The following is a 144,179-nucleotide window of genomic DNA, read 5'->3' as shown; positions in this document are numbered from 1 at the left end:
TTTAAGTGATTATGTTTTGAACGTTTTATCTGTTACATGGAATAATGGATGAATAACCTTGTAGTTGAACATGGTTTATATGTCAATAATTGTGAAGAGCCAATTGGACACACAGTAAGAATTTTCTTTCTATTTTTAAAATTATTCCTAATAATGCTTTTCCCCAAATATAGTAATGGAGGCAATAAGGTAAAATTGAGAGACATTAACTGAGCAAGGAAAGACAAGATATGGTCAGGAATAATGACAAATTTAGTCTGCTTTTAGTATGATAGAATTAACAAGAAATATCTGCTTAGTAATCTAAAAAATAGTATTAGGTCCTGATGCATTAAATGCATGCTCATATATGTACAGTGCATGTGATTCATATATTGCTAAATACAGTTTTGTAGACTTGACATCCTCTTTCAAAAGTGTTTGGTTTTGGCTCTCCTTTGTTGACAGTAAATATGAAAGGACAAGGGAGACAGAGAGATCCAGGTATAAGTTCCCCACCTATTTTAGTCAGATTAGTTCTTTTGTATTTTACTTTAGAGTTCTGCATAAAATTTCATTTTATGAAATTGTTCTACTTTTTAATGTGAAATATACTCTTAATGCCCTTAATTATAAGCTGACGAAATGTTGTTATCCATGTTATTCTTATTCATGGTTTTTTTTTTATTTTCCTCTTTTAAAAGATGCCTGAAAACTTCATGCCTCCTGTTCCTATCACATCACCAATCATGAACCCTTTGAGTGACCCTCAGTCACAGATGATACAGCAGCAACCTTCAGCCCCAGTACTGCTGTCAAACCAACCTTCCTTCCCACAGCCACATCTTGCAGGTGGCCAGACTTTCCCTGGCATACAGCAGCCTCTTACTCAGACAGGCATGCCACCAGCTTTCTCAAAACCCAATATTGAAGGTGCCCCAGGAGCTCCTATTGGAAATACCATTCAGGTAACAGTAAATCTGTGAAAGTGGAATGAAAATGGCTGTTTCAGTACTCTTTAATGTGTTAACTTATTATACCATTAATGCCTAAATTTGGTTTAAGTTTACACTGCCTAGTGCCTTTTTTTTTAGATTAATCATATATGTCTATCATTTAGCAGTTAAATGACCTTAAACTGTAGAGAGAGTTAAATATTTGAGAGTATATGTTGACAATTACAGTATTTTACTTAATCTAGTCAGTAGCCACAATTTAGAGTGATCTCACTTGTGGAGTTGGTAAGCAAAAACTATTTTCAAGTTTTTCCTCTTTAAAATATTATGGTATAATGAATTACATCATTTTATATGTATGTGTGAAACCCAGTAACCTTATGGTTAAATGGAGATGCACATTTTTCTCATTTTTGACACTGAAACAAATACTTGGCAAAATCTTAGTTGTTGAAAATGTAAAACATTTCCAAATGAAACTTAGATCAAAGGTATTTTGATATTCATAAAGAGCTTAAATCAATGTCTAACATAAGACAATGAAACAAACTTCTGCCCAACTGAGGTTTATAAAAATTATATGTATATATCACAAGAATATGCTTTGCTGTTAAGAGATAATTTGCCTAAGAAATTTCTTTTTTTTGGGGGGGGGGGGCCAGTTGTGGGGCCTGGGCGCTGTCCCTCAGCTCTTTAGCTCAAGGCTAGCGCTCTACCACTTAAGCCACAACGCCACTTTCGGCTTTTTTTCTTTTTGCTTATGTGGTGCTGAGGAATCGAACCCAGGGCCTCAGGCATGCAAGGCAAGCACTCTACCACTGAGCCACCTTTCCAGCCCTGCCTAAGAAATTTCTAAATACTGTAGGTTGCATCATATATTTTGGTGAAGGTAGGAAGATTTACATGTCTTTCCACAAAAGAATAAATTGTAAAGAGTGCTTTTTTGTGGTGGTTTACATGTTTCTGTTATTTGGGGAAGCTCCCCAACCAACTAGATTTAGACCTGTCTTCTCATACTGTTTGCATCTGAACCAGAACCTCAGTTATCTTCCAAAAGAATTGGTGCTTAGTGTTTAGCCAGGCCGGTGTTCAGCTACCTGCCTTCTTCCATGTCTGGGATATACCTTGGTGTTAGCAGGGTGAAACCTAATTCTTCCATGCGAACCTAGACTTTTCTTTTCTGTTTCAGAAAATGTCACTATAGTATTTTCTGTTGAATCCAGTAGAAAAAACACCAGCAAAGCAAAAACTCCTGGAATCCTCTTTATACTCTCTTGTCTTTAACCTCTATTTCAAATCTATTCCCCAAATCTTGCTGTTATTGTTCTAAAGTGTTTTGTCAGTCTCTTCTGACCATGCTGATTATTTCCCATCTTCATCTAATTGTTCTGCTGATTTCTGCTTTGGTTTGTCTCCAATTTGGTCTTATCCTGTTTGCTTGAAACATTACATCTTCCCATTATCATCATCATGAAGACCAAAATATTTAACATTGTAACAAAGGCCTCAGCTTCTGTTTCTCCTTGCTTTCTCTGTTTCAGCTACACTGACCCTATTTTAATCTCTTTGTATCTTGATCCTTCCTTCATACATGTTATTCTATCTTGGGATACTTTTTCTTTCTTACTTAATTAGCTCTTAATTGGAAAGATAAGTACCTTTCTGAAATAATTCTCTGAAGGAAGCCTTTCTTGCTCTTTAATCAAGTTCCAGTTGTCATCTTTTAGTTCCCTCAACCATTAACTTAACTACAGTTATGTCACATATGTTTATAATATTTTAAAGGTTTTTCTGTTCCATTGGCCTGTAAAACACCTTAAGGACTAAACTCATTTCTATATTGGCTATACAGTAGGTTGCTAGAGCCCAGTATATAGTTGCCTGACATTTTCTAAATGAGTGAAAAAATGAGCTAACAAGTAACAATTCAGAAAATTTAAATGTTCCTTTTTGTTCTTCCATTTAAGTACTGGACAGTATCCCTCTCTGTCTAAACTTGTGTCTTTATTTTGCAGTTTTGGTAAGTGTTGATGATAGTGTTCCATTTAGAACCCTCAAAGAAGAAAATTAGGAATAGTGGATTAACAAAAATGAGCCATCAAGCAGAGGATGGGACCAGCTATGTTTTCCAAGCCTTGTTTTATTTCCTTCTGTCACAGACTTCCTTCCTATATCAGTCTGTAGAATGAATACTTGTACTTTCAGCTTTGCTCATCCTAGGTGATTTTTCCTGTGAACTTTTTATTTGATTTTGAATATACCTATCTATAATGTATTGGTTTCTTTTTATTGCATAGTTCCAGGACATTGTACAAAATACCTCTGGGCCATTTCTGATCCTTTTTATAATGCATTCTTCCAGCATGTACAGTCTTTGCCAACAGAAAAAATTACCAAGAAACCAATTCCAGATGAGCACCTCATTCTCAAGACCACATTTGAAGATCTTATCCAGCGCTGCCTTTCTTCAGCCACAGATCCTGTATGTATTCTTTTCTCATATTTTGCTTAAGCAATCCTTCTATAATTATTGCTTAAAATCATGCAAATTTCTTACAAATAATAAAACTAGCACTTACATAGTTTAATTACATATAGGAATATATTTTTTTATATAGACATATCAATACAATAGTAGTAAATTGGTAGTATTTATTTTACAGATGAAAAAATTAAAGTAGAGAACAATTATGTAGCACTTAAGATCAGAGCCAGTATTTCAATTCATGTAGTCTGACTCTGTATTTCATACCCTTAGTCACCAAGTTATACTGCCTTTTATTACCAAACTGTTCTTACCAAACTGTTCTTTTTAATTTAATTTAATTTTATTGTCAAGGGGCTGTACAGAGGGGTTAAAGTTACATACATAAGGTAGTGAGTGTATTTCTTGTCAAACATTGTTACCCCCTACCTTGTTTTGCTCCTATTTTCCCTCCCACCCATGTCCCCTCTCTAAGTTATAAAGTTTATTTCCACCATATTGTCTTGTAAGTATTGCTGTTGCATTGGTTTTCCCTTTGTCTTTTTTCTCACCATTTTGTTGTTACTTTCCCTCCCTAATTCAGATAAACATATATACAATACACAAGGTACCATAATGAAATTCAGTGACAAGAAGGGATAAACCATGGGGGAGGGGGGAGAAAAAAAACACAAGAATAAAGAAATAACTTCACATAGTATATTAAAAAAACAATAACAACAAAGAAAACCCTCTTGTTTCCATATCTTAGAGTTCATTTTGCTTCACATCATCTTATATGATCATACGTACACAGCTATTGAGCTATTATGATCCTCTTCTAGGACTATCCTAGACATATACTAATTATTACAAATGAGAGAAATCATGGAACATACATTTATTTGGGTCTGGACTACTTAATATGATTTTTTTCCAAGTCTTCCATTTCCTTACAAACTTCCCCCCCACCCCTATAAATAGAATATTAATAGTGAGTGGTATCCAAGAAATTCCAATTTGAGGGTTATTTCTGAGCTTACATGGAAACATCTGAAAATAGATTGTCAAAAAAAAAAAAGAAGAAAATAGATTGTCATCTTTGACTTTGCAAGGACCTTAAAAATAGTTAAATATTGGAGTCAATACACTGTTTGTTAAACAATACCCTTTCTGGATGAGACTTTGTCCCCAGCATAGCACATAACAGACAGTGAATAAAATGGTGTCACATCTAAGGCTACTGAATATTGTAGATAATTAAGTTGATCACTTTGTACTTTTAAAACTGTTAATTTTAGTTTTAGAATAGTTTATTTCACTATACTCATAGTTCTACAGTTAAGATTAGGGAAGAGGATAAAAAACAATTGACTTCTTAGTTTGCTTTTGAGAATGTCTGCATATTAGCAATGACAAAAATTCTACAGAGCTAGTCTATTTTAAGTAAAGTCCTGTTTTTTGCCAATAAACATTAAAGGTATTTATTTAAGTGATTGGCCACTTGTCTACTTGAAGAGAGTAGCTTTTGGAGTTTGTTTCAATAGACATTTAATATTAATATGTTTAGCCTTCTGCTAGTCTCATGGAAACTATTTCTGTAGTGCTGGTTGGAGCTCAGGGGACAATTCGCTGTAGTGAGAGTGGCAGGAAACCACAAGGTTAACAGAAACTTTAGTACCTGGCATTCCTGGGGTGATGGAAGCAGCAAGCTAGAAGCTAGAGAGTAAATGAAGTAGATAGCCAAGTATTCATTCCCTTGTCCACAGACGTAGTCATTCATAAGTGGAAGAGTCCTAATAAAAACATGGCAGAACTCCATGGCCCAGCTTTATCAGATTTTGTTGAGTTTAACCCCTCTGAATTATCAAATTATTGTCTTTCTGGGCAGAAAAGAATCATGACAGACAAGCTTCCTTTAATTAAAATATAGCTTCCCTAGCTACCAAATCCTGTGGTTTAGGCTTCTGTAGGTAGGTAGGATTAACTTTGAACTGGGACTAGGATTCCCTTCCAAAGGTCTATTTCAATCAGTAGTTTGAAATATTTTTACAAAATGTGTATATTTTTATTTTCACTTTAGTTGTTACAACCTAGCATGTAATATAATCCTTAATAGGCATTTCTTCCTCGAATACACCAGAAGCACTTAAGCATCAGAGACTTTTACTTGATGTTGCTCCTGCCTAGAACTCATTCCCCACATACCTGCATTACTCAAATGTCTAGTAGTGATCAAGCCTTTCTTTATCCCCAACACTTCTAGCCTGATTTTCCATTAACTATTTTCATAGCACTCACCACCATCCTACACTGTTAGTATGTTTCCTTACTCATTAGAATATGTGCTCTAAGATGCTTTGACTCTGTCCCTGGCACAGCACACAATAGGTATTAAAGAAGGAAAGAAAACCAAAGAAGGAAAGAAAACTACTTAATTTAAGAACAGATTTTCTTCACAATTTTTTTTGGCATTGGGTGTTGATCCTCGAGCCTTGCATGCACCAAACAAGTACTCTGCTACTGAGCTAGACTGCTAAAGATTATTTCATTTTTCCTTCTTGCTGTTTTAAAGACATGAGAAAGGTTAAGGGTGATGGCTCAAGTGGTAGAATGCCTGTCTACAATAAGCATGAGACGGTGAGTCAAAATCCTAGCACCACCCTCCAAAAAGTGAAGAGTTATGAGAAGAGGCGAGATTAAACATACTGAACAAATGCTTCTAAATGTTTAAGTAGTACTTATGTATTTATTTACTTACTTATTTTTTTCTTTTGTCAGTTGTGGGGTTTGAATTCTGGGCCTGGGCGTTATCCCTCAGCTCTCTTAGTGCCACTGATAGTTTTCTGAGTGGTTTATTGGAGATAAGAATCTCAGGGACTTTCCTGCACAGGCTGACTTTGAACCATGATTCTCAGATCTCAGCCTCCTGAGTAGCAAGGATTACAGGCATGAGCCACTGATGCCTGGCCTAATTTTTTTTTTTCCTTTGGGGTCCAGTCGTGGGGCCTGAACTCTGGGCCTGAGCGCTGTCCCTCAGCTCTTCAGCTCAAGGCTAATGCTCTACCACTTGAGCCACACTTCCGGCTTTTTTCTTTTTGCTTATGTGGTGCTGAGGAATCAAACCCAGGGCCTCAGGCATGCAAGGCAAGCGCTCTACCACTGAGCCACCTTCCAGCCCTGGCCTAATTTTTAAAAGTTAAAACAAGATTCCATAAGTCACCTAGATATTTGCCTTCTACCACCCAGTCTGTGGTAACTGAACTTGGACCTTCGTTCCTCTGGACCCAGTGCTGCCTCTAGAAGGCCTATGTACATAGCACAATTGTACATATACACCCTCTACTTTGCATACTGAAAGGAAGTCTTGCCTCTACCTTCCCAATATCACTACTTTAAAGATCACTGATAGCCATTTTAATTATTTAAGTTTTCTTGGTCATAGTTGTTTCTGCTTCTTTGATAAAATGAGGCCATTTAATATCTTGAGCATAAGTTCTAGTAAAATGAGATAGGGCATGCTTTTTGGATTAAAGTTAATAGTCACACATGATATTTGTTTTTCCTTTCTTTCAGCAAACCAAGAGGAAGCTTGATGATGCCAGTAAACGTTTGGAATTTCTATACGATAAACTTAGGGAACAGACAGTAAGTTTGGGAGGATAAAAGGATTCCCAAAATTATCATTATTCTTAATTGCTAGCACTGTCGTTCAGTATTATTGAGGGTAAGATTTTGATACGTTTACAGAATGAGCTTTTTGCTTCTAATTATCTAAATCCTAAGGGGCATTAGTAGATGGAGGAAAAAATGTAACCCTGCTTATATCAAAGATTAGTAACACAAGCTAGCTTATAATAGCTCTAAAGTAACTGACATTCTGCTGTTGATTTTATATGGTCCATGACCCTGGAAATCAGACACTAAGTAGGCACTTTATTCTCATAGTATAAGACTAAGATCATTTTCTCCTGGAACATCTATATCATAAAGTCAAAGCCAAATGTTCTCTCAAGATGAGTAGGTAGTGTTCTGTAACTGAAGATAGCTTATCTATAGCAAGGTGTCAGTGCAGTCACTGTTCTATCTAGAATTGTTCTATTAATAAAAGCAGTATGATGGGAGAGACAGAAAAAGAACTAGCACTGTTTGTATTTGTTTGTATACACACACACACACACACACACACACACACACACACACACACACACACACACACACACACACACACACACACACACACACACACACACACACACACGTGCGCGCGCAATTTCTTTGATGAGAACCAAGCCAAAGAAAGTGATGTAAAATATGACAGAGCTGAGGATGGCATTCACTCTCAGCTACTCAGGGGGTTGAGGCAGATGGATCAAAGACAGCTTGGGTATCATTACTGAATACGACAAAAATTATACAAATTAGTTAAGAGGGCTAAGAGGGCTGGGGTTATGGCTCAGTGGTAGAATGGTTGCCTCACATGCACAAAGCCCTGGGTTTGATCCTCAACTCTGCAAAAAATAGAAAAGGGGCAGGGCCTGCCGCAATAGGGATATATAAAAAAATAGTAAAGGAAATCAGTTCAGCTTTGGTAAATTAATTAACTGTGGTTAAGCCTGTTTCTGTACTCATGGAAGTAGGCAAAAAATTTATGATCTATCTCTATTGCAGAGAAGATTTTCACTAAATTGGTTCCTGATGTTGTGTCATGATTTAATAATTTTTAATCTCATTTATTTATATAAGAAAATTTGCTAAAAGCTGTAGGTTCTGTCTAAAATAGATGAGGTTATTTGGAAGGAGATATTAACATTTCAGCTTGCTTGCTTTTTTTTTTTTTTAAGAAAATGCCTAATTTGTTATCCATTTATAAATAACTTCTTTACATACATGACTTTGTCACAGTTCTGTTTTATAACGTAACCATTACTTGATCCAAAAAACTATTTCTAGAAATGCTAAATGGTTCAAAAATCTCTTAAATGTTTATTTCATGCTCCACTTTAAATATCTGGGCTTAATATTTAAAAGATGTCATGAGAGATATTCCTTTAGTTTAACTCATTTGGTTCCACCTTTATTTCAGCTTTCACCAACAATCATCAACGGTTTACACAACATTGCAAGGAGCATTGAAACTCGAAACTACTCAGAAGGATTGACCATCCACACCCACATCGTTAGTACCAGCAACTTCAGTGAGACCTCTGCTTTTATGCCAGTTCTCAAAGTTGTTCTGACCCAGGCTAATAAGCTGGGTGTCTGAAAGGATAGCTCCATTTTCAACTGATATTGCCATTTTTCCAAAGAAACATGTTTAGGGAAAACAAAAATGTAAGACATGGACCAATCTTCATTAGCATGTTTCCATAGCGGCCAGTCAGGGGCATTAACATAATTTCTGCAGATATACTCACCTTAGCCCTGCTCAAAACCCTGGTGCTTTCTTTTATTTTAATCTTTTGTTGACCATGATTTTCCTACTTTGCAAATAGTGCATTTCCTGAATTACACAAGGTGTAGTTTCCTGATGGATTCGGAGAGACAGTGGTTTTAAAAACCTCAGTGTACTTTTTTAGAAAAGCTGCATCTGGTTATGCATAAAGCAGAGCTAAAACTAAATTTCTTTCATGTCCTCCCTACTTTCTTCATGTCAATCAGAATTAAAGTATGTAATCCTCTCTTACAGTGTTAGAGTCTTTAAAAGAAAAAGGTTGAGCCAGGCGCCAGTGGTTCAGGCCTGTAATACTAGCTATTCAGGAGGCTGAGATCTGAGGATTGTGGTTTGAAGCCAGCAGGGGCAGGAACATCTATGAGACTGTTACCTTCAATAAATTATCAAAAAGCCAGAAGTGGAGCTGTGGCTCAAGTAGCCTCAAGCATAAAAAGCTCAGGGACAACACCCCCCCCAAAAAAGGCTGCTAGGCTATAGCTCTGTGCCACTTGGCTACTTGGTATATGTGAGGTCCTGTGTTCCATCGCCAGCCCTTCAGAGGATTAAAAAAAAAATGACAGTTTTTCCTTTTAATCCCTTCGTTGAATTTCAGCAATTCTTTTAATCCCTATTTCATGTGTCTTAGTCTCCCCTGGTCCTGAGCAAATAACTACATCTGGAAACTGCAACAGATCTTAGCAAATATTAATAAAAGTATGTATTTACCTTTAACTATCTGTAGGAAGAGACTGAGCATTTTCATTTCTCTAGGACATAAAGAGTTTTTCTCCATCAGTGTTTTCAATATGCTGTTTTGAGTTCAGGGCTGAATTTGTTTCCACTGTGTATTAGAAATTTGCTCAGATTTTTTTTTTCTTTCTGTAAAATAACTGATAGCTGGGTGCTGGTGGTACACTCCTATAATCTTAGCTACTCAGGAGGCTAAGATCTGAGGATCATGGTTCAAAGCCAGCCTGGGGAAGGAAAAGGAGACTCTTACCGCCATTAAACTACCAAAAAAAAACAAGTAGAGTTGTGGTTTGAGTGGTAGAATGCCAGCCATGAGTAGAAGCAGCTCAAGGACAGTACCCAGGTCCTGAACTCAAGCCCCAGGACTGGCAAAACAAAAACCCTTGATAATTTTGAAGCATTAAGTTCAGAAGGGAAACTTTAAACTTCCCAAATGAATCAAAACCACACATTTTCCAGCCAGCTTTTCTGTGAAGTGATTTTATTATAATCTCTCTTAAAAACCAAGTATAAACAAACAATAATGGTCTCCATGGAGTCAGTAGGAGAATTAGTTGCTAGTAGTTTTCATTGTTTGTGCAGTATTAGTGAATGGGGTTAGAAAACAAAAAGAAATGAACAGTGGAACTACTTGGTAAGTAGCTGTGCTGTTTGAAGTAATTTCATCAAGCTTTCTCACAGCCTGAGTGAACTAGTTTTCAAGCACCTGTCAATTTCCTTTGCTGGGATCCCCCACTGGAGAAAACATCTAAAAACAATGAACCAGCCCAAATTTTATAGCTCACAAGAGTTTTGTAACAACAACAAATTGTACCTTATTGCTCCCACATGTATGTGTGTTGACTTGCTCTTGCTCCGCAGCCCTGGCAGTACACACTTCCACCAGTAGTTGGTGCCAGCTTGTGGTGCATACCGCCAGTACCACTTAATAGAGAAGCCAACTTGACTGATTGGACTAGATCCTCAACTATAGTGTCAGCTCCTGATGCCATCTAGTTGAATTTTTTCCTCTCATTGCCCATATAAATAGGATTTGTTTTATGTCTGCATGTTTACCCTAATGTGCCAACGGCATCATAGCCTTATTTTTCTAAGAAAAACAAAAAATATTCCCTAAAGATGAGAAACATGATTAGGTAGCAATGATGCTGGCCAACATTTTGTGCGTGTAAGTGCAAAAACCACTCTGACATCCAAGCAATGGTTATCTCTATTTTCAATAACGTTGTGATGATTTTTTTCCCCACTCTGAAACCGTTTCTCAACCTTGGAGAAGTGTCATGTGACCAAGTACAAGTATGATGAGCCAAGGTTACTACCTATTTTTGTCTCCAAGTATAAGGATACACATTATGAAAAGAATAGTTTGCTTTTCTTTTTAAAAAAAATCAAGATAAGCTGGGTGCTGGTGGCTCACGCCTGTAATCCTAGCTACTCAGGAAGCTGAGGTCTGAGGATCGTCATTCAAAGCTAACGCAGGCAGGAAAGTCTCTGAGACTCTTATCTCCAATAAACGACTCAGAAAACCAGAAGTAGCGCTGTGGCTCAGGTGGTAGAGTGCTAGCCTTGAGCTGAAGAGCTGAGGGACAGCGCCCAAGCCCAGAGTTCAAGTTCACACACACACACACACTCATACACACAAAATATAAAAATTTTTTGAGTTTTTTAAATTTTATTTTATTGTAAAGATGCTGTGCAGAGGGGTTACAGGTACATGAGTAAGGTAATGAGTACATTTCTTGTCAAATATTGTCACCTCCTTTGTTTTTCTCTTACTGTTTCCTTCCCCACCTCCCTCACTCCCCGCCCCCAGAAGTTTGTTTCCAACATAGTGTCTTTTGAGCATCATTGTTGCAATGTGTCATCCCAAATTAGAAAAACGTATATACAAGATACAGGGTACCAAAATCAAATACATTGACAACAGGGGATATACCATAGGTGGAAGGGTTATTGTTAAAGCTGTTTAACAATTAGTTTTTGTTTTTGAAAACAATAGGGAAAGTTGATTTCAACCTGATCTGGTAAGTAATTTCTTTTTTTTTTTTTGGATCCAGTCGTGGGGCTTGAACTCTGGGCCTGGGCGCTGTCCCTCAGCTCTTCAGCTCAAGGCTAGCACTCTACCACTTGAGCCACAGCGCCACTTCCAGCTTTTTTCTTATGTGGTGCTGAGGAATCGAACCCAGGGCCTCGAGCATGCAAGGCAAGCGCTCTACCACTGAGCCACCTTCCCAGCAGCTCAGGATGACATTAAATATATTCCTGTCTACAATTCAGGAACTTCTGTTTAAGACTGTCTTCCATTAAGGTCTCGGGGATAAATTAGGTGCAGTTGTCCACTTCTGTAATCCCAGAGCTCAGAAAACTGACATAGGGTCAAGAACAAGCTCAAGTCCAGCCAGGGCTACATAGCAAGCCCAATCTTAAAAGGGGAAAATAAGGTTTTAAGAATCTTACAAGTGATTGCTGTTTTGTTCTTTTCTACTCTTGTCATTACTTCATATATAGGGATCAGTCATTTTTTGATCCTAGATCTACTCAATTTTGTTCTTACATTTTGTGCATTTTATTTTATATGGTACTGAGTTTTTTTTTGTGTGTGTGTGTGTCAGTCGTGGGGCTTGAACTCTGGGCCTGGGCGTTGTCCTTCAGCTCTTCAACTCAAGGCGAGTGCTCTACCACTTGAGCTACAGCACCACTTCCTGGTACTGAGTTTTTAACTCGGCCTTATGCTTACTCATCAAGTATTACCACTCTCTTGGTTCAGATGGTCTTGCTTTATGCTCTGGCCAGCCTGGAAGGGCAATCCTAGCTATGCTTCCTGCCCCCCTGGGATTACAGGCATGTGCTACCATATGTAGCTTATTTGTTGATGTAGACCTTGAAATTTTTTTTCCTGAGCTGGCCTTGAGCCTCTATCCTACCAATCTCTGCCCCCTGAATATTTGGGATTATAAACGTGAGCCACCATGCTGAGCCTTAATTTTAAAAAAACAAAAACCAAAACCCGCAATTCTGAAGGGAAAGGGTGGGAGGGAAGCTAACTGGCGGGATGGGTGTTGGCGATGAAAGGTATCAGAATTTCTGGCATCTTGCTTCTTATACCTCATTTCCCTTCATGGGACCCTGTGGATTGGGTGGGATAGATGTGCCCTTAGGCCCTGCCTTGAGGGTCTTATATGTCATGGAGTGTACATAGGCAACAGAGGTAATTACTCATCTGAATAATATGGGGGCAGGAAAAGATTAGAACAACTATTCTATATCTTACCGTTGAGAACCAAGAGGCCTACACATTCTTTTATATTCAGAAATCCCCAAGCATGCTGAAAGTCAAGAAAATTGTTACCTGCAAGGTAGAAGATGTCAATGACTGGTTAACACTTCTGATATCCAGTTGTCTTTTGACCACATTTATGCTCATCAAGACTGCAAAGCTATTAACTCCTCTGCCAGAATGGAGGCTGCACTTGAACTATTACACACTTTTAGCAGTGTGTTTGTACATTTCTGAACATGCATGCCCCTGCCTGTTTTGTTCCACAGCTATCATAGCATCTCCAAACCCAGCCTTCCAGTCTGGAACCATTCACATTGTTTTTGGGTTTTGTTGTTGTTGTTTTTGGTCAGTCCTTGAAATCTGGGCCACTTAAGGCATTTTCTATGGTTAATTGGAGATAAGAGTCTCACAGATTTTCCTGCCTGGTCTGGCTTCAAACCTTGATCCTCAGACCTCAGCCTCCTGGGTAGCTAGGGTTACAAGTGTGAGCCACTGGCACCAGGCACATTTTTTTTGTTGTAGTTGTTTTTTATGTTTTGTTGGTTGTAGGGCTTGAACTCTGGGCTTGGGTGCTGTCCCTGCACTCTTCAGTTCAAGGTGAGCGCTCTACTGCTTGAGCGACAGCTCCACTTACGGTTTTCTAGTGGTTTATTGGAGGTAAGAGTCTCACAGACTTTCCTTCCTGGGCTGGCTTTGAGCAGCCTAGGATAACAGGTGTGAGCCACTGGTGCCCAGCTGTTGCTTTTAAGTATCTTTAAGTAGTTGTACAAAGGAGTTGCCATTTAACGAAGAAGTTTATGAATACACTGGATCTTTTTCTGTGTCAGTATTCTCACCCATCCTTCTTAACTACATTCTCTCCTCCCCTCCTTTTCCTCATTCATCAACCCCTTCTCCCCTTGTCCTCATCTTACCCCTTTCAACATTCATAATGTTATATTACTCAGTAAATAAGGACAAAGGACTGACTGTACAGCCTTAGCTGTTTGGTCTTAAAGATAAATGTACAGGGCTGGGAATGTGGGTTATTGATAGAGTGCTTACCTAGCAGGCATGCAGCCCTGGGTTCTAAAGTCCTCAGTACCACATAAACAGAAAAGGCTGGGAGTGATGCTGTGGCTTGAGTGGTAGAGCACTAGCCTTGAGTAAAAGAAACTCAGGGACAATGCCCAGGCCCTGAGTTCAAACCCCAGGTCTGGCACCAAAAAAAAAAAAAAGAAAAGAAAAGATGTTTTATTACAAAGAAACTGCAATGGAATTCACGTTATTCATCCACTCTCCTCCCCCCCCCCCCCCCACATACTGTTTAATCTACAGTTCTGTAGCATCTGCTAGGTGCTCTGACAGGCAGGAGAGCCTGTGTCAGCCAAGTGGCATTACCATGCATATATATATTGCCACTCTGCTTGCCAGCTCTTTTCCATTGTCCTCATGGGACATATAGGGTATAGGATGGTTGAACTGGATCTCAAAAACAACACCTAAATCAAAGAAATCCAGGGGTTAACCAGGATGGGAGTGTTTTCCATTCTGGAATAATGTTCTAGAGATCTGCCATTTAGCAAACAATAGTAATATATATGAAATACCTACAGTGACTTTGTATAAACATCATTACTTAGAAATGGGAAATCTTTATTTTAATGGAGGTCTCAAACTTGAATTTTGTATCAGGTTAGCATTCCATGTGTTAGAATCTAGTGTACATCTATGGTTTATTTGATGCCTTATCAACTTCCAGATTCTGTGACTTTTCTAAAATCACCTTTTATGTTTCAGGAGGCTTATATTGTACAGATGGGAAGTAGTTGGCTTTCAGAATTATATGAAATAGCTGGGCGTAATGGTCTTAGCTACTTGGGAGATGAGGATCCAGGGATCACAGTTTGATGCCAGCCCTGGCAAATGGATGTTCTTCAGACTCCATCTCAACCAATGTCAGGAGCCTATTCTAGTTACGAGGGAAACTCAGTGGTTGGGCACAGTGGCATACAACTGACATTCCCAGTGACACAGGAAAACACAAGTACGCAGATTGCAGCCTAAGCCTGGACATAAACCTCAAAAATAATCAAAAAGGGGCAGGAACCTAGCAAGTGCAAGGCTCTGAGTTCAAGCCGGGGGTGGGGGTGGGGGGATTTATTTTGAGAAGTAGAGGAAACCTTCCCATTTTGAAAAAAAAAATACAAGAACATGCTGGATTTTTAGTTCTCTTGTTTGCTTTTGTTTTTGTTTGGAGATTGGGTCTTGCTGTGCAGTCCCAACTGGCCTGAATTCACTGTGTAACCCAGACTAACCCTGAGCTTCTGAGCCTCCTGCCTGAATCTCCTATGCTGGGATTAAACACATGCACCACTACATCCAGCTGGAGTTTTAATTCTTAAAATCAAAGTTAATGAAACATCTCAAACATATATTTCTGCAATCATTTCTCATACTTTTAAGGACTTTCAGATTTCCTGACTAGATAGTGGCATCCTAGTGTTATTAGCCGGACTTTTTTCAGTAAGTATAAAGTGCTTTTTATGGTTCGGTAGAGATTTCATGTCCAAATGGATACATTTTTAGGTAGGCAGTGAAAATTTATCTGTAGGGAGCCGTAGGAGCAGAATGGATTCATATTTGATTGGAAGATAGCCAGGTGCCAGTGGCTTATACCTGTAATCTAGCTACTCAGCTGAGATCCCAAGAAGGGAGGTTCAAACCTAGTCCGAGCAGAAAAGTCCAGAAGATTCCATTTTCTATTAACCAGCAGAATGCCAGACTCAGGAGCATGACTTAAGTAGTAAAGTGCCAGCTGTGAGCAAGAAAGTCAAGTGCGTGTGAGATCCTGAGTTTAAGCCCCAGAACTGGCAAAGGAAAACTGAAAATAGATTGGAAGAGGAAAATCCCAGCCCTTTTCTTCTGTATTGTCAAAGCTCATAGAACTCATAAATGTTATAGACCACAATAGACAATTTGCCCCATGAAAGTTAGAATGTGTTTGTGACTTTAAGCATCACTATCCCACAATACTGCGAATTTGAAATAAATTTTACAAAAGGTCTATGCATTGGACAAAAAAAAAAAAAGGTTAGTGGGCAGAATATATAATTTAAGAGAGGCTGTATCAGGACCCTTAAAGATGGTGACCAGTAAGTATGGCCTCTTAATTTGTTCATAAAGGAACTACTCAGTCTGGGATGGCTAGAATGTGAGGGTAAAAATGGAATATCCATTAAAGTACTCTAAGAAGGCTTTGAAAGTCTCTGAAAATCAGGTGACCTCTACCACAAATCAATCCTGACAGGCATCAGTCTGTCACAATGAAGGTATGGCTTTGGACCTGCGCACCTGTATATTTCCATCTCTTGCTGAACGTTATCTAACAATAGCCTGAGGCGTTAAATTAATTCCAATTACTGAACACAGTTGGCTAGCTAGAAGTGAGATCTGGGTTCAAACACAAATATCAGCCTAGACTGCTTATCCATTGGCTACAAAATGTTTTAACTCCTAAAGTAGGAGTCGTAGCTCCTGTAACAAAATCTCAGTTTGGGTTTCTGGTTTTCTTCCCTTTCCCACCCCCATTAGCTTGTAGACTGGTATTTCCCACAAGAGGACTGTGGGTGCTGTACTAGGCAACACTTCTCAAGTGTTGTATGTTGGCTTTTCAGTCAGGTTCTCTTGGTGGGGAAGAGCCCTTGGGAGTCCAAAGCGTGAATGTCCACTGCTTATGATCAGGGAAGGAAGAGAGTCTCACAATATCCAGACACAGGCATCTGTGGTTGGCTTTGATTGGGTCTCATATCCACTACCTAGCCACAATCTGCCCCCAAAGAGGTAGGGTCCCAGAAGTGGATGACCCAGAACTGGCTAGAGCCATAATTTGCTGGCCATAGTATGCCACTGTGATATTAATCCCCCACTGCAACCAGGTGGAGGCAAGTTAGAAAAGAAGGGGAAAGAGAGTAGATCCAACAACAAAATACCTCCTCTAATCACACCAAGGAGGAATTATGGGACCAGGGTTCTAGACTGGAAGGATGCCTCTTAGCCCAGCTGTGAGTTGTGTCCTCAGGAGGGACAGTATGAAAGAACTGGGTTCCAGTGTCTGCCGTAGTTAAATCCTGTCAGTGTCCTACTTCCCCATCTGTAAAATGAGGTGACAGGATGAGTCTAGATCCCTGGTCCTGGAAGGCTGTGATTTACTTACCTTTCCTACAGCGTTGTATCTTACCTACAAGTCTTCAGAGGAATCTTAAATAAATGCCCATAAGCACTAAAGTGTTGAAAAGAGTTGACAGAAACAGTCTGCTTATCTATACCTCTTGTTGAATTTGTTTGATTTCCATCAGGAGAAAAACCAATGGAATACTTAATCTTGGTTGGAAAGGAATGGGCAGGTACTGAAGACATAGCTTGTAGTTTGAGGACTTGAAGCAAATGTCTTTTCTGGGCTTTGAGGTCCGTAAGTAGTCAGCCCACATTTATGACAGTGAGTCTTTCTGCACCCCGGTGTCTATCTTTTGGGCTCCAGGAGGGTTGGCCTAGGACAGAGACTCACTGTGCACCTTTTTCCTGCTGCAAATCTGGGTCACCCTTTTGACATTCCTGAGTTCTGTTTACATGTTCCCCCTCCCTGCTGTAGAACAATGGGAGGCCTTTGCCTTTTAAAAGCGGCCTTAGATAATTGACACAGCAGGAAGAGAAAGAGGTCATTGAAGCAGTGTAATGCTGAGAAAAATCCAGAACCTCTAAGTCTTTTAGCCCTTGGGAATTACAGGCACTGTCCTGACAAAAGGATGGGATGTATGTTGAGGCATAGAGGGATGGAGGGATGGAAAATTGATAGGTGAAAACTTGTCACTATTGGCTTCTGTTGCAATAATAGGGGTTGTTAATTTATTTCAGAGAGCTGAGGTTGGGCAGCAGGTAGAGGAACGGGAGGGAGAGGTCAGTTCATTTGTGAACTTTATTTTTGTTTGGGTTTTTTTGTTGCCATTTAAAACTGAACTTCCTCTGCTAGGATTTTTCTGTTATCATACCTTAGTTGTGCAAAAGGGTTCCATTGTAACTTTTCCACACTTAAAATGTACCAACTGTAACACCCCCATCTCTCTCCACTTCTCCACTTCCCAAAGCATTTTCAATCACCTTAATTTTAACCAGATATTGGCCAACATGGGCATGGTATAAGTATTAACAAATGTTGACATGCCGTGACTGCGTCTTAGAAAGGATGATAAGGCCAGGCCTGGTGCTTCCCATGCTTCCAGTTACTCAGGAGGCAGAGGTAGGAGAATCACAGTCTGAGGTCAGCCCAGGCAAGTTAGCATGAGAACCTGTCTGAAAAACGAACCTGACAAGCACAAGGCCCTGAGTTCAACCCCTAGTACCACAAAATAATGACAAGCAATGGATGATTAGTCACTCTTCTGTAGTATTTGAGTTGCGGGACATGCTTCCTTCAGTAATAACTTGACAGCCTGCCGGCCTTCCTGGACTGAGTTTTCTGGGCTGAAAGCCCTATACTGTTTGTAGATTGAGCTCAGAGAAACAGAAACAGTAACAGCAGTTAATGGAGAGAAATAACTAGAAAAGTCTCAATTGGCTTTGTTAAAGGTCTCAATAAATGTATATTGAATGAATGTTAAGCAATTGTAACAACATTAGCTGTGTGTGGTGATGTTGATCTGCAGTCTCAACTAGTTAGGAAACTCATGAGGGGTGAGGTAGAATACATTAGAGAAAATGAAGCCTGGTGGACAGCAGACAGGAATTTAGAAACAGGATATTTAGAAACAGAAGCATTATCTTCCTTGCTTCCAAATAGACTGTTTCTGAACATCAAGGACAAACATCTGGTTTTTTTTTTCATCAGAAGCATTTTTTCTAAATGGGATGCCTAAAATATTTAAAGTACAGGTAATTATTAGAGATACCTAGCCTATGTAATAAAAGTAACACCAAGAGTGATTAAGAACAAAGATAATACTTAAGTTAAAGTCAGACCCTGCCTTTATCATATGTATCCCTGATGTCAAAGAACTCAGTGCCTCTCCCTTTGGGACCACCCACTCTCCTGCCTGTCAGCTCTCTTGCTTACTCAAAAAAACAAAAAACAGAAAATCCCACAAAAACAAAACACTAAAACCAGAACAAAAAAAAAAACCTGCCAAGTTTTCTTATCATTATGCCTATTGAAGTCAAGGACCCTAAGTGGAAACTCCCTAGGTCTAGAGGGAAACTTCACATACCCTCTCTTGGAGCCAGTGACAGTTTGAGCATTTGAACCCAAGAGTTCAGCCTTAGGCAACATATCAAATGCCTCTCAATTCTTAACATTTTTTTTATTGTAAAAATACTGTACAGAGGGGTTACAGTTACATGAGTAAGGTAATGAGTACATTTTTTTGTAAGGTAATGAGTACATTTTTTAAATCAAGCATTGTTGCCTCCTCCTTTGTTTTTCCCCTACCATCCCTTCCTTTCCCACCTCCCCAATTACTCCCCTTTCCCCCACCCCCCGCCCAAGTTCTAAAGTTCATTTTCAACATAGTGTCTTATACATCTTATTGTTACTGGGTCAACTTGAATCCCTATTTAAACATTTTGTTTTTTTTCCCTTCCCCTCCCCAAGTTAGAAAAATGTATATACAAGATGCAGGGCACTGGAATCAAATAAAATGAAAACAGGGGTTGTACCATGGGGGAAGAACGTACCAAAGGGAAAAAAAAAATCACATAGTACATTATAAATATGTTAAAAACAATAGCAAGAAAGAAAAAACCATTTGTGTCCCTATCTTGGTGTTCATTTCGCTTAACATCATCTTATATGGTCGTATGTACATAGCTTTGACTGCTTCTGCTTATCCTAAACTTATACTATACTATACTAGTTATTGCAAATAAGGGAAACCATGGGACCTATGTTTCTTTGGGCCTGCTTTACTTAATATAATTTTTCGAAGTCTTTCCATTTCCTAACAAATGGAACAATGTCATTCTTTCTGATGGAGGCATAGGATTCCATTGTGTATATCTTTTTAATTTTTTTTTAAAAGAAGCCCAACTAGAAGATTATTTGGAAAGATGCAAAGGGACAGTCTATCTCTTATGACATAACATTGCTGATAGAAGTTGAGTCTGGTGCAGGTTGGTTTCAGTGTTTCTATAGGTTTTGCATTAGGTAGAACCTCCATATCTAGAGCTTGAATGAAAAGGCAGTCTTATAATTCAGCCATTTTCAGAGCCCAGATACCTGAGGCCTGATTGTAACATTTTATTTGAGTCGAGAGGAAATGTGGGAATGCTGGTAAGCAGTAAGACTAGGGTCTTTGGTCAAAGGAAACCCCTTCACTCTCCTCATCCAAGCAATAGATGCCTTCATTCTGTAGATGCCTCGAAGCACCAGAAGTTGCTTCCTCAGGTGCTCTGTAATATTTCCCAATCCACAGGAGGAGGGTGGCTAGCCCTCCTGTACCTGGAAGAAGCAAAGACTTAATTTTCTACTAAGCTACAGGGTTACTGCAATTCAAAACCAGTCTCAGAAGGGGTGGCTCAAGTGGTAGAGGGCTAGCTCTGAGCAGAAGAAGCTCATGGAGAATGCCCAGGCCCTGATTTCAAGCCCCAGAACCAGCTTTCTCCCTCCCTTCCCCCCCCTTATACAGACACACATACACACACACACACACACACACACACACACAGCCCTTGCAATCTTGGAGATTCAGTTCCCAACCTATGCTCCCCTGAGTCTTTCTAATGTAAAGCCTATATTTTGAAAGTTTGTTTCTACCTTTTATTTTTATTATTTTAAGAAGTTGAACCAGAAATTTCAATTCAGTATATTAACTCATGAGTACTATGCATTTTGATCAATGTCCCCTCTTCTATCATTCTCTCCCATATCTTCCAATTTTCCTACTTCATAAAATGTGGTCCCTAGAAAACAAAGTTTGTGTCTCACATGTTTCTGTTAGACCACACTGCTTTAATATATTCACCTAGTAAACTTAACCATCACCTAGTAAACTTAACCATCACCTAGTAAACTTAACCATCACCTAGTAAACTTAACCATCACCTAGTAAACTTAACCAAGGAAGAAAATTTGTACTCTAAAAACTACAAAATGTTGTGGAAAGAAATTAAAAGACCAAATAAGTGGAAAGATATATTCATGGATTGGAAAGAACTACAGATTCATTGTCATCTCTGTCAGAACTCTTAACATCCATTCTTGGTAGACCTAGAAAAAGTCATACTAAATCTCAATGAAAATCATAATATATAAAATAAACATTTAAAAATGGTTAAGATGATAACTATTATATGTATTTTACCACAATTAAATACATATTCTAAAAGTTCTTACCCAAACATTACTCTCCCTCTTCCCAGACTCTAGTGAATTAAGGATTTCCTTTTTTTTTTTTTTAAATCTTGGATATATTACTATTATTCATTTAACAAGATAAGGGTTGGGGGAAGGCTGGAATGGGATGAATACTCATCCACTTCTGAGGACTTATCAGAGGCTGAAAAGAAAATACTAGGGTTTGTGGCAAGAAAGAAAAGCAGTTTTCCTAGTGGCACAAGGGACAGCGAAAGTATATCTTGTAGGCTTTTCACCTTCAGGCTGGACTTGGAGAGGTCGTTCATATCCATCCATCTTTCTTAAGGAGTTCAGAAAATCTAAAAGGTCCCTTTCCTTTCCAGCACACAAAAATCTCCCTTTCTCCATCACAAGGACTGGAATAATTGTTCCTAGCTAGTCTAACTCATGCCAGGAAAGAGAAAGATACTCTTTTAAGATAGATTTGAGCTGGAGGCAGGATTCAACTGGTTGAGTGCTTGCCTAGCAAGTATGAAGCCCTGAGTTCACAGCCTAACACCATCATTTTTTAAACGTAGATTTGAGATAGAACAGCTTATTTACTAGATAAGGTAGTTGTATTAGTCAAATTCTTATGGCTATGATTTTTTTTAAAAGTATGGAAAAGAGGAAAGATGTACTCTGCAGAGGTTTTGGCATTTCCTGGGCTGGCTCCACTGCCTTGGGGCCGTGAATACCACAAAGCATCCAGGCAGCAGAAACCTGTGGCAGAAACTACTCATCTCTCCGGAGCCAGGAAGCAGAGAGACAGAAAGAGGAGTAGGTCAGGGACAAAGTGTATCCTTCAGAGCCGTGGCCCCAGTGCCCTTTTTCTTCCCACTAGGCCCCATTCAGCTATGAACCCCTCAGTAGGTTTATTCCATTAATGAATCCCGTGCCCTCATGCTCCCATCCTCTACCACAAATCATCTATGTATCACCCAACAGGTATGGACTAAGCAGCTACTGTGTGCACCTGCAGCTGCGCAGTTGGAATTGGGCAACTGCCACCAGCCCAAGGAACCTTCTCCATTAATGGACCGGATTTAAGATTCTGATTGTGAAAGAGGGACAAATGCCGCAATGGTACTCACTGGACACTATGTCGAAAATGAACTATACAACTTGTGGGTGGGGCTGGGTGGGAAACACTGGGAGAGAGAAAGGATGACTGTCCAAAAAGCAAGAATGTACTCTCTACCTGAGTTACTGTAACCCCTCTGCACATCGCCTTTATAACAACAATTGAAAAAAGAAAGAAAAAAGTTCTAATTGTGGATGAGGCCCTAACTGATCATAGGACTCTGATCTTGAAGGGGGTGGGGTGGAGGGGGGAAACAAAGGTGAAAGCAAAGAAGGAATTGTCTGGAAACGATTTCTTGAGTCTGTAGAAACATAAGCAACATACATACACACACATGCACAATTTTGATTCTGAAGAAGCATGAGCAACACACACACACACACACACACACACACACACACACACACACACGGCCGCCTTCCAGTGTCGGTAGTCCTGCCCCTCCCTCCCCACGACCACCTCTTAGAGCTGCCAACACCTGCCCAGTGGGCACGGGGCTCAACCCCCAGGGAGCCGGGGCCGAGAGGCCAGGGAGCCGCCTTTGTCTTCCCCGGCCCCGCCGGCGATGGTGATTGGTTGTAGCTATGCAGTGCCGGTCTTTTCTTCCTGATTCCCCCAGGCTCCCCCCGGAGTCGCTCACTCTGCTCTTTCCACGACCCCTCCCGCTCTGCCCCTCGCTCGCGCCTCCCCCTCTCCCTCCCCTCCCCTCCCCTGTCCCCTCCCCTCTCCTCCCCCCTTCCTCGCGGCCGCTGGGTGACTCGCCCAGCAACAGATGCCAGCCGTCAAGCCTGGCATCCCGAGGCCCCGCTGAGGCTGGGAGCAGGAGCGGGAGGACGGGCTGGGAGGCGCGCACGCAGCACCCGCGAAGCCAGGCGTCCGTCCCCGAGCTCCGCGCAGGGCTGCCCGCGCGCCCCGCTGCGCAGCCATGCCAGCCCCGGCCACCGACGCGGGGCAGGTTCCCTTCTGCGAGGCCAAGGAGGAGACCCGTGCCGGGCTCGAGGGCTCGGCGGGCGGCGCTGGCCCCCCGGGGCAGCGGGGCGCGCGCGGACGGCGGCTGCACATCGTCTGGAGGAACGTGGTCCTGATGAGCCTGCTCCACTTGGGGGCCGCCTACTCCCTGGTGCTCATCCCCAAAGCCAAGCCGCTCACTCTGCTCTGGGGTAAGTGGCGTCCCCTCCCGGGGGCGCCGTGGAGGGGCGCGGGGCTGTCACGCTCTGCCCACCCCCCCACCCCATGCGCCCCGAGCCCCTTTGGGACCAGCAGGTATTTCCAACTTGTGCCCCAGATGGAGAGTGGAGCGACCTGGAGTCCTGCCACCGGCACCCGCCAGGCACGGGGCTAAAAGGGGCTGGGAGGAAAGAGGCCGGGCGGGGTGGTTGGGTCGCCTGTGTGGGGGCCCAGCGTTCTCCTGTCTCTCACCTTTCAGCTGATGGAGGGACCTTGAATCCCCAGTTCAAGAAGGGCAATGGCGGGCGGTGGGGCGAAGAGAAACCCGACCCAGGACTGGATCTTGCTTTTTGCACACCATATGGGGGGGGGGAAGGGGGGGAGACAGGGGGAACCAGCTCCCTTCTAGCCTCTATAGGCCCCATTGCCCCTGCCCCGCGCCATGATCACCTAGGTCCAGTTGCAGTTTTTCCACCCTGGAAGTTTCTTGGAGAAACCCTGAGCCTCCCGGGCTGGCTCCCTGCCCCCCCCCCCCCCCCCCCGCACAAGCTCGGAATGTGGCTGTGAGGGTCCTGTCCAGCCAGGCCCTTTCCCGATTAGTTCGGCGCCCACGAGTGCACGCGTGCCTTTGGGATCACGCTCCTTTCTTGTAGTACCTGCATCCTCAAGGAAGAGAGTTCACGAGCTGACCCCTCCTCTTCCGGACTCCAGAGACTCAGTGGCACCCTGCCAGGCTCACCGTAGCCTCGGTCCCTGTCTGAAGCACTTAGCTGCCCTCCTGACCCCACCCCCATGACCGAGGGGCCTCTACTCTGTACCCCAGGGGCCGCCATAGAGAGGCGCAGTGGTGCTGGGAGAACCAGTCTCTGAGATCTCCGAAGGAAGGAGGGCAAGAGAAATTCAACCTACTTTCACTTCCAAGGGAGGGGAGGGGGGAAGAGGACGGAGGAAACAGGAAAACTTCTCCCTACAAAGCTTATTCTGCATGTATCCAGCGGTGCCAGCACATGAGCAGATGCAGCCATGTAGAGAATAGCACTGCAGGTCAAGCCACCCTTGGAAGCGTCTGCAAGCTTCTGTCTTGGAGGCAAACCCACGTTGAAAGTGGGTACTTCTCGGGGGTGTGTGGCTCAGGAGGCAACTCCTGCTGAGGGAAGTGAGCAAAGCAGGGGTCTTTGGGGATCTCTAAAGCGTAAGTCACCCCCCCTACACCCACACACACTCCACCCCACTTTCTGCAAAACTCTGGGTAATCAATTCTGGGCCTCATCTCTTCCCTTTTCAGTGCACCTTTTCAATTATTGTTATCTGGTTTATTATTCTACACAACAATGTGGGTGAGGTTCAGCCGTTTCTCAATAGACACATTTCCACACTGCCCACCAAAGTAGAATCTCTATGCAGCTGCTGGCTGCTACCCTCAGATTGCAGAGGCAGGCTGAGCACTGAACTTCAGAGCCCACTGGCCTGTAGGGGATAGGGCTAGTCTTTAATAGCTGCACTATTAGAGCTCACTCAGAGATCAGTGAGCACTTAAAATATATTTTCTTAAATGCCTGGAGCTCCACTGTGCCCACAGCTCTACTGCCTATGGCCACTGGGCTCTGAGACACTGGCATGCATCCAGGAGCCACAGGACTAGGCCTGACTTCTCAGATTTGCCAAGCCACCTCTGCCCTTTCCAGATTGTTCTCAGTGGTAAAGATGGAATTTTTGTTCTGAAAGACCTTGGCCAGAAACTCCTCTAACTGATCCAGAGAAGCTAACACACTTTAGGAATCAGATTTCTTTTTGTGGGTGATGTTGCTGAATTCCTTGTACTTTGCTTGAACAGAAATCTTAAGAACTCTGAATTCTGAATTTTGATTCTCTCTATCCCTTCATTGAGCTTTTGAAGGAGCCTTCTAGTCTGGCTGTTGACTCCAGAAATGCTTTGCTGGTTTCATCCTATATAGCATCACAGTCCTCCAAAATGCTCCGCGGTGACGTGATGATGTCTTTGCTTGCAAAAAGACAACTTCAGCACCAGAGCTGGCCCACCGAGCGGTAGTTTGTTGTCTTGGATGGACTGGCTGTCCTCTTCCGATTTTCTTTCTCAAGAAAAAGAAATGCTGGGTGCAGCCTGACACCCGTGACACTAGCTACTGGGGAGGCTGAGAATGGAAGGAAGGAGATTCAAAGCTAGCCCAGGCAGAAAAGTAGAGGAGACTTCCTGCTCAACCAATGTGAGCGTGATGTCATGTTCCCATCAACCAGCTGTATGGGATGGTCATGGTTTGGGCTAGCCCAGACAAAAACGGAGACCCTATTTGAAAAGTTATAAAAGTGAGAAGGGCTGGGGACATGACTCAAACAGTAGAGTGCCTGCCTATTTAGGATAAGGTACTGAGTTCAGAACTGAGTTCCATACTGCTCAGAAAAAGAAAGAAAAAGAGCAGACAATGATATATGTGTTATAGTTTCAAGATCTAAAATTATGGCTTAAAAACATTCCAAAGCTGGGCACTCACACCTGTAATCCTAGCTACTCAGGAGGCTGAGATCTGAGGATCACAGTTCAAAGCCAGCTGGGGCAGAAGAGTCCATGAGACTTTTATCTCCAATAAACCACCAGAAAACCAGAAGTGGTGCTGTGGCTCCAGTGGTAGAGTGCTCGCCTTGAGCTGAAGAGCTGAGGGACAGCGCCCAGGCCCACAGCTCAAGCCCCATCACTGACAAAAAAAAAACAAACCAAAAAACCATTCCAAACAATGTTATTTTTTTTGCGGAATGGGGGGTGGGGGGAGTAAAGGACAATCAGATTCCAGCTAAGACCAGTTGTGAGAATGGCCAGGCTTTGTCAGGCACCTAGAGTGAAAGTGATATGTCAGTGAAAATATTGGTACCTTGACCCCCAACTTTCGCTCCACAATAACCAGGACTTTTCTATCATCTTCCTCACTGGTTCTATTGAGCTTTAGGACTGAATTGCTGTACCAATGGGCTGCTCAACCACTCAGAGACCTGAATTGTCACAGAAGTAGCCTTAGCCCATCGATTGTTTGCCCTTCTCCACCCCAAATAAGTTTGCCCTGGGAACAAGAGGTATCCAGGCAAAGTACTCCTCAGAGGGTGCTTTCCTTAAGTGTGCAAAATTCAAGGAGTGAAGTTTCATCATCAGAGATGTCATCTATGACAAATCTACCAAGTAATTTAATTCACCTTCCCCTACTGCCTGCCCCCTCCCCCCTGCCCCTCAGCTGCCCCTGATTCTCTTTGGGGCTAGAGCCACTTTTTTTCCCCTTTTGACTCTCCCAGTTCTCTGAGTGGCTGCTTTTCATGCTGCAGGGATAAAATTTATGAGTTCCAGGACAGAAAGTAATTCTAGCAGGAGAATAAATCAGCTGCAGGCTTGAGCTCACAAAAGCGACAGCTTAGAATATTCCTGGCCACCAGAACAGTTAGACAATGCATTGTATGTCAAGAGCAACAGTTAGAGGTCAAAATCACTGGGCTGTGTTTTTGCCCATCTCCAGATGAACTGTCTGTTGATAGACAACACTCTGGCTATTGACTCCAGAAATGCTTTGCTGGTTTCATCCTATATAGTATCACAGTCCTCCAAAGGTACTCTGCCGTGACATGATGATGTTTTTGCTTGCAAAAAGACAACTTCAGCAACAGATCTGGCCCACTGAGCAGTAGTTTGTTCTCTTAGATGGACTGGCTGTCCTCTTCCTATCCTGTCCTAGAGCAACTGGAACCTTCTTGAAGGTGAAAGGAGGCGTATCTCTGAACAATCTTGAATGGACTTCAGCCAATTGCAACAAAGCCAAGTAGGGGTGGGGATAGAGACAGTGGACTGGGAGGGGACAGCCAGGAGAAGCTGGAGTTTAGAAGCTTCTTTCAAAAGCTCAGAATTATCCATAAATGAGCTATCCTGTCAGGCACCGGGCAACCTGTATCCACTACTTGGATGGTGATAGCATTTTTTTTTTTTTTAATCGGTTGTGGGGCTTGAACTTTGGGCTTGGGTACTATCCCTCAGCTCTTCAGCTCAAGGCAAGTGCTGTACCGCTTGAGCCACAGCACCACTTCTGGTTTTTCTGGTGGTTTATTGAAGATAAGAGTCTCACGGACTTTCCTGCCTGGGTTGGCTTTGAACTGTGATCCTCAGATCTCAGCCTCCTGAGTAGCTAGGATTACAGGTGTGAGCCACTGGCGCCCTGCTGGTCCTAGCATTTTTCTGGGTTATTCTTCCTTCTTATCAAGTCCCTGGGTTGTTGGGAAGTCCCTAGAGAGCATGGCAGTCAGCTTCTGTCTGGCCTCCAGGTTTTGCAGGATGAACAAAGCTCATAAGATCCGGGTGGCGACCCCTGCATTCTTGCTTGTCAGCTGTGTGGCCAGGGACTAATGAATATCCCTGACTTGTAAATGGCCAAATTAGTAAGTAGTACTTGCTCATGAACTTGTGAGAATTCAATTAGATAACCACTTAACATAGTGCCTGGCTTTTGGTATGTGTCAAGAGATCGTTAGCTGCCATCAATATTATTGGACCTCATACTGGATCTTGATTTCTTTTGCATTTTTTTATTTGCATCTTTTCTTTCTTTCTTTCTTTTTATTGTGAAAATACTATACAGAAGGGTTACAATTACATGGGCAAGATAATGAGTACATTTCTTGTCAAGCATTGTAGCCTCCTCCTTTGTTTCCCCTTCCCATCCCTTCCCATCCTCCCCCCACTCCCCCACTACAGAATCCACCTCCCCCCTCCCTATCTGCATCTTTTCTTATTTGCTTCTTTTGTTTCCCTTTGATATTTCTCCCTCCCTTCCTTCTTCCCTCCCTTCCTTCCTCCCTCCCTTTCTTCCTCCCTCCCTTCCTTCCTTCTTTCCTTCCTTCCTTCCTTCCTTCCTTCCTTCTTTCTTCCCTTCCTTCCTTCTTTCTTTCCTCCTTCCTTCCTTTTTCTTTCTTGCTCTCTGTCTCTTTATATACGTGTGTGTGTGTGTGTGTGTGTGTGTGTGTGTGTGTGTGTATAAAATCTTCTTGTTTTGTTTTTCTTGGTCATGGGGTTGAACTCTGGGCCTGGGTGCTGTCCCTCAGCTCTTCAGCTCAAGTTTAGTGCTATACCACTTGAGCCACAGCGCCACTTCCGGTTTTCTGAGTGGTTTATTGGAGATAAGAGTCTCAGGCACTTTTGTGCCCGTGGTGGCTTTGAATTGTGATCCTCAGATCTCAGCACCCTGAGTAGCTAGGATTACAGGTGTAAACTACTGGTGCTGGCTAAAATCTTCTTTTGAGACAAAGTCTCACTATCTAGCCAAGATTGGCCTCATTGATCCTCCTGCTTTCTCCTGAGTATTGGGATTATAAGTGTGTACCGCCACTCCTGGCTGCTTTTTTGCTTTAGTACAAAGACAAAACACTTCCCTGCTGCACAACAAATTGGCATAGAACCTGACATCACTGACTCCCACAATTTGGCTTTGGAAATAAATACCCAAATTTCTCAAAGTGGATACAAATCCCTTCTCTACTTCCTTTCCCATTCAGCCCTTCTCTTCATTCTATTTGGTTCCCATTTTCCTCTATAAGATCACTGTTTTATAGCTGAGGATCTTTTGGTTCAGCTGACAGCTAAGCTGGTCTGCAGCATATTCTTTGGGTAATTTTTTTTTAGCATAGCCAATTATAATTGCTGTAGAAACAGAACTCAATTCTTTCTTTGACTCTTTCAGTGTCTCAGGTTCGAATGGTGTTTTCTTCCTCCCTTCCCTTTGAGTCATCATTTTAAAACAACCTTTAACGCTTCATTAAGCCAATAAAAATCTGAAAGAAGGGAATGTCTTTTCTTTTTAAACCCTGCAATTTCTAGTCACTGCCTTTTTAATAAGTGGGCAAGACTAAGGGCTGCAGCAGGCAGGACTGCAGCAAAACCCAAGAGAATAGGGGAATGCATTGTGCTGGCTGAGTAGTTCCAATGAACATAAATAACAACATGGGTAGACACTATTCACCAAGTTTTTTTTTTTTTTCTTTCTAAAACTGCTCAAGGTGCCTGCAGACTGCAGTGTGCTCATGAACTGAGAAACTGAGCTGCAGAGGGGAAATCAAGGTTGGAATCCCAGCACTGCCACGTCCGTCTTCTCTCTCTAATTTGTAAATCTCAGTTTCCTTGTCTGTAAAATGGAGACTGTCATACTGTGCTAGGAGGAGGGCAGCCCTAGGATAAGGGGACTTGGAGGACATGTGGCTCAAATGTGAGGTGCAGCTTTTTTCTTTTTCAGGTAGGGGAATTGAACTCAGGGTCTTGCAGGTGCTAGATAAGTACTCTACGAATTGAGCCACTCTAAAAGCCCTATATGCTTCAGTGTATTCTTTTCATATAGGGTCTCACACTTTTCCCTGGGCTGGCCTCAGATAGTGATCCTCTTACCTCTGCAGGCCTGTGCCAAGATACTCAATTGAAGCATAGCTTTTAAGTTCAAATATTTGATCTTGACTATACTGTGTTTTAGTTCTTATGTAATTTTACATATTGTACCAAATTATAATAATCACTTAGAAAAGCCAGTGATAGAATTATAAAAGGGTAAGCATAGTGATGGTGGGCTTTTTAAAGATTTACGAAAGAATGTACATTTGGTTGGTATTTTGTTCACTGAGTATTTATTTTGCTCCTTTGTAAGCCGTGCCAGCAAGTCTAGTTATCCCAGTGTCCCATGTTTCTTTGGGAGTGCCATTATTTTGGGATAGAGTATGGGTATTTTAGTTGGGCCTAATAGCTTCACCTATATCCTAGTTACACAGGAAACAGATTAGGAAGATTATGGTTCTAAGCTAGCCCAGACATAAAAGTGCTCTAGATGCCATCTCAACAAGCTGGGCATGAGAGTGTGGACCTGTCATCCTGCCTACATGGGAAGCATAAATAGGAGGATTGCAGTCCACGCTGGAAAAAGTAAGATTCTATCTCAAAAATAAAGAGCATAAGAATGGCTGGAGCCATGACCCAGATGGTACAGTCCCTGCCTAGCAAGTGTGAAGCTTTGAGTTCCAACCCCAAGAGAGAAAAGCGTATGGGTTTTGAAGGAAGAGGATCTGGTTTTGAAGCCCCACCCTCTAGAGTAGCCCTGGACCAATCACTCATTGCCTCATACCCCAGCATCTACAGCTGCACATGAGGACCCTAACATTCCACCACCATCAGCTGCTGCTGGAATGAAATGAAACAGCACAGCTGAGCTAGGCCTGGAAGCCAGCACCAAGCAAGCAGTACCCTGGTGCTCATAAGCATGCTCCCACTGCTTTCCTCACTCAGTCTCTGGATAACTCCTCCTTTGGAGGGGAGATAGCCTCCTGGGTACAGAAATCCCCCTGGCTGCCAGGAGGAAGTCCCAGTCATGTGTATGTTCAGTTTGTCTCTGGTTGTATTTCCTTTGGCAGTGAATTGATGGCCTCAACGGGGGCATGTATCTTGCTCGTGCTGGGGGGAGGGCCTTGCAGTGCTGCACACATTCACCCCCAAGTTCATTCATGCTTTCCATGAACGGAAAAGGGAAGGGCAATGGCAGGGCCCAGCAGGATCATGCCTGTAGCTTTTATCGTGTTTTTTTAGGAGTCCAAGCTCATATCCTGCTCAACTGACTTAGAATCTCTCAAATCATGCCTTGGTTTATTTGTTGACTCTGTCGATGTTTTCTGGCCCACAGCCAGGCTGAGAACTATTCTTTAATTTCCTTACTTAACAAGTTTTGCCTCTTACCCATTACTCTGCCCGGCACTGGCACCACCTCTGACTGTGGCACTGAGGCAGCTCTGTTCAGAGTCCCCCCCCCTCCCCCCAGCACTAGCATAGTGGGTGGAGTTGGGAGGCCCCTGGAGGAGGTGGGATCAGTATCACCCATCAGGAAGCTAGTGCAGGGGCTTCTAAAAGTGTGTGTGTGTGTGTGTGTGTGTGTGTGTGTGTGTGTGTGTGTGTGAGAGAGAGAGAGAGAGAGAGAGAGAGAGAGTTTTGAGCTCAAGGCAGAGTGTTTTGAGCTCAAGGCCTTGTGTTTAGTAGCAGATACTCTACCACTTGAGCTAAACTCTCATTTTTGCTTTAGTTGTATTTCACATAGTATATTGCTTTTCTGCTAGGGCTAACTTGGGCCTTGATCCTTCTGTTTATACTTTCCACAGGATGATAGGCACATGCCACTGAACCCAGCTTTTCTTTCCTTCTTTCTCTCTTTTTTCTTTTCCTTCCTTCCTCCCTCCCTCCCTCCTTTTCCTCTCTCTTTCTCCCTCCTTTCCCTCTCTCCCTCCTTCTTCCCCCTCCCTCCCTCTCTTCTTCCTTCCTTCCTTCCTTCTTTCCTTCCTTCCTTCCTTCCTTCTTTCCTTCCTTCCTGTCTTTCTCTCTATTAGTCAAGATGAGATCTTGCAAATGTTTTGCCTGGGCTGGCCTTGAAACATGATCTCCCTGATATCAGCCTCCTGAGAAGCTAGGCTAAGCCATTGTGTTGGCAATATCTGCATTTTTAACAATGTCTCCAGATGACTCATTTGCACATTAAAATTTAAAAAAGCCTCAAGTCTAAGCAGTCAAGTGGACAGCTTAGAGAAGCTGAACTTGAGTAGCATTTTGCAATGTTTCATTTTTTATTTTATTTTTGTGCTTATATTGGAGCTTGAACTCCACAACTTTCTTTTTCTCCCTGTCCTTTGGTCCACAGTGTAGTGTCCGCTCCATTCCCTGAGAAGCTCTGGTTGTGGTGGTTCACATTTTGGAGAGTGCTTCCCCTCTGCTCTCCATCCTTGGCTTTTTTTGAGTTTTGCATTTAGCATAGTGAGTCATCAATGTCTGCTTTTTCCATGCATCTTGAAACTTCAACCAGGGCACCTCTTCGCCCACCCCCACCCCAGAACTGAGCACAGGGATCTGCTGTGATGCTGGGGAACAAGTTCATTGTTGGGTGAATGAATGAAGGAAGAAATGAAGGAGACTTGAGTCACCAGAGGGCCTTTTAGTCTATGAGAAGTTTGGATTTTGCACATTTCCTTGAAATCATGTTGCCCCATTCTGTTGGAGAGCTATGTGGCTTGACTGTGGATGAAGAGAGTGGGAAGACAACAGAGTAGTGGGGAAGGGAGAGGGGGAGAGGGAGGAAAAGGGAGAGGACAATGGGAGGGAGGGAGAAAGGGAAGGGGGAGGGAGGAAGGGAGGAGGAGGAGGAGGGGGAGGAAGAGGAGGAAGAGGAGGAGGAGGAGGAGGAAGAGGAAGAGAAGTGCTCAAGAGTGTAACTTGAAACCCATCCAGCAGTAACTCTATGAAGTTGCTACACAGGGTCACCACTGCAGTCTGAACAAGAAGGCTTTGAACTAACTCATATGGAAAATTAACTTACTAAATCCATTTGATGGAAAAAACTGACCCAAACTATTTAGATCATTTAGTCTATGTCTATTTGTGTATTTGATGACAGTAGATACGACACGGTACAAATGGTTACCTTTCTACAATGGAGTCATCAGACTTTGCAGCTCTACTTCCGGGTTTTGGAGAAAGGACTGCTATACATCATCACATTTTGCATTACAGGAACCAGACTGGTAGGGAGGATCTAGTTGCTGAAGTCACAATGCTGGTAAAGGGCAATCAGAAAATCTGTCTGACTCCTGAGTCCTGCCAGGTACCCTTAGGTGACATTGACTGCAAGGCTCTGACTTTCTACGTGGCAGTGATGTGGGCACTAGATGTGTGGTTGGCTCTGGGAGAGGATGGATTAAGAATTGGGCAGTGTGGTTCACTCATGATCCTGATGTCTTGGTTCTGATGCTTCTCTTGTTGAAAGTACAGTAACAGCTGGGCACCAGGGGCTCATGCCTGTAATCCTAGCAACTCAGAAGGCTGAGATCTGAGGATCATGATGGAGGCCAGCCAAGGCAGGAATAGAATACTCGGTGAGATTCTTACCTCCAATTAACTACAAAAGGCCAGAGTGGAGCTGTGGCTCAAGTGGTAGAACACTAGCCTTGCACAAAAAAAAAACTCAGGGACAATGGCCAAGTCCTGAGTTCAAGTCCCAGGACTGGCAGAAAAAAAGTATCAGCACTGTGTGTGTGTGTGTGTGTGTGTGTGTGTGTGTGTGTGTGTGTGTGTGTGTGTGTGTGTGTGTGTGTATACGACAGACAGATAAACTCTCCCCTTGGCTCATCCCCTTGGGGATGGAGTCCTAGCTACCCTCTTACTGATTGAGACCTTTATTCATCAGGGAAATGAAGATTTTTTTTTTTTGTCAGCAGTGGTGCCTGAACTCTGGGCCTGGGCGCTGTCCCTCAGCTCTTCATCTCAAGGCTGGTACTCTACCACTTGAGCCACAGTGCCACTTCCTGCTTTTTCTGCTTATGTGGTGCTGAGAGGAATCGAACCCAGGGCCTCATGCATACAAGGCAAGGGCTCTACCCCTGAGTCACCTTCCCAGCCCGGAAAATTTTTGTACCTCCTTACCCACAAGATCTGCCATTACCTTGACAAAAAGCTGGCCTCTGGGTCATATTTTTACTTCTCCTTTTCACAATTTTCCATTCTTCTTGCATCTTATTCCCATTACTGGCTACTGCTCTAATCCTTAAGGTCTCTGAGACAAGTGGGAAAGATGTACTCATACATAATTCTGGAGTTTTAGGGTCAAAACCAGGATCAGTGGAGGGCAGAAAGGGATTAGGTAGCTAAGAGAAGGGTTTCTAAGGACAGAGGTATTCAAAGGCCCTCCTATTCCCCCCCCCCCCGCCCCCCACTTCAGTGGTCTTAAGCCTTTGGGGCAGGGGTTCTGGGCCATGGTTCTACTTCAGCAGTTTCATAAGCTCCCTGAAATAGTCGTCAAGGTTTTGTGCCTGTCGGCAATTTTCTTCCATCAGCTTCTGAGCGGTCGCTAATTTTAAAAAGATTGAGTACTGCTGGTCTAGAGGAGGCTGCATTAAACATGCCAGCATTTCCTGAGAGTATAAATAGGGAATGAATGAGTACTTACAGTGTATTTCCATCCATTATCCCCTTAGAAACCTGGGGTCAATGTAATCACTTTCATGCTTGATTTAATAGACAGGGCTATTAAGTCTTCATATAACAAAGGGGAACTGCACTCAGTAGATTTTTATGGAATCAAGACAGGGATCCCTTGGAATGATGGAGTAACACAAGGACAGCAAGAAGCTGTTTCTTTTGTCTTTCTTTCTTTTTAACTAGTTATTTATTTTTGTCCATTCTAGGGCTTGAACTCTGTACCTGGGCACTGTCCCTGAGCTTTTGTGCAAGGCTAGCACTTTACCAGTTGAGTCACAACTCTACTTTAGAGGGAGTGTGTGTGTGTGTGTGTGTGTGTGTGGTTAATTGGAGATTAATCTCATAGGCTTTCTTGCCCCAGACTGGCTTTGAAACACAGTCCTCAGATCTCAGCCTCGTAAGTAACTGGGATTGTAGGTGTGAACCACAGGTGTCTGGTTGATTCTTTTTTTTTTTTTTTGGGTCCGGTCGTGGGGCCTGAACTCTGGGCCTGGGCGCTGTCCCTCAGCTTTTCAGCTCAAGGCTAGTGCTCTACCACTTGAGCCACAGTGCCACTTCCGGCTTTTTTCTTTTTGCTTATGTGGTGCTAAGGAATTGAACCCAGGACCTCACACATACAAGGCAAGCGCTCTACCACTGAGCCACCTTCCCAGCCCTCTGGTTGATTCTTATACCTTTGCCTCACTCACATTGACATGGACTCACCGATGTATGAGTTTTCTGTTGTTGCTGCTTTCATGTGTTATCACTGAGTTAAGGATTGATAGTAAAACAACATGTTATACTTCCATAGATTAGGGGCTCAGTATAGATCTCACCCAATGCAGGCCTTTGTTTCTTCCGGGAAACCCTCATGGTCAGTCTGTTTCCTTGTCCTATTCAGCTTGCAGGCGCAGCCTGCTGCCCTTGGCTGTGGCTCCTTCTTCCATCTTTGCAGATATAATGTCAGGTTTAATCCTTCTCACAGAAAATCAATCCAACCTCTTCTACTATTTCCTTTCCCTCTCCAAGGACCCTTATGGTTACATCAAGATACCCAGATAGTTGAAGATATTCTCCCTAGTGGAAGATCAACTGAAAAACAACCCAATTCCCTTTTGACCTGTAATGTGCCATATTTACCAACACTGAGGACTAAGATGTGGCTGTCTTTGGAATGCCATTATTCTGCCCAGCACACCAGCATAATGAAGAAAATCAATGCATTAGTGCCTCTTGTTTTTATAGATACTTGTTTACATAGAAAGAGTTCTCGCTCTCTCAAAGTAGACCTTGTGATGGGAATCTAAAAGGGTCATTGAGTTCTCTCACCTCATCCCCCTTCTCTGCGAGACAGTCTGTTCCCCTCACTGATCAGCTCAGCAGGGTCTACTGGTTAAGAATGGCATCTTCCTAGGGACCTTCCAAAAGATATCATTGTTTGAACATCCACCTTTGATCTTGGTGACCTACATTAGCAAAAGTTGACTGGAGGCAGTATGGGTTTTGGAAGCTGTCAGATAAAAAATTTACCTAGGATGGGGGTGAGGAGAGATTCCTGGCCTGTCTAGTGTGCACAATTCCATTCTCCCTTGGGCCCTTACCACTGTGGGGGAGCAGTCTGTGAACAGTTGAGCAGTTTGACAGGACAGGATGGCAAAACAGAACATCTGATCATGACAATTGCAGCAAAAAAAAAAAGGTATAGATTTTTCCAGGAGACCCTTGTGGTCAGTCTGTTTCCTTGTCCTATGCAGCTTACAGACGCAGCCTGCTGCCCTTGTCTATGGCTACTTCCTCCACAGCAGACGGGAGGAAGGGAAGGAAGAGCCACTGGTCATTTAAATTGTGAGTCACCTCAAATGACAGCAAGATCTTGAGTTTGGGGGTTTTGTAACTTTATATATTTCCCTTGGAAAATATCACCTTTCATAGAGCAGAGATTGAGGGCTAGCTTGGTGTTGAGACTTCGTTGGCTAATTGCATAGGGTTGGGGCTCTGGGAAAACATGGTTTTGGATGCTGGAAAAACAACCATTGCTATAGTTCTGTGCAAGTAATAGCCTTACTTAATAGCTCTGAGATTGGGAAGGCAGCCTGTAGGAGGAAACTTCCCTAACAATGGGACCAGTTACCTAATTTCCAACTATGAAGGATTTGAATTACTTGCAGAGTAATTCAATGGTAGAACATGGGCTTAAGTATGCTTGATGTAGTGAGTTCAATTCCCAGCACTGAAAAAAAAGTCAAGGTATGATGAAAAAATATATTTAACCAAGCATGGGGCATGCTGGGTGACCACACTGGTCACACACCATGAAATAATGCACCCTATGTATCATTCCAACTCTGATATCAGAAAGGACACCCAAGGTCTCTTTCCCAGGAGACTGACAAAGCCACGGTCTAGCACTGATGACTCCCTTTCGTATCACAAAGTTTGTCTGCATGACCCTGAGCATTTGTTGCTATTGAAAAGTACTTTGCTCATTTCTTGGGGGGAGCCAACATTCCAGGGGTAGAAAAGGAGAGGGGCAGAGGAGGTGAAACTCGAGACTTTCTCAGAGCCTTCCCTTCCTGGCTGGCAGTGTGACCTTGGACAATCTGTCTCAGTTCTTCTGTACAATGGAGATCATATTTCTGACTCCAGAGTGACGTCATGAGGCTTTATTGGTGAAGGTCCTCAGACAGAGAGGCAAGACTGCCTAGTGTGTGGAGATTAAAGGGAGTGTCTTTTGGTTTTCCCCCCATCCATCCCTTCATCCCTCCCTCCCTCCATCCATCCAACCTCCACCCATCTATGTTTTGCCTGGAGCATGCAGTTATGAAGTCAGCATTGGCGTGTGGGACAGAGGCTAAGGCTCAACCTAGTTCAATATGGTTTCCCAGATGTCCTTGCTTCTTCTTTCTGTCATCTTTGAACACACACATGCCCATGCCTGTCCCTGTACAGATGTTTCCCCAAGCAGAGACTCACTCCTCTGCAGTACTGCTCTACTCAGGATCCATCCCTCCACACAGCCACTAGTTGAGTTTGAACACAGGAGGACGACTGTGGTCTAATGAATCTGGGAACATCCTTAAACATATCCCACTCCCCACCCCCCATGCTTGACACCTCCTTCCCAGCAGTCTGTTTTCTGGCAAGCGGCAGAAGCATGGCTGTGACTGTGAGTTTCTCTCTTCTGCCCACTCTACTCCGGCTGAGCCTGAGGTGCTAATTAGCAGAGAAGTGGCAGGCAGAGAGAGGGAGGGAGGCGCCAGGGGACTTTACTCCATGGCACCTGCCAGAGGAAATAGTGGCTGCTGTGAAGCATGCCTCTTGATAAGCCTGAGGGCAGCCAGGCAGGGCCCGGGCAGCTCCGGTGAGTGGGCTTCACCTCTGTTTCTTCCTACAAAGCTCACTGAGGATAGAATTGCAAATTTCCCCGGTCTCAAAGCTGAAGGACTTAACTGGAGTTAAAGCAGGTTCCTTTCTTTGGAATCCTGGAGGATAGAGTAGGTGGACGTGGGTAGGCTGGGAGAGAAACAGAACACACAAAGATGTGGGGATCTAGTCACCCACTTTTCTCAGGCAAAAAATTCCTCTCATCCATTGGGAGAAACAAAGGGCAAGGGGAGAGAGAGAGAGAGACAGAGACAAAGAGAGAGAGAGAGAGAGAGAGAGAGAGAGAGACAGAGACAGAGACAGAGACAGAGACAGAGAGACAGAGAGACAGAGACAGACAGAAACAGAGACAGAGAGACAGAGAGAGACAGACACAGAGACAGACACCCAGACACACACACACACACAGAAGTGAGATGAATTTTCTGTCTGGGAGAACTGGTTTGTGGGTACTGGTGTACCAAAATAGTGCCTGAGCCCTAAGGCTGTTTTCTTTCTTCTTGAATTTAACTCTACAGCTTATCAATTAAGTGGTACTTGTGCACTGTAGACAGCCTAGAAAAAATAAGCAAAAGAAAAAAGATATCTTCCCATTTTATAGATCCTTCATATTTATTGCTATTTTGGACTATAGCTTTCCAGGCTGGGGTCAAGTGCTCATGCATTTGCCCAAGAGACTGGACTGTAACTGGCCGAGGGTGCTGGGGAAGCTTACCCGGTACCCAAAGGATATCTATCACAGTCTATGCTAGAGATGCAGGAACAAAAAGCAGCCTCTGCCAGCTGTTCTTTCTCTTGCATTACCAATGTGGGTTAGACTACCATCTTTTGTCTGGTCACTCGAGCCAACACTAATCTCCTCAACCCCTTATTTATTTAGCCACTGCTTTCTGCCCATTTAACCACAAAGTACCTTTGATCACAGGCCTGGATATTCATGATTTTTTTTTTTTTGATTGGTGCTGGTGCTTGAACTCTGGGTGTCTCTGAGCTGTCTCTGAGCTCCTTTTGCTCAAGGATAGCACTCTACCACTTGAGCCACAGCATCACTTCTGGCTTTTTCTATGATTAATTGGAGATAAGAATCTCGTAGACTTTCTTGCCCAGGCTGGCTTTGAATCACCATCCTCAGATCTCAGCCGCCTGAGTAGTTAAGATTACAGGCATGAGCCACTGGCACCTAGCTTTCTATGACCACCTTTGTGTGTGTGTGTGTGTGTGTGTGTGTGTGTGTGTATGTGTGTGTGCTTGTGCATGCATGTGCATGCACACAAGTCTGGGGGCTTGAACTCAGGGCCTAGACACTGTCCCTGAGCTTTTGTGCTCAAGACTAGCACCCTATCACAGTGAGCCACAGCTTTACTCTGACTTTTTAGTGTTTAATCAGAGATAAGAATCTCATGGATTTTTCTGGCTGGGCTGGCTTTGAGCTGTGATCCTCAGATCTCAGCCTTCTGTGTAGCTGGGCTACAGGTATGAGCCACTTTTGGTAAAGGTTAGTCTCCCTGACTGGACTGGAAGCTCCCTGAGGGCAGGCATAGCTCACAGGACCCCAGGCAATTTTGCAATTGATGTGTGAGGAACACAAAGTCCTCTGGTACAGTCTGTGTTTTCCTTATTCATTATCTTAGCCTTCAGTAAAAAGAAAAAAAATCCAAAGTCTTTTTTCCCTGAAGGATTTGGAGCCAAGCTTATTTCTAATCACCCTGTCAAGATGAGCTGAGATTGAGGAGGCTCAGTCTAGAGGCCAATGAAGAGGCTTGAGTCTGTGGGTATAGGTTTGAATCCTGGTCCCACTCTTGACTCCCCAAACCGTGTGACCTTGGGCAAAATACCTCACTTTTCTCAGCTATTTGTTCCTTATGTGCAAAAAATAGGATGATCACATGTTGTGGGGTTGTTGGAGAACTCAAAGGGGATAACATACACAGAGCAATACAGTCAGTAGGTTTGTAGTGATGTGAATCTCTTTCTTTCCTTCTTGAAACACCTGCTGAGAAGCAGATCTGGTGAGAAGAATTCGACTGGTCTGAGTTGAGAAGAGAGAGAAGAGAGAAAGAAGGCAGAGCATGTTCATCGCCAGCTATCACTGTGGGATGTGGCAACTCTGCCTCTCCAGGGACATCGGGGAGATAGATCAGATTGATATAGGCCTCAGAGGATGAAGAATTATGGGTGTTTATGTACCAAACTGTTCATCCATCATTGGCTGAAGGATGCTGTCAAGGGCAGAACCACCCCAACACTTCTGCTCTGCCGTAGGGACAGTGAGAGCCGAGGAGTCATGCACAGAGCCCTAGCAGTACCTGCCACACTGCCTTTTACTGGAAGAACAGTCTTCATGTCCATATCTGGCCCCATCATTGCTTATACTTAGCAAATCTTTCTCTAGAAGAAGATAACTAGGGAGGAGATACAAGTGAACTGCTTTCTGTTCTTGCTATAGCTGGAGGAGCTCTCTAAAAATCTAGTAGCTTTCTTTCTTTCTCCTTTCACTCCCTTCCTTCCTTCCTTCCTTCCTTCCTTCCTTCCTTCCTTCCTTCCTTCCTTCCTTCCTTCCTTCCTTCCTTCCTTCTTTCCTTCCTTCCTCTCTCTTTCTTTCTCCTTCTCTCTTTCTCATTTAACAATTTATCTCCTTAAAGACCTTTTATCAAAATGCAATCACATTCTGAGGTATGGAGGTTAGAACTTCCATATATGAATTTGAATAGATACATTTGAAACCATAACAGCCAGGGGTATTATTTGTCATAGCACCCCCCAGGATCATGTCTCTCAGTTTCCTTGGTGCAAGTGTAGCTGCCTGGGAGCAGGCAGGACTCTTCCCCAGCCTTTTGAGGTCCATGAGCCAGGGACCAAGCCAAGAGAGGTGGGACTGAGAAGTTTGGGAATTGTAGTTCATCTCTCAGAGCTGGGGGCAAAAGGACAGGGGGAAGCAAACCTGTCCACCCAGAATCCTGTGAGAAATTGTACACCTCAGATATAGACTTTGTGTTAATTGAATTCTTACTATAATTTTTTACTTTTGAATTAATAATGAGATTGGTATAATTTGTGGAGGGGAAGGGAAGAAAACAAATCATTTAAATAGGGATACAGGTGGATCCATTGCAACAATGAGATGTACCAGTCCTTATGTGGAAAAATGAACTTTACAACTTTGGTTGAGGGGGATTGGATGAGGGGGTGGGGGGAGGATGGGAAGGGATGGGAAGGGGAAACGAAGGAGGAGGCTACAATGCTTGATAAGAAATGTACTCATTATCTTGCCCATGTAATTGCAACCCCTCTGTACAGTATTTTCACAATAAAAAAATAATGAAATGAACAAAAACTTTAAGTAAACAACATAGTTTCCTCTGCCAGCCAGAAGAACTGACTGCAAAAAGCTGGCAAGGCCACCAACTTCCCTACCCACAAACACTTGTGATTGCCATGGTAACAGCCTTTGCGAAGTTTAGCCCCCAGGTTGTCAGGTTTCTGGGTGAGGGTTGATAGTTGGGAAAGGAAAGGAAGGAACTGTAGCAAGATGCTGCTGGAGAGCAAGCATGGGGGCCTGCAAGCTGCAAGCTGCAAGCTCTGGAAAAGAATGAGGGTGAGTCCTTGGAGCAACTTGGAGCAAATTACTGAAAGCACTGCCATCTCCATGGCAACCACTGACAGCGCTGTCAGTTGCCATCAAGCCTTCTTCTCTCCATGTGGACAGAATCTTGGTGTCAACACTGAAGACCTCAGGATAGAACAGATTAGAAGTAATCTGAGAAGAGAGAGGACAAGAATACGTTAGCTCTTAGAGCCTTGGGAAGATTTTCCCAAGTGGCAGTGTCCTTCTTTCCTTCCTTCCTTCCTTCCTTCCTTCCTTCCTTCCTTCCTTCCTTCCTTCCTTCCTTCCTTCCTTCCTTCCTTCCTTCTTTCCTTCCTTCCTTCCTTCCTCCCTCCCTCCCTCCCTCCCTTCCTCCTTCCCTCCCTCCGTTCCTCCTTCCCTCTCTCCTTCCTTCTTCCCTCTCTCCTCCATCTCTCCTTCCCTCTCTCCTTCCTCCTTCCTCTCCTCTCTCCCTCCTTCCCCCTCTCCTCCCTCCATCCCTGTCCCCTCCCTCCCTCCCTCCCTCCCCTCCTTCCTTGCTTCCTTCCTCCCTCCCCTCCTTCCTTGCTTCCTTGCTTCCTTGCTTCCTTCCTTCCTTCCTTCCTTCCTTCCTTCCTTCCTTCCTTCCTTCCTTCCTTCCTTCCTTCCTTCCTTCCTTCCTTCCTTCCTTGCCTGTTAGGATTGCAGGCATGTAATAGTGGCAGGGTTCTTAGGTTTGAAAGGCTGTTGTACCTCTCTTCTTGCCTCTATGCTTTAATGACCAGAGGACATTTGCCAACCTCTAATTCATTCATTTGATAACAGCATTTTATTCTGTCCAAATTACCTCTAAGGCTGGTGAGAGGTGCAAGCCCATCCCCGTGATGTGTGCCCTTAGTGGTGAGTCACTTGCCTACATTTCCAAGGACAGATCTGCAGCAAATGGAAGTGAGTATTCAGAACCTTCCAAATGACAATTACTCCTGCTCACCCACACTTCTGAGGTATGTGTGTGTGTGTGTGTGTGTGTGTGTGTGTGTGTGTGTGCACATGTGCACTCCAAGCACTATGTTAGGTGTTGAGGTTAGAAAAGTAAGGAAATCAGGCACAGGCCCTGCCTTCAGGGGCCTTCTAGTCTAGGCAATGGATGCACAAGGTTGTGACAAGAATGAATGGCGAGATGACAAGGATTGACAAAACTGAATGACAAGGAATGATCTAGACAATGAGCGCCACAGGAATTCAAGAACAGCTTCTTGTTTCCAGACCTAGGATGAGCAGAAGGCCCTGATGAGATGAGTTGACCTTGACTGAAGGTCAGGGTTTCAGTAACAGGAGGATCTTGAGAATGAACAAGGAAAGTTGCAGGAGAACTCATACAGCAGTGAGGATGGGCTGTGGCTCAGGGGCAAAGAGCAGACCGTGGGGGAGAAGAGAGTTCTGGGCCCACGTGGAAAATTGGCCAAGGAGGCTCCAGGCTCAAGGTGTCATGACTCTGAAGGCCACACATGTGGGCAGTTCAGACTTTACCCTATAGATGTCTGTCAGAGGGCTTAGAGCAAGAGAGGTGTTTGTGTCCCTGCTTGGAAAATGATGCCGCAGGATATTCAATCTGATAGCCAAGTGTAGGATATACCAAGAGGAAGCATAGTAGGTAGGGAGAGTGAATCGGAAATTACTTTGGGGAATAGGTTAAAAGTTGAGGAATGAAGAGAAAGGAATGGATAGATAAGTGGAAGGAGTAGAGAGACCCCAGAGATACTGAGCAAGGAGACTCTTGACCGGCTGTCCCAGAGGAGACAAAGAGTACAGGAGGAAGGTATGGGTGTACTGCAGGAGGGAAGGAGCCAGGCCTTTCAAAGAAGTGATGCCTGCTAGTTATCAAGCTGGTAATCAAAAAAGATAACAAAAAAAGCCTGGCATAGTGGTGCACACCTGTAATCTCAGCATTCTGGAAATAGAAGATGGAGGATCCAGAGTTGGTAGCCAGCCTTGGCTAGATAGCTAAACTTTGTCTCAGAAACAAACAAATAAATGATAAGAAAGTTTTTGCCTGTAAATAACTCAAAAAGCTCCTGATCTAGAAGAGAGAAAGATTATAGATGCTGCAATGGATGTATTTAGAGTTCAAGGATGGCTCAAAGGAAGGACTGGTCACTTCTAGAAGGGGATAGGAAGAGGAGCTGCCAGCAAAAGATTTATAAGAGATGACATTTTGCTGGGCATTGATGACTCTTGCCTGTAATCCTAGCTACTCAGGAGTCTGAGATCTGAGGATCACAGTTTGAAGCCACCTTAGGCAGAAAAGTTCATGAGATTCTTACCCCTCCCTGATGCTATGGAAATCAGTGCTTCTGCTAAATGCTCTGAAGGGCCCTCCACGGCCTCCTAGGAGCAAGCAGCACATATGTATGTCCATCTCCTTTTCTGTAGCATCTTATTATGGAAACATAGTCCTTGTAGAAATGGCCCGAGGGACAAGTGCTCTACCACTGAGCTGTACCCTCAACCCTGGATAAATGTGGCTGGACAGGTGTCAGACTTGAAGAAATCAGTTAACAGTGAGCATTTTAGAACGTTTGTTGGGGATGTTTGGTAGTTCACAAGGTTCTATAGCATTTTCATTTGCAGAGAGTTTCACTCAATGTCTTGGCATGAAGAATGGAGAATCATTTGACTATTTTGGCCAGCAGCTACCCTGTTGGGGCTCCGGAGCCCAGGAGTCATGGATATAGAGATTGGTGGAATAGCTTCTTTGTGTGAAGAACCTATTGATAACCTTTTGTTGCCATGAGTTTCTCCAAAGCTTAGCTCTGGGAGATTGACCTGTTCCTGTAGAGATTTAGCCACAGGGCTTCAGGCTCTGTGTTCCCCTTTGCATTCCTTGGGGGAGAGTAATGTGTTCTAGATTCTGTCATTTCCAGAATTCTCCAGAGTGCCTCCCTTTGCTTCACCCACCAGCCTAGTCTCTTGGGAATGGGGTTCAGTCACTTCACCAGTAATTCAATTATTTCCTTTTGTTTTATTTTTTCTAAATCTTAGAAGCAGGTAAGTGAACATATCTTCCAACATGCTATTGGTTTAGCCATGAATGTCTCTGCACTGTAGAAGCAACTGTTTCCTGTTGATATTTTTTTGTCAATACCTTCTTCCTTTAAAGTTTATAAATATGCTTATGTTAACCCAAATGAAATCAAAACAAAACAACAACCAAAACACCAGAGAGATATCATCCAGAACATGATACTATTTCTTTGGGAATGGCATTGCAATGGGAATATATGTCATATTAAACTCTGGGCTTATTCAAAGTTTGAGGAAAAGGAAGTGCTAAACATGGAGGTTACAGCCAATACCTCATCCACAACAATTAATAACTGGAGTGTCCTTGTTTTGAGGTTGAACAGTTTCTGGGCAGATGTCCTTGGAAAGAACTTTATGTACAAGGTCATGAACTTTATGTACAAGGTACTGGTAACTTCTGGGCAAACTTGTGGTCTGGAAGTTTTTGGTAATAAGTACTGTCAGACAGTCTTGCAAAAAAAATAAGAACTCTTTCTTCATAAATGCTAGGTTTTATTGACTTCTTTTATTTTTTGTCTAGGGTTGACCTGAGCGACTCCATTTTGAATCTGATAACTTCCATATTTTCTTTCACCTTAGTATGTGCCAGGGACAAAGCTAAAGACTCGCTAAAATTGTGACATTCTTTTGACTCTGATGACAAAGTGCATCATATAGGTAGTGTCAGTACTGGATCCTGGGCACACTGGCTCCTGTATGCCTGCTCCTCATAACAGATGTAGGTTTGAATACCAACAGTCAGAGCTATGGGATCTTGGGCCATTGAATTCCTCTGTGAGTTTTGTTTTCCTCCCCTGTAAAACAAGACTAGAAAGACATCTGATGGTGGATGATTCAGTTCAATAACACACCCTGTGTACCTCACCCTATTCAAGATGTTAGGAATGTAACTTGAGGTGGGTCCCGCCTCAAGGTCTAGGGAGTTTCAATGTGACTGGCAAAGAGTGGTGGGGAGATGCACAGGGCTTTGAGGATCCAAAATAGGAGTTTACCCAGGATAGGGGTTTGGGGATCCAGCGGAAGGAACTGATGATTAAATTGGGACCTAAATTCCTCCCACTGAGCAATCATACAAACAAAGGCCTGGGACTTTGAAACTGAAGCACAGCGTAACTAGAATATAAGGGAGGAGTAGGAGAGGAGGCACAAATGGGGAGAAGGTGTGGGAGGGCAGGTTGGAGAGGGTCACATAAATATGTGACCTCTAAGAAGATGGGGTTCCCCCTGGGGAGGTTGAGGCACCATGGATTTTGAGACTGGGAGCTGTGGAGATTATGTAGAGGGAGGGGAGGGGAGGGGAGTGTAGACTCCGAGGGAATATGGTGTTAGAGAGGTGAGAGGTGGTGAGAGCTATGAGTGGAAAGGACTTTGTGTTGGACAGGTCCTCGGGATGACATGCTGCGGGCTTGAGGAACGGGAAGCCTTAGCTAACACCACGGGCTTAGGGGGCAGCAGCTATGGTTCTAAATGGATTGTGTATTTCAACTAACTTATTCCCCACGCAGAAGTTGGGGCATGAAGGGGCTGCATGTCTTAGCCCAAAGGCATGGGGTTAGCAAGGGACCACCGGACGTTGGCAGCAGTCTGACTCCGTTCCTCGATCCTCTTCATTACCATGCCACACGTGCCCTCACTGGTCCTGAAGGGCAGAGACAGGTGTCCAGATGTCTCGCTTCCAGCCCCACTGCTGCAGATCTTCCTGTGTGACTAAATGGCCAGTGATGACACTCACTGGAGATTCCAGAAGGGAGTGTGTAATGTGACCTGCCCGTCAGTCATGGAGGAGGCCAGCCCAGGCCTATGCCATTCTCCCTGCAGCCTCTTGTTACTCAGTCACAGAGACCCCACACCCACCTTACATCTGGACAGATCAATTAGAAAAAAGTTAGTAGTGCAGGCTCTAAGATTTGTCATCATCCGAAGTGATTCCTCTCCGTTTCCAGTCCGCTGACTGGATGACAGATTAAAATGTGAAGGTTTGACAAATAATAATAATAAAAATAGCATGGCTATGCTAGTCTTCAGTGCTCTAGGCATGCAATGAAACTGCATGTTGTCATATGCATGAGAAGACGTCATCATAAGGCAAGCCATACGGAGATGATTTAGGGGGTTAGATTTTTGAGAAATGAGAAAGAGAACTACCATAGGGAATAAGATAACAGTAGAGGTTAGACAGAAAAAAAAGTTCTTCGAGATAGAGTCACACTACACAGCTTAGGCTAGCGAGTGCAATGCTTATAGGTTGGCATCATCATACCCAGTGAGATGATACAATTTTTTGAGGGGGAGGGCTTGAGTTTGCAGTTGATCTATCACATGATCCTTGTCCCTAGGCAAAGTTAGACAAATTTCTGTGTGTATGTGTGTGTGTGTGCATGCGCGCATGCATGCTGGCAGTGGGGGATGAATTCAGTGTTCTTCCTTGACAAACTATTTTTGTTATTATAAAGGTGATGTACAGAGGGGTTACAGTTGCATAAGTAAGGTAAAGAGTATATTCCTCTTTGGACAATGTCATTCCTTCCCTTGTTCTTTCTCCTTTGATTTTTTTGCCCAAGGCTGGTGCTCTGCTGCTTGAGCAGCACCTCTACTTTCAGTTCTTTGCTGGTTAATGGGAGGTAAGAGTCTCACAAGCTTTTCTGCCTGGACTGGTTTTGAGCCTCAATTCTTAGATCTCAGCCTCTTAAGTTATAGGATTACAGACCTGAGCTATCCGTACCTGGTGAGGTTTTGAAAACATTATTGGCTAGGTTTTATATCATCTCCTTTTCTGCCTAACCAGAGGTTTCCGATGCATTGGACAGGTCCTGGGCCAAGGCCAAGAAACTTCCCACTCATTTTCTTCTGTCTTGAACCTTTATTCTATAACCCCTGTCTCCCCCATGTGTGTTTGTTTCTTTGTCTTCTTGTTGTTGTTAGCTGCGTGGTTTGGTCTGGCTATAGGCTACTTTCCAAGTTCTGAAGAGAAAGCCGAGGTCAGACTCTTTCCCTTTTATCCACCTAAGGCTGCCCCTCAGCCAGACACTGAACCCCTGGCTTCACCTCTGTCTCTGGCTCTGGTGGGGCTCAGGGTTTCACTGCATCATTTAGTTCTGTGTCCTGCTCTTGAGGCTTTGTCACCTCTGTAGATAGATGAAGTGGAATGTAAGTCAACCTTACAGATCCCAGGGCTGAAAATACAAGCTTCACCCCCCAGGCTTTGCAGGTAGATTAGTTGGGGGGTCTCCATTCCCCTCCAACCCTGATTCTAAATTGCTTCTTGGAGCTTAGTATTGCTGTCACCTCCATAGAAGAGGGCCCTGAAAGCAGAAGAGGTGTTGAAAGGCTCTCCCTAGGAGGATGCTATTCCAGTCCAGACTTCCTTAAAAGGAAAACAGCCTTGAGCAGATTCCCTCCTAGTCCTGGGGTGCAGGGCTGCTGGAAAGGGGAGGAGGACCCGGGCCTGTCCCTGTCCCTCTTCCAACCAGACAGTGAGCAGAGAGCAGAACACTTCAACATTTTGGTGAAAGAACCCATCACCCCACCTGAACCTTCTTAGCTCTTGAACTATCGCAGAAGACTTAGCACATCTTCTGTGATACTGAAACCCATATTTGAAAGCAGAGTTATCTATTTACTTACTTGTCTATTTATGTATGTACTTATTTATGTCAGTACTGGAGCTTGATCTTAGGGCCTGCACTCTGTCCCTTAGCTTCTTTGTTTACTGCTAGTGCTCTACCATTGAGCTACAGCTCCATTCCAGGCTTTTTTGTGGTTAATTGAAGTTAAGAGTCTCACAGATGTTCCTGCCTGGGCTGGTTTCAAACTGTAATCCTCAGATCTCAGCTTCTAGGGAAGCTAGGGATACAGGTGTGAGCCACTGATGCCTGGCCTTTCAGGCCTTTAGTTTGGTTTGTACCACTTCATATATCTGTACTCTGACACCTCTCTCCCCTATTATTAAGTAGTTTATAAAGAGGTTGTCATTCCATAAGTCAGGTTATAAGCACCTTTCTTTCCTTGAAACTTTTATTCTGATTTCTTTTTGTGTTCTTTTATTTCATTTTTCCCTTCTTTCTCCTGCTAAACCAGGAGGTAAGTTTTCTTCCACATACAAAGCCAAGCCTCTGAGAATTCACCTTTTTGAGGTCTCATCTTTTAGGTGACCTGCGCTTGACAAGAACTGCACTATGTGTTAAGGATGCTCACTCCTAAGGAGCGAAGAGACCTTAATATTAGCACTTTTCCTAAGCTGTTTCCTCAACATCTTGCTTCCTTCTTGCTGATTCAAAACCCACGTTAGTTCTGTCCCCCACCCCCCACCTCAACCTCTCCCAGAGCAGACAGCAGCCTTGCTCTCCTGGCTTTGCTTTTTCCCAGGGTTTGGAGAACATAGAACATACCTTTGGAATTATATAGACATTCCTGTCAGGATGATGTTTGCTGGCTGCTTTTCCTATTTGGGGGTGGGAGATGGAGAGGAAAGGGATCAAGATGAATGCACTTAATATCCATTTGGTGGGTCAAATGGAAATTTTATTGTTGTCTGGTTTTCAAAAGTTATCTTCTAGGCCAGATTCAATGATTTCTCTGAGAGCACAAAAAGAGATTTGGGCCACTTCCTTTGAAAGTCCTCCCCATAAGGAGCCAGACCAGGAGGGAGAGGGGAAAGAGACATTCCTAAAGCTGGAGTCCCTTTGCCTGAGGGGCCATTAGACATGTTGCTTTTGGGTTTGGTTTGAATCCTAACACTGGCTTACTTTATGGCCAGGACAAAAAGTTCCTCTGCAGTTGTACTTCATCTGTGAAATGGATCCATTGGACACAGCCTCCTGTCTCCTGGTAAGGTGGTAACACACCTGTACCCATTAGCTTAGTCTGCAGAAAAGGCGAGGGGAGAAGAGAGGAAGAGGAGGAGAGGGGAAGAGGAAAGAGAGAGAAGAAAAGACAAGGGGAGGCAGGGGAGAGAAAAAGGTAGAGTAGTGAAGGGAAGGGAAAAGAAGGAAAGAGAGAGAGAGACAGACAGAATGTGTCAGTGCTCTCAAGGGGAATGTTCTGTGTTCATGGCTATTTAGGACTTAGATGATAAAAGGAACTGCATAAGCTTCTCGGGTCCAGTTCTGGTGAGGAGATGAAGACAGGCAGCCTATGTTATTTAGCTGTAAGTTAAGGGGAAGATCACTCTTCCCAGAACAGCTAAAAGGCTGCAAGATTTCATCTTCTTGGTCTCATCTCTTCTGTTCTAAAAAAGCCATTTGTTCCCAATTATTCTTGAATTATAGTGACAGCTTGTGGTTTAGGCTGGTTTTAAATCATTTGAGCCCGCAGCAATGGAAGTAGGCCTTTCTTGGTGAGAACATTACAGCTGGTACCTTTCAAAGGCTCTTTCCCTCCTGTCCATCTCCACCTCCTTGCCCTCCCTCCCTGCCAGGGGCCACAGACACCATCTCAGAGTAGCAAGATTCTGTCTGATTCAGCACAGTTGTGTGTGTGTATTAAAGGCAAAGTTAACCTCAAAGAAATGCTACCTACATTTTGCCTTCTGATTTTCTTAATGTATGTAGAACAAAAAATTCCCATATATGAGCAAATGCTATTTGTTTAAAGTTATATTCTTTTTTTTGGGGGGGGGGGGTCTAGTCGTGGGGCCTGAACTCTGGGCCTGGGCGCTGTCCCTCAGCTCTTCAGCTCAAGGTAGCACTCTACCACTTGAGCCACCGCGCCACTTCTGGCTTTTTTTTTTTTTTTGCTTACGTGGTGCTGAAGAATCGAACCCAGGGTCTCAGGCATGCAAGACAAGCACTCTACCACTGAGCCACCTTCCCAGCCCTAAAGTTATATTCTTCAGGTGATAATTCTGCCCACAGACTGATGGGATTTCCTTTGTAAACAGGCTGCCTTCCCCTTTTCCCTTCTTCCTACCTTTCTTCCTTCTTTCCTTTCCTGTGAAACTGAGGACAGGACTCAAGGCCTTGTGTGTGCCATCAAGCCCTCAATCTCTAAGCTACATCCCAGCTCAAGAGCAGTATTTCTTGATAAAACACACAGGCCATAATTTTGTCACTGTCTTATTTTCAGGGATTCTTCAAACTTGTTTTAGAGAGACATTTTTTGAATATTTTCCAATCTATGGAAATAGTTTCTTTCTGATTTTTTTTTATTGTGAAAATACCGTACAGAGGGGTTACAGTTACATGGGCAAGATAATGAGTACATTTCTTATCCAGCATTGTTGCCTCCTCCTTTGTTTCCCCTTCCCATCCCTTCCCATCCTCCCCCTCCCCACCGGCAACCTCCCCCTCTGCCCCGCACCAAAGTTGTAAAGTAGTTTGTTTTTCGACATAACACCTTGTACATCTCATGGTTGCAATGGGTCCACCTGTATCCCTATTTAAACACTTTGTTTTTTCCCTTCCCCTCCCCAACTTATACCAACATCAAATACAGTGAAAACAGAGGTTATACGGTGGAGGAGGGACATACAAAGCAACAAAGAAATCATCTTATAAATATGTTAGAAACAATAGCAAGAAAGAAAAAAACATTTGAGTTCTTATCTTGGTAAGCCAGGCCCAAAGAAACATAGGTCCCATGGTTTCCCTTATTTGCAGTAACTAGTATATGTCTGAGTCAAGCAGAAATGGTCAGGTAAGCTGATGTTAGGTGAAATGAACCCCAAGATAAGGACTCTGATTTTGTTTTAACTTCTTCCTCTCCATGATCCTTGGTGTCCTCAAGTTACCCACCTGTACAATGGAGGTATTGAATCGGCCTCACCTGCTGTGAGATCAATAATAGGCATAAAGCTCCAACCAAACATAGTTGCCTCCTTCCCTTCCTCTAGTCATGTTACTCTCTCTTCCTCATATACATTAACTCTTATCTTCCCTCCTTGGCTCCGGGATCCTTTGTAGATCATTCAAGAAACATTTTTTTTTTTTTTGGGTCCGGTTGTGGGGCCTGAACTCTGGGCCTGGGCGCTGTCCCTCAGCTCTTCAGCTCAAGGCTAGTGCTCTACCACTTGAGCCACAGCGCCACTTCCGGCTTTTCAGTTTTTGCTTATGTGGTGCTGAGGAATCAAACCCAGGGCCTCATGCATGCAAGGCAAGCACTCTACCACTGAGCCACCTTCCCAGCCCCAAGAAACATTTTGTTTTGTGTGTTTTTTTCTTTTATTGTAAAGATGCTGTTCAGAGGGGTTACAGTTACATGAGTAAGGCAATGAGTCTATTACTTATTGATCATTATTACTCCTTCCCATGTTGTTGCCCCACTATCCCTTCTCTCCCCAGCCCTCACGCTCCTCCCCACCCTCCCTACCCCCCACCCCACCCGAAGTTATAAAGTTCATTTCCAATATACTGTCCTGTGGGTATCATTGTTGCAATGGGTCATCCTGTGTCCTTGTTTCAGAGTTTTGTTATTCCCCTTCCCCTCCCCAGATTAGACACATGTATATACAAGATGCAGGGTACCAAAATCAAATACAGCGACAACAGGGGATATGCCATAGTGAGAAGAAGATACAAAGGAAACAAATAAATCACATAGTACATTTAAAACAATAACAATAAAGACAGACTCTTGTGTCCATATCTTGGGGTTCATTTCACTTAGCATCATCTTATATGGTCATATGTACATAGCTTTTGAGCTTTTAGCTCATCTGATAAGATTATCCTAGATGTATACTAATTATTGCAAATAAGGGAAACCATGGACCTAAATTTCTTTGGGACTGGCTTACTTCAGTTAATATGATTTTTGTAAGTCTTTCCATTTCCTAACAAATGGGGATGGTGTTGTTCTTTCTGATGAAAGCATAGAACACACACACACACACACACACACACACACACACACACACACCACATTTTCTTTTTCTTTTTTTTTTTGTCTCTGAGCCTTTTTTTAATTGTATAGTTGGGTAATTCACGTGCATGTAATTCTTTTTTTTAAATTTTTTATTGTGAAAATACTGTACAGAGGGGTTACAATTACATGGGCACACACCACATTTTCTTGATCCATTCATCTACTGAGGGGCATTTGGGTTGGTTTCATATCTTAGCTATGGTAAATAATGCTGCAATAAACATAGTCGTGCTGGTAGCTTTAGTGTGGTTTTGTTTGTGATCGTTTGGGTAAATGCCCAAAAGTGGGATTGCTGGGTCCTAGGGGAGCTCTATGTAGAGTCTTTTGAGGAACCTCCATACTGCTTTCCAGAGTGGTTGAACAAGTTTACACTCCCACCAACAATGCAATAAGGTTCCCTTCTGTCCACATCCCCTCCAGCATCTGTTCTTATTAAATTTCAAGAAACATTTTCGAAACCCTTGTTTTGAGGCCAGCATTGTGCAAGGTACTTAGAGAGTAAGGTGACCAACTTTGTTCCCCCAGAAGGGTGTATGGGAGAGTCTTGGTCAAGAAATTAAATACTATATAACCAGTGGGTAATAGAGGTTTGCCCAAAGAAAGAACACTCTTCAGCCTGGGCAGAAGGTAGAGGCCATATGATATGGAGTGTATGGGGCACAGTCAGGGACAGTTAAGAGGTCACTGCCAAGTAGAAATGATGGGATAATGGGAACAGAGGAATGGGAGAATGTGTGGCTTCAACAAGCTGAAAATAGTTTGGAAATGAAACCATCAGTCATGCAGTTCTTCACAGATAGTATAGAGTTTGTCTTTCATGTGGTGTGTGGTTTTTCTGGGTCCATGATAGTAGGATAAGGCTTAAAAAATATCCTTTTAGCCAAAGTAATTATTGGCTTCCTTTCTTGTCCTTTCCATCACCAAGGCTGTGTCCTGGTGAGATGCTGCCTGCAGGGAGGTGACCACGGATTGCGCAGGGCCTCGGTGGGGAGTGTGCCCCCATTCTCGTTCCTTTCCCACAGCTTTCCCTCCAGCTGAGAAAACACATCTTACAGTTCCTTTGTCCTGACCTTAGAGCTTGCAATGTGCAAACTCTTGCTCTTCACAGCAAGGTTTTTCCAGCGACAGGTTGCAACCCGTATTTTATAAAGGTTATAAAGTCGATACTTTGCAAATAGCATTTTTCAGAATGAAATAGAAAAGAACATCAGAATACATCACACAAGTAAGGTCTGGGTTCTTTAGAGAAATTCTGTGTGTGTGTACAGTGTCACATGTGCTGTGGATCATGGAGGCGTGTTTAGAATATTTTGGAGAACACATTCACCTGACTTTCTCATGTATACTCCTAGACCAAGAAGCAGGCACCTTCCATCTTGTATTTCAACTTTAAGTGACTGGGTGGGTTGCTGGATTGAAAACAATTTGGAGGTGGTGTGTAGACCAAGAAAGTACCATCATAGATTAGCAATGTGAAACACAGATTTTTATCCAAAGCCTAAATATCCACCTATTTATGCTTCCTGCACAGCTACATCACTGTGCCCAGCTTTGTAATCTCTTGAACTTTTTATTTTTGGTCCAGGATCTCCTTAAACTGAGATCTTTCTAATCTCTTCTTTCCAAACAGCTAGGATGACAGGCAGGAACTACCATGCCTTTTGGTCCCAAACCATTTTGTCATGCAGGCAGAAACAAAACCATAACCTTCCATTCAAAAGGCTCTTCATAAGTCACTAAGAACATTTTTCTTCAAGTATTTCTTGGAGTATTAACCAGAATGAACATGGGTACTCACTGTCCCACCACATACTTATTCTATGCAGTGTGCTTATTTGTTACTACCTTCGAGCAATGTCCTTGTTCCTTCCAAGAAGCATCCATGCCAACTCTTCCCAGCCTGATGTTCAAGAAAGCAAACATTTTTGTGGGTACAATATGTGTCACTCATTGAGTTGCATACTTCATGGACAGTTTTCTGTTTTTACTACTAAATCCATTGATAGCTGAGGAACCCTAAATCTAGAGAAGTAACTAGATACTGCTATATAACTGACAAATGTAGAAGTCTGTTTCCAAGATCCTTACTCTTAGCCATTATGCTTATATTGCCTTCTAAACAAACATAAAATATACATAAGGGTATTAAGCCTGAAGTCATTTTGGATGAGTAACTCCTCAAACAGCATGTAGCTAAACTTTAAACAGTACATTAGTCAGTTCTGTAATGACTTCTAAAACAAGGATTCCTTCTGTAGGCTGGGCATCTGTAACCTGAACATCTGAACTACAAAATGCTCCAATTTTGAGAATGTTTTGAGCACTCTGCAGCACCACAAGTGGAAAATCAAACACCTGACCTCATATGATGGATCACAGTCAAAATGCAGGTGCAAGCTGGGTGCCAGTGGCTCACCCCTATAATCCTAGCTAGTCAGTAGGCTGACTAGCTCCCTATGACAATCAGAGTTCGAATCAGCTCAAGCAGAAAAGTTCTTGAGTCTTTTATCTCCGGTTAACCATCAAAAAGCTGGAAAGTGGAAGTGTGGTTTAAAGGGTAGAGTACCATCCTTGAGCAAAAGAATGAAGCAACAGTGTGAGGCTCTGAGTTCAAGCGTCAGTACTAGCACACAACACACATTTGTGCACACACACACACATACACACCACACAAATCTAAATATACCCAAAAAAAGGATAAGAAAGCTCTGTATATAAGAAAAAATAAATGTAAGAAAAATAAGTGAACTAGGATCTCATTTCTATGATGCCTCATTACTTCTGCAAGTATTCCTACATCTGAAAAAGCTGGAAATCCAAAATACTTTCACAACTCTCCTTTAATATCTATAGCACAGCTGAACTATGTAGAGGGAAGGTACACGGCACTGGCCTGCGGACTGCTTCTGATCCTGCTAGCGTCATGGTGTGGCTTCTGCCAGATGTGGAGACACAAGCTATCCCCAGGAATGACAGATTTGCCCACATGGATCAACCTGTGTTGTTATCTCTCCTTACACCCCTGTTTTGTTTCCTTAACACAGGGTTGGGGAACATCTAGCCTGTGAAATCATTCGGTACTGGAGGGGACTGACATGTATACTTCTTGTCAGCTTCCGCAACCACTTATTGCTGTGTATTGTTTGTATTGATAAGTATGCGTGACTGGCGAATGATAAGTATCCAAATGGCCCTTGGCTAAAAGAAGGTTCCTCCAAACCTGCAGTTCTTAAGAACCATGTCCTTCAGTGACTCATGATGCAAGGAATAACACATATTGGTAATGGTGGTGACATGACAGCATCTACTAGCATCTTCTGCCTGAGTACCTCCCTGGCTGCCCACCACTCTATAGTAATTCTGCCATCCAATGATAAATTGAGCAAATTGAACTCTCTTTGTTTCTTCCTGTTGGTTTTGTTTTCTTTTCCTCCTTAACCTCTGAAATTCACTTACACTCTTTCTTGGGCTCAGAGCCATTTAGAGACCATCTAATATATTCTTTTTTTTTCTTTTTTTTGCCAGTAATGGGGCTTGAACTCAAGGTCTGAGCCCTGTCCCTGAGCTTCTTTTGCTCAAGGCTAACACTCTACTACTTGAGCCACAGAGCCACTTCTGGCTTTTTCTGTTTATGTGATACTGATGAATTGAACCCAGGGCTTCATGTATGCTGGGCAAGCATTCTACCACTAAGCTCCTACTATATTCTTTAATTTTATTTTTTTTCTGCAAGAATGAGGAAGTCTTATATCTCTTTTGCCTAAATACCTCAGGAATTACCCAGATGCATTGATTCTCAGCTAGGCAGATGTTTAAAGAAATGCTCTTGCAGGGCATGATGGCATATACCAGCACCTGAGAGTCTGAGGGAGGAGGCTATTGAATTTGAGGCTAGCTGAGCTATAGAGTGAGGCCTTGTTTCAAACACAAAATAATAGGGAGACAGAAAATGGGCAGGCTTGTCTGGCAAAAGGAAGTCCTAAAAACTTGCCTATCCTGCTTACTGACCCTGTGGTTTGGCTGAGCCCCAAACATCTCCATAGTTTTGAATAATAAACAATAGTTATAGTTACTATGCTTAGGGCAATAGAAACTAGGGGTTTCTAGACAATATGACCAAATAAAACCTCACAGCTCAAAAAGCATAAAGATCACAGATAAGAACTATTTTGGGTCCTCACTCCTTTTTCCTGAGGGGGAGTAGGAAAAGCTTCTTCGTTTTTTATTTCTCCCTACTTTATCCTGTTTCATTTAAATAAATCTTTGCTAAAATTAAAAAAAAACCCACAAAATGTAATTCCATTGCCATGGATTATTTAAACTTGATGTTTAAAATCCTGGTGTCTTTCCTGAGTGGAAAGACACACAGTTGAATGTGATGTCCTCATCCAGTTGATCCAAATAAACACTGGGTAGAAATCATGAAGGCTCTTTCTCATGCCCTCTCCCTCAAGTTCTTCCCCATGCACTGTATTTGCTCAGAATTGAATGAGCCCTTTAGGCCTGAACTTGCTCAGCTCTTCCAGAGTCAGGTGCTTTGCTTCTGGTTCTGGACTGTGGGTGAGCTCTACTCATCTTTTCTTTCCCGAATATGACTCTGTCTAGCTTCTGGTTTCCATTTAAGACTCTGGAAATGAAATCTTTTATTTTTAAAGTTAAAATGAGCTCAAGAAACTAATGAAATTCCTCCCAACCCTCACTCCTCTGCTCTTCTGTGGAATATTCCTCCATACAGCAACACAAAGCTTTCCCTCAAATCTCTAAGCCATCTATCCTCCCCCATCCCATCACCACCCTCCCAATAACCTTCCTCCTTCCCATAATGCATTGCATTTGTTCTAGAAAAGAGCTCAATGGTGGTCTAAGGGATCAGCCCCTCCACTCTCTTCCTGACCTCTGGTGACTTGGTGGGTACTGGTTTCCTGATTTGACCCTGCCACTCCAAGAACTTGCCCTCAGTATCTGTGCCAGGGGTGGGGCTGAAATGCTGTGGGAATTGCACTAGTAGACAGAGAGGTGCCAATATAGTAGCTGATGGCACTTGGATGGCCAGTGGGCTATTACAGGTATGTGATGCTTGCTTAGGCTGGCATGCATTATCACGCTGACATCTATTTGAATATTTATTATGTGAGCCACTTCTAGGGCTAAATGCTTTAATAAGCATTTAACTGTCACAAAGTATTATGAGGAAGCTATTGTTAGCATCCCTCATTTTATGTAAGAGGAAGCTAAGTGAAGTTTAAAGACATTAAGTAACTAGTATGTGGCAGGGATGGAATTTAGACCTAGTGGGTCAGTTCTAAAGTCCTTATAGCAGCATGTAAGAAAGAGGCATGATCTGGGGAGTCAAGGAGTTCATGTCTGACTGCTAGCTCTTAATTTATTACTTGTGACACTCAGGTAGTCCCTTACATATAAGTTAGAAATATCAGCCACACTTTAGTCATTGTAAAAGTAGGGTTAATGGGTATGAAGTGCTTAGTGCAATGCCCAGCACACAGTAGGTCCTCAAGTTGTTATATTAATTATCTTAAACACAATTACCTCTCTCCATTTATTCTACTGAAATTTCTTCAAATGTTGTGAAAACACTTTTGACTCTCACCTCTACCTTATTACCACCTTCTTGTTTGTCCAGATTTCTTGGAACACAGAAAAATATGTGCAAAAGGGGCTTGCCAGATGGAGGGTGATAATCAATCGGTACAACTGATACAGTTTGAAATTAAGGTAAAAATCTGATTGATCTCATGAGAGCAAATCCAATTTTGAATTTGACCAGTGGACCAAAATATATCCTTTTTTTTTTGGGTCCGGTCGTGGGGCCTGAACTCTGGGCCTGGGCGCTGTCCCTCAGCTCTTCAGCTCAAGGCTAGCGCTCTACCACTTGAGCCACAGCGCCACTTCCGGCTTTTTTCTTTTTGCTTATGTGGTGCTGAGGAATCAAATGCAGGGCCTCAGGCATGCAAGGCAAGTGCCCTACCACTGAGCCACTTTCCCAGACCCCACAATATATCCTTATGGCCTCAGTAGAAAGCCAAAGGAGAAAACAGCAAGGTGTATGGGGGAGAATGAGACTTCTCTCCAGGAACGAGATACTTATCTAAACAAGACACTTTCTTCTTATTTGACTAAAAAACACTCTTGCATTGATGAGACCTTTAGCCCTCACCTTGATGTCCTTTTGGATAATCTCCTCTGGTTCTCCAGTAGAGAATCACTATAATTTTCTAGCTTAAAGACAATGGAAGCCATTCGGCTTATGATTTCTCTCATGCTGTTTAGTGGATGTGATTCCAGCTGCCATGAGATCTCTGTTCTGGTGTCTTACATTGTAGGTAACAGTTTCCTAAAGTAATTCTTTGTTTTTCTTTTTCCTCACTATGATCCTTTTAATTTATGTTTTAAACTAAAGCATGAATGTGATCTCAAAGAGTGGCTCAAGTGGTAGAATGCTTGTCTAGCAAGTGTAAGGCCCTGAGTTCAATCCCCAGCATTGCTGGAAAAAAAGTGTTAGAAATATTATGGGGTTATGGGCTGGGAAGGTGGCTCAGTGGTAGAGCGCTTGCCTTGCATACCTGAGGCCCTGGGTTCGATTCCTCAGTACCACATAAGCAGGAAAAAAAAGCCGGAAGTGGCGCTGTGGCTCAAGTGGTAGAGTGCTAGCCTTGAGCTGAAGAGCTGAGGGACAGCACCCAGGCCCAGAGTTCAGGCCCCAAAACCAGACCCCCCCCCCAAGAAAAAAAGAAATGTTATGGGGTTAGAAGTGTGGTTTAGTTGGTAGAGTGCTAGCCAATAAGCCAAAGCATCAGGTACCAAGTTCGAGTTCCAGGCTTGCACCTAAGCAAACAAACAAAAACACAAACAAACCCACAACCCCCCCATCCGTTTATTAACACAACTTTTTATGCAAGGAGGATTCATTTCAACATGTCTGTCATATGTGCATATAAGTACATATAAGTATGTCAAATATTTTGATTCTCTTTATTCTGCTTTCCCCTCTCCCACTGATATCCAAACTCCACAGAGAACATGTTTCACCCTTCTAAAATTTTTGTGTAAATGAATGTTAATTGATGAAGGAGTTTCACCATGGCATTTCACATGTGCACCTAATGTGCTTCATAAAGCAATACTTAAATGTGAAAAGTTACAAGGCACATCTTACACACCAGGCTCTGCCCCTTGTTCTTGCTGATACCAAGTCAAGTGACTTTCCCAACCTACTTTGCAAACAAGGAAACTAAAGCATAGAGGCATTCAGTAACATGTCCAAAGCTAGACAGCTGGTATTTGGCAAAAGCAGAATTTGATTCTACATAGCCTGTGTTTGCTGTCTGGGCAAAACCATCAGCTGCACTGTTTCCTCTCTATCTCCCTTCTGTACAATACTCTGATACTTTCTATTCCCCTCTACATTCTGTTATTGTATTGTATTAAGATAAGGTATATGATCTTGCCACTTTAATTCTGGGTACTGATACCTAGCTTAAAACACACACACACAAAACAGTGAGGTTAGACTCCATTGTGAGAGGAACTCTTCTGATGTCTAGAACATTCCACTCACATTTCCCCTTGTTCTGATTCTATTTCACCATACAGGTGTATGCTTAGGACTGGGGCCTTTCACCAGGAAGGAATGTGTTGGCTAAGTGGACTTGCAAGTTTCGTTGAGGATTACTGATCTGTCTCTCTGATTTAGGTTGTTAGGTTGGATAATGTGAATCTGTTCCCAAGAAACATCCTTGAGAAATGGTGTCACCAAATCTCTGTGCCAGTGAGGTTGAGGGCTGTGCTGAAAACCCGGACAAGCTCCCATTACTTCTTTTGAGATTTCTTCCTGGAGTGGTGATCCCAGTCTTGAGGGACAACCATTGAAACACGGTGTGAATTCCCATGTCATCCAGTCCCACTTGGCCCAGAGTCAGAAGCAGAGCTCAGTGCCCAATTCTTCATCTATGGGGTATCCTCATTGGCTCATATCTTCCCGCAGAAAGATGCGACTTTCCCATTTTAGCTTCATTTCTTTGCATAAATAAATGCAACACCTCACTTGCAAATAATTGATTGAAATGTAACCCTCTTATCTTGCCCAATCTCTTTCCTAAGAGGGACCATGTCTTCATGCAGTATGCATCTCTGTAATTATGCATTCAGCTCTTGAGAACTAGCAAGTGACACCTAAATTCATCAAGGATGTTTGGTTATGCTAAATAATTGATAGCATCTTTTATTTATGAAAATGTTCTTGCTGGAAGCTCAGACATAGATCCTGCCAATCCATCTTCTCTATTAGATCTCAACTTCCCGGCATGAGGTCCAAAAACTCACCCACAAAGTTCAGTCTTTCAAAGCCCTTAGGCAGACAGCCAGAATGGACAAGTGTACTTGGCTTTAAGCCCACAGACACCTGTGCTCTCTTCTTCCCACAGGCTTGGAAATAGAGCTTGCCAAGCTCTTGGGTGCCTGGGGAAACCTGTCCAAGTTTATGGGCTCAGAAAGTGCTGTGCTCTAAGTGTTGGCGGCACTTAGGGACTCTTTGTACCTGGATAAATGTCATGTGATAAAGCCCTTCATTCTGGGAGGGGGAGGATACTGTAAGTAAAGAGAAATATCTGTGCCTGAGGGAACAGTCTCCACAAGAACGTTTTTTGTTGCCTTTTGAAAAGAATATTGAGGAGAAATGGTGAAGAGACAGCAAGGACAAAGAGCAGGAAAAGGACAGCGAGGTTGTAGAACAAACACAATTGTTGATGTAGTCATATAACCACCCCAGCCTCCCTGGCCCCTTTCAATACCCTCTGTTGTTGAAGTTTTGGTTTTGGAGATCAAACCCACCTCTTGTGTATGCTGAGCAGATGTCTTCCTGTTATTCTAAATTTAGCAAAGGGAATGTCCAGCCTAGGATGAGAATCTCTTCTCTGCACCTGAGGACTGCCCACTGTCCACCCTTCCCCCGTCTCCAAGGTGCATCTGTCCAGAAGTCTCAGCAGGCAGGGGCTGGAAGCCTTCTTTTGGTCTAGGAATCTTCTTTGCTATCTGTCTCTGCTTCTTTCTGCTGCTCTCAGCTTCCTGGCTAGTTTCTGAACTTTCCAAGATTTGGAGGAGCAGGGACAAGAGACTGGCTTCTCACCCAGCCTGGCTGGGGGTTTGCTGTAGGGATGCTGTGGTGGGCTCTTCAGGGAGCTGTGTCACTGTTGGCTTTCCTGTAGTTATCTGGACATGGAAAGATCCCTTGGGATCCTGGCATGAGTCCCTTTCTAAGACCCTAGCAATACAGTATTCACTTATAGCTTCTTGGGGCTGGAGTCTTTCTGTCCCTCTGGTTCTGACACAGCAATACTGAAAATCTGCAACACCTGGATCAAGTCTTTTGTCTCTATGGGCTCAAAGAATGAGCTCACAGACACAGAGGGAGGGAAAAGTAAAACAGTAAAAAGAAAAATACAGATTTATTGAGCTCCCGCCAAACAGGAGGAGTCCCAGTGGAAGGCACTGTCTGGGGAGGGGGCGTATTGTACAGGGGTGAGTAAAGTGTCTCTGAGAGCTATGTGACTCTCAAGATTATTAGATTTTTTTTTTTTTGTCGGTCGTGGGGCTTGAACTCTGGGCCTGGGCGCTGTCCCTCAGCTCTTCAACTCAAGGCGAGCGCTCTACCACATGAGCTACAGCGCCACTTCTCAAGATTATTGGAGAAGCTGCAGGTCAGAGTAGTCCCTGGATCCCATCAGAGGCTTTATGCAGCCTCTCCAGGCATCCTTCAGTCCCTCTGGCAGAATGTTGATTTGTCTGTTGTTCATGTGCGTGTCTTCCAGGGGCCAGTGGGCTATGATGTGATGCCCGGGGACCCACATTCGAGGCTACTCAAGGTCATAGTGTGATGTCAAGGGATCCTCATACAGGAATGCTCAAGATGATGGCAAAGAACATAGAGCTTCTCTGGGGAGGGGGCCTTCACCCGGATTGCCTGGCCAGGCTCTTTCTCTTCTCTCAATAGGAGCTAATCTGATCTCCTACCAGCTTCTCTTGTGAGTGGCAACATTTCATTTACAGGGCACACTTTACTCAAGAAGTCAGACTACTCTATCATTACCCAAGAAACCCAGACTATCTTGTCCCTGCACTCCTCTGTCACTCACAGTGTCATGGGCACGCAGCTGGGATCTGGTACGTCTGCTATTCCCAGCTGTTGGGCAACTATTTTAAGGCTGTCCAAATAGCCCATGTAAAAGCAACAATGCCTGCCCATTGTTTCTGCTCATAAACAGTTCTTCACCTGTCTCCTCACCAGCACACTCTGACCCTCTTTTGAACAAGGCATCTAAGTGACGGAGCCAGGTGTGTCCTTTGTAAATTCCATGCGCGGGTTCTGTTTCCCATCTGTGTGGGTATCTGATAACTATCACAGTGGCGCCTCGGTCAAAATGGAGGCCGAGGGTCCCACTCTAATACCTGATTACACAAACAATAGAGGAAAAGGTAAAGGGTGCATTTTAGTTCCACTACCTATCACCCTAAAGTGGTGGCTTAAAACCACTTGATTATTTGATTCATCTGGAGCTGTGGCTGGCAGCCCTCCTGATTCCCCTTGGCTTTTCTCAAGATGCTGCCATCATTCACAGTGCCGGGAGTGGGGGGGTGGGGGTGGCAGGGAGGGTGTAAGCTGGCTGCTACTGACCACTGTGAGATCAGGGGATTGATTGGCTGGCTTTCTTATGGCTTCTCATTCTTTGATAGCCAATACAGGCTTCCTTTCATGACAACATGGGTAGAAGTTCTAAGACCTCTCAGGCCCAGGCTCTGGAATGCACACAGGATCACCTTCATACAGTCTATTGGCTAAAGGGAATCACAAGACTCGCCCAGATTCCAGAAATGGGAATGAGACAGTAATTCTCACATTTAAAGTTTTCATACTCCTTGATGATCCACCATGGCTGGTCCTCATTATGCCAGCTCTAGGATTGTGTGTGTGTGTGTGTGTGTGTGTGTGTGTGTGTGTGTGTGTGTAGAAGGGGGGATAATGGGGATCAAACCTGGGCATTTCCAGGTGCTAGTAGATTATGCCTATAATCCTAGTTACACAAGACTTTGAGTTGTGAGGATCCCAGTTTGAAGCTATCCCAGACAGGAAAGTCCTTGAGACTCTAATCTCCAATTAATCATTCCAAATCCAGAAGTGGAGATATGGCTGAAGTGGTAGAGTGCCAGCCTTGACCAAGGAAACAAAGGGAAAACATCCAGGCCATAGTACCAGCACACACACACACACACACACACACACACACACACACACAAACCCAACAACAACACACCAGGCAATTAAGCATGCTAGTCAGTCAGGTGCTCTTTCTGGTCCTAGACATTAGCTTTAGTTTTGTTTTGGTGCTGGTGCAGGGGCTTGAACTCAGGGCCTGGGGACTGTTCCTGAGCTTTTATTGCTCAGGGCTAACACTCTATCACTTGAGTCTCTACTTCACTTCTGGATTTTTTGGTGCTTAATTGTAGATAAGAGTCTTGTGGATGTTCCTGTCTGGGCTGGCTTCAAACCATGATCCTTAGATCTTAGCCTTCTGAGTAGCTAGGAATACAGGCATGAGCCATTGGTACCCAGCATGGCAATTTTTTTGAGACAAGATTTCATTATTAACAGGCTCTATTTTCCTACTCTGATGTGGTTGCTCAGGACTTGTCAGTTTTTAACCTCTGTGTGTGTGTGTGTGTGTGTGTGTGTGTGTGTGTGTGTGTATGCATGCGTGTGTGTAGGCTTGTGTGTGTGTGCATGTTTGGGGGCTTCAACTCAGAGCCTTGTTCTCTTGGTTTTCTTGATCATGGTTGGTGCTCTGCCACTTGAGCCATGCCTATTCCTGGTTAATTGGGAGTGTCACAGACTTTTTTTTCTCCCTACACTGGCTTTGATCTTTAATCCTCCAGGTCTCAGTTTTCTGAGAAGCTAGGATTATAGATGTGGCCACTGACTTAAGCTTTAAAACTGTTTCCAGAGTCTTTGCATATCTCTAGTCCAAGATGAAAGGGCCTGTGTTTGTTATCAGACACCAACGGGAGGAATGGAGAGGCCGCTGGTAACATTGGAAAGGTGGGTCAGGTTTCTGTTTCAGTGGGAGAAAGTGAGCAGGCTCTGCAGCAGATTGTTGTGGCTGATAAGCAAGCTTGAGGTCTAGGGTACTCAGAGTCTGTACTAACCTTGGCTTTCAAACAAAAACACTATGTTTCTCGAGCAATTTGTTTTTCACTTTCAGAGGTCATATGTCCCTCTATTTTCCATTGTGGTCTATTTTTCACTGTGGTGAATTATCAACAAAGCAAATATCAAGTGTTATGTATGACCTTGACTCCCACTCTATTGTTCTGTAATCCTTTGGTCCTCTTTAAAAGCTTTGTGAGTCTGAAACCTAGCACAGGTCTGTGGTATCCATACAGGAACATACGCTTCTGAGCAGGGTTGGGAGGAGTCTGGGGATTGAATGACTTCCCTTCTCTGAGCCAGACCACTTTCCCACTATGACTAGTCAGGGTGAGAATGCTCCTCTACTCACCAGGACCTCCCAGGAGGGCAGTGCTGTGAGGGTGCCAGTAGGGGGTGCTGTGCCCACATTTCCAGACACCAGTGTAATGCTACTATAGGGAAAAGGTACTACTATAAAACTACTTTATAAAACTATCAAGCACTTGAAGTCATAGCCTCCATTGGTTTCCATGAACCCAAAAGGAAGCTGCCATCCAGACAGGTGAGTTGAGTTGATAGAACTGGGAGTAAAAATTCAGGCCTCTAGGTGGAGGCCTCTACTTTTTTAATCCTTTGTGTAACTTCATCTAGTCCTTCTGTAACTTCAGATACCTTACCAGTGTTGTGAAGACAATGACTTTTGTGTAGGAAGACCAGTAAGGAACAGAGCAGACTCTTTGTGCTGTTGCTGAGGGTTTGTTTTTTTTATCCCCCCTTTTACCCCTTTATTTTAATGGAGACTTGTGAATTTTTCTGTCCTGCCTTGCTTTGAACCTTGATCCTCCAAGGTCTCAGCTTCCTGAGTAGCTAGAATGACAGCCATGAACCACTGGTGCCCGGCCCACATACTTAAGTTTTGTTTAAGTTAATCTAGATATGATCTTTTCCCTTCCTAGTTCACCCGCCCCATTGAAAACATTGCTATTAACTTGACTCAATTCCTTCTCTTTCCAGTGGTTGTCAAACGCTTTGAGATGATGATATCCAAGTGCTGCCTTAGTCAAAAGTCATAATATAAATCAGAAAGTCAAGCATAAAAATTAGTATTCATGATTTCTTTTTTTCCAAGTAGCACAGGATACAACATTGAATAATTGCTGGGTATATTTGACAAATTGGGAATATAGTTCATTAGAGAACTGGGAGACTTAAATATCAGGCAGGCTTCAGGAAAATTTATGAGATGATTACAGTGTGCAGCCACCAGAAAATAGGGCATCAGGAACCTGAGCTGAATTGATGATCTTCTGCCTGAGTGAGAGTTGTGTCCACTGAGCCAAACTTTCTTTAGACAAAGTGACTTGGGGAAGAAATTGTGACTAATAGAGTGAATGAAAAAATAATAACACCTAGAATATCTAGGGGATGGAATCCACAGAGTAATGTTATTTCTAGTGCATCAACTATCACAGACTCTGAATATGTTGCTCACACAACAGATAATACAAAAACAAATCCTTGGAGGAATGGGGTGGGGGTGGGGTAGCTCAGTGGGAACATACTTGCTTAGCACATGTGAGATCCTGGGTTCTAGCATCAGCAGTGGGAAAAAAAACCCAAACAAAACAAAACAAAACAATAAACCTTGGGAAAAGATTTAGCCTCTCTAATAATTGCAAGAACTTCAACCACAAAGTCATACAATGCCAGGGGAACTAGAGAAATTATAATTACAAAATCAAAATCTGGCTTTTGGGAAAGCTCTAGTCTCATGTGGACATAAATTAGTACACTGTTGCTTGAAAACAACATGGAAAAATGTAATGAGCCCTGAACGCCCATATCCTTAGTCACTGCCAAATATATTTGAGACTGTATTCTGGAGAAATAACTCAAAAGAAGAAAAATAGGAAAACACACTTACAAAATATGGAGCCGACTGTCTCATGCCTGTAATCCTAACTATTCAGGAGGCTGAGATTTGAGGATTGCTGTTTAAAGCCAGCCCAGACAGAAAAGTCCTCAAGATGTCATATTCAATTAACCAGTAAAGTGCTAGGCTGGAAATGTGGCTGAAGCTAGAGTGCCAGTCATGAGCAAAAAAGCCAAGTTCAGAGTGAGGTCCTGAATTCAAACCCTGAACCCATAGACATACACAAAAATGGTACTAATGAAATGTTAGAATTAATGACGCATTGGTGTATTATAAAAACAAATAGGAAAGTTGATGTAAAAAAGTGCTAGGTTAAAAAAAAAATTATTGAGCTGGGCGCTGGTGGCTCACACCTGTAATCCTGGCTACTCAAGAGGCTGAGATCTGAGGATCTTGGCTCAAAGCCAGCTTGGGCAAGAAACTCTGGGAGACTCTTATCTCCACTAAACCACTCAGAAAACTGGAAGTGGCACAGTGGCTCAAGTGGTAGAGCACTTGCCTTGAGCTGAAGAGCTGAGGGACAGTGCCCAAGGCCAGAGTTCAAACCCCATGACTGACCTCCCCCCCAAAAAAATCATCTCTGTAAATCATCTCATCTCTGTAAATATTGATGTTAGATTTGTTTTAGCAAATGCCCAAGAAACAATAAATGAAGAGATTATTTGGTTTTGTTACCTGGGAGATAGTGACAATAACTGAATATTTTGTTGCTTTGATGCTTGGTATTTATCTCTCCATACATGATTGGTTAAAAATACAAGTTTAAAGGCTGGGTTGTAACACATTATTTATCAAATTGAAATAAAGTCAACTCTTTAACCTTCATGTTGTGGCTTCTGACAGCTGTGCAGATCTTAAACAGGAGCAGGAGTGGCATGGTGTGTACCCCTCAGGGATACATCTATTCCCTGCCAGTGACACAGAGATGGTCATTTGATGAAGAGCCTTGAGTGCCAACAGGAGAAACATCATTTCCCACTAGCTCTCTGCTCAGCTCATCTGATGCTACAGCTTGATCTACTTGGATCTGACCCTTTATCACCAACTAAAGTTGGTTGGTCTGGAAGACAGGAAGGCCAGTATGGGATGGAGAAGAGAGGCAAAATTTTGGCTTTTCCCACTAGCAAGAATTCACCTATTGATTAAGCAATTCCCACAACTCAATATCATGGACTTTCTTTTCCTTCTGGTTGGATTCATTTTGTCCTAAAAGCTTGGCATCCTCTGATGGTTAATTTTGTTATGTAGCACTGACAGCAACAATAATCTTGATCTGACAAAGTCTCACAAGTCCTCCAAATTAAGAGTTTGAATCCAGATTTCATTTTACTTAACAGTGGCTACTTAGGATGGTGTAAGGAGGCTACTAGATCTCATAGGGCTACCTTTGTTCAACTTCCCGGGTGTAGCAAAGATACCTATGAGTCCCTGCCCTTGGACGCAGCATTTTGTGTGGAAAGGTGGGCTGGGTCAACACCTTCAGCTTTATTCAAACATGTGCTGTGACCCAGAATGGAGGAGTCCCATTTCTACCATGCAGGTGTGCAAAAATGTGTCTCTTTGCAAGTGCTTCCTGAGCAGAGGAGGCAGGGGCCAGCATGCACGGAATATTTTATTTAAGAAGTTGTTACAGAATTCTCAGGCTGTGTTTCCAGATTCTTTCTTTCCTGTCTTCTAGAGAGACAGAAAATATCTTTCTTTCTTGTTTTTTTTTTTGTTCTTCAAAATTAGAAGCTTTCTTGATAATAAGGGAACATTTGTTGAATGCTTTCTGCTGTTTTAGGCACATTTTCTTGTGTTATTTGATCTTCACAAGTACCTTCCGGGGGTACCTTTTGGTGGTACTGGAATTTGAACTCAGACTCTTGGACTTGCTGAGAGTTATATATTTTACCACTAAGACACACGTCCAGCCCAGATGGGTGCAGTTATTATTCCCATTTGAAAGCTAGGCAAAGAGAAGAGTTTGTCCAAGTTCACTAAATGGGTGAGGTCAAGGTTCAAACCCAAGCAATTTACCCAGTGTGCAGGCTTTTGGCTACTGTGACATATGCTTCCTAACAGTGGTCCAGGCCCAGCTGACTGTGTTCTGGGAAGGGGCTAACATGGAGGAGCCAAAGCAGGAGTAAGGAACTCAGTAAAGACATGAACATTTGTGTGTGGTGTGTTATTTGTGCTGTGCACATGTAGGGCCTAGCCTGTTCTGTCATTAATTCTGTGCATATACCAAGCTACTTAACCTCTCTGTTTCTCAGTTTCCTCATGTGTAAAATGGGAAGAACATTAATAGTACTTAATTCCTTACAAGGCTGTCATGATTATGTTAGCAAAGTCCTAAGAACAGTGGCTGGTGCAAACTTATTATGCCTTAATAAATGTTAGCCATTATAATCATCTAATCATTTATATACTCAAGTCTGGGATCACTGCTCTACTTGGACAGTGGCGGTGAAAAGTGGAGACAAAAGCAGAATTTCTAGCAAGTTCCCACATGGTATTGTTGCTTCTTGTCTGGAATCCACACCTTAAGAATTCTGGGGTATGGAGTAGAGAGGATCTGGAAGCATTTCCTTTACCAAGCATTCTGAGGGTTCCTTTTCTTTCCCAAGATTTTCCCCAGATTTCACTTCCCATCTTTACCTGGGAGGGGCCGGTGACTGTGCCCTGTGCCTGCTTTCACAGCTGTCCATAGCCGATGAAAGGAGTTGTCCTAGATCCCAGCAAAGGCCAGGCTGCCAATCTGAGGTTTGCACCTGTTAAACACATGGAAGGCACAGAGACATTTGAGGGAGTGGATCCAGAAAAGAATATAGCTGTGTGTGTGTGTGTGTGTGCTGGTATTAGGACTTGAACACAGATCTTTGCACTCTCCCTGAGTTTTTTTTCCTGCTCAAGGCTGACACTCTATCACCTGAGCCTCACCTCCAATTCTGGCTTTTTGTTAGTTAATTGGCGATATAAGCCTTAGGGATTTGTTTGCCCAGGTTGGCTTCAAATGGGGGATCCTCATATCTCAGCCTCTTTTTTTTCTTTCTTTCTTTCTTTTTGCTTATGTGGTGCTGAGGAATCGAACCCAGGGCCTCAGGCATGCAAGGCAAGCTCTCTACCACTGAGCCACCTTCCCAGCCCCAATATCTCAGCCTCTTGAGTAGCTAGGATTACAGGCATGAGCCATTAGCACCAGATGACAACAGATGATTTTGGAAGTAACAGGAGAGGAGAGAAAGGAATTTCACTCTGAGAGGAGATAAAGGAAAGCCAGGAGAAGGACAGAGGCCTAATCACCATGTTCATGGGTGAAGTTGTGGGGTTCCTGTGAAATGAACACTCTCTTTGGTCTGAATCAGGTAGACAGGTTTGCCTTCTACAAAGTGTGAGGTGATACTGTATATAGAGTAGAAACAATTGGGTTTTGCTATCATCTTCTTTTTTTAAATTAAGTTTTTATTGTGAAAATACTGTACAAAGGGGTTACAGTTGCATGAACAAGGTAATGAGCACATTTCTTATCCAGCATTGTTGCCTCCTCCTTTGTTTTTCCCCTTCTACCCCTTCCCTCCCACCTCCTCAGCTACACGGCTCCCGCCTCACCCCCCGTCCCTTTGCTGTCATTTTCTACTCTGGGGAGGGAAAGGAATAATGAGAAACTTGGTCTGCCTGCACCCTATATTTGAATGCCTATTGATTTCTGAAGTCTGCATTCTCTCGTCCCCCTCTAATCCCATGCAGGGAGTGTGCTGGAATCCCCATTCAGGTCCTCAGCCATAGCATCCATTCTCAGGGCAACTTTGCTGAGGCTTGATGTTGCAAAACAAAGCTCCTGCCATGTGTAGGAGACAAGAGACAAGCTAGGAGATGATTCGGAGTTCAGAACCCTTTGGATCCTGAATCAGGCTCTGGGTCTCACAGGCCCATCCTCACCTGCATAGCTCAGCCCATCTCAATGCATAGAGACGGGAACGTGGCTGGGAAAGCTACCTTTATTTATCTAGGAGACGAATTTGAGGTTTTTTCCAGGTAGCTCCCTGTTCTCTACTCACAGGCCCTTCAGGGTCCTCAAAGATGCCCTGGCCAGGCTGGGTCTGGGCCAGGTTTTTAGCCACCAGCTGTGTTCTGTACCTTGGATTCCTGACAAAAGCAAGATAATTGCTGTTTCCAGCTCAAACCATCTGGCTGCCAGGGAGACATCTGCTGTGTGCCCATTCCTCCTGCAGCCTTTGCGGCTCTCTGCCTGTAAGCCTCTGAGTTGAAAATGAAAATAAAGGGAATTGGAACACACTGAGATGTCATAGTGGAGTAGTGTGTGCAGTGTGGATATGGGTTTGCATGTGGTCAATGATGGGTTGGGGGGCTTCATGTGGACCCCAAACAAGCAGCTTCAACTGGTCCTGAGACTGATAGCTCCTGATTGGAGGCTTCTCTAGAAAAGGCAGCTTTTCAAAGAGTGATCTCTTTGTGTTCATAGAAGAGGAATAAAACATTCCCTTTGCCTACTTAGGTTCGCTCCTGCTGGGGTGCTGTAAGTCAGGCTAAGGACAGTTTATTGACACACGGGAGCCCTCAGCCATGAGTCACCTGAGGAGGTGTCAGCCCTGGAGCTGATACAGCATCTTCACAAAACAACAATAAAGTTTTAGGGAAATATTAAGACAAAGAGAATGACTGAAATATGGGAGATGCAGTAAAAGACAAGAGCTGAGTAGGATTCGTAAGGTGTGTTTCATAGGGCCCTGGAGGATCTAGAATTCTCTCTGGTCTTTCTTGGTAGAGAGGAGAAGAGGGTGCTTTTATAATACTTGTGGTGTGTGTGTGTGTGTGTGTGTGTGTGTGTGTGTGTGCGCGCGCGCGCACGCATATGTGTTGGTACTAGAGCTTAAACTCAGGGCCTGCTTGTTGCTTTTTTAGATCAAGGCTAACACTCTCCCACTCCAACTCCACCTCTATTTCTAGCTTTTTGCTGTTCAATTGGAGATAAAGAGTCTCTCGAATATAACTGCCAGGGTTAGCTTTGCACCAAGACCCTCAGATCTCAGCTTTCTGACTAGCTAGTATTATAGTTGTTATCATCCACACCCACCACCTTTTGTAAATTCTTTTTGTTGTTATTGTTATTGCTGATACTGGGGCTTGAACTCAGGACCTGCGAGCTGTCCCTGAGATTCTTTATGTTTGGGGCTAGTGCTATATCACTTGAACCACAGCTCCACTTCTGGCTTTTTTTTTGGTAGTTTTTTGTGGATATAAGAGTTTTACACACACACAAAAGAGTCTCACAGACTTGCCTGCTCAGACTGGCTTTGAACCACTATCTTCAGCTGTCAGCCTTCTGAGTAGCTTAGGATTACAGGCTGCAAATGCTTTCTATCTGCTTTTAAGCAGATACAGATAGGCAGTGAGCTCTTGTGTCTGCTTCTTCTACTTGTCTTCAGCAAAATGATCCTTGGACAAATATGGAGTGATTGACATATTCTGCCACCTTTCATGTTTAAGAAAATGATGTTTTTTTTTAAAACTATTTCATTGACAATTCAGTTTATATAGGCCTATGGAATACAGAGCTATGGCTGGGTGCCACTGGGGAGGGGTAGAATGTAAAGCTGATGATTGCCGATGGATTTCTTGTCAATAAGTGGGACTTATCAGATGAGGTATAAATGCAAAAGGTAACTGACTATGACACTAGCCAAGTGCTTAATACCGCCTGCCACCTGGCCTTGATCCAGCTTCCCTATTCCCATACATTCTCCCCAGCCCTCCCCACCATGGTAGGGCCTGCCTCTTATCTCTTCCATGAAAACTCGGTAGTTTGGAGTCTTTCATTTTGGGGTTGCCATTTCAGCCTTTGGAGGCTCAAAGACTTTCTCCCTCCTGAAATGGATTGGTATGATTTAGCTGAAAAGAATCATGGCCGTCTTGGTTTCACAACACTTCCGACCTTCCTCTAATCATGTCCACATTTTTCTTTCTTTCCTTTGGCTGGAAAATTCCCATTGTTTCTCAGAAACTTAGGTTAGAAGTCATATCCTCCTTTGGGGCCTTCCAAGTCCTCCAGACAAATGCAGTCTCTGCAGACTATAGCTCTTTATCCTCCTTTTGGTTCAACATTATCGTCTTAATGCCCCCAAGCCTCTGGCCATCAGAGATGAAAATCCTCCAGGGCCTAAACTTCCAACTCCAGCATGGTAGATCTCCTCCACGCAGATCCTCACATTTTGTTCTGTGTTAGGGAGTAATTAGCTTTTTTTGACTGAAAAGACTGATCTCAGAGAGGCAAGTCTTGGCTTGACAAATGACCCTCATAAATGACCTTCTTGGACCAGGGCAGGATGTATCTTTATTCTGAAAATTGGAGCTTCTATTCTCCTATTGATTGGAGAAGTATGGTAAACACGGAAAGGTGCTATAAACAGAACTAATTCACAGCGGTTCTCAAACCTAATTGTATTAGCTCTGATTCATTGTTCTGAATGCAGTCTGGGTTTACAGATCCCCAGGTGGATTCTACTGTGCTGTCCGGGTTGAGGACAGATACTTAAGTGGGCTGTCTGGCTTCTCTGTGCAGCAAGGAGACAGTTGGTAATCCCAGGGGACAGGCAATGTTAATAGTTAATGGTTTAGTTCAAGATTGTGCTGTAGCAGCCCTGAGGAAAGGGAGAGCATGAAGAGGGCTGTATATAATGACAGGAAAATGCCAAGACATGTAGACCTCATCCCATCTAGTCCATCTTGCCCTAAAGATTTTGATCTCTCAGAGTGTAACAAACACTTTAGTTTTAGGGGATCATGGCTAACATTGAAAACACAATGACACAGAACAGAAAATAGCCGAGATGGTATACAAGAAAGATTCAGTATTGTGCAATGAATATTTTTCTTTCAGCTGTATTTGTGCACATTCTAGGTTGCAATGCAAAACTTATGTCTTAATATAGGCCTCGGAGAAGAGTAAAGTGCTGTGGCCCCAACACGCAGAGTAAACATGAACAGTCTTCTAATATTAAGGCCCACTAATTCAAGGTGGCCCAGTTGGAAAAGTCCCTATTAGTTTTGTTGTAAAAATTACAGGACTTTTTTTTGTTGTTGTTGTGTTTGTAGTTACAAACATTCTGGGAGCAGGACACAGTTTTGCGAGCCTCTGTTTAGAAATCCTGTGGAAGAATGTAGCATCTCTTGATGAGCTCCGAGTTAGGGGGTGGGGCCCACAGGAGATACTCTCAAAGTCACTTCTCCTCAGTTCTAGTAACTGTCTCTGTTTCTTACCATTTCCATTAGATTTGAGACAACATTAAATAATCCTTCCTATGCCTTTCCAAAAGGCATGATGTTGTAGAATTACAATATATGAGCTAACACTGTAACAAAAACACATAGAAAAAAAAAGTATACCCAGGTTTCCCAAAGCTATCATTTTTTGTTTCTTTTGCATGTCATAAAGAAGATGCCAATGATGTACTTCAAGTAAGTACTCATGGTGAGATGCAAATGAACTCAGATAAGAGTTCATGTTGGTAATACTGACTGGAAAGCTGTCTTAGGGTTTGAATTGAATTCAAAGACAAGCTGAGTTCAACTATGCTGAACATTAGAAGCCTTTTCCTTGAATCCCTCAGCTCTGAGGAAGTCTAAGATGGTCTATGCTTCTTATGAAATGGAAAGATTTATTTCTTCTTTTTTTTTTGTCAGTCCTGGGGCTTGAACTCTGGGCTTGGGCTCTATTCCTCAGCTCTTCAGCTCAAGGTGAGCACTCTTCTGGTTTTCTAATGGTTTATTGGAGATAAGTCTCATGGACTTTCCTGCCTGGGCTGGCTTTGAACCGTGATCCTCAGATCTCAGCCTCTTCAGTAGCTAGGATTACAGGCACGAGCCACCGGCACCCGACAAATTGATATTTCTTTTCTGCTGCCATTGGCCCTCAGGAAACCCTCTTGAATTCTCCTGGCTTATCACCCTACTGGTATTATGTATAAGAATATCAATTAAGGAGCTGGGAAAATGGCTTAGTGGTAGAGCGCTTGCCTTGCCTTGCCTTGCAGGAGGCCCTGGGTTCGATTCCTTAGCACCACATAAGCAAAATGAAAAAAGCCAGAAGTGGCGCTGTGGCTCAAATTTTTTTTGGTGTACAATCTGAAATGCAAGTAGAAAATACTGTGTTTTCTTTGCATAGAAGAGGATGGAGATTTCTTCTCAGTTATCTTTATTATGCTTGTGAGGGGTGAAAGTCATATGCAGTTTGCTGTCCTAACTGTAGCATATTCTAGTACTGCCTGGAGGTCTATATGTCTGTGTTTTGGTCTTAGTCTTGCTTTCAGTGACTCTCACTGCTTAGTAGGACATTCAAGGAGATGATCAAATATCTCTTCATCACCTGTCAGTCACTTGACATTTTTCATCTTTAAAACTATGAAGAATCTTTCTCAGATTTGTCTTGTTCTTACCATTTTATGCACAAGAAACTGAGACACAAGTTCAAAGGAAACTTAAACATAGTCCCAAGGAGATCTTTTTTTTTTTTTTTTTTTTTTTTTGTGTTTTGTATTTTTTAATAAAGTTTGTAATCCAATGGACACACAAAACAAAACTGCGCTGAGGAAAACAGTTTCATAAATTAATAGTGTTAGGAGGTCTGGGGGCGGTCCGGGTCGCAGGAGGAGGGACTGGCCGGTCCTGTACAGATGCTGGGTGACAGACACTTCCACGTGGCAGGAAGACCCGGGCTGCGGCGAAGCGCACTGAGACAATGAGTGACGGTACAAAGTCTGAGTATGAAAATAAGATTTTCTTTGAAAACACATTTTTGGCACAGATTAAAAAAAATGTATGTCGGGGAAATTGATTTTTAAGTCAGTATTATATATATTTATATATATTATATATTTATATATACACACCCCCAAGTTCTGCATGTCCCACCAAGAAAGGAAATCCTTCTGTTTGCTCGTTCCAAGGAGATCTTTATATATTAGATCCTTTAAAAAAATCTGATTTTATCTTCCCCACTTCTTCCATGACTCAGAAAGGAGTATGCTTATGTTTAACTATAATCACTTAGCATCAGAAAGCCTGTTCACCATGAAGTTTAACCCTTAGTTTCCATGCTGGTCATTTCTATTCTGATTTTAAAATTCTTCTGGTTTGTATTACTGCGTGATGCAAAATAAAGATGAGGCTGGAAACTGGTGGCCCATGCCTGTCATCCTATCTAGGCAGGAGGGTGAGATTTGAGGATCACAGTTCAAAGCCCGCCTTGGAAGAAAAGTCCTTGAGACTTTTATCTCAAATTAACAAGCAAAAAGCTTTACTGGACATAGCTGATGCTACTCAAGTGGCAGAATACCAGCTGTAAACAAAAAGGTTGAGAGAGAATTTGAAGTCCTTAGTTCAAGTCCCAGTGTAGGTGCAAGAAAAATTTACAAAGAGATGAAATTTAGTATTAGCCCATTGAGCTTCAATGGCACTGTATTCTCAAGCCTTTATCTTTTTTTTTTTTTTTGTCTGTAACATTGGACAGCTTACTAAAATTAGGTTGGATCTTAAGCATCAGGACCCAATGAATGTGACAAGTTTGGCCCTCGTTGAGCTGCAAAGAAAAAAAAATCATTCATAGTGAATTAAACAAACTTGACAGGAATAACATGTGTGAAAAAATCTCTAGACATGGGAGTTCATGAACTAGTCCAGGCTGCGCAATCAGAGAGACCTGACAAAGCACCTCATAATATCTTCAGAGAATACTATTTTATTTCATTTTTACTCCTTTTGAAGTTGGAATGATATTGTGGTAACACCTTAGGAAGAATGTATTTTGTGATTGCTCTGTGGGGATTGGGTGGCAAAGATCCCTCACTGCCACTGCTAAGTGGAGGCAAGTTTGGTTAACACCCCAGTGAGGACCAAGATGAAGACCTGCACTCCTCTGGTCAAAAAAGAAGCAGACATAGCTAGGAGCTGGTGGCTCACATCTCTAATCATAGCCACTGAGAGGGCTGGGATCTGAGGATCATGGTTCAAGGCCAGCCTAGCCAGGAAACTCTGTGAGACTCTTTTTATCTCCAATTCACCAACCAGAAAACCGGAAATGGAGTTGTGGCTCAAAGCACTAGTCTTGAGCAGAAAAGCTCAGGGACAGCACACAAGCCCAGAGTTTAAGCCCTAGGACTGACATAAAAAAAGAAAGAAAAAAAGAGGGATTCTGCTGGAACCTAGAATATCCTCTGTCCTAGATTCTCAGCCTCTTGGTCATCTAGCCCCAAACTTGCAATGGTTAATTAGTAATAAGAATGAATGCAACACAAACTTCTGTCCTAGTCTCTTGTTTATTTCACAAGTGAGAGAACTGACACTAGGAAAGAATAAGTTGGTATCCCTCAATCTTTAGCAAGGAAAGTCACTGGCCATCAATCCAAACTTGTAGTGAGTCCCTCGCTTCTCTAAGGAATAGTCAACATTCTCCATAAGTTGTTGCAGAGCGCAGACTTTCATGTCTAGTAACTGATCGTCTGCCTTTCTCTCAAAGACAAGCTTTACATTATTTGAAGAGGCTTTGAAGAGGCAAGAGTGAGACACAGAGAAAGCAGGAAGCCAAAGGAAGATTTCCGTCCAAACGAGCCTATGCTATTCAACGCTTACCTCTGAAGGCCTTGTACTGAACCAATATTGATGAATAAAAAAACAACAAAATAATTTTTCTGTTGTAAAAAGCTCAACAGCCATCAGTCCCAGAGACAGCCATCCTTACACAATTGGTTGCACTTTATCAGAAATGTTTAGAATTTTGAAATGTTTGTATATATATATAATGAGATGTCTTGGGTATAGGACCCAAGTCTAAACTTGAAATGTATTCATATTTCTTAAGACCTGTGCACATAGTCCAAAGGTGACTATTTTTGCAAGGCTTTTTGTTGCTGTGACCAAATGAAAGAAAACAACTCAAGAGGACAAACTATTTTAGTTTATGGTTCAGAGGTTTCCATCCATGTTTGCTTGAGGTTAGATCTAACGTCATGGCAGAGGGTGTGGTGGAACAAAGCTACTCCTTCACCCCAAGGCAGCTCAGAAGCAGGGAGAGACACAAGGAGTTGGGGACAGAATATACCCTGCAAAACTATGCCCCAAGTAACACTTATTTCCTCCAATCAGTCCGATCTTTGGATTTCCACCCCTTCCCAACAATGCCAGTAGTTGATGAATTCATCAGTAGACTAACCCATTGATTAGATCAGAGCCTTTATGATCCAGTTACCTCTCAATGAATGCATCTGTCAGATTGAAGGCTTCAATACATGCCCCCTTTGGGGTGACATTTTACATTCAAACCATAGGAGTACATTTATACAATATTGTCAATGTATCTGCATTCTGACTGTCCTCTACCACATGATGTCAGCTGTGGAATTTTCTACTTGTGGAGTCATGTTGGCACTCAAAAAGTTTCAGATTTCGGGGGCTGGGAAGGTGGCTCAGTGATAGAGCACTTGCCTTGCATGCCTGAGGCCCTGGGTTCGATTCCCCAGCACCACATAAGCAAAAAAGAAAAAAAAAGCTGGAAGTGGCACTGTGGCTCAAGTGGTAGAGCACTAGCCTTGAGCTGAAGAGTTCAGGCCCCACGACCAGACCCCCCCCCCAAAAAAAAAAAGTTTCGGATTTTTGGATGCCAGATTTAGGAATAGAGTTGTTTTCACCCATACTTGTGGTTACTTCTAGTCGTCAAACATTTTCAATGGTGGCTGGAAACAGAGCAGTGTTAGTCTTTGACACTTTCTTAAAAATGAAAGCAAACAATCTCCCCAACCACTTAGTTTAATTAATTTATCGTACATGCTATCAGGCATGGCTGATACCATCATCCTTCTTCAACCTTAACTTCTAAGGCAAATTCTGTTTAACAAATTCTTTTTCCTATTGAGGGCTCTTTTTTCTTTAATGAGACTTTATCTTCCCACACCAGGGTATGAAGTTTTGGGCCCTTGTCTTACCTAATTCTCCAAGTAATTCTGATATTGGTAGCCTAGCACCAAATTGTTTGAGACATTCCTGTTCTCTTACCTCTTTTTTTTTGCCAGTCTTGGTGCTTGAACTTGGGTCCTGGGCACTGTTCCTGAGCCCCTCTGTGCTCAAGGTTAGCGCTCTACCACTTGAGCCACAGCACCACTTCAGGTTTTTTCTGTTTCTGTAGTACTGAGGCATTGAACCCAGGGCTTTACAAAGAACTTCCCCTTTCCATTCTAGATTTCAGGGCTGAAAATAACCTGAATAGAAGCCAGAGAAAGTCCAATGGTACAGCCTAGGCAGACTAGGTCCCCCTGGGTGACACAGTGAGAGGAGGATGTGTGTCCATGTGTGTCTAGTACAATGTCTCCAATGTCAGCTCACTCCAGCCTAGCTTCACTAAGGCTTTCCTAGCTGCCATTTTAAATGTGATCATAGCATTTTTTTAGTGCTATCCTACTATCCTCAAGATCATACATATCACTTTGAACACCATACGGGTCTTTCCCTGGCTCGCCTTTCACTTTCTTTGACTCTTCCTGCCAGGAGTCAACCAAACCACTCCTCACTGATGGAATGCTGGAAGCCCCCGCCCCCCCCCCCCCCCCCCCCGGCCACCTCCATGCCTTGTTCATGTGTGCTCTCGACCTGAATGCCAGCCCCTCTTCCTTCAGTACCTGCGCCTCTCCTTATTGCCCCCCGTTGCTAGAGTAGTGATTTGTTCAATGTTTATCTAGACTGCCCATGAGTAAAGGGAGCACACTTCTCTCTCCTCTGAATGTGGATGAGAGACATTTTGACAAGGGGCAAGGATGAGGGGAAAAGGCTAGTGACCGAGTGGGAAGAGAAGAGTCAGAGATGCACCATCCACGTTTTGCTATAGAAAGGAGCAGGGAAGTGGAGTAGGATCTTGATGGGGGGGGGGGGGTCAAGAGAGAGTTAATGTATGCAGGTTCCTGAGTCAAATGTAAGTGATACGAGTAGCTGGGATGTGAGTCTTCATTAATGAGCATGGCTGGTTGAAGTAACAGAAGGGTCCCCAGGTGCAGGTGCTGGAGATGGGTAGGGATGGGGCCTGAGGAAGTTTTGGTCTTCTCAGTGAAATTAGGAGTGAAGCTAGGAAGAGAGGAGAACAGGAGGTGTTGGGCGTGATGGAAGCAGGCATGCAAGTAATGTCTGGGACTGGGAGCGTGTTTGGACTGGGGTCTTGCAGTGTGATTACTGTGTAGCATGAGAACCTGACTGTCCTGATTCTAAAACAGGCCATTCAGCCTAGCTGACTGTTTTATTTTTTGAGTTAGTTGCACAGAAACCTGCTCAGAACACAGGAAGCAACAGACATGACAGTTGTCCTCCTGGGATTGTTTTGGAAGGGAAGTGCCTTATTTGGTTACCATGTGAAGATTACCACTTGGGTAAATACAGGTGGCAGGAGAGCAGCTAAGAGGGGGGACTGGCCTGTCTGAAGGGCACTGTGGGGCACTGGAAAGGCCCTAGCTCGTGTCTCCATTACAGCACTTCTTATTTGGAAGTTCTATGTTTGCATGTGTACACATACGTTTATCCATGTGTTGTAGATCCTTAGAATACATATCAAGTGGCTTCTTTTTTTTATTGTGAAAATACTGTACAGAGGGGTTACAATTACATGAGCAAGATAATGAGTACATTTCTTATCAAGCATTGTAGCCTCCTCCTTTGTTTCCCCTTTCCATCCCTTCCCATCCTCCCCCCCCCCCGTCTCCTTCCCCCCCAAAGTTGTAAAATTCGTTTTCGACATAACGACTTGTACATCTCATTGTTGCGATGGGTCCACCTGTATCCCTATTTAAACGACTTGTTTTTCCCCTTCCCCTCCACAAATTATACCCACATCAAATACAGTGAAAGCAGGGGTTATACTGTGGGGGAGGGACATACATAGCAACAAAGAAATCATCTTATAAATGTGTTAGAAACAATCACATGAAAGAAAAAAAAACATTTGAATACATATCTTTCAAGTGGCTTCTTTCTGTATTTCTAGCCTCTAACATTGTTATGCCTGACCCTTAAAAATATGATCAATGTTGTTGTCCTTGCTACTCAGAAGGCTGAGATCTGAGGATGATGGTTTGTAGCTAGCTTGGACAGGCAAATTGTGTTTTTTTTTTTTTTTTTAATTTCTGGTTAACTAGCAAAAAGCCAGAAGTAGAGATGTGGCTCAAGTGGTAGAGTGCCAGTCTTGAGTGAAAAAACCAAGCAAGAGCATCAGGCACTGAGCTCAAGCCCCAGTACCAGCACAAAAATTAAAATAACCATCAATGAAAATGTGAATAGATGAAAAAAGAAAGAACGTAACTCTTGTATTCTTTTTTTTCCCTAAAATTACAAACATTTGGTGTAATAGCAGGGTTGTGTCACAATGTGCCATAATTCTATGCTTCTTGGTGATCTGCTATGACTTTTATTATTATTGGCATATATAAGCTTTAAATCAACCAGAAAAATACCATCTGTTGAGGACGCAAGACAGTGTGTGTAAGATGTATGAAATATATCCTCTGTCTCCTGCGTTTCTGTTACATTTTCTTGGCAGCTGCAGCTGTTGGGTGTAGAGTGGAATGACAGGATGTATTTCCTGGAAGCTCGTAAGATAAAAGGTGGAGCTTTGGCAGGAGGTAGATGGCAGAGAGGGACTGTTGACGCCTATAAATGTAGTAGAATTTCAAAGATTTTAATAGTGAAGAGGCTTCCCAGTCTGCAATGTCCACCATGAAAGTTCTGTGTTTGAATTGTTGAAATAGTTGAAATAGGAGGAATTGCTTGAGTTTTAAAACTTGACATGTTTCCCCTCCCCCCCTCCTCCCTTGCTCCACCCCACAGCCTCCCCCCCCCCCCCCCCCGCCCCCAGTTCCAGGGGCCTTTGCCCAGGCACTCTAACCAGGCAGCTAAACTCTCTAATCAGGGCCAGCAGCATCAGTACCACCTGCAAGGTCCTTAGAGACACAAGCTGGGATCAGAGTATAGTTGCAGACACCTGTAATCCTAACACTCAGTGGAGGCTGAGGCAAGAGGATCAGGAGGTTGAGGTGAACATTGATGGGCTCCTGGATTGATTTCCTAAGCTGAATCACCAGGGTGGGTCCATTTCAACAACATGTCCTGGTTGTGCAGATAGCATGTTAAAGTTTGAGTATTGTGACTTAAACTACTAGCTCTTCTTTATCCTAATCCTTTGCTTTGAGCCTATTTGATCAAATAAATTATTTCTAGAGTTCCTTGCAAAGCAGAGGTGTGAGGCATCTAGGACAGGTACAGTGGCCAGGGAATGAGCAGGGGACACTGAGAAGCACTTTCTTGGAAAACTGGAGCAGGGTTTTCTCTCTTTTGGTACAATTGATGGTCAGTTTTAGGAAGTATCGGTGTCCTGGATGCTTAGGGGTATCCCTGACCCATCCTGTGGCATGCAAGTAGTATCTTTCAAGACTAATAATGTCTCAAGACATTGTGAAATATGGGGTCAAGCTTGAAGTGAGGCCATGAGAGAGAGGACTATTTTATAGAGGTTGAGGAATGGTCTTCATACCAGGAGAGGTAAAATATGCCTAGACAGACATGAACTGAATTTTATTTTATTTCTCCCTTCCTTCCTTCCTTCCTTCCTTCCTTCCTTCCTTCCTTCCTTCCTTCCTTCCTTCCTTCCTTCCTTCCTTCCTTCCTTCCTTCCTTCCTTCCTTCCTTCCTTCCTTCCTTCCTTCCTTCCTTTGCAGCACCTTGTGGTATATCCCAGGCTAGCTTTGAGTTTATAATCTTTCCGCATAAGCCGGTGAATACCAGGATTATATTCATGTACCACGATGCTCAGCTGTAGTACCTCTTTTATCTTTACAACAAACCCACGAGGAAGGTATTATGCCCCTCACTTTTTGGATGGAGAAACCATATAGAGATATGACAGAGCTATGATAGAGAACTTGTTAACAGAGGTTTAGAGACAGGTCTATTTTTACCATTCTGCTATATGGCAGAGCAAGAACAAGTGTGCACTTCATTTTTCTCCTCCTCCTTCCTTGTCTACCCTTCTTCTTTCTCTCCTTCTCCTTCATTCTTACAGTGCTGAGGATGGGATTCAGGGCCTTGCACCTTCTAGACAAACATTCTTTTATGAGACTATATCGCCAGAAAGCACTTGGGTTTGCACACTTCTCTTTCCATCCATCCACGGGTCTTGTGGGTCTTTCCCTGTCTTCAAAATCTAGAGTGAACAGAAAGGAAGAAATAACCAAATATTGTCCAGAATCCAGAACTGATTTTCCCAGCACTTTTGCTGGCTGGCAAAGCGGACATCAAACAGGGCATCTTCTTCCATGCTTCCTCAGATGTTGCTCTTCCCCTCTGCTGGCTTCCTCCACCCCTCCCCACTGCACATCTGCCCCAGCCCAGTGCCTAGATATCAAGCAAGCTCTGCCTGGAGCTGCTCACAGTTCAAAGGGAGCTGAACGTGGTGAGTGGGGAGTCAGGGACAAGAAACAGGATCTGGTTGGAACTCACATGAAGAGCCAGGTAGCCTAAGGAGCAGTATCTGGTGGGCAGGGGGCAGTGCATGGTGTTAGGCTCTCTGGATCTGTTTCTCTGCTCAGAAATAGAACAGATGGGGCCACACGGGTTCCAAGGCTATACCTTGGAATCCTGTTAAGATTCCAGATGAAGCAAATCATAGCTACCCTTAAACAGCCTTTTGACTGGGCTCATCTGTTATTTGGCCCTTGGCTCTATTGCTTAGAGATCCCAAGGTACTTATTTAACATCTTTGGACCTTAATTTTGCACATCTGTAAAATGGAATTTATAGTATCTACTGTGTAATAGTGAAACAGAAAAACACAGTACAATAGTAAAGTGACACCCTTTGGTAGGCCTTCATTGAATCTAGACTCCATCAGATCATCCTTGTTCCTTACCTACTTGACAACCGAGAAAAACTTTATTAATAGAAACATTAAGTCAGGGATGACATGAGAAATAGCTGTGTGTTTCACAGATTCACAACCAAGGTTAAATGATCACAAAGGAGATCAGAGCCTTTTATTTACTGCACTTTGTGAGATTTATGGGCTGTGTGTGTGTGTGTGTGTATGCTAGTACAGAGGCTTGAACTAAGGGCCTGGGCACTGTCCCTTAGCGTTTTTACTCAAAGCTGGCACTCTACCGTTTGTGTCACATAGCCACATCCAGATTTTTGGTGGTTAATTAGAGATAAGACTCTCATGGATTTTTCCTGCTTGGGCTGTCTTTGAACCGAAATCCTCAGATTTCAGCCTTCTGGTGGCCTGAGCCACCAGCTCCTGGCTTGTTTTAGGCTTTCAATCTTTCAAGTAAGGAATGATTTTTCAAGATCATAAAAACTGTGCATATTTAGGAACTACTCATTACTCTTAGAGCTGTGGCTGACTCTTGTTTTCACAATCATATTAATGTAGATTAAGACCAAGATAACACTGTTGTTGTTGTTGGTGGTGGTGGTGGTATTATTCAGGGTTGAACTCAGGGACTTCTGCTTGCTAGGCAGGTGTTCTACTACTTGAGCCACTCTGCCAGACAGTTTGTTATTCCTGATGTTTGTTATTTGCTTGATGCTTCAGCTGGCCTGGACTCCTATTTGTGTCTCCATTTGTTGCTGGGATGACAGGGATGTACCACTTTGCCCAGTCATTGGTTGAGAGAGTCTTGCAATCTTTCCTGTCCTGCCTATTCTGGAACAGTGAATCCTCTAATATCAGCCTCTTAAGTAGACAGGATTACAAACTTGGGCTACTATGCCCAGTATAACATTGTGCTCTTTGGGAGAATGTTGCCATGCTAATTCTTGAAGTTGGCATACTAATTCTTGTCGAGAAGAGCTGTAATAGGTTGCTTCACTCTGGTCTGAGACTTGTGTGAGGGACTCAGAGCTCCTTGCTTGTTTTTGGAGAACAGGAACTCCTGTGATGAGCAGTAGTGATGGCAATGGATTGGTGTGGCAGCCACAAGCCCAACTATACGTTGATGCTGAGTAAAATCCCCCACTTCAAACCTTCCCATCCCAGGTTGTCAGAAGGCTATATGTGAGGATCTCTAGAAATCGAGTCTTGCTGTCCAAGTGGATTGGTTTATCCTTACTCGTTTGCCCTGCACTTAGAAATACATTCTTTGAGTCACACTCACCCTGGTGTGGGGGCAGTGAAGTGATACAGAGAGCAAAGTCACTACACAGCAAGCAAAAGCACATCAGAAAACCCAAGATGGAAATGCACTCACGAGGATGTGACTGCATCAAGACCCCAAAGACACATGAACAAATAACGGACTTGTTTGCTCAGGAGAGAAATCATAATTAAAGCCTTCTGAAAGTAGGTCAACATCTCCGGAAGGAAGTTTTTGGTGCTTCTGGCTACTGCCGGGCAGCTACCCATCAGGGGCAAGGCTGCACCCGTCCAGGTTATTGATTCTTTGTGTGGAAGCTTCTTCCCCTGATGTCATTTTTGCATGGGCCTTACTCAGAGAGGGAAACAGAATGCCCATGGGAATGTGAGAAGGCTTGTGATGATCTTTGTCTTTCTCCCTGCTTGTGTCTTACAGCTTACTTCTGCTTCCTCCTGACGGCTCTGGGCGTGACAGCTGGAGCCCATCGCCTGTGGAGCCACAGGTCCTACAAGGCCAAGCTGCCCCTGAGGATATTTCTGGCTGCTGCCAACTCCATGGCTTTCCAGGTGGGCTGGAGGGGCAGGGTCTTTTCTGCCTAGGAGAACCAGTGCAGATGGAGTGTGCATGGACTAATTACCTTCCCTTGAACCCCCTCTCCGCCCTCCCGTCCCACTTAGACTCAGTGCTCTGGCTCAGTGCTCTCAGTCTGTCCCAATTTGTGTTTTCACCCTCCTGTAGCTTTAGATACATGAATATATCCCTGAGGATTTTGTGTGTGCTCATCTGTGGAGGAGAAAAGGAGCTTCCCCCATTCAGCATCTAACCTGTGATCATATCCAGTGGCCCTCCATGGTTATCCAGCTTTAGCCAAACACCAAGTTCTGTGCTTAGCATGCTATATGTTTGTCACATTGTTCTTGTGCCAGTTCTGGGTTCTGTCTCTTAGCATTTTTTTTGGCTCAAGGATAGAACTCTACTATTTGGGCCACATACCTACTTTAAGCTTTGTGCTGGTTAATTGATGATAAGGGTCTTACAGGTTTTCTTACTGGGGCTGGCTTTGAACTGCGATTCTCAGATCTCAGTCTCCTGCGTAGCTAGGATTACAGGCATGAGTTGCCCAACACCTGGCTTGTCTATCACATTTTATTCTTATAGGTACTCTATTAGCTAGAAGTTATGTGGACTCCCATTTCCCAGATGAAGAAACAGGCTTACTGAGGTTAAAGAGCTGGCTCAGCTTGTGGAGCTAAAAATGGGTATCTCCAGGATAAGCAGATGCAGTTCAGCCTGACTTCAAATCCATCACTCCTACCAAACCCGAGTTTGCCCTACAAGATCATAACGGGAAGACAGTTTTATCTGGAGTTAGAAGACTCAGAAACTTTATTCTGATGGTTGCTAGCTATAATCAATCCTCATCACCTGTTTGTTCATCTGTAAAAATAAGACCTACAGCTTTATTCCCAAGGTTGTTAGGCAATTCTTGAAAATTGTAGGGAGCTATAAAAATCTAAGAGATGATCATGCACTAGGGCTGGACAATATCCTTTAAGAAAATTGCATGCTAGAAAATTTCCTGTCACCTTGAACACTTTCTGATTGTGGATTTCTGTTTTTTTCATTCCTCACCTGATCCAGGCATTGCATGTGGAGTAACTTGTTTTCAGTTTTTACCCATTTATGTGTGCAGATGATTCCCATTCACCCACTGGGAAGGAATGGTGATTTCTAAAATTGCTTTAGGGCCCAGGCAGCCTAGTACCTCCCCTGTGACTCTCAGGCATGCAACTGAAGTGACCAGTTGTGACCCCATCTACAGTGGGCCGCTCCATCCCCACCAGAAAGCCTAACCATGAGTGTTTCTCAAGGGCTCTTGTGGTAAGAATGCATTTTTCCATTTTTAACTTCTCTGTGCAGCTGAGCTTTCATAAAGTAAATAGGACATGACATAATCAATTAGGGAAATAGAATTAGGATGGGTGGTAGCTATGGAGATACACTGGTTATAATTTAAGCTCTGTCAGGATAAGTACTATGGTCCTGGAGCATAGGCTGTTATACACCAAGGAATAGCTGGAAGCCTCTTGGAACTGTGTTCACCCTTGACAATGTGAACAATGCTGCATCTTATTTGGAGTTCAACCATTGTCATATTTCAGCATTGTACTTTGTTTATCATAACATAGAAACTGATGACTTAGGTCTGCGATGCCATTCTGAAGACTTAATAATTTTCAATTGATTTTGTTCAAGCAATCAATAGCATTTAGATTCAAATTACACATTGATGTAGTTATAAAACATTCATGTTATTGGATTTTTTTAACAAGATAAATAACTTGTAACTGAGAACCTAACACTTTGATTTTTCTTTTCCCAAAGAAATTATTTATAACTCAGCATTTGAAAACAAAGGTTTCCTTAACAAAACATCACATAACAGAGTATCAGACTGAAATTTTACATACTGGAAGAGAAAGAAGATGGTAGCGAGATGCATTTAGGTCTTGAATAAAGTTCTGGCTCTGCCATTTGCTAAATATAAGACTTTATGCCAGTCTTTTATTTTATTTTTTGTCTGTAAAAGTAGCCTAATAAAATTGACCCCATAGAGTTACTGGGGAGATGAAGTAATGAATAAAAAGTGCCAGGTAGCTAGATGTGGTAGGTACACCTGTAATCCTAGCACTAAAGAGACTAAGGAAGGAGCTGAAGAGTTCAAGGTCAGCCTGTGCCACATAATGGGAACACTGTTTCAAGCTTATAGTATCAGTCTAAGTGTTGTTCTTCCTCTATTTCTTTTTTTTAGGTCATGGGGCTTGAATTCTGGGCCTGGGCGCTGTCCCTCAGCTCTTCAGCTAAAGGCTAGCACTCTACCACTTAAGCCACAGCATCACTTCCAGTTTTCTGGTTATTTATTGGAGATAAGAGCCTGCTTGGGCTGGCTTTGAACCACGATCCTCAGATCTCAGCCTCCTGAGTCACTAGGATTACAGATGTGAACCACCAGCACCTGGTTCTTCCTCTTACTTTTTAGGAGATTTGGCAGACTTTCTTATCATTTCTAATTTCTAGTACCGAATGCACAGTGACTATTAGATACATGAAAAATCACTGAATACCTTTAAAAGTATTTTTAAGGGGCTGGGAAGGTGGCTCAGTGGTAGAGCGCTTGCCTTGCATGCATGAGGCCCTGGGTTCAGTTCCTCAGCACCACATAAGCAAAAAGAAAAAAGCCGGAAGTGGTGCTGTGGCTCAAGTGGTAGAGCGCTAACCTTGAGCTGAAGAGCTGAGGGACAGCGCCCAGGCCCAGAGTTCAGGCCCCACTACCGGACCCCCCCAAAAAAATTTTTTTTAAGGATAATCAAGTTTGAATTTAAGAGCCATATTTGTGAATTTTTTTGTTTTTAAAATTCATTCCACAGATATTAACTAAATACCTACTGTATTTCAGCGACAGGTTTAATAATCCTTGCCTTCTTAGAGTTTTTCCATCTAGCAGAATATTCAAATTCCCACAATTTCCCAGTGGAAATTTTCAGTGCTTCATGGCTCTGGGGGGTTGTGACAAGGTCAACTAGACTACATGAGGTAAGCAGAGCTGGCTTCCATATATAGTGTCAGTGGGAGCAGTCAGTCTGGACCACTAACCCCAGGAGGAAAGCAACAGAATGGGCTGTGATCTGCCAGTGAAGAATATCGACCCCACACATAGACTTAATGCAGTCATTGAGTTAGCATCCCTTTGATGTCCTCCTGAATTTTTTTTAAACAATAAAAAAGATAGTTTCAAAGCTTTTCCCTCTCTTTTCTTCAACAGGATGCTTGTGCGTTTGGCCAAAATGGACAAGCTTGTGATAACTGCCTCTGTTTTAGCCTTAGCACGCCTTTTGCTGGATACTACACACAAGATCATGAATACTTAGAATAACCTTAAAGTTGGGACTTAAACATCCTAACCTCTTTTCTCTTTCTTCTTTACAAGATGGATTTATTTATAGGACAGGGAACAATAGCAGGAAAGGTGGAGGTACTTTTAGTGTGAAAGGATGAGTTTGTGCAGGAATGCTTGACAAAGACCTATCTGTCTTGCTTTATCCTTATCTTCAGCGGAGCCCTGAGTTTATCTCTAGTCCATCCTCCTTCCTTCCAGAAGGATGCAAGTCAATGTAAAAATTGTTTGCCCACTGCTTTACAGTTTTCTCCTAGTCAAATGTGGACCCTGTGTGGGATTCCTGTTATTCAGTAGTCTCTAAGAGTTCACTTTCACAAGCAGGCTCCACGATTGGCTTTTGTGCTCTCATGTTTGTGTACCTACCTTTGCCAGCTGTGCCAGCTCTCTTATGAACTCAGTTCACCTGCTAGATACTTCAGCTTCCTCCCCGAGAGCCTACTTTTCTTTATGGTAAAGAGGCACAAGAATTAAAGCTGAAAGTGAGCTTAAGTGATTTACTCTAAATCCTCTTATTTTACAAAAGTATAAACAAAGTCCCAGAGAACAATAATGACTTGTAAGAGGCCCCACAATTAGTTACTTGATAAATTTAGGCTGGAGCTTGAGTCTTCTGACTTGCAGGCTGGGAAATCTTTTTTTTTTTTTTTTTTTATTGTGAAAATACTGTACAGAGGGGTTACAAATACATGGGCAAGATAGTGAGTACATTTCTTATCAAGCATTGTAGGCTGGGAAATCTTTGAGGTCACCCACTGAAGTTCTTTCGTAATGCTCTACTGTGTGATTTGCAGACAATATACGATTGAATAGGGTGGGTCTTATTTTTTAAATCTTCTGTGAATAATTTTTTTTGGTGTCTCTGTACTGGAGATGGAACCCAGGAACTCAGGCATGCTAATCAAATACTCAACCACTGAGACACACTCCCCAACCCCCAACTCTCTTTTCATTGGTAAATTTAGACCATTCACATTTAAAGTGATTATTTATATACTTGGATTAATATCTATGATGTTTCTGTTTTCTGTTTCTTGTGCTGGTTCTTACTTCCCACTTTTGTCTTTTTTTTCTTTTGTTTTTGTTGTTGTTGGTTGTGGGGTTTGAACTTTGGGCCTGGGCGCTGTCCCTCAGCTCTTTAGCTCAAGGTGACCACTCTACCACCTGAGCCACAGTGCCACTTCTGGTTTTCTGATGGTTTATTGGAGATAAGAGTCTCACAGACTTTCCTGCCTGTGCTGGCTTTGAACTGCGATCCTCAGATCTCAGCCTCCTGAGTAGCTAGGATTACAGGCATGAGCCACCAGCACCCAGCTTGTCTTCTATGCTTTTACTGTCTTTTATGATTTTAGTGAACATTCACATGAGTCCATTTTCGTTTTTCTCTTAGCATATCAATTATAAACTTATTTTTTTTTAAAAAGATGAGTAACTTTTCTAGAATTTTCAACATCTATTCACAACTAATCCAAGTCCGTTTTCAAATAACACTATATCACTTTGGAGTGGCTCATGTACCTTACAAAAGATGATTCCTAATACTTTCTTCCTGTCTCTTATGGCAGTGATGCCATTCAGTGTGCTCACCCATAAGCTGTAACCACTAAGCACATTGTTACCATTATTATCTTGGAAAAATCTTTATGTTTTGGGTGTTAAGATCAAAAATATAAGCCAGGTGCCAGTGGCTCACACCCATAATCCTAGCTACTCAAGAGGCTGAGATCTGAGGATCGTGGTTCAAAGCCAGCTTGGATAGAAAAGTCCTCGTGAGACTTAACGTCCAATAAACCACTCAAAAACTTCCAGTTTGATCATATGAGCTCAAGAACAATGCTCAGGCCCTGAGTTCAAGCACTACAACTGACAAAAAAAAAAAAGAAAGAAGAAAAATAAGTTTTTATTTTACTTTCACTTAGTTACTCTATGATGCTCTTTCTTCATGCATGTCTGATTTTCTGCCTATATTCTTTGCTTTTCACATGTCTTATGAGGCAGGTGACAAATTATCTGAAAATCTTTCTCTTTCATTTCTAAATACCAATTTCACAGAGTAAATAATTCTAGGATCATGGGGAATTTTCTCTGTTAACATTAAGTATTTTATTCTCTCCTTGCCTGCATGGTTTCTAAAGAGAATATGGTATAATTGGTTCCCTATTCTTCTATAGGTAAAGTGCCCTTCTCACCCCAACCAGCTTCTTTTTTTCCCTCCTAATTTACTTTTTTGTTTTAGAGGTAAAATACAATGAGTTACCTTTATATATGTCAGGTGGTAAGTACATTCCCTTTCATATAGTGTCTTCTTTAATTTTTTAAAATTGTTATTATAAAGATGATGTACAGAAGGGTTACAGTTACATAAGTCAGGTTAAGAGTACATATCTTAGTGAACAATGTCACACCTTCCCTTGCTCTCTCCCAGTTCCAGCTTCTTTAAGATTTTTACACACACACACACACACACACACACACACACACAAATACATGCATGTGCACACCCACATGCACACACACTGCAGTTTGAATATAACAAACCTAAGTGTAGGGTTTTTGATATTTGTCCTGTTTGATGTTCTCTAAGTTTCCTAGATAGCTGGTTTGGAACTTATCACTAATTTTGGAAAATTCTCAACTATTACTTCTTAAAGTATTTCTTCTATCCATATCCTCCATTTGGTATTCCCATCACACATCTTTCACAACTTAATATTCACATTCTTTTTTCTCTTCCTTTCAGTATGGAAAGTTTCTATTGAAAAAGGTTCAAGTTTGTTGGTTTTTTTCCCTCTGCCATGCCCAATCTACTGATGAGTCCATCATAGACATTCTTCATTTGCTATGGTATTCATGACTTCTAGCACTTCCTCTTTGTTCTTTTTGTTTCTATTTCTTTGCTTACATTACCCATCTATTCTTGTATACTGTCCACCTTCTCTTCTTACAACCCTTACTACTATATTAATCACACATGTTCTAAATTCCCAGTCTGATTCCAACATCTGTACCATATCTGAGTCTGGTTCTCGTATTTGCCTTTTCTTTTTCAGTTGTAGTTTTACTTTTTTAGCATGCATTATAATTTTTTTTGAAACTGGACATGATGCAGTAGGTAAGAGGCTCTGAGGGAAATAACTTATGTGTGTGGTTTCATTCTTACCAGGTTCAGATTTTTACTAGCACTTAACATTTAAAATAGTTGTGCGAGTGGTTTTGTTTGCTCTCTCCCACTGTCTTTAGGTTTCCCTAAAGCTTTCTTCTTAAATAGGGTCTAAGCCTTTTAGTTCTTTGCATTGTAATCCTTGTACTTACACAGGAGCCTCATGGACCTGGTGACAAGATCAGAGGAAAGGAAAGCATTCTAGAGGAATATGCTCTAATTTAGATATGGACTGTCTCCAGCAAGTGGCACTGCTAGCAAGTGGAGGGACTTTTAGGAGGTATAGCTTAGTAGAAGGAAGTTAAGTCAAGGTAGTTAAGAAAGCTGAGTGTCCTTGAAGAGAATATAAAGACCCTGTCCTATCCTCTCTCTTTCTGCTTCCTGGTGGCCATGAGGTGAATAGATCTCATTCCCCCAATGTACTGTATTTCCACAGACACTGAGAAGCAGGGCCTACCTAATGACTGTGGACTGAAACCTCTGGAACAGTGACTCAAAACAACCTTTTTTCCTTATTAAGTTAATTATCTCAAGGGTTTGTCACAGTAAAGGATAGCTAGCTAATGTAGGAGGAATTCTATGATAAAGTCTTATTTCCTTTGTGTGCTCTAGATTGATTAGGCTTTGGTGAAACTCAATTGATAAGGCTCTGTAACATAGTTTCTCTGGAGGACTGGCCCTGTGAAGGAAAATAGAGAGTCCCAGCTGTATTTCCTTTTTTTTTTTTTTTGCCTGTCCTGGGGCTTGAACTCAGGGCCAGGGCACTATCCCTGAGCCTCTTTTGTGCAAGGCTAGTGCTCTACCACTTGAGCCACAGTGCCACTTCTGGCTTTTTCTGTGTATGTGATACTGGGGAATCGAACCCAGGGCTTCATGCATGCTAGGCAAGCACTCTATCACTAAGCCATCTTCCCAGCCCTGGGCTGTATTTCAAACAGATTGATTTTTCTCCTCCTTCTGTGTGAAGCCCGAAGTTATTTTTTCCTGAGATTTTCACAGGAAAACTTGGTAGGGATCCTGGAGGCAAAATTCATGACAGTGTTGGGTGCTCCCAGGACCAGGAACCCTCAGAGATTTTTTTTGTAACTTTTCTAGCTTTTCTTCATCTATCCTCTAGTACCCACCTATCACTGTTAAATTGTTCTTTTGTTTTAGTTTAAGCTGCAGGCTTGTACTCAAGGGATCTGTGATTCTCTATGCTGTTTCTGTCTCCTAGCTTTTGGAGTTGCACCCTGAGCTGTTGTGAGTCTCTGCTAGCTCTGAGAAGAGCTATTAGTTTTTAGTTTGTTGAGCTTTCATCTTATTGTGAATGGGTCAAGTTTTACATATAGACATATCAAGTCACATGGGTTGTGAACTTTAGCAGGAGTCTAATAATTAACAACAATAATAAAACAAAACAGTGAGTGTTAAATTTCCATCACCACTTCATTAAGTCCTTCTGCAGTCATTTGATAACACAAAATCACATAGGTACTGTCATTCTATTTTCTAGGTGAGAAATGATGTCTAAACATACAAGTATTTAGTGCCAGACGGGGCTCAGGGCAGGCAGTAGGACTCCATTGCTCACCCTTGCTAGCAGAGTATGTTTTAGCAGTTGGATAGAAGAAAGACAAACACTGCTCCTTCAGAACTCTCCTTCATTTACATGTTTGCCATCTTCCCTGACCTCAAGCCCACGCCACATATATACAACTTCTCAACTGCATGCTGAGAAACTGTATGCTTTCCTTGTTTCCCTGTGAGTAGATGTGGATGGGTGGATGTTTACTTCTTCCTCTGTGAATTGGATATCCTGAGAAGCCTTTCTGTTGTGATTTGGGAAGGCTGATAGCATGACATGCCTCACAGTCTCTTCCTCCAGTAGATTTTGCCCTCTTGGGTACATTTGTAAGTCAGGTGGAAAGAGCAGATAGGTTAGTGTGTCTGAGCAGCTCCTCGTATCCTGTGCTCTTGATCATGGTGATTTATCAGTTCATCAAAGCATCCTTGCTCTGTACCTGCTGCTTTACAACTCTCTCAGTCACGGCAGGCAGCTCTGACAGACGAAGCGGTACAAGGGAAAGGAGAGAGGAGGAGAGAGAACTCTCTCAAGCCTGCTGTGTGACACACAGCATTTTCATCTTGTCCTATCTGGCAGGATTCACTATCCATCCCACCAATAAAAATATACCTTATAAGACAGAGAATAAAATTTCTACAGACCCGAGATGCCTCCCTTCTGTCTTTGTTGGGAATCTAGGTCAGTAAAAGTAGGTGAGTGAAGAGAAATCACCTGAGGAAATGTTCCTTAGAAGAATGAAAATGGGACAGCCTGAGAGATCCTGAGGAAAAATGGTGCCTCCCTAGATGACATGCAGTCAGCCGTCTTTCTCCTGTTTCATGCTCCCCAAATAATATGGAGACTCATTAGTACAGATTTTTTGTTTCTTTTTAAAAATTTTTAATTTTTAATTGTTAGTTGTATTTGTATAGTTGATATACAGAGGGGTTACAGTTACATGAATCAGGTACAATCGGTACAATTCTTTTGGAGCCATGGCTCCCTTTCCATCCCTCTATGCCATTATTTCCCTCCTGTTTCCATCCATGAGATATTCAGTTCACTTTCCACATAATGTCTAGTCAGTATCATTGTTGTGTTTGTTCATCCTAATTCCACCGTGTATTTGCCCTCCTTTACCCTCCCAAATGCAGACCAACTAACAAGCAAGACAAAAGGAAAACAAACAGCAACAATGGCAACTAAAGAATGTCTCTTCAACAGCAACAATGGCAACTAAAGAAGGTCTCTCGTTTCCTTGTCTTAGAGTTCATTTCATAGAATATTATTTTGTATGATCATGTGCCCATAGCTATTGAGCCTTTGTCTACCACTCCTATGTATAGCCTCCTTTGGCCTCTGATGTTAATGACTGGGGTCTTATGTAGTTTATCACGTCCCAGTTTTATTTATCTGTTTTAGTCATTTTGTGTGCTTACTTGTAATACAGATTTTTTGGGGGGGATTTTTTTTTGATGCTGGTACTAGGGCTTGAACTTATGGCCTCTCATTCTTCCTTGGCCTTTTCCTTCCACTTAAAGCTAGCGTGCTACTGCTTGAACTACACCTTCACTTCTGCTTTTTTGCTGTCTAACTGGAAATAAGAGTCTAGCAGTTTTGTTCTGCTTGAAATGGCTTTAAACCATGATCCTCACGCCTCAGCCTTCTGAGTGGCTAGAATTACAGGTCTCAGCAACCAGCATCAGGTTATTAATGTGGGTCTTATCTGCATTTTTCATGTAAGCAAATTTTTGTAAACAAAATATTTTTGTACTTTGAGGGCACTAAGAATTGGGTATTTAAGGATCTACTTGCTGGGGGTGGGATGGGCTGATAAGTAGATAACTACCAGGTTTTCTGTGTTAACTTAGCTGTGCACCTATATTGCAAGGTTTATTGAAGATCTTATAGGTTTATTGAAAATAAAGCTTGTGTGGACTCCAGAATATGTGTAATCTATTTGGAAATGTATTCTTAAGCTCTGTGTTTCATTCTGCTCCTTTTCATGAAGAGGGTCATTAGAAGAGCGATGGTTAGAGCAAAACTCCTTAAGCATACATCTGGTTTCCTACCAGCCTCCTTTTCTCCTAGAAATACAAGCTATCCCAGCTTAGGGTCTTCAGAATGCACAAGTATCTTTTTTGTACCTACCACCTGCTATTTGTGCTGGGATAGCATGTTGTTACAGCTTATTCTTTATCCCCTTGCTCTCCTGCCAGATGCTTTCCAGGTTTCCCAGCTTGCTGATCATTTTGCATTTTGGATGATTTCTTCCCCAGCTGCTTTCATTTACACTTTTCCTAAATCAAATCTTATGGTAATCATGTCTCTTCATATTTCAGGACTCTTCCCCTCCCTTCAATCCATCTGTGTTCCTTCTGTGTCCTCAGTGATGTCTGCTGCACCTCCTAACTTAGTACCAGCCAAAAACATTATTAGCAGAATGTGTAAGCCTTGTTCCCAATCATTAACGAAGAAACTAAATAAAACCAGATCTCTCAGACACTCGGTGGTCTCTATTCATTGCCTTTCCTCTACGCCTCAGTAGACACTGAGCTGTTTTCAACATTGATCCTTGTGCATCATTGTTCTGGCTTTCCTTTCAGCCTGTCTCAGTCCTTATGAATGCCAGCCAGAGCTCCTGCTATACCAGTGTTTCAAGGGCGAGTTTTGATGCCTTCTCAAGCTCTGAACATCCAATTTCCACAGGAGTTGTGGGATCAACAATTTTAATGAACAGTAAAATTTGAATTTCATATACCTAAGTTTCTAGTCTTGCTCTTGAAACATCTTTTAGAAGGTAGAATCATTTGAAATGTATTTTGTTGTCCTTGTTGTTTGTTTTGTTTTGGTCCTGGGGCTTGAACTGAGGGCCTAGGTACTGTCCCTGAGCTTCTTTTTGCTCAAGGCTAGCACTCTACCATTGAGCCACAGCTCTACTTTTCTGAGTAGTTTATTAGAGATAAGAGTCTCATGGACTTTCCTGTCCCTGTTGGCTTCAAACCACAATCCTCAGATCTCGGTCTTCTGAGTAGCTAGGATTACAGTTTTGGGCCACTAGTATTCAGCAAAACAAAGCAAAACCAAACCAAAACCAAAAGCAAACATTTTAAAACACTTAGATTTGTTTTTAACTCTTGCTCAGCTAAAATCTACACAGGCAAAGTGCCACATAGAAATGAGATATCAGGTAACAATTTTCCCTTTCAATGCTTCCATGTGCCCTGTGGTGTAGACTGATGCTGGGACCTTTTGGGGATTTTTCTGGACTCTTCTTACTGATTGTCAGCATTATCTGTAAGGAAATTGGGGTTGACCCAGCATCAACAATGGGGAAAGCACAGAATGCTACTTTCTGAAATGTACAATGTGGGCCTCTGACCTGGAGCAGATTAAGTTCTAACCCTATAGAACCTTGAATCTTACCGTTTCTAGAAGGTAGAGATAACTTGACCCAATGCTAGAATGACTGTTGATAGCTGGACTGTCATTTGCTCACAGGGTGTGCATGCATGCATTTATGTGCACGTACACTCACACGCAAGCATGGATGCACAGTGACACACACTTCACTCCACTCAGACTGCCTGCTCAAGCTACCACATTGACATGTTAGTTTTAGTTTCTTTTTCACTAATAACTGAAAACAAAGATGAGTGATGAATAAAAGTGAAATTCCCTTTGGCTGTGTTTTGATGCCACCTTGTCATTTCTCCTTTGGGAACTTTAAGTCCACATAACATTGAATTAGGGACAGAAAAGCTGCTTGGGTGTCTGGTCAGAAGCAAACTTCTATTTCTAACCAGGCTGGGAAAAACTAAGACTTGTGAATGGGACAAGGTCCATGCTGCCCCCACTGAGCCCTGTCTTACCAACCAATGGAAACTTAATAGATACTTTTCATTTGTCCTTTAGGTGATACCATTCAAGAATTGATTTTGAGTATGAAAGGAAGGAGGGGAAAAGGAGTTCTGGTTTATTTTGTAGCCTGCATCCATGTCTCAAACACACAAAGTATGAATTGCCAAGTGATCACTTTCAACAATACTGAGGATGGGTAGTTAAGTAGTAAAGGCAGAGGTAGAGGATGGGTTCAAGTCAGGGCAATTCACACCAGTTGAAGTGTGACTGGTGCTAGTGAGTGCTAGTGAGAACAAGAAGAGGACATAAACAAATATTAACTAAAGCCTGGTGCTGGTAGATTACATCTGTAATCCTAGCTACTTGAGAGGTTGAGGCAGGGAAGGTCACTGTTCAAGGCAGCCAAGGCAAAAAAGTGTCTGACACTCCCATCTTAAGAAAAGTCAAAAAAAAAAAATAGGTCTGATAGCAACACCTGTCATCCTAGTTAAGGTGGGAAGCCTAAAACAGGAGGATCACGTATTAACCCAGGCATGTCGAAAGTGCTAAAAAGAGCCAGGAGCATGGTTCAATAGTAGAGTACTGGCTTAGCAAACACAAAGCCCTGAATATAAACCACATTACCGTCAAAAAGAAAAAAAAGGCCAGGCACAGGTGGCTCACGCCTGTAATTCTAGCTACTCAGGAGGCTGAGATCTGAGGATCTCGGTTCAAAGCCAGCCTGGGCAGGAAAGTCCGTGAGATTCTCATCTCCAATAAACCACCAGAAAACCTGAAGTGGTGTTTTGCCTCAAGTGGCAGAGCACTCACCTTGAGCTGAAGAGCGCAGGGACAGAGTCCAAGCCCAGAGTTCAAGCCCCACGACCGATCAAAAAAAAAAAAAAAGATGTACTACAGGCCATGTATGGTTGGAATCACTCTTGAGAGTTAGTGCATGGCTGGCATTCATCTTTTGTCTGTGTGAGTTTTTCTTTCTTCTCCATGACACAAATGTGACAGAGTGACATGTGTAAACACAGTCAGTACTGTGTAAAGCCTGGGAGGGAGAGAGATGGTCAGGATTATCGTCGGGATACTGCTGGGGTTATGGATTTTGGTTCAGCGATCTCCATTTACTTCCTACTCTCACAGTTCACTTCACCCAACACTCCCTCCTCTTGAATCCTCAGCTTTCCCTTTAACTTAGCACAAACTGACGGTGCCAAAACAAGCCCTAAGTACACACACCTTTTCACTACACTCAAAAGCTTCTCACACATAGGCTCTACCCACCCACCAACTCCCAGTCACTCCAGAGCAGCAGCAAAATGTGGATGAGTGGAAAGAAAAGGGCTCTGAAGGATCAAGGTATGATCCTGCTCTTTATCTACTTTTTTTCCCCTTCATTTTAGTTGTGGATCTTAAACACAGGGCCTGGACTCTGTCCCTGAGCTCTTTTTCTCAAGGCTGGCACTCTACCACTTTAACCATAGCTCCACTTCCAGTTTTCTGGTTCCTGGAGATAGAAGTCTCATGGACTTTCCTGCCTGTGCTGGCTGTGACCGGAAATCCTCAGATCTCAGCCTCCTGAGTAGCTAGGATTGCAGGAGTGCACCATTGGTGGCATCTCTTTATCTGCTTTATCAGTGACTTTATTAGTGACTTGTTCTTTGAGCTTTTCCTCCCCCCCCCCTCCCCGCCACACACACACTGGACTGAACTTCACTATTAGAAAGAAAACAATGACAAAGGATTACAAAACTATACCTTAGCTCAGTTGCAGGCTTGCCTTTTTTGGAACATGGCTTGAGCCCCAGCTTTCTCCTATAATTACAGCTTCTGTTAGGAAGGAATCAAAGTAAAAGGACTTAAGATGAAGAAGAGGGCAGGGAAGGTGGCTCAGTGGTAGAGCACTTGCCTTGCATGCATGAGGCCCTGGGTTCGATTCCTCAGCACCACATTAGCAAAAAGAAAAAAAGCCGGAAGTGGCACTGTGGCTCAAGTGGTAGAGTGCTAGCCTTAAGCTGAAGAGCTGAGGGACAGCGCCCAGGCCCAGAGTTCAGGCCCCACGATCGGACCCCTCCCCCGCCAAAAAAAAAAGATGAAGATCTCTTTCTTCCAATTTAGCACTAAGCTTGTTTTTGTTTTGTCAGCTGTGGGACTTGAACTCTGGGCCTGGGTGCTGTCCCTGTGCTCTTCAGCTCAAGGTGAGTGCTCTACCACTTGAGCTACAGTGCCACTTCCAGTTTTCTAGTGGTTTATTGGAGTTAGGAGTCTCACGGTCTTTCCTGCCTGGGCTGGCTTTGAACCGTGATCCTCAGATCTCAGCCTCTTGAATAGCTAGGATTACAGGCGTGAGCCACCAGCGCCCAGCTAAACTTGTTTTTTTTTGGGGGGGGGGGGAATGTACTTAATTTTTTGAGAATGTTTCTACCCCTCTGGGACTCCTTACTTAGAGTTTCCACAAAATTACATGTCATTGAAGAGCTAATATAACTTTTAAAAAGAAAAATGAGAGTTCTCTACACCGTTAGTTGAATAACAAGAAGTATGACTTATTGGTAGAACTGTAAAGTGAGAATTGAGGGAGTTCCATGATGGTTCTATTACTGTGATGACTTACTAGATAAACAACATCTTCTAAGTCTTAATGCTGCCATCTGTGAATGGGGTATGGTATGTTATCTTCTTATGTCACCATGTTTGGATGGGCATCACAATAAAAGTGATAATAAAGGAATTAGTTGAGAAATTCTTTTCCAACTCCAAATTCCGTAGTTATAAATAAGACACTTTCCACATGCTATGGTTATGCACACTGGTACATTCTACATACCTCTTTAATATTAAAATAAGCCAGGCTATAATTTTTGCCTAAAACAGACTTCTAGGTGCCCATTTTCTTCATAGTCAAAGTTGCTTCATAGGCTTCTTTTGTTTTGTGTTGTTTGTTTGGCAGGAGAATGAGGTAAGTTGGAGACAGAATCTTGCTCTGTAGTTCAGGCTGGCCTGACACTTGAGATCCTACTCTCCTTGACTCCCAAGTGCTAGGATTATAGTCATGCTCACTGTGCTCACTTTCTTCAACCTCTTTTCTCTCTTCTCTATCCCATTATTCAAGTGTTAAGTAAATTAAAGTCTTTTACAGTGAGCTATGGGATGAACAAAACTAGTAAGCTCTTGTTGTTTGTTTTCGCTTTGGGTTTTTTGGTCTTTGGGTGGGGGCCAAAGTGAAGGAGGATGGATGAACAAGTGCACTCATGATATTAAGTGTATACTTATATGTATATGCCATTTGTAGGCGGGGACAGGAGGGAGAAACTGGGGGAAAGTAAAGGAAGGGATGACACTGTCAAAAAAAGAAACGCACTCATTCATTACCTGACTTATAAAATGGCAAGCCTGTTGTACACCATCTTAATAATAACAATAGGATTATATTTTAAGGAATTAAAAGTAGGCTGTAGCAGCACTGAGTAAAGCAAAGAAACCAAAACTCAGGAACCTTCTTTGGATTAGAAGAACTGCTGATACATTAAGAATGAAACAATCCCTTTCCTTCTCATCACAAGGATGAAGCCAATATCTTGGAAATGTCCCTATGAGAACAATATGAATTGCTCCTATAAAATAATCTTGAATATTATGACATAAAACACTATTACAGTATGGAAATGATTTAAGTAAAAGATTTAATTACTATTGATTTTTTTCTATTTTCAGAATTTCCTATCAAAAGCACTATTTCCTAATCTCATTTGCCTCAACGTTTTTGGAAAGCATTGTTAGAATAAAACAAACACACCAAATAATATCAGTTGAATGTTTACAGACCCAACAGGCCATGGCTATAGATAGGGTCTCATTAATTAGAACGACCTGCCTTGTCCCTGACACTCACCCAGGACCTCCAGTCCCCAGATATACTTTCAATATCTCCCATCATAAGAGTCTCAGTAGGGTGTATGTCCTGACCCTTAGCTTTTGATAAATGGGTAAGTGCTTGGTGAAGACTGGCAAGTGCACCAAATTCTGGGTGGACTGGACATTTTCTCCCCTCCTTTTCTAATATTCTATTAGAAAAGTCATAGTCAATGTCACTTGTACTTGAGTATTTAGTAGAGATCTAGACAAGTACCTCTGAGGGTTTTTAACTTTTTAAATTCTCTCCCTGAATGGGCTATGAAGGTCATTGAAACTGGGAGGGAGGCAGAAGTATCCCAGTCTGGAACCAACAACACACTCTCCTAACCTGTACCATGTTGCCCCCTCCTCTGACCAGCCAAACTCCATCCTGAGGTTGGGCCTCAAGTTTTCTGTTAGAAATGATCTTCTTAGTAACACCATGTGAGAAACCTCGAAGCATTCCAGGTCTCTCCATGTACTCACCTACCAATCTGAGCCTCCTCAGTGGGCACATCCCAAACACAAATGAGGTTTTACCCTTGCTGATGAAAGCCACCCTGACCACCCTCAGGGCTTAGACTTGAGGTGCAGGATAGGAGGGAAACAGAAGTGAGCAGGGGAGGGAACATTTCCAGAGAGGCATTTGGCATTTTGCCTCTTTGTTCAGGCTCTGCTTTCTCCTTGCAGAATGACATCTTTGAGTGGGCGAGGGACCACCGCGCCCACCACAAGTACTCAGAGACAGACGCTGACCCCCACAACGCCCGCCGAGGCTTCTTCTTCTCCCACATCGGGTGGCTGTTGGTGCGCAAGCATCCAGATGTCATCGAGAAGGGACGGAACCTTGATGTCACGGACCTGCTGGCGGACCCTGTGGTCCAGTTCCAGAGAAAGTAAGTCAATGGAGCTCCTAGACAGTCGTTGCTTGGGGTCCAGGCAAGAGACAGAGCCCAAGGAGGCGCAGTGACTGCTCCATACCCCTCTTGTTCCATACCCCAGGAGACTGGACCTTGTTGGGCTCTCCTCCTCTGCCTTAAAAATAAATCAGTTTCAGGCTGGGAAGGTGGCACAGTAGTAGAGCGCTTGCCTTGCATGCATGAGGCCCTGGGTTCGATTCCTCAGCACCAACATAAGCAAAAAGAAAAAAGCTGGAAGTGACGCTGTGGCTCAAGTGATAGAACGCTAACCTTGAGCTGAAGAGCTGAGGGACAGCGCCCAGGCCCAAAGTTCAGGTCCCACGACCGGACCCCCCCAAAAAAATCAATTTCTTTTTGCTTATTAAGTTCTTTCTGTTGTCAAGTTTATGTTGATGTTTAAGTTTCACTGTAATAGATTTCCATTAAACCCAGCATCTTTTCCTTCTGACCAGTCTTGAAATGAACCAGTTGGTGGATTTCAAGGAATCTCACTATGTTTTCCTGGGATGGCCAGAGGTGTGGGGGGAGGGTGTCTTGCTTTATTTTAGTGACACACTTGTCTCCAGCAGAACCACTTTTCTCCAAGTATCCTGCTGTCTTCTGCTGTTTTCTCCCAGACACCCCCTCACCCATGGAAATGTTATATCACTAATTTTTTCTTCCTTCCTTTCTTTTTTGTTTTGTTTTTTTTTGTCCATCGTGGGCTTGAACGCTGGGCCTAGGCACTGTTCCTCAACTTTTCAGCTCAAGGCTAACACTCTACCACTTGAGCCACAGTGCTACATCTAGGTTTTTCTGTGCATGTGGTGCTGAGAAATTGAACCCAGGGCTTCATTCATGCGAGGCAAGCACTCTACCACTGAGTCACTTTCCAGCCCAATATATATAGATATAGATAGATAGATAGATAGATAGAGATATATATGTATCACTAATGTTCTGAGTACAGAAAAATAAGACCATGAAACAGGAAGCCTCAAAGTACCCGCATAACCAAATAGTGTCAACTGAGTGTATTCATTTGGTCAGTATTCATAGTGAAAATATTTTCAACAAACACATGAAGAAAGATGGCCTGTGTCTGGGTTGTTCTAGCAACCAGAAGGCTCACCCTTGGTCACCTTTTCATGAGAAAGCTGGCCTGTACCATGTCCTGGTTGGTCTGAGTCTGAAACTGGCCATACTAACTTCGATCAATGGACTTTTTGTTCCTAATGTACTGGATTTATATGTAAAGACAACAACTTTTAGATCATTCTCTGGTCTGACTATTATGTGTAGATAAGTGGTTTCTAAAGACTGTCTCTGGTAGGTCAGACTTGTCTGAGGACTTAGCAGCACATAGTCTGTTTGAGCATAAAATGGAAACAGAAGCCATGACCACCATCCAACACAAGAATTCTTGCATGAAGGAAGTATGGTTTATACTGGAATTTTTTTTCCCCTGGCAGCCTCTCCTTTTACTTACACTGAAGGAAACACAAATGGAGCGAGAAAATGGCAGACCATGGAGGAGGACTACCTCTATCAAACCCCATGCTCCCCCTAACCATAGGGAATTAAGCACCCTACATCTGCATTCATCTATAAAATTGGAGTAACAGTGATAGCCATCTACCACAGCTTTTATGAAGATTTAATGAAAACAAAAATAGGGAAAATTTGGGCCTCATACTAAGAGCTCGTGAATGTCAGCCATGAGGATTATTAATTACCTGGACATTGTGTTAGAAGATCCCATATGTGGGCTGGGAAGGTGGCTCAGTGGTAGAGTGCTTGCCTTGCATGCATGAGGCCCTGGGTTCGATTCCTCAGCACCACATAAGCAGAAAAAAAAAGCCGGAAGTGGCACTGTGGCTCAAGAGGTAGAGTGCTCGCCTTGAGCTGAAGAGCTGAGGGACAGTGCCCAGGCCCAGAGTTCAGGCCCCATGACGGGACCAAAAAAAAAAGAAAAAAAAAAAAAAGAAAGAAAAAAACCTGACATCTAGGTGCTGGTGGCTCATATTTGTCATTCTAGCCACTCAGGAGGCTGAGATTTGAGGATCGAGGTTCAAGACCAACCTGTGAAAGTTCTGAGACTCCATCTTTAATTAACCAGCAAAAATGCCTGAGTGGAAGAAAGGCTTTAGTGGTAGAGCACAAGCATTGAGCAAAAAAGCTAATGGATAGCACCCAGGCCCTAAATACAAGCCCTGGTATCTGCACACAAATAAAGAAAATAAAAGGAAGAAAGAAAAAAGAGAGAGCTGAAAAATTTGTAGTGGAGAGAGGATAATACAGCCACCAGTAATCTCCAGTTTGTATGCATACATTTGATATATTTGTCATGATAGCAGTTACACTGCATATGTAATTTTTTATCTTGCCTTTAACTTCAGATTATACTGTAGATATAAATTGTTAAAGCCCAAAGGACAATTTATCTGTTGAGCATGCCACTGTTTATTTAACCAATCACTGTGCTTGGATATGTATGTTATTTTCAATTCCGTGATATAAATGATAGCACTATATAATTACTAACACTTTGGGACAATCAGATCTTAGATTAATTTGGAGAGCACATAAAAGAAGGCAAAGGCTCTTTAGTTTTCTTAATAAGAACTGAGCTAGCTACATGTAATAGTCTGGGTTTCTTAGACCATAAAAATGGAAGGTTTTTTTCCCCCTATCTTTTCCTTTAATAATATTGTAATCAGATTCATTATGTGTGTGCTATGTGGGTCATGGCTATTAGAGATCATTCACTTGTGTCATTGTTTCATAGAGATCCTGAGGTCCTGCTGGACATGAGTGTTAAGGATGTGGCCCTAAAAGTTGGCTTCTACATTTGCAAAGGAGCTGGGAACTCACAAATTAATTTCCAGACAATTATACCCTAGTGAGAGGGAGTGCTGTAACACAGCCCAGGCCTCTGTGGGAATGTGAAATGGGTCTCCTCAGCCACCACCCCACAGAATAAAGGGTGAGGAAGAGCTTGTGAAAGCAACTAGACCTGAGCAAGATAGAGGTGGTGTAAGGAAAACATAGAGAATGGTATTTCAAGTGGTTATCATATCGCAAAACTTCATTGAACCATTGAACTTTAACACCACAAGGAACCTTACAAAGCATGTGAAACATGCCTCCATTTTCCCCACTTCTTATTCTGTGCTGATCAGTCAGATACAAATGCAAGAGGAAACAAAGAAAAGACCATAATTACAAAGTACATTATAATAATAGGTCCTGGAGATAAGAGTCTTGGGATCCCATGCAGGGGTGAGATGGGGCACCTTCATGTGGTCAAGAAGCAGAAAATAAGAGCAAGAGGAAAACTGAGATTAGAGTCCTTCTGAGGACTCCTCTAGAAAGGCAAGGCCGAGCAGGTAGGGGGCACGGTTTGTGAATCGCTGGTCTTAATCACCTTCATGCTTAAGTTTAATTACCTTCCTTCTTTCCTCCTTCCCTCTCTCTCTCTCTCTCTCTCTCTCTTTCTTTCTCTTTCTCTCTTTCTTTCCTCCCTCCCTCCCTCCCTCCATTCCTTCCTAATTTCCTCCCTTCTTCCCTCCCTCCTTCCTTCCCTCCCTCCCTCTCTCTCTTTCTCTTCCTTTTTCCCTTCTTTTTCTCTCTTTCTTTCTCTCTCTCTTTCTCTCTCTTTCTCTCTTTCTTTCTTTCTTCCCTCCCTCCCTCCCTACCTCCCTTCTTTCTTTCTTGTCCTGGAGCTTGAACTCAGGGCCTGTGCTCTTCCTTATTCCTTAACTTTTTTGCTCTACACTGGTACTCTAGCACTTAAGCTACACCTACATTTCTGGGGTTTTTTTTTGTTTTGGGGGTTTTTTGCTAGTTAATTATAGTCTCACAGACTTTCCTGCTCAGCTGGCTTCAAAATGTGATCCTCAAATCTCAGCCTCCTGAGCCACTAAGATTATGGGTGTAAGCTACCAGTGTTCAGCCATAAACAGCTTTCTATTATATGATTTAGTGAAACACTTCAGTCTGCAGGCTCTAAGCTATAGGAATGGTCTCTTGTTACCTGCAGCAGAGGATTATTGACTCTTCTTGCGTATGGACAGGCACAGGAGTCCAGTTCTGGATGAGTTGACTTGTAGTTCACAGGTGTACTCCAGGCTTTGACCATTGTGCCTCCCAGAATTGGCTGGACCCAGAAAGGCATTCTCTTCCTAGCTAGAAAGGCTTTGAAGACATCAAAGCAGCATAATATTACAGAAAAACTTTAAACACACACACACACACACACACACACACACACACACACACACACACGAGCACATCCATGGGGAAACCAATAAAACACGTGGATGGAAAGCTGGAACTCCAGGTCCCTGAATCTTGGATTGTTTTCTTAATGTTCTGGTTATTCTTACTGTCTGAAAGTCATACAGCAGCTCTTAGCTGTGTGGGAAGGCATTCAGGTCTTTTGGTAATTATCCAGCTGAGAGAACACAGAGACCTTTGATCTAAAATAAGGCTTACACACTGACCTCAGTGAAGAAAACTGTCCAGTGGTTTGGGTTTTCTCATTGTTCAAAAAGTTAGTTCTACTGGTTCTGCCAGTGCCAAGCTGATTTCAAAGTCAGTGTTTGGTGTATGTGAGTTGGAGGAGACCACATTGTCTGAGGTACTGTCCCATCGGACTCAGTCTTTGACTTCCTAAGTGACAGGGAAAAGTGCTCAGTGGATTTGGGGGCATTTCAATGACTTCTGTTGAATTCTGCTGGTTTCTATTTGGTTCTCTGAAGGCAGGGGTCCCTTTCCCAGTTGGGGGTATACACGGTATGCAGCTCACTCCATTGTACTCCTAGGGGAGGGACAGTGTTTGTGCAAACAGATCCAGCCAAATGCATCTCAGAGTTTCCTCAAACAGGTGGCTATGCAAGGGATAGAGATCAAAGACTAGAGGCCCTGTTCAGTCCACTCAGGGTAGGGATATAGGCGATACATCAGATCGATAGATAAATGTGGGCTTGACTCCTCTAATGATGACTCACTAAAGAAAAGCATGGTAGCTGGGAAGGTGGCTCAGTGGTAGAGCACTTGCCTTGCATGCTCGAGGCCCTGGGTTCAATTCCTCAGCACCACATAAAAAAAAAGCCGGAAGTGGCGCTGTGGCTCAAGTGGTAGAGTGCTAGCCTTGAGATGAAGAGCTGAGGGACAGCACCCAGGCCCAGAGTTCAGGCCTCATGACCGGACCCAAAAAAAAAAAAAAAAAAAAAAAAAAAAAAAAAAAAAAGAAAAGCATGGTAGAGAGTTGGGCTCAGTGGTCTTTCTTTTATATCGTGTAATAAAAGATGTAATATGAACTGAAAAGCACCATAGTCTCACACTTTTCCCACAGAAGTTAATTTCCCCAAGGCTTTTATAGCAAGTAGTTAAGTAGATGACTGCACAATTTGCTGTGCTGGTGAATGGTGCAAAGTCAGACATTACAGAGATGAAAGGTCAAGATGAAAATGGTTGCTTTTAGAACCTGGCTGCTAAGGCATCTTCTTACGTCTTTACTTAAAGGGATGCGCTTCTTCTCATAAGGTGCAGGGATCATGGGGTCCAAGGGACATGGCAGCTAGAACCTTCTCAGACTTTTAGATCATGCTGAGTTCCTAGATCTTAGCATCCCTGCGCAGGAGTCCCTGAGCCCAGTTCCAAAGTCTGTATCAGCCTCTCCCTGGCCTCTGACCTCCTAAAAAGTATGCATGCATGCCCAGGGACAGTGGTAGCATGGTGACTCTAACCTAGTTAAGTGAGCTCAGTGCAGACAAAGCCAGAGGTGGGAAAAGAATAAGGAAAGCCAGGCAGGGGTCTCTACTGGCACTCCTGGCCTAGGCCTTGCAAATGTGTGGATATACCTGGAAGGGAGCCATGGATATGGTTGAGAATAGTTCTGTTGGTTAGGATGTGTGTTTTGGATTAAACACAAGATAGAGGTTTATTTCTCTTGCAATTAAAAGCATTCTGGAATCTGGCAGTCTTAGGTAGAGATGTTGGCCTCAAGGGGTAAATAGAGACAATTAGATCCTGTTATGTTTCTCCTCAGCCACTATAGCATGTAACCTTCATTCTTTGTGTCATTTATAGGACATGCTGACTACTAAGCTCCAACAGGAAGGCAGCTGGGGGGGGGGGGGAATGAGGGGAACTAAGGGATGTCCTGATGAGTCAGTTGCTTGTAAGGAATCTTCCCAGAAGATGCACACAGACTATCCACCTTCCTCTTACTGGGTATGTCTGTACTCAGGGAAATATGGACATATACCTTCTTAATCATTGCACACTTGGATGAATCCTATGTGTAAGGAAGAAAAAGTGGCATTGTAGTATTTCTTTCTTTCTTTCTTTTTTTGCCTAAAGCAGAGCATTTGGCAGTCACATGTTACTCAGCCTTGTTATATTGTTTGTGAAGTAAGAAGGTCACTTGCCTCTCTCCAGCTTAGTGACCAGAAAACTGAAATCTCAAATCATTTTTCTGACATGACAGAATGAAGATAAAAGTCCAGAGGCTGCTGGGCACCCAGGGCTCACACTTGAAATCCTAGCTCTTCAGGAGGCTGAGATCTGAGGATTGTGGTCTGAAGATAGGCTGGGCAGGAAAGTTTGTGACACTCTGATCTCCAATGAAGTACCCCAAAACTTGAAGCAGAGCTATGTCTCAAGTGGTAGAACACTAGCTTTGAGTCAAAGAGGCTCAAGGACAGCACCTGGGCCCTGAGATCAAGCCCCAGGACTGGCACACCCACCCCCTCCCCCAACACACCCAGAGTCCAGACAGTTTCTTCTAGTGCTCTCCTAATGATTCTTTATAGACAATAAATAACTTCAGAGGTCATAAGCTGACATTGCCATATGCATTTGTGAAATGACTGGGAAGCTAAGCTGGTCTAAACACATGACAGAAAGCCCTTGTCTCATTTCCATGGTGATGTGGTGAACTACCAGGAAGTGGATGGAATGAACCAGAACAGGAAAGCGCTTTGATTTTATTATCCTGGCAAGAGATGAAAACGTATAACTCCTGTCATTCCAAGAAGAGAGGCAATTGAGTAGCTTCTTTTTTTTTTTCTTATGTGGTGCTGAGGAATCGAACCCAGGGCCTCAGGCATGCAAGACAAGTGCTCTACCACTAAGCCACCTTCCCAGCCCCAGTAGCTTCTTTCTTGAAGCTCAGTTCATCTCAAGTTGTTCCCTAGTGTACTGTCATGAGTCTCAACTCCCAAGAATGAACAGCAGATCTCACAGTGACACTTCTTTTTATTGGATTGTAAAGAATCAGTTAAGGTTTACAGAAAAATTAAGAGTGAGGTATAAAGATTTCCATTTGTTCCTATTGTTGAATGTGCATTACCCTATCAGTATTACCCAGAGTCCATAGTTATGGTTCTCTTTTTGTGTGTGTGTACCAGCAGTGGGACTCAAACTTAGGACCTTGTACTGTTGCTTTTTTGCTTAAGGTTGGTGCTCTACCACTTGAGCCACACTTCTATTTTCAGGATTTTACTTGTTAAATAGAGATAAGAGTCCCTTAGATTTGCTTGCTTGGCCTGCATTTGAAACTTTGATTCTCAGATCTCAGCTTCCTGAGTAGCCAGGATTACAGATGCAAGGCACTGGTGGCTGGCTATAGTTCATTTTAATGTTGTGCAGTTGATGAGTTTGGATGAGTGAGTAATGACCTAGCCTCTATTTTGGAGTCACACAGAAAGTATTCATTACATGCTCCACCACTTAAGCCACAGCTATAGCCCTTCTGGTCATTTATTTGTATTTTGAACAAAGGAAAATTCTCTCCAATGGAAAGATTCTGGATAACAAGACATTCAGACATTTGTAGTTTGAGGGAATGTCAGGTGTGGTGGATCATGTCTGTAAACCTAGCTACTTAGAAGGCTGAGAGTGGGAAGTTTGTGATTCAAGGTCTTTAGAAGGCTGAGAGTGGGAAGTTTGTGGTTCAAGGTCAGTCTGAGCAAAACCTGCAAGACTACCAACTTAACCATAAAAATCTGGCTGTGTGGGGGTGCTTCTGTCATTCTAGCTATGTGGGAATTGTAAATAGGAAGATTGCAATCCAGACTAATCTGGGCATAAATACAAAACGTTACTTATTTTAAAAAAATAACAAAAGTTAAATGAGCTGGGGCCAGTTTCATGCAGTAGAGCATCAGTCTAGTAAGAAAAAGACATAAACTTCAGTACTATCAAAGAAGGTAGAAGAGGAAGAGGAAGGGGAAGGGGGTGGCAGGGGAGATGTGTTGACAATTAGAGCTTTTTAAGGCTTTTAAGGCTCTATGATATCTGGGCTCTGGTGGCTCATGCTATAAGCCTAGCTGTTCAGGTGGCTGAGATTGAGTTTATAAGTTAGCAGGAAAGTTTATAAGACTCTTATCTCCAATTAACCACCAAAAAGCTGGAAGTGGTATTGGCTCAAGTGGGAGAACACCATCCTTGAGCAAAAATGCTAAGACACAGCACTCAGACTCTGAATTCAAGCCCAGTCCTGGCACACATAAGAAATGCATATTGTGTTTTATTGAGTTATTGAAAGCCAATGGAAGAGGTAAATAAACTCTTCCATTACTTTGATAAGTTTTAGCCTTTCTAAGAAGAAAGATCTTGGTTGCTGAGTCAAACAGCTGAATTAGTCTGGCTTCGGGACAGAGATGGTTTAGTACTGAGGTTCTAGCCTCAGTGCCAAAACTTCCCTCTTGTACTGGGCCAGCATTTCGCAGAGGAGAAATCAGTGGAGCAGAGAATTCAGCAGCTTGTTTTGACTTGTCAAACAATTCCAAGTACAAATGTCACTTTCTGTGTACGTGGTATTTTTGCTTTGGGAGGTGGGCGGGAGGAGTAGAGAATCAACTATGATAACAGTCGTTTTTTTCACACTGACCATCCATTTTTGTGTGTAAGAAATTCTCTTGGCCAGATGAGGAGATCAAATTTCTGGATGCAAGTATTCTGCTCCTTACATGGAAAGCATAATATATTTACCCACAGGTGTCAGTGAAGTCTGGAAATATTATTGGTAACATGTTATCTCAGTTCATTGTTGATGGCAATAACAACATCTTCATACAGCAGTAGCGGTTGTTTAGTAACCGTCTTCATACATTTTTGATCCTTTCAGTAAATCTGCCTGCAAGGTGGTAGGCTCTGGATTCCAGACTTAAATCCTAAATACTCTGCCTCCCCATTGTCTTGATTAACCAAGTGAAAAGAAGTATAGTGTATGTTTGCAATAAGTTATTTTCTATCCAGAAAACACTACCAAAGCTTTAAAGAAGTCTTAGTTAGCTGGATAGAAGGGAACACATCTGTAATCTCAGACTTTGGACAGCTGAAGCAGGAGGATTAAGAGTTCAAAGCCAGACTGGGCTACAACTATAGTAAGTACCCTATCTTAAAAGACCAAAAGAAAAAAAAGATTAATGTAAAATATAAGTATTTATTTAAAGATTCAAGCAAGGTTAACATTTAAAAGACTTTTTTTTTGGTGCCAGTCCTAAGACTTGAACTCAAGGACATGGTTGTTTGCTGTCCCAGAGCTCAAGGCTCCAATTCTGGCTTTTTTTTTTTAGTTAATTGGACGTAAGACTCTGATGGGCTTTCCTGCCTCTGCTGACGTGGAATCACCATCCACAATATCTCAGCCTCCTGAGTAACTAGGGTTAACTTTAAAAGACATTTTGGTGTGAGTAGATACCACTCTCAGTAATATATAGTATCAGTTCCTGATTTTCTTTCTTGTCCCTGCAGGAAACAGAATTCCAGACTATCCTCCATGTGTTCTTGGAATAAACTGTCCTTCAAGCAAGAACACAGCTCTAACTCCAAGGCTTCAGTCAGTAGAATGTAACAGCATTTATAGGAAGCTTCTGTTCCTTGTTCATTATTGCCATTAATTATGCATCAAGAAAAAGGCTTTTTGCCCCTCTGTTATATCTTCTTCTTTATTATATACTAAGGTAAAAAAAAAGCAGAGAAACATAAAAATTCATTGTCTAGTTGCTATTTCTTCCTCTAACAATTAGCTTATAAAATTTCAATAACCCTTGAGTAGTTGAAATCCATACATTATGAGCAGACCTTAAGCATATTTTTAGTATGATTCTATTTTTTAGTACAAAATGTGATTCAGGCTCACAGAGGAACATTTAGGAAGGTAAATAAGTATCAAGATAAAAGTAAAATCACATGCCATGTGGGAGGTTGGAGGGATCTCAGTTTTAGATAAGCCCAGGGAAGAAAAGTCTGCCACCATCTCCATGGAAGGAAGCTGGATGGAGTGGTGTGTATCAGTGATCCCAGCAATGATGGGAAGCTAAATTAGGCAGATCATGGTTCTGGTGCATGCTGGGAGACTGGAAGGAAGAAGATAAGATTCTCCAAAAATAACCAGTAAAAGATAGGGCTGGAAAAAAAATAGGGCTGGAGATGTGGCTCAGTGGTAGAATGTCAGTCTATCAAGGTGAGGCCCTGAGTTCAGCCTTGAGATGTACCTCCAATTCCAGCCTTTTGCTAGTTAATTGGAGATAAGAGTCTCACAGACTTTTCTGCCTAGACTAACTTTTAACTGCAATCCTCAGATTGCTGCCTACTGAGTAGCTAGGGTTACTGGCGTGAAATACTGGGCCTAGCTCTTTACCCTCAGTTTTGAAAAGTATTTTTATGGGACATAAAATGTGGAGTTGGCACTTTCTTTTCCAACACAATGCATTAAAATGTTTTGCATAGTTTGGAGAAATCTGCTGTTATTATTATCTCTTTGCACATAATACTGCTTTTTTTTTTCCTCAGTGCTTTCAAGTCTGGGGAAAGGGCTATGGCAGAATGTACAGTGGTCACAAAACCTAGGCTGAACAATGTATTAAATGTCATGCATTTCTTATTCTTCCTTCAGTGCTGTGGGCTGGGATGTATTACTCCATAGGTAATAATGGTCACTTTAGTGCTGGTTTATGCCATAGAAAACTCTTTTTCTAAAGAAGTCAACTAAGCTAGAAAGAGACTATTAGAGGAAACAAATTGCTTAAACCAGAGGCATCTGAAACCACAAATGGGTATGTGTAAAGTAAGAAATGGACTAGCTCACTACACACAGAGCAATTAGTTTGCCACCCAACTTGGACTTCTTTCCAAGAAATGATTTACAAGGTTACTGTCCTTATGACAACCATTTTTTGAAAGTATTAAATGACTCAATGTCCCCCCCCCCTTTTTTTAAATATTGCTGTGGAGTTTCTATGAGTTAGCAAGTTCAAGACTGATTGACCTGGAACACTAGGCAAATGATTTAATCATGACCTTATGAGGTTTCCATCAATCCAACAGCTGGCTATGACTTGGTTGTCATCCAAGCTCCCATACCTCATGCAATTGGTAGAATACTGCAGGTTGTATTTATTTTCATTTTTCTCTATGGAGCCCTTCTGTTTCTTAATTACTATAATGTATAGGTATTTCTCAGCTCCTGGGCATGCAGTTCTCTCTTGGCCATGTGGCAGTTCACAACATAGATGCTTTCTTTCCTGAAAGCATAGTACATAGAATTTCTTATTGGATGTTCTCTTTTTTAAATTGGAAAAGTGTGCCAGGTGCTGCTGGCTCACATCGGTAAATCCAGCCTACTCAAGAGGCTGAGATCTGAGGATCGCAGTTCAGAGCCAACCCGAGCAGAAAAGTCTGTGAGACTCTTTCTGTAGTTAATCATCAGAAAATCAGAAGTGGAGCTGTGGCTCAAAGTGGTAGAGTACTAGCCTTGAGCAGAAAAGCTCAGAGACAGTGCCCAGGTCATATGTTCAAGCCTTATGACAGACCAACCCTTCACCCATTTTCTTTTTGGAAAAGTGTGATTCATATGTGTTAGTGAAATTAAAGTACATTGTGTCTGTTCCTAAAACCAGCTTCTGAGAGCTCTAAAGAACAATTTTTTGTCAGTTGGCAGTTGTAGTGAAACTATTGTCTTAAGGTAATAAATTCCTTGATAGCCAGCCCGTTAATCAAGGTGAATCTTTAGATTGGTCTTATGAAAGCTGTCATGTCAGTGCCTCTGACAGAGGGTATCAGTTACGGGAACTTTCCCTCTGGCATAGTATGTTCTAGTTTCTGGAACTTTCCCTCTGGCATAGTGTGTTCTAGTTTCTGGAACTTTCCCTCTGAACTTAGTGTGTTCTAGTTTCTGGTGTGATCTTACCATCCTGTCCCTTATTGAGAATGTCAGGGGTGCTTGGGTGGAGAAATACAAGGTGACGATATGGGCATACTTTATACAAGAGCACTGGGGACACCAAACCTTTCCTGAATAAACCTGGGCAGAAATCTCAGCCATTGCCTTTTTGTTTCACTGGGACCAAGCATGTCCGGGGAGGGGAAGAGCCTGGATGCCGCTCATCAGGGCTGTGCAGTGAGAAGTCACCGTTCTAGAAGGCACAGCTTAGCTAGGCACAGATTCCACTTCCCTTCCAGGCCCCGCCCATTCCTCTGTCCGTCCCCCCCCCCCCCCCCCCCCATTTCTGAAAGTCAGAAGAGAGGCACAGCTTGTGGTACTTAGTGAGAACATGCTATAAACCAGCCTAAATGAGTTAGTATGTCTGAAGGTGTGCATTAGGTCTCTGTTATTCACTACACAAGCATATCATATGTAACTTCAATTTCTGGAGAGTTTAGGTTCTAAAAGGCTATTCATCTACCCCTCGCTTTTTTTTAGACAAGGTCTTGCTATATAACCCAAGCTGGCCTCAAACTCCAGATCCTCCTGCCTCAGTCTCCCCAATTCTGGGATTCGATTATAGGCATGTACGACCTACACCTAGCTACCATTTCTTAAAATGAGCCCCATGTGATTAAGAGAAATCTAAACGACCAGTTTCCATAAGCATTTCAGTGAATAACAGCATTTCAAAGCTGGACAACCAGGAGCACTCTTCTCTTCCCTACTTTCTGTTGAACATTTTCTGCAGTGTGCACCTCCAGTCTCTACAGTGTCCTCAGAGCCACCTCACCAACCACTTGGTTTGGTGGGCCCTGAAGCCAGTAACTTTGAGCCAGAGGATCTGCCCCTGGCCTCCAGCACACGTGTTATCTATACACCCCTTTGTCTGGTGCACTCCTGCCTCATCAGAATTCAAAAAGTTAGGTCTAAAGTTTGCATTCATTACTGCTCATTTTAATTCCTACCTCAAATGTTTATCCTTTCCTTTTTGCCAGCCTCTAGTTTTGCTTGTCAATCATTATCTGATAGTATTGATCCTTAAAGCTTGCTTGCTTTTCCTTCCTTCCTTCCTTCCTTCCTTTCTTCCTTCCTTTCCTTCCTTCCTTCCTTCCTTCCTTCCTTCCTTCCTTCCTTCCTTCCTTCCTTCCTTCCTTCCTTTCCTTTCCTTCCTTCCTTCCTTCCTTCCTTCCTTCCTTCCTTCCTTCCTTCCTTCCTTCCTTCCTTCCTTCCTTCCTTCCTTCTTGCCTTCCTTCCTTCCTGCCTGCCTGCCTGCCTCTCTCCCTCCCTTCCTTCCTTCCTCTCTTCCTTCCTTTTTGGTGCTCAAGCCCTAGTACTGGGACTTGAAATCAGGATCTCATGCTTGCTAGGTGAGACCTAGGTGGCTTTCTTTTTGAAATCACTTTTACCTTCTTCCTTTTAAAGAAAACTAAAATTACTACCAAGAGATCCAGAGAAACAATATAATACCATTTAGGTATGTACCCATTTACGCATGTGTATGTGCACATGTGTGCGTGTATGTATAAATATGTGTGTGTGGATAGTTCTTAGGCAGAACTTGCAAAGCTATTTATCTCAAGAAAAAAAGAAAAAAAAAAGCCATATACTGAGAGTTTTGTGATATGAAAGCTTTCCCTTACTTGGGTTCTACCACTTCAGCCTTTGCCTGGGTTATTTTCAAGGTAGTGTCTTGCTTATGCCTGACTGGCCAGGGCTGTGATACTCCTGCTTGTGCTCCCTCATATCACGTGGATGACAGATATGCGACACTGCCCAGTCATTATGCTTTTCCCTTCACAGGGATAACAGGTAAACTTCCTTTGTCTAGGCTGGCCTCAACCATGGTATCCTGATCTTCACTTCCCTAAGATTACAGGCATGAGTCACTGTGTGGGCTCTGCCCCTGAGCTACATCCCCAGCCTTGTCATCACTTCTTTGAACTACTTCAGTGCATGTTTAAATTCTGCTAGTGTAGGTCTTCCACCCTGGTTCTTTGGTGGGTTTATTTCTAGACAGACCATAATTTTTGTTGTGACTGTCAACAGGAATCTCTGAATTTTAAAAATTTCATTTTCCTTGTAAAGATCCTGTACAAAGGGGTTACAGTCACATGAGTAAGGTAATGAGAATACATTTCTTGTTGAACATTGTTACCTACCCCTTTGTTTTTCTCCTACTATCCCTTCCCTCCCCACCTCCTGACTCCTCCTTCCCCCAGCAGTTGTAAGGTTCATTTCCAACATAGTGTCTTGTGAGTATCATTGTTGTAATGGGTCATCCTGTGTCCTTTTTTCAGCATTTTGTTATTCCCCTTCCACTTCCCAAATTAGATAATTGCATATACAAGATGCAGGGTACCAAAATCAAATACAGTGACAGTAGGGGATATACAATAGTGGGAAGAACATACAAAAGAAACAAAAAAAAATCGCATAATACATTAAAAGCAACGACAAAGGAAAACCTCTTGTGTCCATATCTTGGGGTTCATTTCACTTAACATCATCTTATATAGTCGTATGTACATAGCTTTTCACCTTTTCTGCTCATCTGGTAAGGTTATCCTAGACATATACTTGTTATTACAAATAAGAGAAACCATGGGATCTATGTCTCTTTGGGTCTGGCTTACTTCACTTAATATAATTGTTTCCAAGTCTTTCCATTTCCTAACAAATGGGGTGGTGTCATTCTTTCTGATGGAAGCAAAGAATTCATATATATATATATATATATATATATCACATTTTCTTGATCCATTCATCTACTGAGGGGCATCTGGGTTGGTTCCATATCTTAGCTATGGTAAATAATGCTGTGGTAAACACAGTGGTGCTGGTATCTTCAGTATGGTCTTGTTTGTGATCATTTGTGATCAAATGCCCAAAAGTGGGATTGCTGGGTCATAGAGGAGCTCTATGTGGAGTCTTTTGAGGAACCTCCATACTGCTTTCCAAAGTGGTTGAACAAGTTTACACTCCCACCACAGTGCAGTAGCATTCCCTTTTGGCCACATCCCCTCCAGCATCTGTTGTTATTAGAATTCTTGATTATAGCCATTCTAACTAGAGTGAGGTGGAATCTCAATGTTGTTTTGATTTGCATTTCTTTTATGGCCAGAGAAGTTGAGCATTTCTTCATGTGTCTATTGGCCATTCTTATTTCCTCTTCAGAGAAGTCTCTCAAGTCTTTAGCCCACTTATTTATTGGGCAGTTGTTTCTTTGAGGATTTGTTTTTGAGGGATTTAATTTTTTGAGTTCCAAATATATTTTAGATATGAAGCTCTTGTCAGTTGTATGGCTAGTGAAGATCTTTTCCCAATCTGCGGGCTTTCTATTGATCTTGCCAGCTATATCATTTGCCATGCAGAAGCTCTGCAGTTTCATGCAATACCATTTTCCAACCTTTCTTTGATTTGTTGTGTTTCTGTGTCTTTATTAAGAAAATTTCAACCTGTGCCAAGGAGCCCTAGAGTTTCTCCTATTCCTTCCTCTAATATGTTCAGGATGTCTGCTTTTACTTTGAGGTCTTTGATCCATTTGGAGTTGATTCTGGTGCAGGGCAATATATAAGGATCTAACTTTAGTTTTCTACAGGTGTTTAACCAATTTTGCCAGCACCATTTACTGGCAAAGTCTTTCTTCCTTTCTATTTTTTTTTTAGCTCCTTTATCGAGATTAGGTGGCTATAGGTCTGTGGGTTCATTTCTGGGTTTTCAGTTCTATTCCACTGGTCCTGAGATCTGTTCTTGTGCCAGTACCAAGCTGTACTGATTGCTATGGCTTTGTAGTAGAGTTTGGAGTTTGGTATGGATAAGGAATCTCTGAATTTTTAATCACAGACAGCAAGAAAAGTCAGTGAGTGGAGGCCCAGTCACCTGTTGTTGATTCAGCTAGCTAAACAATTTCCTTTAACAACAGCACCTTAAGTTGTAGAGGGCCATGTGAGCCACTGGCCTGCTCAGGGTGTCATCTAGGTAGCCTGTTAAAAGTTACGTTGGCAGAGGTGGAGGGGTCCACTTCTGAGGACCATTGTCTAGATACTTGATGTAATCCAGCCTTGTGAATCAAAAGCACATCCTCCTTGTTCCTATTCATCTTAATTGTTTCCATGGGTTCAGAATTTGTGTGTGCACATGCATGTACATGTATGTATGTGTGTGTGTATACATGCATGTGTGTGCCAGTACTGGGGCTTAAACTCAGAGCCCGGGTGCTGTCCTCTAGTTTTTTCATTCAAGGATGGTAGTCTTCCACTTGAGCCACAGTTCCCACTCCAGTTTTATTTTTGCTGGTTCATTGGAGATAAGGATCTCACAGACTTTCCTGCCTGGGCTGGCTTCCAACGATGATCCTCAGACCTCAGCTTTCTGAGTAGCTAGGATATAGGCAGGAGCCACTTGTGTGTTACTGGCTTTGGAATGTTTTAGAAGTTAAAATGAGCATAAGAGAACTCCATTCCTGAGGGAAGAATATCTCCTTGAAAGGTTGCCCTGAGAGTTGAATTTTTAGTCTAAAATAGTCAAAGTACAAAGATGGAAGGGGATGAAAGAGAGAGAAATCTGTCAGCTGACCTGCTGAGGGTCATCTTTGACAGTGTTGGCTTTGGACTGTGCCAGCCATTTACTTTCCTTACATTGCCCATTTTCCTGTAAAACAATAACCAACCTGTCACTTCTGATGAAGCAATTGGTGCTGAGAATATGATTTGTCAGAACGTGCTCATGAACTCAATTGAACAGATAATCCTGCCACTTGGCTTTCTCTTTGAAACTACTCTTATCTGTCTCCTTTTAAAGAAGACAAAAATTACTACCAAGAAATCTAGAGAAACCACATATATATATATATATATATATATATAACCACATATATATATATATATACATACATATATATGCAGACACATATTTGTGTATGTAGTTTTTTAGATGGGCAGAATTTGAGAGCTTATTTATCTCAAAAAAAAAATAAGCTATACCTACAGAGACTTTCAAATTCCTCACAATTAATTCTGTGCAACTAGACTGGGAGCTTGGATTTTTGTGATAATGGAAACTATTTCTTCCCTGTAGTCAATGTTTACCTGAATGTGGTATTAGAGCAACTAATCACATATGATTGCAATAGCCAAACCTTAGGGCATGAATGGAGTGTTAAAAAAAAATCTCAGAGTTTTCTGGGTACCAGTTGCTCATACTTATAATCCTAGCTACTCAGGATGCTGAGATCTGAAGATTTTAGTTTGAAGCAGGCCCAATCAGGAAAGTCTCTTATCTCCAAAAAACTACTACTACTACTACTACTACTACTACTACTACTACTACTACTACTACTACAAGCAAGTGGAGCTGTGGCTCAAATGGTAGAGTGGTATGCTAGTCTTGAGCAAGAAAACTCATGGACAATGCCCAAACCCCAAGTTTAAGCCCTAGGACTGGTCCAAAAACAAAAAAGAAAATCTCAAAATTCCAGATGGTGGCAAGCGGATTTCTAGATCTTAAAGATCAAGAATCAAGAATATCCAAAGAAAATGAGGAAGAGAAATTCAGAAACAGCCCCTGCTGGGGCAGGGAGAGTTTTGAAATAGTATGCTCTCTGTGCTTCTATTTAATGTTCTAGATTTTCTCTTTCTTTGTGTCCCTGGTGATTTTAGTCATTGTCACCTGTGCTAACCACAGGAAAAGAGAAGGAATGGGGAAACCAAGATTTAAACCATTCAAATTTTGTGTTACAAGTTGTATTTGTAAAAGTGATGAGTAACGGAAAGCTAGAGATTTTTCTCCTGAGTTGTCTCCAGCGTCTCCTTGTATCCTCTCCTTTCTGTGACTGTAGGTAACTATGAATTGACATAGACTTGCACATAAATGGTCCAAGTATTACTTTCAGGGTATTCTCTTCAGGTACTCATTCAAAATCTTCTCTTGGGCTGGGAAGGTGGCTCAGTGGTAGAGCGCTTGCCTTGCATGCCTGAGGCCCTGGGTTCGATTCCTCAGCACCATATAAGCAAAAAGAAAAAAGCGGAAAGTGGTGCTGTGGCTCAAGTGGTAGTGCTAGCCTTGAGCTGAAGAGCTGAGGGACAGTGCCCAGGCCCAGAGTTCAGTCCCCACGACCAGACCCCCCCCCAAAAAAATCCTCTCTCTCTCTCTCTCTCTCTTTCTCTCTCTCTCTCCTGGTCCTGGGATTTGAACTAAGGCCCTGAGTACTGTCCTTGAGCTTCTTTTGCTCTAGGCTAGTGTTCTATCCCTTAAACCACAGCACCACTTTCAACTTTTTCTGAGTAGTTTATTTGAAGATAGTCTTATGGACTTTCCTGCTGGGGCTGGCTTTGAACCATGTTTCTCATATCTCAGCTTCCTGAGAAGCTGAGTAGTGGCTGGCTCAAAATCTTTTTCCTCTTAAAAATACAAAATTCACTGGACATGGATGAAAGTGAACTATACAACTTGTGGGTGGAGACAGGAGGAAGGGACTGGGAGAGAGTGAGGGAACAGAAGACACTGTATGAAAGGATATGTACTAATTTCCTGACTCATGTAATTGTAATCCCTCTGTATATCACCTTTATAATAACAATAAAGTAAGTTAATTAAAAAATAAGTTAAAGCCGGGGGCCGGTGGCTCACGCCTGTAATCCTAGCTACTTAGGAGACTGAGATCCGAGAATTGCAGCTCAAGACAAGCCTGGGAAGTAAAGTCCATGAAATTCTTATTTCCATTTAACCAGCAAAAATCTGGAAATGGATGTATGGCTCAAGTGGTAGCATGTCAGCCTGAAGCAGAAAAAGCAAAGCAAGAGCGTGAGTCCCTGAGTTCAAGCCCTAGTACTAGCATCCTTAGTAGCTAGGATTATAGGTGTGAGCTACTTGGGCCCAGGTGGTTAATTGGAGGTAAGTCTCACAGACCTTCCTACCTGGGCTGGCTTTGAACTGTGATCCTCAGATCACAGCCTCCTGAGTAGCTAGGATTACAGGCCTGAGCCACCGGTGCCTGGCCCCAACACTTAATTTTTTTAACCAATGAAAATTCATTCTATTATCCTAGTGATAAATTCCTTAGAAGTGATTTGGAGATAAGAGACTTTCCTGATTGGGCCTGCTTCAAACCAAGATCTTCAGATCTCAGCATCCTGAGTAGCTAGGATTGTAGGTGTGAGCAACTGGTACCCAACCTCTGACAAGTGGGCTGATTAGTTTGTCTGGTGTTGTTAAGCTGCGCATCAGGGCACTTCATATGTGAATGAATCACTCCTAGGGTGAAGAATAAAACACACACTCATCTCTCATGTGCACACATCGCTCTCATTGTTTGTGAGAAAGAAACTCCTAAAATCATAGGCAGTATAACAGTGTCATTAAGTTCAAATACACACAGTGCAGTGAAAACTAAACATGTTGATGGCACCATTACCCTATGAAGCCATTTAACTAGAGCTAAATCAAGAGCCTTGGACAGAGAATTGTCCCAGTAGAGACAAAATAGGCCCTGTGCTGCAATGACAGCTATGCACTCTATTTCATGGGATCTTTTGACACTGCCCGGCATGAGTCCTGCTCTCTGCTTATACAGAAAGCTGTCTTGAATCAGTGCCAATCCTAATTGTCTTTATATGCCAGACCCCTTCAGTTCACACCCATCCCCTGTGCACTCTTGATTTGCACAAAAATCAAACAAACCTAGTTCTCTGGTTCTCATGAAATTCTCTTTTTTTTTTTTTGGGTCTGGTCATGGGGCCTAAACTCTGGGCCTGGGCGTTGTCCCTCAGCTCTTAGCTCAAGGCTAGCATTCTACCACTTAAGCCACAGCGCCACTTCCAGCTTCTTTCTTTTTGCTTATGTGGTGCTGAGGAATCGAACCCAGGGCCTTGAGCATGCAAGGCAAGCGCTCTGCCACTGAGCCGCCTTCCCAGCGTTCTCTGGTTCTCAAATCCTTTGCTCAAACAAGTTTGAAGAGGACAGAGAACTCCCTTCCCCTTTTCTTCTCCCCTCTTTTCTACTCTTCTCCCCTCATCTTCCTTTCCATCCCCTACTTTTCTCCCCTCTTTTCTTCCTTTCTAGGTGGTCCTGGGGATTGAACTCAGGGATTTTTCACTTACTAAGCAGGCGTTCTACAGTTTAGGCCACACTTACAGCACTCCTAGTTATTTTCTTCCCTTACTTCCTTGTGGTTTTGTGTGTGTGTGTGAGCGCGCGCACATGTGTGTGTGTGTGTGTGTGTGTGTGTGTGTGTGTGTGTGTGTGTGTGTGTGTGTGCATGTGCCTATACTGGGGTTTGCGTTCTCACTTGTCTTTTTGCTCAAGGCTGCTGCTTTACCACTTGAACCATACCGCCACTTCTGACTTTTTGCTGACCTCACAGAGACTTTTCTCAGATCTCACCTTCCTGGGTAGCTAGGATTTCCTGTGACACTTCAAGAGCTTCTCCATGAAGCTTCCATCTCCAGCCCTGCATCCAAACACAAGCTCAGTCCCCATGCTGTGGGTGATGCCTGGGGGGATGGGGAAGGGAATAGAGTGTGCAATCCTGTTATAAACCGCCAGCACATATCATTTGTCCTCTAAATAAATGTTTAGTAGGCATACACTTCATTTTTTTTCTGGTGCCCTACAAGATGCAAAAATTGAAGGGAAAATGAGTTTCTGGTGAAGCTTTAAGTGAAATCACAAAAGCAAACATGTTTAATCAAGATGCCGGTGGCAGCTCATTGCTCATCATGATGATACATTTGTGGGGCTGTAATTTCTTTCTCACCCATTGAGGTGTTTGCTTCTTTTCACATTTCCTTGGGCTGCCCCACTTGGAAGCCAGCTGGCAGGTTGCTCTCTGTTCCTTCATGCTCGGATAGATTTTTCTGTAAACATCTTACAAACCACCAGCTTGAGGCTGCCATGCTTACAGCTAGCTAACCAAGCAGTAGGACTATGCTTGCAGACTGAGAACAGCAATTTTTTTTTCATCCAAAGAAAAATGAGTTTTAAGATGTTGATCACACCCACATTTGGAAAAGGGGGTGGTAAAGAGGAGGATAGGGAGGAGGAGGAGGAAAGAGAAAATGCCAAAACAATTCTTTTGCATAGAACTTTGTGTGTGTGTGTGTGTGTGTGTGTGTGTGTGTACCAGTACGAGGGCTTGAACTCAGGGCCTGGGTGTCTCCCTTAGCTTTTTTTGCTCAAGCCTAGCATTCTACCACTTGAGCCAAGCTCTACTTCCTGCTTTTGCTCATTAATTGGAGATAAGAGGCTCATGGTCTTTCTTGCCCAGATTGGCTTCAATTGCAATCCTCAGATCACAGTTTTCCTGAACAGCTAGGGTTACAGGTGTGAGCCTCCAGCCCTGCCTAGACAATTTTCTGGTCAAAGAGATTCTCTATGTTTCAGTTCTCTTTATCATGATTTAGTATATTGGAATACAGTTATTCAAAGATGACAAAGTTACAGGGTTGTCTATATTTACACAGCACGCCAGAGCTCACTTGCATTGGGACACTATTATATGCCATTACACACATTGGTCCTGAAGTACCATCTGGGGCACATCTTTGCTACTGTGGTGTTAGTGTGATGGGCAACCGTGAGGTGGTAGGAGTGGAAAGATCTCCAACATCTACTGCAGACTTGCCTAGTAAGTGTCACCTTTAAGCTACAGAAAGCTGCTCTAGAATCACCATTAAGGTGGTTCAAGTATTTTGCTTTTGTGTTTCAGGCAAAAACAAGTACATCTCTGGGTTTCAAACCTATTTCACATGTTCCATGGGTTCATTCTTGGATACATACTTACCAACTCCTCTTTCTAGTCTTACCTTTTTCTCCCTTGATGATGTTAAGAGTCTTATTCTAGTGTCTAAGTATTCTCAGAAAGACAAAGAAGAAGCTACTTACATGTTAAATCAAGAAAGAATGAACCAGTTAGAGTGATTGTCAATCCTACATATTGTCAAATTTTTACCAAATTTTTAGAGAAAAAAACAAATGGTCAGAAGTTCTTCTTTTAGGCCAAGCATAGTGATTCATGCTTGTAACACAGATACTCGGGAGACAGAGATCAAGAAGATTGCAGTTCAAAGCCAATCTGGCCAAAAAAAAAAAAAAAAATAGCAAAACCCCATCTCAACCAACAGGTTCAATGTAATAGTGCCAATCGATGATCTTAGTTACACAGAAGGTGTAGGTGGAAGGATCAAAGTCTGCGACCTGCTTGGGAATAAAACAAGACTCTATTAGAAAAATAACTAAAGCAAAAATGGGCTGAGAACATGACTCAATTGGTAGAGTGCCTGCCTAGCAACCAATGAAGCTCCATGTTCAAACCTCAGTGTTGCCCCTGAAAAAAAGCAAAAAATTAAAAAAGAAAATTGTTCTTTTAGGAGTCAGAGGTCTGTTACTAGAACTCAGATGCTGAAAAATAAGAATAGCTTTAATTCATGGTCTGTAGTGTGTCCATGATCCCACCCTGGCACCAGTCCAAGAGCCAGAAGCTAGCTCTAAGGCAGATATGACATTGTAGAAGGTTTACTGGGAAGGGTCTTTGAGATCAACTCCCATTGAAGAAGCAATGGAATCAAGGTGGAGGAAGCTGGGGCTGTTGTGTAACCTAACTGAGAAAATATATATGAGTGGTATGCATTAATATGCTGATACGTTCCACATCTCTATTCCCGCCACCTCCTGTCTCTCTACAAACTCTAATCTCCACACCAGCCTAGTGACACCCTTTATTTGGCATTCCGGGATGAATGTGTACAGTAAGCATCTCCCACAGCCTCTCCTACACCACTCCAAAATGAGATTCTCACCCATCCTGCCCCATATCACCTCCCATCCTCTCCAGCCTCCCCTCCCTCCCTTCTTGGCAACATCAAGGCTATTAAGAAGTACTGTCCTTGCTTTTTGAAATAGATTCAGAATTTGATTATTCTCACCACTGTTCCCATCAGCCTCCTGCTCCAAGCCACTCTCCTCTTGCCTAGATTGTGACAGCTTGCAACGACAATCTCCACACTTGGTTCCCTGGTTATTTCTGTCACCTCCTCTCCTATCACTCTTTTCCCAATTCTCCTGCTGTCCCCCATATGTCTCCAGGGCCTGTGTGTGTGTGTGTGTGTGTGTGTGTGTGTGTGTGTGTGGCATTCCTCTGCCTTATTCAGCCACATGGATAAGTTTCCCTTTCCCTTAAGTCTTTATTGAAAAGTCAGTGTCAGCCAGGTTTTCCCCAGACATCCTGTTTCAAATCACAGTAGCTGTACTGGCTGTATCTCAGTCTCCTTCTCTTCCTTATTTTTTTCCTTAGTATTTACCACTAACATGCCTAAGGTAGATTTGTTTCTGTTGCTCATCATCCGACTTTCCTATCAGAATAGATGACATATAGATCTCTGCCAGAATTCCCTTGTTCTATGAGCACAGGGATTTTTGTCTGCTTTAGTTCGCTTTGTAGCCCAATGTTAGGATAGTCTGGCACATGGTAGGCACTTACTTAAGAAATTTGTTACTACAGCATTTTCTGCAAGAGAAACCTGAGACTCAGCACCATCAAATACTCCTCTGAAGGTCACATAGCTAGGAGGTAGCTGACTTGGGTAGTTAAATGTTTGAGCCATTAGCAAAAAGCCCCAGCAACTTTAATGGCCACTTGCCAGCCAATCTCCTAAGGATTTGGGGCTGGAAGACTTCGTGGAGTTTTTCTGTGGATCACTGGCAAGGCCATTCAGATTTGAGTGATATTAAGCAAGAATTTTAGGAAGCTATCTCAGCATAGCACTTGTTCCAAAGCACAGAGGCCCAGTGGCCGTGAATAAACCGAGAACAGCTGTTCAAGGTTAACAGTGTCTGGGAGGAAGGGCTACTTGGCCACATGGGAAAAGACTTGCTGAATCTGTTTAAAATGATCAGGGAGAGTTTTTCAAGTTTTTGGCTGGGGGTAGGAACATGAGCTAAGACTGCCATTGCTACTGCACTGGAAATCTAGCCCAGACTCACTACGCTTTTTACCATTCCCCATCCATCTATCCATCCATCCATCCATCCATCCATCCATCCATCCATCCATCCATCCTTCCATCCATCCATCCATCCATCCATCCATCCATCCATCCATCCATCCATCCATCCATCCATCCATCCATCCAGTTACAGAACACACAGGGAGGTCACCTAGTAGAAAATCAAGAAGGACAATCTGTGAGCACCCCTAGCTTTAACCTGCCACATCTTTGCTGGAAGGGGAACTTAAAAAATTAATCAATTTATTTATTTATATTGTGATGGTCCTGAGTTCAAGCCTCGCTGGAGCATGAACTCAGGGCCTAGGTGCTGTCCATGAGCTTTTTTTTTTTTTTTTCCACTCAGGGCTAGCACTCTATCACTTGAGCCACAGCTGTATTTCCAGCTCAAGGCTAGCACTTGAGCCACAGCTGTATTTCCAGCTTTTTGGCAGTTAACAGGAGATGAGTTTCATAGATTTTCCTGCCCTAAATCCTTAGACTTTAGTTTCCTGAGTAGCTGTGACTATATGTGTGAGGGACCAGCACCTGGCCTTTTACATTTTTATTATTATTTTTTAAGGAATATGTCTTTTCGAGGAAGAGAGAATTTGGCTGGGCATGTTTGTGCTAGTTGGTGATGTCCAGGACTTTCTCTCTCACCTGGGAAGCCTTGTTACCACAGGCACTGCCTACACAGACTGTCCGGCCAATGGAGCCACCAAGCCTGACAGGTGGCCCATTAGACAGATCAGAAGGAGAAGACAGCGGAGGGTGCCATCGGAAACTGAATTCTATAGGTGATAGCCAAACACAGATGGCCAGGCAGGGAGCCAGGGCACCTCTCTACACCACAAGGTCTTGATTGATGGAGCGTGCCAGGACTGTGTCTATCATGATGATTAGGCAAGAGGTTCACAGCACTCTTCCTGCCCCAGTCATCACAGAAAAAGCCTTGGATTTCTTTTCAGAAGTGGAGTGAGGACTGCAAGAGGCTCCTTTGAGAGGCTTGGGTTGTAAAGAGAAGGAACTCTGAGTGGCAAGGTGCCTTCTCTTAGCACTGTCAGCTGCTTTCTTGCTGCCCAGCCTTGAGACTGGAGCTCACTTTATGTATTCCAGCTTGACCTCAGACTTGCAATCCCACTGCCTCACTCTCCTGGGAAGTGCTGATATGCACCACGCCCACCCCCTGCCTCTTCATGCACTCAGCCCAGACCTCAGGTTTGTGGCCAGTGCACTCTACCCAGATGCCCTCCTAGCTTATATTCCCACCTCCAACGGTTATTCCTTCTGGAAAGTGCCTTTGTCTACAGGGTGCTGCCTCACCCATGGGTTCACCTTGCCAGAGGTGCCCTGAGACCAATGGCTGGATGTGTGGACACATCTTCCATTTGGGGGCAATTCTTAAGGTGGCCTTGTCAGAGCACCCCCATTGAATTCATTGAAACTCATGGTTGGTGAGCTCCTCCCTCTTCTCAGGGCTGCTTCCCTCTACTCCCCCCTTCCCCCCCCCCCCGCCCCCATTCCTTACCACTGTATCTCCAGAGCCCTCCCAACAGGCCTTCTGCATGAGGTTCTACAGAGCCCACCAAGTCCCAGAGTTGTCTTTGGACACCCCTCCCCCACCCCACCATCACACCCCACTCCTCTTTTTTTTTTTGCCAGTCCTGGGGCTTGGACTCTGAGCCTGGGCACTGTCCCTGAGCTTTATTTTGCTCAAGGCTAGCACTCTACCACTTGAGCCACAGAGCCACTTCCAGCCTTTTCTGTTTATATGGTGCTGAGGAATCGAACCCAGGACTTCATGCATGTGAGACAAGCACTGTACCACTAAGCCACCTTCCCAGCCCCTAGTCATTCACTTTCTATTGGAATGCAGCCATCTTTTACTGTAATACTGGAAAATAGATGGACTAATGTATTGCCCAAGAAAAATAATTATCAGGAAACTCACCTACAACTAGCAATATACAAGCACACCTACGTGATTTCATTTGAAAGGCAGAATAACATGATGAAATGATGTTGCTCACAGTCGAGGCTTAAATTTAGGGCCTGGGCACTGTCCCTGAGTTCTTTTACTCAAAGCTAGTTCTCTACTACTTTGAGCCACAGATCCACTTGTGGTTTTTGAGTAGTTAATTGGAGATAAGAATCTCATGGGGACTTTTCTGCCCTGGCTGGCTTCAAACCACAATCCTCAGATCTCAGCCTTCTGAGTAGCTAGGATGACAGGCGTGAACCATGGGCACCCAAGCTTCAAATATGAGGTCCTATCATTTATTGATCATTTGACTCCAGGCCAACAGCATAGCTTTTTTCTTTCACCATTGTCCCACCTTTAAGATGGGCAAAATAACAATCCCTTCCTCAGAGTGTTTGTGAGTACATTAGTCACTGCCACATACTGGGTCTCAGTAAATGTCTGCTAGATGCCCATGCTAGCAGAGGTTTGCTTTATTTATTTATTTTTGCTAGTACTGGGGCTTGAACTCAAGGTTTTGTGCTTACTTAATTTGCTTGTTTAGCTATTCTACCAGCATGGCGTTTTGATGATTCTTTGATTATTTTGGAGATGAGTTTTATAGACTTTTCTGCCTGGTTGACTTTGAACCTTAATCTTCCAGATCTTGCTTTCTAAATATCTAGGATTATAAGCATGAGCCACAACCCCAGGACTGGTTTGCTTTTTAATGATTACCTTTTTTATGTGGTTATGTTTTTGTTCATTTGGTTATTTGGTTATTTGGTTATTTATTTATTTATTTTTGGGTCCGGTCGTGGGGCCTGAACTCTGGGCCTGGGCACTGTCCTTCAGCTCTTCAGCTCAAGGCTAGCACTCTACCACTTGAGCCACAGTGCCACTTCTGGCTTTTTTCTTTTTTTTTTTTAATTTTATTTTATTGTAAAGCTACTATACAGAGGGTTACAGTTACATGAGTGAGGTAATGAGTACACTTCCTCTTGAACATTGTTACCCCCTCCATTGTTTTCCCCCTACCATCCCCTCCCTCCCTCCCTTCCCCGAGGTTCTTTTTTTTTTGATTGTGATTAAATGATTACATAATTTCAAAGTCACAAGTTCATTCTAACTTCCCTGGAGCAAATTGTCTACCACAGTCTGTAATATATAACAGTGTTCACATGTTATATACCATGTTGTGATCAGCAGCATGGGGATATTTAGTAGTGGTTCAACCAGATGAGCGGGAGTTCTTTGTTTCTTAAGTCCTGTTAGTTTTGTCGTATCACCTAACCTTTTGGATTTAGCATCCACTTATCAGGGAGACCATGTACCGTTTGTCTCTTCGTTCTTGGCTTACCTCGCTCAACATGATTCCTTCTAGCTCCATCCATTTCCCTGCAAATGCCATTATTTTGTCATTTCTAATGGCTGCATAATATTCCATTGTGTATAGATACCACAATTTTTGGATCCATTCATCTGTGGTGGGGCATCTAGGTTGTTTCCATATCCTAGCTATTGCGAACAGTGCTGCAATAAACATGGAGGTGCACGTGTCCTTGTGTATTGGTTCCTGTTGTTCAGGGTAGATGCCTAGAAGTGGTATGACTGGGTCGTAAGGGAGGTCAATCTTTAGCTTTCTAAGGACCCTCCAGACTGCTTTCCAAAGTGGTTGTATAAGTGTACATTCCCACCAGCAGTGTAATAGGGTTCCTCTTTCTCCACATCCCCTCCAGCATTTGTCGTTGGCTGATTTGTGGATGTGGGACATTCTGACTGGGGTGAGGTGGTATCTCAGGGTTGTCTTTATTTGCATTTCCTTCACCACCAGGGATGATGAACATTTCCTCATGTGTTTCTTTGCCATTTTTATTTCTTCATTTGAGAAGTCCCTCTTTAGTTCCCTTGCCCATTTAGTAATTGGTTTGTTAGGTTTGGGAGGGATTAGTTTCTTGAGTTCCCTGTATATACAGGATGTTAACCCCTTGTATGATATATTGCTGGTAAATATTTTTTCCCAATTAGTTGGTTGTCTTTCTAGCTTAGTTGCGATAGATTTAGCTGTGCAGAAGCTTTTTATTTTAAGGTAGTCCCATTTGTTGAGTCTCTCTCCAACTTGTTGTGACCCTGGGACTCTGTTCAGGAAGTTCCTTCCTGTGCCTATTAGTTCAAGTGTCTCTCCTACTCTGTCCTGCAGTAGTTTCAGAGATTCAGGTTTAATGTCAAGGTCTTTAATCCATTTTGAGTTGATGTTGGTGCATGGTGATAGGCTGGGGTCCACTTTTAGTTTTCTGCATGTGGCTGCCCAGTTTTCCCAGCACCAGCGGTTGAAGAGGCTGTGTTTCTTCCATTGTATGTCTTTGGCTCCTTTGTCGAATATCAGCTGGCTGTAGGCCTGTGGATTTATATCTGGATCTTCTATTCTGTTCCATTGGTCTTCGGGTCTGTTTTTGTGCCAGTACCATGCTGTCTTTGTGATTATAGCTCTGTAGTAGAGTTTGAAGTTTGGCATGGATAGCCCTCCCATATTGTCTTTATCCCCTAGAATTGTTTTGGCTATTCTAGGTCTTTTGTTGTTCCATATAAATTTTTGGACTGTTTTCTGTATTTCAGTGATGTACGTCATTGGGATTTTAATAGGAATTGCATTGAATTTGTATATTAGTTTTGGAAGTATCACCATCTTTACTATATTAAGTCGGCCTATCCAGGAGCATGGGAGGTCTTTCCATTTCCTAGTGTCTTCTGCAATTTCTTTCTTTAACTTTTTATAGTTCTCATTAAATAGTTCTTTTACATCTTTGGTTAGGTTAATTCCTAAATATTTTATTTTTGGGGAGGTTATTGTGAATGGGGTTGCTCCCTTTATTTCCCTCTCTTCCTGTGCGTTATCAGTGTATAGGAAGGCAACTGATTTTTGTGGGTTTATTTTGTATCCTGCTATTTTGCCGAAGTGACTTATGATTTCTAAAAGTTTGGGGATGGAGTTTTTGGGATCGTGGAGGTATAGTATCATGTCGTCTGCAAAAAGGGATAGTTTCACTTCTTCTTTCCCTATGCGGATCCCTTTAATGTCTTTTTCTTGCCTTATTGCCCTGGCTAAGGGTTCTAGGACTATGTTGAAGAGGAGTGGAGACAGTGGACATCCTTGCCTTGTTCCTGTTTTTAGGAGGATTGGTTGTAGCTTTTCCCCATTAAGTATAATATTGGCTATTGGTCTGTCATAAATGACTTTTATTGTTTTTAGAAATGTTCCTTCTATTCCTATTTTCTCCAGAGCTTTTAGCATGAATGAATGTTGAATTTTATCAAAGGCCTTTTCTGCATCTGTGGCGATAATCATGTGATTCTTGACCTTGGCTCTGTTGATATGCTGGATTACATTTATCGACTTACGTATGTTAAACCATCCCTGTGTCTCTGGGATGAAGCCTACCTGATCATAGTGTATTATTTTTTTTATGTGTTTCTGGATTCTGTTAGCTAGAATCTTGTTAAGGATCTTTGCATCTGTGTTCATCAAGGAGATTGGCCTGTAATTCTCCTTTTAGGTTGGGTCTTTGCCTGGTTTGGGGATGAGTGTGATATTGGCTTCGTAGAATGAGTTTGGGATAGCTCCCTCCTTCTCTGTTTCTCTGAAGAGCTTGAGGAGTATGGGTATTAGTTCTTCTTTAAAGGTCTTACAGAATTCTGCTGTGAATCCATCTGGTCCTGGGCTTTTTTTTGTTGGAAGACTTTTGATAGCTTCCTGTATCTCATTATAGGATATTGGCTTATTTAATTGGTTAACTTCTTCTTTGCTCAGTGTGGGTAACTTGTATTTCTCTAAAAATGCATCCATTTCCGCCAGATTTTCTTCCTTTAGAGAGTATAGCTTTTGAAAGTAGTCTGTTAGAATTGTTTGGATATCTTGGGTACGTGTTGTGATGTTTCCTGTGGCATCCCTAATCCTATTAATATGGGTTTCCTCTCTTCTTTTTTTAATTAATCTTGCCAACGGGCCATCAATTTTGTTTATTTTTTCAAAGAACCAGCTTTTTGTTTGGTTTATTTTGGTTATGGTTTTCTGATTTTCTAATTGGTTAATCTCTGCTCTCAATTTGGTTATCTGGCTTCGTCTAGTAGCTTTAGGTCCCATTTTTTCTTGTTTTTCTAGCTGTTTTAGTTGCAACATGAGATTATTTACTTGGTCTGTCTCCATTCTCTTGATGTGGGCACTGAGGGCAATAAATTTGCCCCTCAGGACTGCTTTTGCTGTGTCCCACAAGTTTCTTTGTGAGGTGTTTTCATTTTCATTGAGTTGTAGGAAATGCTTTATTTCTTCTCTGATCTCTTCTGTTACCCAGGCCTTGTTAAGGAGTGTGCTGTTCAATTTCCATGTATTAGAGAAATTTCTGCGGTATGCTTTGTTATTGAAAGCTAGCTTGATTCCACTGTGGTCAGATAGGATACAGGGGATTATGTCGATCCCTTTGTATTTGCTTAAGTTCCTTGCATGAACTATGATATGGTCTATTTTGGAGAAAGTTTCATGAACTGCTGAGAACTTCTGGCTTTTTTCTTATGTGGTGCTGAGGAATCGAACCCAGGGCCTCGAGCATGCAAGGCAAGTGCTCTACCACTGAGCCTTCCCAGCCCCGGTTATTTATTTTTTATGCTGGTTTGGAGTATTACCTCTGGTGGGCAAAAAAAAATTGAAATGAGGGTCACTTACTTCTTAGTAAACTAAGTAAAGAAACATATACTTGGTATGATGCAAGAAATTCTGAATCTCCTTCCTTCCTTCCCTTCCTCCATCCCTCCCTCCTTCCCTTCTTACTTTCCTCCCTCTTTCCTTTCCTTCTTTTTCCCCTTCCTTTCTTTTTCCTCCTTCCTTCCTTCCTTGCTACCTTCTTTCCTCTTTTTCTTTCTTTTTTTTCCCTCTTTTTTTCCCACTCACATTTCTTTCCATGATGGTACTGGGGTTGAACTCAGGACCTTGCACGCTCACTTACCATTTTTTTTCTCCAGGCTGGTACTTTGTTGGTTGAGCCGTAACTCAGCTTCTTTTTCTTTTCTTTTCTTTTTTTTTGCTAGTTAATTGGTTCTAAGAGCCTCATGGACTTTCCTGCCTGAGCTGGCTTCAAATTACAATCTTCAGATCTCAGCTTCCTGAATAGCTAGGATTACAGGTGTGAGGCACTGACAACTGGCATGATTATTTCTTGAAATGATTTAAGAAAACATAAGTCTTAGATTGACTAATGAAAAGAAAAATTTTGAGCTATCTCAAACTGTGTCTCACAGGATACAAGTGTCTTCTGTGTTTGGCTAGCATATATTTGATTATTTTATATTGAAATGCTTCTGAAGAATGCTATAAGGCTGACCACTTCCTACAGCAAATATGAATTACTTGCCTAACCTTTGTAGGTCTTTGGGTTTGTGATGCCTCCACAGTCTCAGACAAAGATTCTTCTTATACAGGAGGAGATGGAGGAGCTCACGGCACAGTTCCTTCCTTGGGTGTTTCTAGTCTAGCTGTCTCCATCTCCACAAGCAGGTGCCTAATGGTTATGTGATGTCCGACCTCACAGGTACTATAAGACCAGCGTGGTGCTCATGTGCTTTGTGGTCCCTGCCCTCGTACCCTGGTATATCTGGGGAGAGAGTCTGTGGAATTCCTACTTCTTGGCCTCCATTCTCCGCTACACCATCGCCCTCAATGGCACATGGCTCGTCAACAGTGCAGCCCACATGTACGGGAACCGGCCCTATGACAGGCATATCAGCCCTCGGCAGAACCCGCTGGTGGCCCTGGGCGCCATTGGTGAGTAGGAGGGTGTCAGCCAAATGGGGAGAATGGCAGCCTGGATTTTAGGGACTTTCTGGGATTTGTAAAAGAGAGAAGAGTGAATTTGAGCTTTAACCTAGGATCCTGCCTGGCTCTTGCATAAGAGTGTGATAATTTTCTTTTTTTCCCCTACATTTTTATTAGCATCATTTGGTTTCTGAAGGGGTTTCACGTTGACATGTCCATGTATGCAAACAATGCACTTGGATCAACGCTCCCTCTCCATTACATTTCCTCCTCCCCCTCCCCCTTGCTAAGCCAATCTCAACAGCCTCATTGTTCTATTTTCACAAAGCACACATGTACATAAATTATTTTGATCCTATTCACCCACCCTTCCCCTCTCCATTCATCCTCCCACTAGTGCACCTATCCTGGACAGAACCTATATGACTTTCCTGTCATTCATTCTTTTAAGTTTATGTTAACTGTTCAGAAAGTTTTCACTCTGACATCTCACACATACAGTACTTCAATAAGCTATACTCACTTTCCACATCTCAGCTACTCCTTACTATTCAACAGATTTCAATGAGTTCCATTTGACATTTCAAGAAGCATTTAGCTTGGAAAGTTCAGGGCTAGAGTTATGTGTCATGTTTACAATTCACGCAAGAAAGTTATTCTTGTAACGTATGCTGGTTCCTGTATTATTTCCTGTTCATGCTTAGGTTGTCTCACCAAATGAATAAATGTTCTTGAAGACTGCAACCAAGATTTTATCCCCACAGAACCCAACACAAAGTCTTGTATATGTTAAACCCTCAAAAAAACACATGACATGCTGGGTGGCTCACACCTGTAATCCTAACTACTCAGGAGGTTGAGATCTGAGGATCACGGTTCAAAGCCAGCCTGGGCAGAAAGTCTGTGAGACTCATATCTCCAAAAAACTAACTAAAAAAAAAAAAGCCAGAAGTGGAGCTGTAACTCAAGTGGCAGAGTGCTACTGTGAGAAAAAAAAAAAAAAAAAAGCTCAGAGATAGCAAACAGTCAGGCCTTGACTTCAAACCACAAAACCAGCAAATAAATAGATAGATAGACAGATAGATAGATAGATAGATAGATAGATAGATAGATAGATAGATAGATAGATAGATAATTTTTAAGTCACATGACAAAATCCTGTGCAGGAGGTGGTGGGTGATTGAGTTGTCTGAATGGCTGCTTTGTATTCCAGGGGAAGGATTTCACAACTACCATCACACCTTTCCCTTTGACTACTCTGCTAGTGAATTTGGCTTAAATTTCAACCCAACCACCTGGTTCATTGACTTCATGTGCTTGCTGGGGCTGGCCACTGACCGCAAACGGGCCACCAAGTCAATGATTGAGGCCCGGAAAGCCAAGACTGGAGATGGCAGTGCCTGAAGTGGGACCAGCTGTTCAACAAGTCTGACTGACCTTGATGTTCACCCATGTCTTTGTTACTGTAGATCTCTGGCGAGTTGGGTGGTAGAGGGGATGGAATCCATGTGGTTTTGGAATTCTTGATTTGTCTCAAATAGTGTCAGCTACAACTAGGTTAATATTAGTACTATGATTTAACATCAGTGTGACTTAATCTCTATAGTAATCCTATGTCAAATTCACATTATTCTGTGCTTACATGTGATGTTAACCCAGACAGAATGATCCACGAGAGCATTGCTTTTATTTTCTGTGCATTAATCCAACATTGCTTTTAAACACACTGAGGAGCAGAGAGGGAGAGTAGAAGACAAAAGAGGGTTTTTGGAGTAACTTGGGAATGTTCTTGTTTTACAACTACTGTGTGGATGGGGTTTTTGTTTGAGAGAATCTATGCAAGTACTGATAGTTCACACCTCTAATCCTATTTACTTAGGAGGCTCAGATTTGAAGATCAGAATTCAAACCCAGCCTGGGCAGTATAGTCCAAAAGACTCTTTTCTCCAATTAACTAGCAAAGAGCCTGAAGTGTATCTGTGGCCCAAGTAAATGGTAGAGCAAATGGTAGGCCTTGAGCAAAAAAGCTAAGTGATAGTGTCCCAGGCTTTGAGTTCAAATCTCAGTTCCCCAGAGAGAGAGAGAGAGAGACAGAGAGAGAGAGACAGAGACAGAGACAGAGACAGAGAGACAGAGACAGAGACAGACAGAGACAGAGACAGACAGACAGAGACAGAGACAGAGACACACGGAGACACACAGAGAACCCAAAAGTTGAAAAGAGTGAGGATTCAGGAAATGGGTCTTGTACTTTTCTGCCCTGTTTATAGTTTGCTGATGGTTCACCATTGTACTTTAAAAGATTTGTTTTCTATGGAGCTGGTTTTATATCCAAAATTGAAGGCTCAGCCCAACCCATTAATCAATGCCTGTTTAAATGTTTGTGTTCTTTTTGCTATTGTAATCTTAAAGGTATGTAACTCAGAAATACCAGACATCAAACAAGCTCAAATTCAGCTCTCATTTAAATATTTAGACAGCTAATTTGTATTCTGATTGATGCTCGCCATCCATGCATGTACTTAAGCTACTTCTGCTAAATAGGTGTATTAATTTTCCACACCAGCCCATCAGATCTTAATAACCGGCAGTTATCTAGAATTCTCTTGTCTACAAATGTGTCATCCGCATGTAGCCATCATCGACTTTGTAACAAGATATAATGTGATCATTATGCAGCTTCTAAATTGCAACAATTTTTATGTGTGAAGTCACCTTGTGGAGCGCATGTTGAGTTAACAGGACAGTGTGCCCTTTGTGTTAGATATTAGAGCAAAGAAAGGCTTTATATTGTTACTATCAGAATGATCTGAAGATAGATATTTTCAGGACAGATGTAGGATTTAAACATTAGAAAAAGAAATGATACCAGTTGGAAATGATCATAATGAAGTTTTTTCCATCTAGCAGGTGTTTAAAATGTCTTTTGCCATCAATAATGTATAATCTTTGAGTGATTTACAATAAATGATTATGAATTCATTGGTGTTCTTGTCCAGATATTTAAATGTTGCTTAGCAAATGGGAGTGCTTGATGCTTGGTGATGACTAGATGACTCACCTTTGACTTGGACAGTCAAGATCAGACCTGCCCTGTCCCTTCTACCTGAGACCCAGCCAGAGGGAGCTGGCAAGTCTAATGTAGAGAATACAAATTCCAGTGGTCCTGTTTCTGGTTTCTCACTGACCAATCCTATCACTTACTCAGTTTCTAGCTGTAAACAGGAATCTCTATGCCCACATGTCATCCAAAGGAGAACGTAGGATTCTAAACTGCACTGTTGATGACCGGGGGTGAAGGGGGGGAGGGAACAGACTTATGTCACCCAGGCCTGAGTCTTCAAGTCTCTTTGTGTGTGTGTGTGTGTGTGTGTGTGTGTGTGTGTGTGTACTTAGGGCCTCCTGCTCTCACGTGGCTTTTTTGCTTAAGGCTGATGCTCTACCACATGCATCACACCTCCACTTCTGGCATTTTGCTGGTTAACTAGAAATAAGAGTCTGATGGACTTTCCTACCTGGCCTGGCTTCAAATTGATTGCAATCGTTAGATCTCAGCTTTCTCAATAGCTAGGATTACAGATGTCAGCCTCCAGCGCTGGCTTCCAAGTTTCTGTGTGGTGTCCTGAAGCAGCTGTCCCAGCCATCAGACAGACTTCTCAGTCTGAATTCTAGAACACTGGTGTAAAGACACTGTACATCTACCTGTGACATTTTTCAGCAGCTTCTTGTGTCAGTCCCCTATTGCTAACCTTGCCTAAAGTGTTGATAGAAGGTACTCACCTTCCAGGTGGGTTTGCAACATGTGACCTAAAATGGCCCTGGGCGGGAGTGTTTCATGTGAATCTTTGATCCCTTCAGGCACTAAACTTAATGCTAATATAAAAATTGCACTGAGTACAGCTATCTAAAAATCTCACAAAAGAGGGTTTTGCTTCTATAGCAGTCCAAGTAAATCTAGAGCCTTGCTCCTGGGAGTCTGAGCGGCAGTCCCAGACCTGTAGCTGTGTCCAGGAATGTGTTGATTTGAGGAAGAAGTAGTTGAAAGTTACATCACTGTAGCATCTTCCATGTTAGTATTCCCTGTCCACTTCAGCAGCATCTGAAGAAAGAAGTCAGTTCTGGGAGCATTTCTCTAAGCCTGTCCCAGGAAGCCTGAGAGAGGTTGCTACATTTTTGAAAGGTTCAGTTTGAGGTAAGAGAGTAGTCTCCCTAGGTCCTGTCTTTAATCTCAGGCCTACAAATGTTGTTGCAGCTGCCTCCACCCAGAATCTAATGGGGGGGGGGGGTCCAGGAAAAGCAGTTCCAATAGTGTGTATTATGCCATCACCCCCACTCCCACCCCACATATGATGGCCACGGTGTGGAGCTGGCCTGGGTTAGTGGAACCAACTCAGGTGTACTTTTGGTCCGGGCTATATCCCTGGCTAGCTGTGGGTTCTTTAGGAGATAAAAATCCTAAGTTTACCTTTCCTTTTGCAATTTTCTTGTTTCTTTTGCCTTAGAAGGAAATTCTAATCTTTTTTTTTTCCTTTCTTTTTTCTTTTGAACTCAGGGCCATGTACTTGTGAGGTCCTATTACTTGAATAATGCCTTCGGTCCTTTTGCTTTGGTTATTTTTTAGATAGGGTCTCATGGTTTTTTGTTTGTGTCTAACACCACTACCCCTTTTCCACCCCAGGGCTGGCTTTGGATCTGGATCTTCTTACCTATGCCTCCCAGACTCGGACATGGCAGGCATTCACACCCATACACAGCACCTTGGTTGAGATCATATCTCACTAACATTTTGTTCAGGCTGGCCTTAAACACCAATTCTTCTGATCACTATCTCCTAAGTAGCCGGGATTACAGGTAAGCACTAGGATTCCCTGACTGAGCTCATTTTCTTATCTACAGACAGAGAATTAAGCCAGATTCTGTGTAGTGACTATTAAGCCTTAATATTCATTGGCAGCAACAAGAATGAGAATAGGTCTAGCTTCAGATTTGAAACATCTGTCAAATTAACACCTATCCTTTCTGGAGCCTGCATGGTCAAAAATTGGGGTGAAATAATTGAGCCTGAGGGGAAGAACACAGATTGCAGTTAAAAGGATAGAATGTGCTTGGTAAAATGTATGTGTGTGTCTCACGTGTATGTGTGTTTTTATATGTGCATGTGTGCCTATCTATGTGTTTGTATGTGTGTGCGTTGTTCCATTCCCAAAATGTGATGAAGCAATAACATATAGCCCACAAGGAAAAACACTTTAGTAAAAGAAAGTACTGTAAGAAGGATACTCTAAGTTAATGTTAGGCAAAATGAACCCACGATAAGGATTCAAATGGTTTTTCTTTCTTGCAATTGTTTCTAACATGTTTATAAGATGATTTCTTTGTTGCTTTGTATGTCCCTTCCCCCACGGTATAACCCCTGTTTTCACTGTATTTGATATTGGTATAATTTGGGGAGGTGAAGGGAAAAAACAAATTGTTTAACTAGGGATACAGGTGGACCCATTGCACCAGTGAGATGTACAAGATGTTATGTCAAAAACGAACTTTACAACTTTGGTGGGGAGGGAGAGGTGGAGGGGTGGAGATGAGAGGGCAGGGATGGGAAGGGGAAACAAAGGAGGAGGCAACAATGCTTGATAAGAAATGTACTCATTACCTTGCTCATGTAATTGTAACCCCTCTGTACAGTATTTTCACAATAAAAAAACTTATTGATAAAAAAATGAAAAAAAGAAAGATACTCTATCAAAACCCTCAATGCCTGGTGCATCATAAAGCCTCATGAGACATCAACAGAGGGTAATGCATGACTCAGACACGGCCAGCAAGAGGGAGTTTGTGTCACCCGGAGACTGTGGACCGGAAGTAGAGGTCAGCTTCTAGGCCTGGTTCTGTTATCCACTAGTCTCATGACCTTCATCTCTCAGAGCGTCAGTATCCCTTCTATAAGGAATCTGACTGGATTGATTACCCTGTCCACCTTGGTCATTTTTGGAGTCTTCTCCCCTCTGCTTGAAGAAGCCTTGACATCTGACAGGAACTGTGTATATTAGTTTCTTTTTGTTTCTATGACAAAATACCTGAGACAAACAGCTTGAGGGAAGAAAGGTTTGTTTTATTTATTTAAGCAGTGGTGGGGTTTGAATTCAGGGTCTCAACAGTGCTAGGCGGGCACTCTACCAGATGAGTCATTCCCACAACCCTTTTTGTGTTAATTTTACAGATAGGGTCTCAAACTTTTGCCTCAGTCTACCGAATAGGTGGGATTATAGGCATAAACCATTATACCCTGCTGGAAGTATTTATTTGGGTTCAGTTTCAGAACTTTCAGTCTATGGTCATTTAGCTCTATTGTACTGGGCCCATGGAATGAGGCAGACATCTTTAATGGGGAATGTGTGGTGGCTCTGAGACAGGAAGGATCCAGGCATCAGATACTCTAGTGATCCACTTCTTCCTGTCAGTCTCCAGCTCTTACTTTCCAGGACCTCCCAATAATGCATACAATGATAAAGCTATAAATAGACCCAGTGATGAGGCCAGAGCCCTCAGGAGCAATCACTTCCACAAACCCATCGCAAGCAACCACACCTTTCACGATTTGCTGGGGAGGCGGGGTACTTGCTATCAAACCTTGACATTTCATATTACTCTCTGTGGGCTTTAACAAATTTTGAACCTCTGGCCTCCTCCCTGCTCCTGACACTTCCACTGAAGGACAAGTCTAATCTGCCATGGAGTTTACATTTGGCTCAGCTCATTTCACTCTTCACCCAGAGCTGAGACATAAGATTTGTAAAGGGAAGAGGCTGAGGCTCATGGATAAGGAGAAATGAGCTTTGAGGATTATTTATGGGGCTCCTACCTTTATATCACTGCAATCCCCAATGACAGCTAAAAAGGAGACCAAAAGCCAGTTGTATTCTCTAATGGCTGCTCAAATGAACAATAAAAAAAAAGGGCAAGAAATATCCTAGCCTTTATAATATTTAAAAAAAAATTTCCCCTAGTCAGGCACCAATATCTCATGCCTGTAATCTTGGCTACTCCGGAGGCTGAGATCTGAGGATCATGATTCAAAGCCAATCAAGGTAGGAAGGTCAGTGAGCTGCTTATCTCCAATTAACCACCCAAAAAAGGTAGAAAGAAGTGGCGCTGTAGCTCAAGTGGTAGAGCGCTCGCCTTGAGTTGAAGAGCTGAGGCACAGCGCCCAGGCCCAGAGTTCAAGCCCCACGACCGACAAAAAAAAAAAAGGTAGAAAGAAGAGCTTTGGCTCAAATGATAGAGCACTAACCTTAAGTAAAAAAAGCTCAAGAAAAGCACCCAAGCCCTGAGTTTGAGCCCCAGGACTGGTACACACACACACACACACACACACACACACACACACACACACACACTTCCCCCATTTATAACTCAGGGTATTAGTGGATGTTCTTTCCCTCTCCTTTCTTCCTTCAAGGAAGTGTTATAAATGCACTGGAAACTTCTCTGTGTTCTCTCTGCCATTCCTCTGTGGACTTTAAAGATGGTAACACCCATCCACCCTGACACCCCTAAGAATGCTTCTGATCTCCAAATTTGCAATATTGGAGGCAGAGGAGGGAAGACTGTGTTCTCAGGGCACCCGTGATACAAACTCCAGACAGTCCAAGCAGCTTCTGTGGCTCTGCCTAGCCTTCTTTCCCTCTCCCATAGCCAGCTACACCCTGCCAATGAGTACTCAAGAATTCTTAGGGAAACCGGTCAACTGGCTGCCCACCAAACTATGAAGATTTTGCCTTGAGAAAGAGAACCTGCCTTAGAGCTCTGGACCTATGTCTACTACAGTCCATTGCTTTGGATCCCCTGTCCTCACAACTCAAGATCTTGTTTTCATCTGTCTAGGGGGAGATGCCATGAAAATATCAGAGCGAAATTGCAGAATATGCTTTTCTACCAGAAGCACTCACTGTTGGGCAGCACTAGGTAACCTTGGGTTATCTGTGTAGAGAATGACAACCCCACAAGAGTGGAGTGTGGTTATAGTGCTATTACCATATACTAGGTTTACATGTGAATCTTAAAGCACGGGCACTGTGTGCTTGTGTTTCCTGGGCTGTGGAAATGTTGTGTGTGAGGGTGGGCTTGGGGAAGGGCCCCTTCTCTGCAGGTTATGAGCATTGGTGGAGGATGAGCAGGACTCCCTGGGATGTCCAGTGTCTTCAGACCATTAATAACCATGTAGGTGGTAAGGATCTCAGACATAAAGTGCTTTCTACAGATGTACTGTCCAGTGAGCACATTCATGTGTATGGTTCTCTGTGGCCCCTGCTAAGCTGAGCTATTTGCAGCACATGGGATCAATTCAGAGGGAGCTCGTTAGAATGTGAACTTGGCTTCACCATCACCGTCCATGAAGAAAGACCTCCACGTGGATCCTTTGGTCTGGATGGTTTCAAACCACTGTTTTGAAAGTCAAGACCATGATTTTCAAGACTCTTTTAAGTGATGGTAAAACTACTTTGAACCCAGAGGTCTGGGTTATTCTTAAGATACTGCCAAGGACAGACCATTTTGATGTGGTTTGTTTATATATATTAGCTGACTCTACTCTACTAGGGCTATTTACATTTTCACTTTATTGGGTTCAAACAGTTTAAGAATATCAATGATTACATTCTTCTAAGATTAAAAACTATAGGAACTAGGTAGGAGGCATGGCTCAGGTGGTAGAGCACTTCCCTAGCAAGCACAAGGCTCTGAGTTCTAACCTTTTACCAGTACTGGTAAAAAAAAAAAATCAACCACAGGAATTATATCAAGTGTGCTAGACAGCTTTCCAATGCTATAGCAATATCTGAGAAAATCCACTCATCCAATGAGAAAAGGTTACTTGTGGTTCACGGTTTTGTTGGATTCAGCCTGTGATTGGTTGGCCCTATTGGTTTGGGCCTATGGGAGCACACCATGGGAGGGGTGCATAGAAGAGCAAAGCCACCTCACAGTGAAGATACAAAAGAAGACAAAGGAGCTGGAGTACCAATATCCCCTTTAAGGGCACACCTCCAATTATCTAAATATCTCCTACTAGACTCCACCTCCTAAGGACCTCACCACCTCCCAATAGATCTACAGGATGGGAACCAAGCTTTAAATGTATAGGCTTCAGGGCTGGGAAGGTGGCTCAGTGGTAGAGTGCTTGCCTTGCATACATGAGGCCCTGGGTTCGATTCCCCAGAACTACATAAGCAAAAAGAAAAAAAGCCGGAAGTGGCGCTGTGGCTCAAGTGGTAGAGCGCTAGCCTTGAGCTGAATTGCTGAGGGACAGTGCCCAGGCCCGGAGTTCAGGCTCCACGACCGGACCCCCCCCCAAAAAAATTATATATAGGCTTCAGGGGCACATTCTGAGACAGATGAAGTAGCCCTACCTCCTGAAGGGTTTTTGGTTAAGAGAATAGTACTGCTAATAATTAAGGCACTGTTAATGACAGGCCTTCAGTATAAGCACTTCTTTCAATGTTTTTTTTTCCTATTATAACACATTGGGGACCAAAGTAATTTGACCCCCTAATTGATAGTTGCTAGGCCTTTTTCTAGTGTTCAGTTGTCCTAAGTGGATAACTGCCAGCTAGGCAGTTCATCTTTAGCAAACAGCTAGAAAAATAAGCAAATAAATCTGAACTTGAATGCTGTGCAGCTTTAAAATTTCCTCTGTCAGATAAACTAATCTATCGATTTTTAACTTCAAGCTCCACAGTCTCAGGGCAGAGACAAAATGAAGTGAAATTCTTTGCTGAAGTTTTGCAATGATGGCATTTAGTCCATTTGTGCTAGAGTCCTCATGCACAAATAAACCCTTATCAGCTAAGTCTTTATCTGCCCACTTTCCTATTGGCATCTCAGTTTTCTGGACCCCAACTATAGCTACTTGTTAAGATCTGTAAGTCAATTGCCTACGTAAGTGATAGAAACCCTACAAAGCAAATTAATAATGTAAATAGAGTTTCAGTGGAAGTGTTTCCTATGTATAAATACAAAGCTTCACTTACAGAGTTTTAGACATTTCCTAGCTTGCTTTTCCAAACTTTTCTAAAATTCTGCCCGTAAACCAATTCCAAAGGCTTTCTTGTATGGTCAGGTGCAGACAAAATAATCATAGACTGCTCAATTTCTTGGCACCAATTCTCTAAGCAGCCCACAATACAACTAAGTTGACAATCAAAAGTAACCATCAAAACATACATGCTTAGAAAATGCTAGATTCTACTTTGC

General features: G+C 42.8%; 2 protein-coding genes across 5 annotated transcripts in view; both read left to right on the top strand.

The window, feature by feature from the left end:
- Sec31a (SEC31 homolog A, COPII coat complex component) overlaps positions 1-9,080 on the top strand; it is an 82,602-nt gene extending 73,522 nt beyond the window's left edge. For all 4 annotated transcript variants that reach the window (XM_042678283.1, XM_042678285.1, XM_042678284.1 and 1 more), the window contains 4 exons: positions 684-947; positions 3,298-3,417; positions 6,976-7,047; positions 8,486-9,080. In XM_042678283.1, the coding sequence (XP_042534217.1) occupies positions 684-947; positions 3,298-3,417; positions 6,976-7,047; positions 8,486-8,665 (636 nt within the window). In that variant the 3' untranslated portion in view covers positions 8,666-9,080. The remainder of the gene's footprint in view (positions 1-683; positions 948-3,297; positions 3,418-6,975; positions 7,048-8,485) is intronic.
- A 14,140-nt stretch (positions 9,081-23,220) lies between these two features.
- Positions 23,221-136,013, top strand: Scd5 (stearoyl-CoA desaturase 5). Its single transcript, XM_042678288.1, has 5 exons — positions 23,221-23,469; positions 85,094-85,224; positions 101,753-101,958; positions 133,705-133,937; positions 135,142-136,013. Exons 1-5 carry the CDS (start codon positions 23,235-23,237, stop codon positions 135,330-135,332), a joined length of 996 nt encoding a protein of 331 aa, XP_042534222.1. The 5' UTR covers positions 23,221-23,234; the 3' UTR covers positions 135,333-136,013.
- The last annotated feature ends 8,166 nt before the right edge of the window (positions 136,014-144,179 follow it).

This window comes from Dipodomys spectabilis, unplaced genomic scaffold, assembly GCF_019054845.1.
Source record: "Dipodomys spectabilis isolate Male_0828 unplaced genomic scaffold, ASM1905484v1 ptg000043l, whole genome shotgun sequence".
Lineage (NCBI taxonomy): Eukaryota > Metazoa > Chordata > Mammalia > Rodentia > Heteromyidae > Dipodomys > Dipodomys spectabilis.
The sequence above is the reverse complement of the archived record's forward strand: the minus strand, read 5'-3'. Positions and strand labels throughout refer to the sequence as shown.

Excerpts from the sequence above, each read along its gene's own strand:
- Scd5 (XM_042678288.1), top strand. The coding sequence starts at position 23,235 with ATGCCAGCCCCGGCCACCGACGCGGGGCAGGTTCCCTTCTGCGAGGCC. Across the intron at positions 101,959-133,704 it reads GTGGTCCAGTTCCAGAGAAA|GTACTATAAGACCAGCGTGG; the intron begins GTAAGTCAATGG and ends CCGACCTCACAG. Across the intron at positions 133,938-135,141 it reads GGTGGCCCTGGGCGCCATTG|GGGAAGGATTTCACAACTAC; the intron begins GTGAGTAGGAGG and ends TTTGTATTCCAG.